The sequence below is a fragment of the Onychomys torridus genome, chromosome 3, assembly GCF_903995425.1.
Source record: "Onychomys torridus chromosome 3, mOncTor1.1, whole genome shotgun sequence".
NCBI classification, from domain to species: domain Eukaryota; kingdom Metazoa; phylum Chordata; class Mammalia; order Rodentia; family Cricetidae; genus Onychomys; species Onychomys torridus.
Window position 1 is genome coordinate 10,252,576 of NC_050445.1, and position 121,896 is coordinate 10,374,471.

The window sequence follows — 121,896 nt, forward strand, 5'->3', positions numbered from 1 at the left end:
GTTTTCAATGGCCTTAGGTGACCCTTGTGAAAAGATCATTGACTCCTAGGTTGAGAACCACTGACCTAGTCTGTCATAATTATTCATATATATTAACTTCAGAAGACAAGATGAAGTAAAACCTCTTGTCCTGTCCCTGTAGGACTCTGTTCTTGAGCTGGACTAACACAGCAGCATACCAGGGCATGACTCTAGGCAGAGACCACCTGCCAGCATTCAGATGCAGTCACACTGACAGCAGGAATGCTTTCCAAATACCCATTATAGGCCAGAGACCACACTAGCAGTCTTGCCCAGTAACTGGATATTTGGAGGGAATTATCCTGATGCCTTGGGCCTTTAACAGCAGCTGTCTTATTTTTAATTCAAGGGCCACTTCCAAACACTGGGGTGAGGCTTCCTTAGAGTTGGTAAGCCTCACACTTCTGAAAGATCAAGCTGCTTCATCAGAAACAGTTCTCTTTCCATCTAGCCACTTCTTCTCCAGAGGCACCAAATCATGGCCACTTTGGCTCTGGCTCTTATTCTTAGTGAGACAAAAGAAGGGGAATGCAAAAAACAAACAAACAAACAAACAAATAAATAAATAAATAGAAATAGGAAGTAACAAGACCATTGTCCCTGCACTATTGAAGCTCTTATCTGCCTCATGATAGCCAGTGGTGAAGATGCAGGTGATGTCATGTGTTGGGATTCCTGAAAAGGTAAGTTGCAGCTTTTCTGGAAGTACTCACCTAGAGAGCTTGTCTCAGGTGAGGTGAGGGCTGTTTACCTGTAAGAAGCAGGAATAGGCCTTTAACAATCAGAGAGAATCTGGAAAGGTGAGCTATGGAAAACCTTACTGTTAAGAAAAGGCAGATTCAGAGAAGGCATCAGCATAGGAACTGCAAAGGTATTCCTCAGCCCAGGACCTCATCCATATTCCCTCGACAGAGGATTCTCATGACCCATTTTTCCCAGAGGTGATTACTGGATCTCAAGTGAATGTTACTACTAACACGGTCTACCAGTCTTCTTTTGCTTTTTTTTTTTTTTTTTTTTTTTAAATTTCAAAACTCAAAGGTTTTTTTTCTTAGTTACTGATGGGAAGATTATCAATTATTCTAAAAATCAAGAATATAAGCAGGTGTGAGTGGTGACATACACTGGTAATCCCTGCACTTGGCAGGTAGAGGCAGGAAGATTTGTGAATTCAAGGTTAGCCTGTTATGAACCAGCCTGACACCATTTTAGGTTTAAAAGCTATCTTATAATAAAGACAAACTAGGTTCATTTCTGTTTATGATTAAAACTCTGTTTCTCAAGGATTGGGCTATGTCTCACCTGTAACCTTAATTACAAATTGTTCTGTATTGCTGTTCCAGGAAATAACAATCATGTCTTCATTTCAAAAAGTCATTATAACCATCTTGCAGTCCTATCTTTGTTTCAAAAGGTTGTTATTGTTCTGGTGGAAGCTCCACCTCAGCCCCTGGCACCCTGGCATCCATACACCCAAAGAGTCTGGAAAGTTCTGGTGGAAGATCCACCTTAACTCCCCTCCCCCTTTCCCCAAACCTGCCCCTTCAAAGCCTGCCAAACATGGCTCCTCCCCAGAGATGCTCAAGACCACTCCCACAGGGTATTTAAGCTGCATCCCAGAAAACAGACATGTGGTTTTCCAGTCTCTCATCCCTGTCTCCTCTCTGGGGAGTGGTGGCGGCTGGAGAATCACCCAGGAAGCTTTACCCATTAAACTGGGGGCTTTTTCTAATTCAGTCTAATTTGGATTGCTGTGTTAGCAGACAGGCTTATGGAGGTCATTATGACTAACTTGTTATCCTTATGTCCTGCTCCTTTAACCCTGCTTATTTCACCCACCTACTTCTGAGCTATTAAAACCTTGTTTTTCTCACAATGCTGATCTTTGAACCCCACTTTTAGGGAGAAGCACCCCACAAACACAATTTAAAAAACCTTGCTTTAATTAATCCCTTACTTTAATTTGGCCATGATGATTTGGGTTGGCGGTCTTCTCCTCACATCTTTGGGATTAACACCCAGGCTACATAGAAGACCCTGCCTCAAAAACAACAAAGAAAAACAGGAGTGGTGAGATTGACAGTATGATAGGTTCTGGAAATACAGGCCTTGCCACCTCAAGCAAATTGCTGCCACTTGAGAAAGGCTTCAGAACCTGTATTTAAATGGGTCAGATTCCCTCTCCCACCAGCCCACTTTCTGCGCACAGGCCTGGGAGGTCCACTGGAGAGGGCAGAGGTTTGTCTGCATGACTCCAAGGACAAGCATTTGTATATAAATATTTGTGGTCTGTGTCTGTAGTCCACTTGCCTTTTCCATTACAATTCAGATTAATCCCCTTTCCTTCTCAAACACGAGAATGGAAGAACAGCCTTGTGTGTAACCAGGTAACCCTTGTGTGACTCCTGTCCCCTTACGGTTTACTGCGAGCCAAATGAGCCTTCCATCACCATTTTCCCATTAGCTGGGCACAAGGGTTTTATTCCACATACGTATTCTTTCCCCTTCCACAAGGTAATTATCTAAGATTTCTAGCGAAAAACTAAAAATAAATAAATGGCATTCTTTCCAATCTGAAACTGGCATTGGTCATTAAGGCTGAGAAAGTGACTGGAGCTCACTGAATCCTATGCAAATCAGTCCTGATGAGTCCTTAACTAATCTGTTTACAAACCAGACCCGCTAGACAGGCCTCAGTGATTTTCTATCAAAGCAAAGCGGGGGCTCTTTATGGGCATCTGGCTGTCCCTGAATGGGCAGTTTAAACATAGGCTCTTTCCTTCAAAGTAAGATCAAAGGCTTTATTACTCCTAAATGAGTGCATTGTTCCCCTCACCACCGTCTTGTTTGCAATTTGTGTTTATTAACAGCACTGTCTCAGGTTTACTTTGTGAATTACTAGTTTCTGAAAACAGTATGGCAGTTTTATGGACCACGGTATGCATTTGTGGCGATTATGTAGCATATAATACACAGAATGGCCCATCAGATAGGACATTAGGCAAAGAAAATTCTCTGCAAAGATGGCAATACCTGACCATGCAGAATTCACTTAGGATTTTTTTTTTTTAAATAAAGGAAACCATCTGGCATAACAGAGCTAACACAAGAAAAAGATCCTCAAACTGAAGGGCTAGAGTTGGATAATGCTTTTGCTTGCCTTGGGAAGAATCTTCTTTGAAGTTGTGACTTTATTTCTTCCTGAGAGTCAGATTGTAAAGCTGAACTGTAGATGAGGGATGTTAAAAGGACAGTTCAAGAAAACCAGGTATCTCCAGGCAGAGACCAGTTGGAGGGCAAGAAAAGACAAAATTCTGTCTCCTGACTAACAGCACACCACAAATCCTTCTCTCGGGCTCCTTTGGCTGCAGTTTTCTTTTCTTTTCTTCTCTTCCCCACCTCTCTCCTCTCTCTCTGTTTTGTTTTTGTTTTTCCAGATAGGGTTTCTCTGTGTAGCCTTGGCTGTCCTCGGGCTGTAGTTTTCTTATATGAAGACACAGGCCTCCACCTTCCACAGCCCCGACACTGAGATTAGAACCACGTCCTTCACACACACCTTCCAATTCATTGTAGAAGGATGGAGCTGCCAAGAAAATTGCATCTTCTAAGATTTGTGGTGACACAGGTATACAAGCTTCAGGGTGTCACTGACCTATAAAAGGCGCTAGACCAAACTGCTGTGAGCAGATGCAATGCAGGGGACCTAGCCTCCAAAGGGGCAGCTTTTAATGTTGCTAGATGGAAATGGGACGGCCAGGGAAGGCTGTAATCAGGGACCATGCCACTGTTCAGGAGCTATCTGTTCTTAACGCTTTCTTTCTTGACAGGGAAGCTAGCATAAATTCACGAGGATAAAGACACATTTGTCAGACCCTGTGGACAGACTCATACCAATCCAAAATGAACTGGGCTGAAGGTGGCACACCCCACCCCAAGGAGAGCAAACTCACCGTCAATCTTCTCTGTAAGAATCTCTTACCGCTTAGCACCGTCTAAGTGTCCTTGATGGGTCCAGTTCTGTCATTGCGACTTGGGGGGAAAGAAAATCAGACTGAGTTCAAATTCAACCCAAGTTTAAAAAAATAAATAAAGCATGTCTGCCTCCTCCAGACAGGATTTGAAGCCATGCTTCTGAAGTAGAAGAGATAAGAAATTCAGACCCCAAGATACAAACAGCAATTATCAACCTGGAGACGGGATGATTCCTAGAAACCACAGAGGAATATGATTGGAACAGTGAGTGTGCCAGTCCCTTGCGGCCCTGCAGTTACCAGTGTCGTGTACCTCTGCCCCCCCTCCCAACAGTTGGCTCTACCTTTCACTCCATCTTAGTCACCCCTCTCCTCTTTACCTGACTGTCTCATGTCTGTCTGAAATACGGACTTTTCATCTCTGAGACGGGTCAATGCCAGGTAAAAATAAAAGCCAAAATAAATGAGTTAGGAGTTAACTTAGCAGAGCATGCTTTCATTAGCACAAATAAGCCATTGGGTCTCCCTGGTCATCTTGGCTCATTAAAGGAACTAAACTAAACCAAGCAAGGAGAATGAATCATGTTTGGCACTTATAGAGAGCAGGCCTTGGGTCAGGGTTGGGGTCATTAGGAGGAGACAGAGAGGGAGGTGCAGGATGAAAGGTACCTTTGCTCTTAGCATCTCTGAGATTGGAACTCTAAGGGGAAATTTCTGGATAGTCAAATAGTCTAAAATGACCCAAGAATGCTTCAAATTCTACCCATCAATGTAATGCAGTGAAGTTTAAGAGGCACAAGGCAAGTGTTAGAGAAGGATGAATTCTATCTTATGCTCTCTGCTGAGGCAGGGGTGGGGGCTGCAGGCGCCATGGGGATGGACATTAACTCTTTCAGGGCATAAGGCTATCACTATTGAAGTTAGGAGAAATCCTCCACTTCCCCAAACCCAGACAATTCTTTTGTTTTTCCTTTTAAACCAGGAGCAACAACTATACCCAATTCTATTAGATTAAAGAGGAACTAGTGGAAGATTTTTAATTTTCTGATTTGACAATTTTAATTGAAGTTTTCTGTTCTGAAATATCGTTTCCTACTGAAACAATATTTGTTCTAACTGCCAACAACCCAAATGCTAAAGTATTTTAGGCATTTATCATTTTTAATAACCATGGCAAATGCCAAATTTTGTCCTTTTGAAGATAAAACGCTATCCTCAAAAAGTCACAGGATTTGCATATACAGCCAAGGCTGAGAAACAGGCCCAAACCTGCCCTTTGGTTTTTATGAGCCTGGCTGTGAGGAAGGTTTCCATAGCTTCCCCTCTGCCAATGTCATTACTTTACAGAGAGGCTGCCAGAGTGCAGCTCGGAGCTAAGCTCTGTCAGGTTTATTCAAGTGGCTCATTCTAGATGAGCCCTCCTGCCATCTCTGTACCAGGCATGACAGGGTATCATTAATAAAAATTTATTGATCTGTGAATCTATTCCTGGCTATAAAAAAACTTCTAATAAATGAGATGGCTATATGAGCAATAAATAATATGTAACAAGAGAGAGTCCAAAAACTGTCAAGAAAACATGCCTCGTGTTTTCTTAAATTCTTAAGAGGACTCAGAAGTTTAGTGCTAAAATAAACCTTTGCAAGCAGCACAGTACTTCCCTGTAAAAAGAGAGAACTAGATCCCAAACCTACACCGCTCAGTAGTGACCTAGACCTCAGGTCTCTGGTCCTCTGGTCCAGGGATGGTTCTTGTATCCAAGGCATTCCAAAGCACTCCCTGCAGGCTGCTTACAAAGGTTTCAGTTTTGCTCTGGTTTTGAAGGAATCTAATTCCAGTCCAAAGAAGTCTTTTTTCCGTTTGAGGTATTCTTGAATTATTAAATGATGAATACAATTACATACTAAAAGGTCATCTTCAATCTGTCTGCTGCCAAGAATTCCACGTGCATCCAGGACGACAGACAAGCTAGTTTATGGGCCTGACACCTTGCACGGAATGTTACAAATCCCTATGATGTCCTTAAGCTCCTTCTTCAATTGAACTGAAAGATGGCTAAAAACCCTACTCGGGCTGATGACTCCCCATCGGCTAGCCATTTGAGAATGCTCCAGGGTGCAGTTTCCATAGCTGAGGTGGGCAGTAACTGTGGCTGTTTTCCTGAGCACAGGCAGCCTTCTGACAGTAGCCCAACTCAAATTTATGAACACGGATAAAGTTGCTGGATTCACCTTTCCTTGCAGTGTGGACAGATCCTACATGCTTCTGACTGCTTAGAAAGCAGGTTGAGATAAGAGCCTGTGTGGTGAGAGGCAGCTGTAGGGTGTTCATGCCAATCGGGTTATGTGGTGTCAGATCGGTAGGACAGAGTCCCCCAAACACAATACTTTAGAGTCCCTTCGTGAATTAATCTGCTTTACTGTACATGCAAATCAATGATTCTAGTATATATAGGGCTAGACTTGCTTCCAGAAATGCATACCTTCCACTGTAAAAACTTTATTTGGTTTTTACAAAAGTCAAAAGTTTATAAGCTTTTGATTAAAACAACAACAACAACAACAACAACAACAACAACAAAACTTTGTGAAAGATCCAAATTCTGTAAGTTTTTTTTTAATTTGGAAATTGTGTGTTATGAAGTGGTGCACGCCTTTAATCCCAGCACTTGGGAGGCAGAGGCAGGTGGATCTCTGTGAGTTTAAGGCCAGCCTGGTCTACACAGCTAGTTTCAGGACAGCCAAAGCTACACAAAGAAACTCTGTCTGGAAAAACCAAAAGAAACAAACAAAAATAAATAAATAAATAAACTTGGCACTAAGCAAGTCTTTAAGGAAAACAGTTTGTACAGTTAGTGGTTCACTCAACATACACACAATGCCCACAGTTTCTTCTCTTTCATATATTCAATCAATCACCTGTACTCCTCAATGATGCCAGGTGCTAAACTTGATGGTGATGCTCAACACTGAGAGGACTATTTCACTCCTTCAAAGAGCTCCCACTCCAGTGTGCAAGGCAAGTGAGGTAGCAACTGTAACAGGTAGCTCCCCTGCCACAGAGGTTAACACGGAGCTATCCTGGGGAAATGACTGCCTGAAGTAGCTACGGAAAGCTATTTAACAGTACCAGCACCTGAGCTGGTTAGTCAGGAGGGGATGGAGGGGTACTGAGCAGGCGGGGTGGGGGAGTCGCAAAGGCACTAACTACCAACTAGAACTGGGAAATGACAAGACCTAGGAGAAGCAGTGTTGGAGGAGGTAAACAGAGGCCAGAGCACCATGGGCTTGGACACCACTTAGTTCTGTGGGCAGCATCCCAAGCTAGGGGATTTGAAGTAGGGGGACCTGCACTAGACTTCCATCTTGGAAAGACCTCTCTCAAAGCAGTGTGAAGGAGGAAGACCCAGACCAGCGGCCAAGAAGCAGCTGGGAATCCAGGGGCAACTTGGTGGCTACCAGTGGCTGCAAGGAAAGGGACAGCTGGACCCAAGGGACTTTAGAAAAGGCGGAAGGGTTCTAAACCAGGACTGTGGCGGTGGCTCTGTAAGCCTGACTTTAGGAAAAGTGTGCAAAAGGGGAGCCTTTTATTTTATGTAAATTCTACAAAGTAGAACTGTTTAAAAAACAAAGAGCATGGGTGGTGGTGCACGCCTTTAATCCCAGCACTCGAGAGGCAGAGCCAGGCGGATCTCTGTGAGTTCGAGGCCAGCCTGGGCTACAGAGCAAGATCCAGGACAGGCACCAAAACTACACAGAGAAATCCTGTCTCGAAAAGCCAAAAAAAAAAAACCCAAAAAACCAAGAAACCCCAAAACCAAAACCAAACAACCCCCCCAAAAAAGAACAAAACTAAAAAAAAAAACCAAAACCAAAAACAAGAGCAATTATGGGGTGTCCTGGATACAAATCTTCTGAGAGTCTGCGACAGGTGAATGAGCATGGATGGAGAAAAGTGAGGCATTCTGAGATCTGGATGGAACAGGGCCAGAGAACCAGGTCTGTCAGGAGAGGTGGGAGACTCTAGTCTTTGGCATGTGATCTGAGACCCTGTGGCCTGCTAGAGCAAGGTTCTCTGAATTCTGCATAAGGACATCTTGGGTAGGCTAATTCTTGGGTACTGTCCTATATCGCGGGATGCTTAGCAGTTTCCTTGGCCTCTCTCCACTGAACTCTAGGAGTGGGACAACCCAAACATCTCTAGATATTACCTTATATTCTTATGGGAACAGGTGTGTTCCACTTGAGAACCAGTTATCAAGAGAAAGAGATCTGCCTTCTTACACACACACACACACACACACACACACACACACACACACACACACACCACTATATTAGCAGTTAACTCCCCAGGTCCCTTCTCCTCAATCCACCACTAATCTACCACAAATCTCTGTGGATTTGCTTTCCTGACATTTCAGATACATGGAAGCATGGAACACGTGGCCCTTTCTCTGCATCTAGCCTCTTTTGGTTGGCCCATTCTCAAGGCCCATCTGTGCTGGGGCATGTTTCAGCACTTTGCTCCTTTAATGGGACTCTTGCATTTGCTTAGAACACAGTGTACTTATTCCACTCCTTCCCAAGAGTCTTCAAAATGCCACTAATGACCTCTAATTTGCCAAACCCAAATGGTTGATTTCCAGCCCCTGTAGCACTCCACTTACCAGCAGCTTTTTAAACTGACAAATGTTACCTCAAAACAAGTTTCCTGCAACTTGCTCTTTTTCTCGTCAATTGAGAGGAATTTCTACCTTGTTGCCATGGTGAACGATGCTGCCAGGAGCTCCGTTATGAGGATGCTACATGCACACATTTCCATTTGGGGGGCACAGGGACTAGAACAGCAGGTAAGGTGCTGACTCCAAGGCAACTTCAGAGCAACGTCCAAGAACTATCTCAAAGTGCTGGTTCTGACACTCCCAGCACCAGGGTTTCAGTTCCAGAGCCTTCGTTCCCATCATTGTCCTTAACTCAGACTCTTACTTCCAGTTAAGGTGTAACTCCTTCAGACAAGACAGGAGGAGGAGGAGGAGGAGGAGGAGGAGGAGGAGGAGGAGGAGGAGGAGGAGGAGGAGGAGTTGCCCAAGGTCATGCTAGAGGTCAGTAAGTCCATCCTTGATTGGCATTTATCATTCATGTTGAAAACCTCAGAACTAAAGTTCCACTCTAGGCTCCCTGGAGGGCCACAGGTAGACTGACACTCTCCTCCCAACTGCTCAAGAGTCACTCAGCAAGTGTCTTGTCTCCTTTTACCACTCCCCCACTCCCATCCATATTTGCAATCTTGGAAATACGTCTAGCCTTTCCATCTTGACATCTCTGAATACATTTCCCATCCCTCATTCTCTGCCAGGGTCCACCCTGCCTCTCTTCCTCACCTCTAATTCCTCTCCTCTCCTGCCTTCATCACCCCCTCAACTCTAAGACTTTTCAAAGTCACCAGTGACCTCTTGCCAAATCTGAATGACTCATCTCTAGTCCTTGCTCCTTCAAGTTGTGAGTAGCTTTTGACAGGCAACCATGACTCCCTTACAATCCCCTTCCCGTGGCTTCCAGGATTCTGCTCCTACCTTTCTCCCTACTTTACTGGTCCTCCAGCCTCATCTTCCCACCCACACAGAGCTCAGTCTTGACACCTTGCATTCTTTTCCTACATCACTAAGCACCTCAGATAAGCTGACTTCCCCTCGTAAACATCCAATCTTTGTCAGGTCCCTTTCCCAAAGACATGGCAATTCCTTCCTTCCACTGTCCCAGGCTATTGATTTCAGTGCCCCCCATTCTCTAGTCAGCAGCTCCATCTTTATGGTCAGGATCCGACTACTTGTCTCTGACATCACTGTAACACTCCAGCCCAACTTCCACCATCTCTCATCTGCATTATCACAGCAGTCTCCTAACTGGCTCCCCTGCACCCCATACCCCATCCACACCCAAAGCCCTGCTGATATGAAGTCACAACATGTCCACACGGTTGGGCATGCCCGTCAGACCTAGACACTTCCACCTAGTTATTTCCGGTTCAAAATAGCCATTTCTGGGTCAAAACATCACACATGACTAGGACTCCGTGGCTTTGCATGGTTGCGTAAAGTGCGCGCAGCCACGTGATCTATGTGCATGCGTGGACTAGCCACATTAGTTCCTGTACGCATGCATGGCCCACCCTTTATAAGCCAGCGCCATTTTGCACCAGTCTCTCTTTTTCCTTGACCACGTGTGTTTCCTACAGACCTGTTCACGTCTGTCTCTCTCTCCTATCTTAATAAAAACTCTTCTGTGGATTTGTTGTGTTTTGGGACGTTTCCTTGTAGGGTAAGAGCGCCAAATACTAACATTCTGGTGCCATGACGGAACAGGTGCTTCTGGGCACCCTGCACCCGGAAACCCGGGAACCGGGGACTCTGCTCCGTATGCGACAGACCACTGTCCATTTGCCTGGCCGCACAAACTTGCATCCCACACTGCTCCTCTGATTGGTGAGTTCCCCACTTTTTGGCTAGCATAAACGGTTTCCTGACTCTGTGAGAACAACCGTTGAGCGTCCAGCGCCTCACTGATTATTGTTGAAACCGGGGGAACCCCCTGGCCTTGGGGACGCCTGGGGCCTTGGCTCCGATCACGTTTGTTTTTTAACTTTCATTTTTCTGCCTATCCACTGCAGACATGGGAAATAAGGCTTCCAACCCGATCAGTCCTTCCTCTCCCTTAGGCTGTCTTCTTGAAGCTTTACTTAAAGATTCCTAAGCTTATCCATCTCTATACTAAGAGATGGCCCAAATATGCTTTAGAAAATAACAAAAAAATCCCGATATTTTACAGGAGTTATCTAATTTCGGCCAGTGAACAGGCAAATGGAAAGAGTTGCTGTATATCATTGCTTTCTACTTTCTCAGTGTTAAACTGTCTCTTCTGGATTCCTTCTCTCCTGCTCCTGTGCTCCTAGCTATGCCTAAACCACAAGATTCTCTGACTCCGGAATCTCTGACTCTAGATGCTGCTCTGCTAATGAACTTCCACCTATCCGACCTCCAGCTCCCACCCCTACTCCTAGGGCGTCTGTTCCTTCAGCTCCTCTTCTGGATTCTTCTTCCTCAGCAGCAGAAGAAGGCCCTGCTCTGGCTCCGGGCAGGCCTTCTCTGTGCTCCCTCTTCCTCCCTCCCCGCTTCTCTCTCCCCTCTGTGCAGTCTCCGTATCTCTCTGTCTGTCTGTCTCTCTCTCTCCCTCCCTCTCAATAAAGCTCTAGAAAGGTAACCATGGCTCGTGATTCCTCCGCCAACCAGCAGCGCTCCTCCGGCTGGCTGCCGCGGGCAGTGGCACTTTAACCAACATTTGAAGTTTACCAACACCTGCAGTCTACTCTCCAAGCAGCATCCACATGAACCCTTCTAAGAGAGGTCAGATCACGTCATTCCCATGAACAAAATCCTTCACAGACTCACCTTTATGAAAGGCAATCTGGAAAATGGCTACCATAATGTCCTTCTTTGTATCCACATGCTCATTTGCTCCCTTCCCAAGATGACTCTGGCCTCGGCTGTGTGACGACTTCCACCCACACGCCAGATGACTGAAAGATGCCTGTTCATGGGCTGGTTCTCCGTAGTTTCAGGGAGCACTTCCGCTACCAGGTGAAAGGGTCAAGCCAGCTTCCTGAAGGATGATGAGGTCTTTGAGAGAAGCCACTATCATTCCAACTGTCCCCACTGAATGAGCCTTCAGCTCCATTTGAGTCAGCCCCATGCAGAAGGGAAAAAGCCACACTAGACAATCTTGAAAAATAGTAACTTTATTGTATGAAGCCACTAAATGCTGGAGTGGTTTGTTACCCAGTGAAAGCAAACTGATACACCCATCATTTCACTCATCAGGAAAGCCCGTGTCCTGCCATAGCTGCACAGGCCTCTTCCTCACCACTTCAGTTAGAACCTTACAGTCTTCCTGTATTCCTCACTGTACTTTGTTTCCTCAAACACTCATGGGGCTTGCTCCCTGACTGTTATTTGTTTATCTGTAACTACGTATCAGTATACCACCCCAGAGATCTCACACTAACAGACCCCTCGGACGCTTCCCTCCCACTTTTCTTCTTAGTTCTTGAGTTTGACACTCCCATCACCCTTCATCACACCTGCTCCCAACAAGGTGCAGATCTGTAAGGCAAGAACTTGGTCTCATTTATTACTATGTTTTTAGCACTTCCCATAGGTGTGGATTTTCTTTCTACCACCAGGAAGATGGCAAATGTAGTGGTATTCCCACTTGGAGTCTAGGTCATTATCGTGTTTCTTGAGGCTAAGGCAGGAAAATGAGGACTGTACTCCACACTGAGGCAAGTTACATTTGATGCTGAATTCCGGATCACTTACCACCTAGAAACATTCAAGCGCACAGTCATCAAGTCTTCAGAAGGGCGGCTGGAGGCTGGCCTGACAACAGCTAAGCTCTGCACGCTTTGACCTTCGTTCTTTCCTCCTTCCTCCATTAATGTATACAAAATAGTTAGAGACAAAAAGCTCCACAAAATGTTATCAGCATAGAAATTTATTTAAATTCAAAATAATATGACTATAGTTAGAATAATGTAATAATTATCTAAAGGAAATATCATCATTGGCTCTGAAACAGTCTAAAGATGTTATTGTTCTGGAGTCAAAAATATGTAGTAAGAATATGCAGGAAGCGGGAATACAGAAACAAGGGATTGAGTGTGGGAAGCTGCAAGAGGAGAGGCACACTAAGACACTGGAACAATCCAAACAGGAAGACGCTGTCAACAAGCTGTCTTACCTGTCAATCCCAGACAGGTCAGCAACCCAGAATGAAGGAATAACCCACTTAGTTAACAGGACAAACTTCCCTCTCGTTTGTCTTTGTAACCGATTTTCTTTCCTTTTTACCATGGGCTCCATCTTGTTGACAAAACATTTGGTTTTATTTGCAAAGTGGAGTAAATAAAATATCCTGATCAGAGTGTTTAATTTTGTTGAAGGTGCTCAAGGATCAGACTTTTTAAAAAGGTCAACTGAGCTAGTTAGCAGAAACCATCAGGTACGTTTGCTAAACATATGAAAGCAGCATCATTTAAAACTGGGTGAGAAATTCCAGGGATTACTGTAATGTAGACAATCAAAAGCAGACAGACGACCTTTGATTAAACCCATCAGAGGGTGAGCTAGGAGAAGGCTCAGGACAGAGCCTGATTCCCAGGGTCCATGTCCAGAGGGCACATCAGAAGGTCTCCTCCTCCCGCAGATACTGGAACACAGACGAGAAGTCTTTCTTTGAGTAGCCTTTGGCACACATCATCCTGTAAATCTGGTGGGCCAGGCTTCCTAGAAGAATTGGGGTCTTGGTGCTGGTGGCAGAGTCTTGAGCCAATCCCAGATCCTAAATCAAACAGGCAGGAGGAAGCACGCTTAGTTTTGTGGGAAGACGCATTTGGAACTGGGCTGCCTACTGCTAAAGGGAGGAGGGAGAAGGAAGAAGAGAATCTGGAAGACAAATACGATTCTTACATGTATTAAGTGTGTGAGTGTGTGTACATTTTCTCTCTTTTGATGCTGAGGAGCAAACCAAGTACTTCATACAGTAGTAGGCAAGCATGCTACCACTGAACCACGCTCCCAGCCCGTATTATTTTATTAAGTGCTTTCACAGAGCTGGAAAAGTGCTACAGACAGAAATCTTGATTTTTGAATGTCAGCACTCCTGCCCCTCAGGACACCTGTTAATTTTGTTTTTAGATAGAAATACTGTGTAGGCAGGATTACATAAGGATTTTTTTTTTTTCCAAGCACACGCCTTTAATCCCAGTATTCAGCAGGCAGAGGCAGGTGGATCTCTGAGTTTGAGGCCAGCCTGGGTTACAGAGTGAGTTTAAGACAACCAGGGCTACACAGAGAAACCCTGTCTCAAAAAACTGAGATAGAGATAGAGAGGGAAGTTTTCCAATCTGTGGAAGTCTGTACGAGTACTATAAAAGTATACTCTAACATGAAGGGAACTACATGGAAACAGTTTCAAATGTACTCTACACACCGGTATAGAGTGGTAAATATGATGCTGCAGTCAACACAGACTCAGTTTACTGAAGAAAGACACTCAAGAGGGACTAGTATTATTTTGGAGCAACAGTACCAGTATGGAGGTCAGTAGGCATAGTCCAAGGTCCTGGTAAAGCCTTCTAGAACAAAAGGATGGTGGAGCACAGAGCTGAAAGGCAGGCGTTAGCTGGGTAAAAGCACCAGGGGCTAAGGGAAGAGCAGCGGGGGAGAACAGGCCTGACAGAGCACAGTCAGGGGAAGGTTGGGAGTGAGGAGAAGGAGCAGTAAGTTCAGCACAGCTAAAGTGGAGAGGAACAGACCAGGGAAGGAAGCAAGGGCAAACCGTTAAGGCCTTGTTAGACACGCTGCAGAGAGAGACGTTAACCTACAAGTAGCCGAAGCTATTAACAGCAGTCCCAGAAGTGACGCAGTCGGGTTTTACATTCTAGCTACTCTCATTATCGTGTGGGAAGGGATACGGAGAAGATCAGGAGGATCAGTGCGGGAGGCTGGGGTGTGTGCAGATGAGGCCATGGATCAGAATGAATCCAAGACCCGCTCAGGGAGTAGACTGGACAAACGTCCCGGGGATTCGTGAGAGCAGGACAAGCACAGTATGTGGGTGAATGTGTCGCTCCATTTGTAATGGGTGGAGGGTGGTGAGCGCTGTGAGAGAGCAGGAAGATCTGTTAGCTTGCGTATTTTCTACAGTTGAGATGACAAATGAAACCAAGGCAGTGAGCTGACTAATTTACACACAGATCCCTCCGAACACTCAAAGCAGGAAGACCTAGTGGAAACCCATGTATACTTCAACACAAGTGCATTAACAACCAGGAAATCCCACTACTCCCATTCTAAGGAGTTGGTAAGTTAATGCAAGCTTATGATGAAGAACAAAATTTTACTAGCTTATATTTTAAGTAAACCTAAACACCAGAGAAAAATCTCAGCCTATCTTTGCCCAGAAATAAAATGAACAAGGTAAGGATTTTTTTTTTTTAATCAAAGCCATATTTACACTAATTTTTAGTGGGAAACTGACTCACTGTTATAACAATTTGCCTTCTAGGACAGGTGCATGCTTTGCTGAAAGGTGTGTGTGTGTGTGTGTGTGTGTGTGTGTGAGAGAGGGAGAGAGAGAGAGAGAGAGAGAGATGGTAGGGATTAGACTATTAAATATTTCTTACTTTCCTCCCAGTCAATCTCTGCATTTACCTACCTTAGCCATGAGTGTTGTTCCAAATCCACCTTGGTAGTTATTAGATGAGGGGACTCCATCCATCACCCCAGGCACAGGATTGTAAGTGTCACTGGACCAACATCGTCCCGAGCTCATATTTAGGATTTTAGCCAACAATTTGGGGTCAAGCCCTGACCTGTCAAAGGTCAAAGAAAGACATTAAATATCAGAAAGTACAAGTCACGCATGACTTACTAACAAGTGAGGGCATTCCACCTTTTTGTTCATTACTATAAATTGAAAGTCCACACAGAACTAGGAGGCAGGAGAGTTGCTGGAAGTGTGAGCTGGCTTGGGATACACAGAGAGGGTCAGACCAACCTGGGCTACAGAGTAGCAGCCAACCTCAAAAATCCAAAATAAAGGCCAGGAGTGGTGATGTATGCCTTTAATCCCAGCACTCTGGAGGGAGAACAGGCAGATGTCTGTGAGTTCAAGGCTAGCCTGGTCCACACAATGACCAGGTGTTACATGGAGAAACCCTCTTTTAACCCCCTATCAAACAAAACAGAACCCCACCCCCCCAAAAAAAACCCAACAACAAAACACCATCCATAAAATCAAAGCCAAGTGAGGAATCCAATCTTCAATTGTATATTAAGAGCTGCTGATTAAAGCTGAGTAGTGGGGCATACACCTTTAATCCCAACACTCAGGAGGCAGAGGTAGGCAGATCTCTGTGAGTTTGAGGCCAGCCTGGTCCACAGAGCGAGTTACAGGACAGCCAGGGCTACATAGAAAAACCCTGCTTTAAAAAAGCAGAACCTCTTAAAAGAGCAATAACACAAAGAGTTGCTGATTAATAAGGTCATTCCAGAGAAAACCTGCCTGTCTACTATAAAGAGGAGAAAATGCATAACCTCATCACAGTGTGCGTGGCTCCTCACACTCAAGGGTTCACTTATGAACTTTAAATCAATCTGATAATCTAAATTCTACACTCACATAGGAATGATCTATTTCAGAAAGAAATATTGGCAACTCTGGGAAGCCATGAGTCTGGGTGGAAGCACTTATATGTATGTTTATTCCTTTGGTTTTTATGAGAGTAAGTGCAAGAGATGAACGATGAGCTGTGAAATGTGCTTAGGAGAAGTTATCATTACAAAAGACAGTATTTCCTGCTGCACACTTCCCCTTATTTATTAAGCCTTCATTAGATAATTTTGCTTATGAAGCAAGTCTGCTCAGAGTGGTGGCATATGCGATCTATTCAGAGACATGCGTCAGAGTTCTGGGTCACCTGCTGATAAGGTTACTGATCCTGATAAAACAAAGCTTGCCGGAGCGGAAACATCATTTGTTCTATCACTGGGCTGATGGCATAAATGGCTGCCCAATGCAACTCTAGGAACAGCTGCAATCTAAGGATCCTCACCAGTTTGGGATACCCAGCTTGTTAAATACCACTGCATCAAGTTTCAAATAAAACTTCATACACAGCCATTTATTGGTTTCTTTCATGCAAAGGACCATTATAACACAACTGTCATAAAAGCTTTCTACTTTGTCTTAAAATCAATCTCTTCCAGGAAAAAAAAGATTGAAAAGAAACACTTAGATAAATGTTAAACAAACTGCACCTCAGCATGCTTAAACTGACCACTGTATAGTCTGCTCACTGTAAAATCTGAATACCCAAACAGCAAGGCATTTTTGTGATGCTAAAGCCAGGAAGAGAGCTGACAGCCCAGAATCACATGGAACCAGTGCAACACAATAGGATGCAACCAGGCTTCTAAGTGGGTGGGAATAAACAGCACACAATGTGCCACCCAGGTTGAGTTTGTATGCGGCCCATATTATGATGGGTCTTTATGAAGGACTCTATTAAACATAAAGAATCCATCTAAATCAGCTATCAGCTTCTGTCCAATAATAAAGAGAAGCACAATAGTCTTTTAAAAATATGAGTTTGGCAGAGCCTAATCTCAGCAAGTGGGAGGCAGAAGCAGGAAGATCAGTTCAAAGCCAGCCTGGGCTACATCACATAGCAAGTCTCAGGCCAACCTTGGCTACATTAGTCATTCACTGAAAAAGCCCAAGGGGAAGGAAAAGATCCAAGTCTGCTGTGTGTGTAGTTACAACAGACACTTTCTTTCCAGCGCAAATAAAATCAAGCTATCATCAGGACAGTGAGACATGGCATGAAAAGACAAAGACAGCATTTTTTTTTTTTTTTTTTTTTTTTCGAGACAGGGTTTCTCTGTGTAGCTTTGTGCCTTTTTACTGGAGCTCACTTGGTAGCCCAGGCTGGCCTCGAACTCACAGAGATCCACCTGGCTCTAAGACAGCATTCTTAAGGAATAACTGTGAGGAGAAAAAGCACAGATTAGCCATCAGTTAATTGCTGTAACTACAAATGTATTCTCTAGGCAAAACAAACATCCATGAAGACACATAGTCCCAAAGACATCAAACATTTTAGGGGCATCCTACTGTCTTAAGAGTTCAAGATGCCATCACATCTAAAGCAGCGGATTTACTCCTCTCTTTAGAACCTTCTAGGTTATGCTGGCCAGTACTTCACAGGACTCTTGACTGCAAAGGAGATTCTTACTCTGCAGCATTTGCTCAAATGGTGAGTTAGGCCTATTTCCCTAACTTTGGAACATCCCCCGCTTTCCCTGAATGGAACAACCAGGGAGAACACTGGCACTGGCTAACAGGAACCTGCTGTGGTGAACATGCCACTAGCCAGAGGCATCTAACGGGTACATGCACACACAGAAAATCAGGTGGGAGCTGTTCTCTGCTCCCTTTCCAAACCTGATGCTGCCTGCCCTGCAGATTCCCTTCCGGAGCCTCCTGCTCCCTCCCTGCCCCCACTCTGCAGCAAAGTGTATCATTAAAAAGAGCAAGTGAGGAGTGTTTTGCATTTCCTCTTTCTGAGGCTTCTTCAGCTGGCACATACAGAACTGACAGTTAGAATTAGACAGGATATTAAAATCAGTTACTGAAGTCCTCTGTCTTCCACTGTGCCCAAGGCTTGTAATGGTCTGAAACCAGCTAGAATACACAGTAATTGTCATTCAGAGAGTCTACCCTAGAACGTCATGCTTCACTGGAGAAGACTGAGTTTCCATTTGAAATCAACAAATTAATCCAAGACAGGTATCTGAAAGGGCAAGTTTAATAGGAAGCAGCTACTGGGCTCTCAACCATGATAAAATGTTATTGCTGCTTCCCTGTAAATTGGCTGGGAACATATGATACTTCTGCATAAGAGCCCCATCGCTGCTCAGGAGATATACAGCTCAAGCCATCAAAAGGATGACAGTCTGTCAGTCCCCATAATAACTTGCCACTGGAGGTGGTTCAAGAGTGTGTGCATGCATGCTTGTGGCTTTACAATTGCTGGGATGTTCTCTGATACAAACAGAATGAATTCATTGCTCTGACTGCATATATAATGCAACTCAAATAAACGTCACTATGTCAAGCCTACTCACCTCTAAAACATAAGAATGTTAAACGAACTTTTGGGAGAAGTAAAAAATGATGCATCATAAACTGTTAAAAAAAAAATGAAGAAGTATAACAACGCTTTGCCTTCACCATGGCCAAAATTTTAAGGACTAAAAGTTTGTTCATTTTCTACCTTTCAAGTATCTACACTAGTATTTGGTAAGAACAACAACTGAGTGTTAGTATAACAGAAACAGATCTGGAAAGAACACATCTAAAGCCATGTCTGTTTTAATCACTCACCCACTGATTCACTCACACATACTCACACATACTGCCATGTGTCAGTTCCAGGCAGGGGGCCAATGAGACAACAAAGAAAGCAGAGCTCAGTCTGCGCCTGCCTACCAGGCAGGTGAGAGGAGATCCACGCCCAGAGGCCATGCAGCCACAGCCCATGCTCTCCCTCTCCTCTCCCTCCTCTCCTCTATTTATTCCCATCTACACTCCCAATACCTGCTGTGTTCTTCTGAGCTGGCCATGCACACATCTACTATGGAGCTTACATTCTAGATGGGAAAACAGGTAATCACACACACACACACACACACACACACACACACACACACACACACACAGAGAGAGAGAGAGAGAGAGAGAGCGAGCGCTATTGAGAAAGGTTACAAAGGAAAACTGTCCAAATGAGAGTCAAATCCTAACCTCAGATATCATTAAGTACTATGTGCTAAGAACTACTTTTAAAAAGCTACAAGGATTAATCAGCCATCTCAATAACCCAGTGGGGGTTGATACCATTATCATTTTATAAATGAGAAAAGCAGACATCTGTGTATAGCTGGATGCAAGTTAAACAGACTAACCAGCCTGAGACTCACTGTGTGACAGTGGGTAGTAGTGACATGATAGTCAACCAGCCAATGTGTGGCATTTCATCAGTTAAGAAATCCCATCAACATTTTGATTATCAACCTCCTGCATTTTTTTTTTTTTTGTTGGCTGGGGTATAAAAATAAGAGTTTTGCCAGGTGGTGGTTAGCACTCGCCTTTAATCCCAGAACTCTGGAGGCAGAGGCAGGTGGATCTCTGAGTCCGAGGCCAGCCTGGTCTACAGAGTGAGTTCCACGACAGCCAGAGCTACACAGAGAGACCCTGTCTTGAAAGCCAACAAAATAAAAAAATGAAAGTTTCAATTCTCACAAAAGGCCAAACTGAGGCGCAATAATCAAGAAACTGGAAGCACGCCTGAGGCAAAGCTCTCTGGGAAGAGTTTCAACTGCAGCAGAAGCAACAGTGTTACAGCCTCTGTTGGTCAAAACAACAATGGCAGCTGCCGGAGGGGGTGGGCTCGACTGACCATGCAAGTCCCTTGTTACACCCCCAGTGCTTCTTAAGAATCAATTCCCAATGGAGTAAAATGAAAAATCAAACAACAAAATGCCCATTTTCAATGTTGCTTGTGTGTGATCACAGAAACATAACCTCTCTCATGCAAGCAGGGAGCTTTCAAGGCTACAGGACAACTTCCGAGTCCTAACTAGGAATCCAATTAGGAAGGAAAAAGATCTAATAAACAGGAATCTCAAAGTATATTATGTACCAATATTTTTTGCACTTTATTCTTTTTAACAACATTTTAAACTTTCAATAACATCCATCCATAAAGGTTCACTGTAAAAGAGCAAAGGGTCATGATGGTTTTTAAACTGTATGACTTTATTCTTCTATTAAAGAGAAAACCATATTCCAGAAAAAACTAAAACACTGACTTATGAGAATGAAATTAATCAAAAATGATCACGTCACTGGAACAGGCGACTCAATTTGTAAATGTTGACATTAATACTCTAGAAAATTCTACTTGCCAGTGAGCAGAATATAAATGCAGCTGGCCCACTTTGATGCTGCACTACTCGGTGGGAATTTACTACTTGGGAATTTATGCTTGCTGATGCCAATTTTCTCTTTCACCTTGCAAAGTGCAATAAATCGTGGCTGCTCTCTATACTCTTAGAGAGCAGTCCTGTCATTTCAAACCACGTCTGTAAACCACAAAGGAAAGACAACAGCTGAAGCTCTCCTCCTAGGCTGTCAGACTGCTAAGGCAATGCAGGGAACCCTCAAGTTAGGAAAACAACTTAGTACAATCTGAAACGTTAAAAGTTGTAAGTTATTTTAACAGTTAAACAAGTTTCTGCCTTGTTTTTTGACTTCTTATGCACATTTTATTTATATTTATAGGTCTCTCTCCATAACACACACACACACACACACACACACACACACACACACACATCTGTACATATTTAGAGTTTTAGGAAAACTATACCTTTAAAAGTTTTGTATTTTTCAGCGTCTGGAGTGCTCGGTTCTATTATACCCTGGAACCACAGAAAAGCCTCCTACTTTCAAACATTATTTTACCATACTGGGTCATGGCCAAAATAAGATAAACTATTTTTCTGCTATTAATTTCCCAATGTGGATTTATGCCACTTTCAATATCTTCCTTGAGAAGCAACCTACAGCAGTAGCCAACGGCTTTCACTCCATTGTTCATTTTGTTCAGGCGATGGCCCTATTGTTCTTTATTAGCTGAAACCGGTGGATTTCCACAAGCACTTACCCTAGACATAAGTTTCACTTTAATTTTTTCAATTACATTTATTGTGTGTGTGTGTGTGTGTGCGTGCGCGCGCGCGCGCGCGCGCGCGCACTCTCATGCCATTGCATGTGTATCATCGGAGGACAACTTGCTCATGCTCAACTCCCACCATGTGGGTCCCGGGGATCAAACTCCGGCTGTCAGGCCTGGCAGCAGATGCTCTTACTTTTACTTGTTATCTTTCTGTCCTCAATGCTTCATTTGTTTCATTTGTTCGTTTGCTTGGTGGTTTACTTATTTGGAGACAGGGTCCCACCGCGAAACTCTGGCTGGCCTGGAACTCACTATGTAGGGCAGGCTGGCCTCAAACACACAGAGAGATCTGCCTGCCTCTGCCTCCCAAGATCTGGGATTAAATAAAGGTGTGCACCACCACATCTAACCCAAAGCTTTGCTTCAGAAGAACAAATAATTATCTACTCAGAGTTTTGACAGAGAAGTATCGAGAAATGCCAGAAGATCCTGAGCCAGTGATGGATGCTCTGGCAGGAGGGAAAACAGTGAGAAAGAGGCGTGTCAGGAATCTAGGACGTGAACCTAGGCTCACCCAGGCTTTTACTTTCATGGTTTATTTCCAGAAAAATAAGAATAAAATCATACATATAAAATATATGGATATTAATTCTGTTGTTAGCAACAATTAACTTTATATGCAATTCGAGCTCCAGAAAGTTTTGTTTTCCTCTTCCACGAAACTGGTCTAAGAGAACAGATGTGAAAATAAATATGCCAGGAACAAGTTTTTCAGTATGACAAGCATCCCACAGCCTGAAACTGGCCACAGCACAGATATGACGTTCTGAAGGGTTCCCACGCACAAGGGTTTATTAAGGCTTTGTACAGACATGCCTTACCATCTTATAGACATGGTTCTAAAATGTAAATGGTATGGGATATTGATAAACCAATTAGCGCTGAGGCAAAGCAAATTCCTCTTTTATCTCAATTACAACATGACAACTTAATAGGTCAAGATAGTTTAACATCTGAGACGGGCAATTCAATAAAACAACAGCATCTTGATATGGTAATTAAGAGGAAATGTGAATCCATTACCATGTTTTAAAAAATATCTCAAGCACTTTGGCTCTTTTTATTGCTTTTACCAAAAGCTGGGGTCCAAGCTGCTCCTCTACTTTGTGCTGTATCTATCTGATAAGCAGCCCAGGGATGTGAAGAAAAGCTATGAATAAAGTAGTCTGCACACATTAAGCAGTTCTCTAAAATTAAAAAAGGTGTATTTATTATATTCATGAAATACAGAACATTAAAAATATTAATTAGTTGATTAATCATACATAGCATTCCTAATCCAAAGGATTAAAGGCTAAAATTAATAAGGCAGTAACCTTAAGCATTCTAGAGAATTTTCATTGAAAAGAAAAATAGAATTTCTTACTCAATTTAAGTAATCAATTAGTGAACACTGTATTTTGAAGATCTATCCTAACAGAGTAACCAAGCAAGTTAAAATGAAAGCTGTGTACACGAATTGTCCCTTTAGGAATGTTATCCTAACAGACCACCAAGAACCCCGCTAGTGTGGATTCTGAGAAGTACATTTAAAACAGGTATATAAAACCAGTTACACAGCATAATACTTGAATTCACTACACATTAAAAACATGTTTCATTCAAATTTGTCCTAACATTGCCAAAATATGTTTGAATTTTATAGTTTTTGCATTTCAGTATAATAGAAGATATGGGACTTCCATATAAAAAGCATAATATAACTTCAGTGCATGGTGCAATATATTTTATGGCTGTGGCAAAGAGTGTTGATATTCCCTAGGGTCCTATTGCTTGTCCAATAAGCAAAGTCTATTAAAACTCAATAATAAAGCACTTTCAGCGTGCTCCTGAACTAACTCATTTCTCTCTCATGAACATCATTCTTTTAACATCAAAAATCAAATAGGGAAGACAATGAAAATTGTTAGAATACGAAAATGTTCTCTTCCACAAACCTGATTCCAAGATTCATAGCTTCAGCGGTTCCAATCATGCTTATAGCCAACAGCATGTTGTTGCAGATCTTTGCAGACTGAAAACACAGTGAATAGTAAGGAGCTTTACTTTAAGTTATAACTTACAAGACTTTTCTTTACCTCATTCTTAGGGTTCTCTCTTGGAAAAAACACACATTCAATAGTGGATTCTCTCTAGTAGGTAAGGGAATGCAGTTCAATATATCTCCCTCTGAGCCTAACACACTGTCCTCAGCAGAACCTGGGAGTCTCTTCCACTTGGTTAAAAAAAGAGCACTCCTACTGTGGCCTCCCCACTAAGGAACAGTGGTTCATGTGGCACTACTGTTCTCAAAGGGAAATGCGAACGCTATGCATTATAAAAGGGAAGAGATGAGCAAACAAGAACAATAAACAGTCAAGTCCGTGGGGAGGAGGCAGTACGGGCAGGAAGAATGGAGTCCATGTGTGCATGTACTAGGGCAGGACAAATGATTCAACCTCGGAGTTCAGTACTAGTTATCTCATCACTAAAAACAGGGTCTTGGAGGAGGTGGAACCAGAAGTCATCTCTCTGAAGGTCAGGACAGGATGTAAACAGACAAGAAAACAGAAGGGCATCAGGGTAAATGGTAAATATATAAGAGGATTAGACACACAGAAGCATGGGATTATAAGAAGATTACTCATACATATATTTTAGAGAACATGGGAAACTTTGATAGTTTAGACTGTCAAGTAGGGTAGAAAGTTAGAATGTGACATGGTAGAAAATAGGGATCCACTGGCCCTCAGAGACTCAGAGAGCAGCAAACTAGTTATGAGATAATGGAAGACTATACCCAGGTAATATGTGGAATGAGCAAGATGATCAAAATGGTAAAACTCAGGGTTGGGGATTTAGCTCAGTGGTACAGCGCTTGCCTAGCAAGCGCAAGGCCCTGGGTTCAGTCCTCAGCTCCAGAAAGAAAAAAAAAAAAAAAAAAGCAAAACTCAGTACAGATTAGAGAACCATAAATTTAAGTTCAACAAAGATTCCTAACAGGAAAGTCTTGAGCTTTAGTGACTGGGCAAAGCATTACAAGAATGATGTGAGCATGTGTTAGGAGCAGGACAGGAGCAGTCAGTTCAATTCAGAGTTCAGTACCTATCAGTCATCTCATACTTCTAAAGGAGATGCTTTACTTTTCAAAGATTGAAGGGCACAGGTTACTTCTTTCTTGTTGGACTGACATCTGCCCAAGCCTACCAACAATGATGAAACACCTACTCATTCCAATTTAACTTAAATCTAAGCAGGGAAGCCACAGCATGAACCAAGAAAAAAAAGGGCAAGAATGTGGTCAGAAAAACAGTCTCCATTGAGTCAGGCCAATGACTGGACATTACCTGCCCAGTCCCGACAGCTCCACAGTACATCACATTGGAGCCCATGCACCCCAGCAACTCTTTGGCAGCAGCAAATTCATCTTCAACTCCTCCCACCATAAACGTCAGGTTTCCAGACCGGGCAGCTCCTACACCTGAGTCATTTGGGGGAAAGAGAGGGAAGCAAAACTGCTCAGATAAAATAACCAAAAGAGAGAAAAACCTAGAAACCAAAGGGATTTTATTCAATCCTTGCCTCAAAAATTTATTTCTGCCAGCCATGTGGAAGATTCTCCAAACCTCCACAGGAGTGCTCCAGCAACCAACCATCCTGCAGGTTAATCATAAACCCCAAAGACTACACAGCCATGTACACTCATATACACTCATAGTTTCCTGGGGTCCCACAGCATGCAGAGGAGCCTGCTCTACAGACAGTGCTTGAGGTCTGTGGCTCACAAGCTCCTTCTCCAGATCCCACCTACTGAGGAGATCTGGAGACCTGGCTCTTGGAAGGGAGAAGCACTTGCTCGCTCAGACTCTCACATAGACTTCAGGTATCATCTGAGCTTCCTCATCCCTCCTGTCACATCTCTGAAGCAACTCATTCCTAGCGACATGAGCACAAACAGGAAATAAACTTTAGCATGCTCTGGCTACTTCTTAGCTTTTAACAAGCTTGATGAATTAACTGTCTCTGGTTGAAGGATCAGTGAAACAACTTCTAATTTAGGCTTGTCTTCATAGAGGGAGAAGGGCCACTTTACTACAACTTTTTTATAAACTATGAAATAAAATTTGAAAATTAATCTTTTTAACATAATTTTCAAGTTAGATTTTCTTATTAAAAATAGTAAATATGTGGATATATTTTTATTATTATTACTATATTAGTACAACTTCTGTTTTTGTAATTACTTTACTTGCAACCAGAGATAGGAAACCATAGCTGCAGTACCATTAGACCTGGTCATTAGAACAGATACTCCAAGTGATGGCCTGCTTTTCAATTTAACTTACTCAATGCAACGGTTTCTAAACATTACAATTAAATTAAATTATACATATATGTATGTATATGTATACACATATATACACATATACATACATACATACATACATACATACATACATACATACATACATACATACATATACATATCCCCAAGACAGAGTTTCTCTGTGTAGCCCTGGCTGTCCTGGATCTCACTCTGCAGACCAGGCTAGTCTCAAACTCAGAGATCTGCCTGCCTCTGCCTCCCAAGTGCTAGGATTAAAGGAGTGTACCACTACTGCCTGGCTTAAATTGTCAGTATTTTGCTATTGCCAAATCAAGTAGCTTTCTTTTTCCTGGTTCATATTATTTTTAGCCATTTACTAAAAGCAAAAGTCAGTGTGATGTAAGCCAAACAATCTTGGGAGTGCATTCTCTACATATGGAAACCTTCAATGCTCACAGGAAGTTAAGTTACACCATTTCATAATAGCATTAGAAACACTTTGAAAAGGATTGTGTACAAACACCTAATTATTTTAACAATAATGACATCTGAGTGGCTATCATTTTGCTGGTTTCTAATTTATTTCACCAAGATGGTAAACCATCAATGTTTTTATAATTAGTTTGCTCAATTTCTTTATCCATTCTTATTCAAAACACATAACTACTCTGTCTCCTAATCCTGTTGATCTAACCTGGAGAAATTAAGTAGACAATTTAAGTCAAAGCTTACAAATAAATCCAGCGCTATCCATCATAGGTCAGTAGCTCTGTATCTAGATTACAGGCTGCTAAATAGCTTCAGAGAGTCATTTATTGAAGGAAAATTAATGCTGACAATGGTTCTCAGCTGGTTAATCTTTTGACAGGTGCACTTTCTCACTTGTTCAAACACATATTTCAAAAGAAGAAATAAGTTACTTAAGCAAGAAAAGCTCACAAGAGAGCATCGCTCACCTTCGATTCAGAAGTCCATGGCAGTCCCACTCTTTTCTTTCACTGTGATGGTGTGTTTACTTCTGACTTTATGCTAACGTAGTCTGATCAAACTGAGCAATTCTTAGGACCAAATCCTATCATCCCATACACATTCCTTTACCGCTATCAAGCCTACTACCAAAGCAGAGGCAGAACTAACACTAAGCTATCCTAAAAGAAATGAGACCACTGCAGACAGATGAAAAGGACTTCTGAAAAGCTGGAACTCAAAAGCTTCCCAAGACCTCTTCCAGACTTCAGAAGACACTGCAGAGGATTTTATGTCTATCGATAAGAAGCAATAAATGGCCTTGCCATGCCATTTTAATTTTTAATTTTCTAAAATAGGACAACACAGAACTAACGCATGCTCAGGTAGCTAGTATTGGGAGAAATGTTTACAGGTTGACCATTCTTTTTGCTGTTTTTTTTTTTTTATACAGGGTTTCTTTCTCTGTGTAGGCCTGGAGTCCTTGAACTCTATAGACCAGGATGGCCTTGAACTCAGAAATCCAACTACCTCTGCCCATCTCCATCCCCAGGGCTAGGATTAAAGGTGTGTGCCACCACTGCCCAGCAGCTGATCATTCTTAATTTAACAATCTAAAATCTGGTATGTTCCTTTTAAAATCTAACCCTTTTTGAGCACTAATATGAATCCACAGCAGAAAAATTGAGTGTCTATCCTTAAGTAATAGAATGTGGTCAAAATGCAGGCAATCTAAAAATTCTATGTAAAATTACCTTCAGCATATGAGTATAAAGTACACATAGAACAGAAACGAATCCTGTGTTTACATTTTGGTTTCAACCCCAAGACATTTCCTTACATACACTCAAATATTACAACATCCAAGAAAGTCCTAAATCTGAAACACTTGCCCCTACTACTTCTGATATTAAGCCTGTATTTTAGTTCATATTTTAATAACAGTATACATAAAACCAAACACACTGTTTTAGTTGTATTACAATATTTACCATATTTTATTAAAATCTTTGGTTTTCTTTATCTGATTTTTTTACAAGGTCAGCATAGGGTCTTGCTTATGTCAGTATTCCTATTATGTAGCACACTACATGATATATTCAATAGACGACTGTTTGGAAAATAAATCAATAAGAATGGCTGAAAGGATAAAGGCTCTAGAGATGTAATAACTGGTTTTAAGAGTGATACCTGCTGGCTGTGTGATAATAAAGAAATAACTCCGAGCCAGTGAATAAAATGGGAAAGGCATTAATACTTCTTTACAGAGTAGCTGGCATACCATTTAATAGAAGGGTTTTATACGTTGAGTTTGTGAAGTAGGCCTTTTCCTCTCTGTTTATCTAAGTCATTGTCTCTTCTAGGACAGTTTTAGCATTGCTTGTATTAGCTCCTGTGGATTAACCCCATAAACAGGAGAAGCAGGTGGCCCAGGCTAAGAAGTTCTAGAGAAGTCCATGCCTGGTTGATGCTGTCTACTTCACCATAAGATGGTTGTGGTGGCACACACCTGTCACCCCAGAACTTGGAGGCTAAGGCAGCAAGACCATGAATTCTGACCAGTTTAAGCAGCATAATGAGACCCTGTCTCAAACAAGAAAAAGAGGGGAGAGGAAAAGTCACTGTGAAGAACTCTTGGAAAGATCAAGGACAGCTTAGTGTATCTTTTGGAAAGAGATGAGCAATCTGCATTCATTGGTTCATCCAACACAATCTGCCGGGGACCTAGTCAGTAGCCCGTCCTTAGCTGTGGAGTGAAAGCTAAATTACATGTATCCTTGCTTCTACGAAGTTATGCAGCTGTGACCTAGCCACTTTTTCTACAACCCTGGTCTGAGCGTGGACTACAGCAACAGCCTTCTTCCTTCCCACTCACTCTCCCTTCTGCCCCGGTCTCCAACATCTATTCTCCACACAGGAGTCTGAGGAACCCTCCTAAAACATAAATCTAGTTCATGGGTTTTCTCTACTCCCAACCATCCCGAAGCTTCCCACCATGCCTCGTATAAAATCCCAAGTCAGACAACGCCCTAAAGGGCCCTCTAATAAAGCCATGGCTTCCTCGCCTGTCTCATCTCAAACCCACCTGTCACTCAGGCTTCAGTCACTCTGGCCTCTGGCTATCCCTGGAACAGATCAAGCATGACCTCCTCTCATGCCAAAGCCTTGCACTTCTTATTCTTTTCAGTTTGATACATTCTTCTCCAAACTATTCGTGACTAATTTTCCAATAATTAAGAACTTGTCTCAAAATCAGCCTCTTCAGAGAAGCCAGACCACACTTCTTTATCACTTGTTAACTTTTTATCACTTCCTGCCCCATCTTGCTTCAGCACCTTTATTTCTGATCTGCATTCTCCATAGGAACGTTACTTCCAGGAAAGCAGTGACCCCTGACTCCTGAGGCACATACCCACAAGCCTGGTACAAAAGAGATGTCTATTTACCCAGAGAAAGACAGAAGAGATGCTATGGCTTCAATGTGTCCTCTAAAAAGCAAGTCATCACCACGACAATAGTGTTGAACAGTGAGACCCAATGAGAGGTAATTAGGGCTGGAAGGATAGCTTAGCCGTTAAAGGCTAGGCTCACAACCAAAAATATAAGAGTTTGGTTCCCAATGAGAGGTAATTAGAACATGAAGACTCCATCATGAAGGATCATGCAAACTTCAAGGGCAAGGGTTTCTTATGAAAGGACAAGTGTGACCCCTCTCATACTCAACCCCTACCCTGCTGCTCTAAGTCATGAAGGCCCCTGCCAGATGCCAGCCCTTTATTTGGGACTTCCCAACCTTCTGAGCCATAAGGAGTAAGTTTCTGTTTCTTATAAATTAACTAGTCTCTCTCTCTCTTTCTTGGGGTGGTGGTGGTGGTTGCTAGGCATTAACCCCAGGACCCTGAGCATACTAGGCTAGTACTCTATCGACTGAACTACATCCCCAGCTTCTAGTCTCATAAGGGGACTAGGACAGGAGACAACAGGTTAGAAACATTGAGATGCAGTAATGGGTGAGACCTGCTGTCACAGAAATACTCAATGATGCTGAGAGTTACCGAGCCTTTTCATCATTCTAGTATGTCATTAAATGCTGCCTGCTCTATCCATTTCCAATCTATGAAGACAGACAATACAACCACAGAGACGCTTCTAAGCTTTGAAATCCGATGATCATTTGGGGTTTTCAAATTCACATGCATCCACATTCAAACATGGATGACACTGACACACAAAATGGAAGTGCCCTGACTCTGTACAACAGTTCCATATTAGAAAAAAGGCTGACCATGACAAAATACAAATGACAAAAATAGTATGTTATTTATCACATATGATGTAATACTTGAAGATATGTATACTTTGTAGAATGAACAAGCCAAACTGTCTAGCAGGCTGTAGCTGTGCACATCTTTAATCCCAGCACTTGGGAGGCAAAGGCAGGAGGATCTCTGAGTTCAAGGCCAGCCTGGTCTACAGAGTTAGTTCCAGGACAGCCAGGGCTACACAGAGAAACCCTGTCTCAAAAGTAATTAAATAAATAAGTAAATAAAACAAATGTCCTCTAGCTGATTAAGTCCAGACTCACTCTATGTACTGTCCTTTATTGCTTCCTGGCCTTTGGCTAAGAACAAGTGCAAAAAAGGAAGATTATTTTTTCTTACATCACTATACTGACTAACGCTAACAAGCCCAAATTATTGTGGCTGCCTTTAGAGCTTATTTATCCATTTCATTCGATAATACCTTTAGATATTCTCTCCATAACCCTAGAATAAAAAGAATGAACTCATTTGTATAAACCAATGAAAATGCAAATGCCCAAATCATTCAAAATAGACACAAATACTGTTTTTAAAAGCCATAGACACCTATCATATGTCTTGGCTGTATGGAGAGAAACATTCTTTTTAAAAAATAATTTATTTATTTTTATTTTATGTATATTGGTGCTTTTCCTGGATGTATGTCTATGTGAGGGTATCAGATCCCTTGGAACCAAAGCTACATATACACAGCTGTGAGCTGGTATGTGGGTGCTGGGAATTGAACTCAGGTCCTCTTGAAGAATAGCCAGTGCTCTTAACTACCATCACTCTAGCTCCCAGGAGAGAAACATTCTTACACCTAATCAGAGTCTAGTTATCAAGTCTTCCCTATTTTGAAAACAGAGACTTAGAGTTGACATACACAAAGAACTGGCAACTGGAGACCAATCACTCAGTGGCCTTCAACCTGGTACTAAGGAACAGTTCCTATGGACCAAGGAGTATGAGATCAATTGCTGGTGATGGGAAAGCAAGAAACAGGAAAATCCACAGATGCAATCTAGAGAAGTATATATGCAGACGTTCACAAGTTCAAAGAAGGAAAATACCAGCAAGTTCTCTCTTCAGAGCTTTAACTGTGACAGGTACAAAGATTCAATGAGTAAATATGTTTCCTGAATCCTGAACCAAAAATCAAGATCTGTTTTCTGCCATATTAGGAGAACACTTTTTTTTTTTTTTTTTTTAAATTCAGAGCTGAGGACTGAACCCAGGGCCTTACACTTGCTAGGTAAGCACTCTACCACTGAGCTAAATTCCCAACCCCTAGTAATAGTATTTCTGCCAATTGCTGAGAGTAGATTGTAAGTGCTCTCATAACTAAAATCAAGTATGCACAGTATAGTATTTGAGACAGTTTGAATTAGCCATTCTACAATGTATACATATCTTAAAATAATACATCATATATGATAAGTAGTATATTATTTTTGTCATTTAAAAGTCAACTAAAAGGTTAGGAATATGGCTCAACAGATAAAGCTGTTGCTATGCAAGCATTAGGATCAATGTTCAGATCCCCAAACCCATCTAGAAGCCAGGCATCTGCAATCCCAGAACTCCAGAGGGAGAAGCAGGGATTTAAGGAGCAAGCTGGCTAAGCTAGCCGAATTAGAGAACACTCCCTCTGTTTAATGGAGACCCTCCCTCAATAAACAAAGTGGAGAGGCGTGAGGAGCATGCCTAATACCAATGTTAGTGCTCTGCATGCACTCCTGTACACATACTTGAGTACACACACACACACACACACACACACACACACACACACACACACACACACACACACAGTAAGAGCAAACTTCATTTGGGGAGGAATAAAGCAACCTCAAAAGGTGAGTTTTTCCTTGAACTGAGTTATATATTTCAAGTTTACAGATTTTTCAATGCTTATTTGGTACTTTACACAGAATAAAACAATGATCTAATGAATACTCTTCTTCCTATTTTTATGTTAAAGGATTGTCTGCTCCAACTGAACTCAAGTTTGTCCCTTCTGGCTGAACTTGGCCTCATACCTGTAAAGCAGTAAACATCAACATAAACTATCTTGTTTGAATAGTTACACTGCTCGGGCTCAGACGATGCCTTCCCATGAACACAACCAGTGGCAGACACCATTCACTATGACCAAGCTAGCCTTGTTCCCTTGTCCCCTACTGTCTCTGAGAACTTGTATGTTGGACTCAGCAAAGGACAGACAACAGAACTTACTTTTGTCTTCCTTCGGTCTTAGGGTTGTAGAAAGCAGTGATTTTTTTTTTTTTTCTTCTCTCTCCTCCAATCTCTTATCTTCCTCTTTCTTGTCAATGAATGCTAAGAATTTCTACCCCTACAACAAAAACTGCCTTGCTGTGTACACTGGGAACTATGGGCTTCTGTGTACTCATGCTGCTCCCTCACAGGAGACGCCTGTCCTGTCCCTCCTCACCTGACCAGCTCATCTCCAAGACTGTACTCATGCCCAGCACCTCACCACGCTGGCTTTCTTTTACTATTCTTGTGGCATTCTGAGGGAATGCTGGTAAAAAGCATTTGTAACTACTCAAACCCACGTTTTTCTTCTGATGGGTCTTGTTAAGACCTTTATGAGCATGCGCTCTTTGAATCTTAGTGAGTTAAGTTCCACCTAGCTGTCCACAATGTATACACACTACTGAAACATGTTATAAATGATAAATACCATTTTTATTTATCAATTTTATATAAAAAAAAAAACCCCTCAATTTTGGAGCAGTGTGATTCTCTGTATGTGGCACTGGCATTTTCACTTACTGCCATATAAACAAACTCAAGTGTGTGTGTACAGGGATATTATTATGAAGAGCTATAAATAAAAACACATGATTCAAATTAAGAGGCCTAGGTGAAATCATCACTCAAGTCACACCGCTTGGACAAATCCCAGTTCCGTTCAATATCTGTCTAGAAGGTGCCGTACTTACGTGGAAGCAACAAAGAATATAAAGGAAAGGTATTTTATATAGTAATACACCAATGTCATGCAGCTTAAATGTAGTAAGTGAATCTACTCAACCTAAGGACGTCAAAGTCTGCCCTAAGAACACCAAAGAGCTGAAATTTGAAAATTAGCCTTACTGAGAAAAGCTGAACCAAGAGTGGGTAACCTAAAATAACCTCTCAGGAATCACAAATGAGCTCATTTCCCCACGCCTATCGGAGAGAGGCCTTCAAACCCAGAAAGGGAGAGACAGAAAGCTAAAATGTACGTTCCAGCCAGATCTGCCTTTAACACTGGAAAAGCCGAACTGCCAAAGCACTCTCAGGAAAAACGCAGTAAATCACCTAATTTAGTCAAAAGAACTTAAATGTTTTAACCAGTCTGCCATCAAAAGAGATCAAGAAGAGGGCCAATGGGACTTGGGCTGCAATGTGAGCTGTCTTTAAAATGCAATTGTTGTAATCATTTTCTACAGATGCAGCCTCACAAGGGGCTGCTGTCACAGGGACCATTTACGACTTGTTATGGTGTCTCTATTGTTTACCAGCGTCATTCGCTGGAAAAGACGACAGCTGGGACAGAAAGCTGCTACTCAACGAACAATATAATCCCGTGAAAGTAATCAACAAATTTAAGGGTGTTAATTAACTTTACACTTTATCATGTTCAATTAGTTGTCCTTTCTAGAAAAGATTGCCGTGCACAATCAGTTTAGAGCGTGCCATGTTTGATTTGTAAGTGATCACTGTTTCTGTTTCAGAGCCCATGTCAGATGTTCTCCTGGGTTTTGGTGACACAGATGAATGGCTCTGCACATGTTAGGGGTGATCTGGTTTAACATAAGCCAGCATAACATAACCCCTTGTTAACACTACTTCTGGCATAATCCAAGCTGGAAACAAGAAAGCCAAAACATTCACAGCACTATTCTGGAGTCTGATAAACAAAGTTTGGTTAGCCTTTCCTGAAATAAACAAAGACAAATGCAAAGCAAAATACGCAATTTTTCATCATTATTTTTCAGAGTAAGATTTCTCTTTCAGGGGCATGTTTGGGATCATTTTCTCCCAGCAAGATCTCGAAGCTCTGCCACATTATGCACAAAGCACCGCTGCAGCCTCAGACTACACAATGCAGACAGGCTTTTCCACAGCAACTGACTAAGTAGGAAGTGTGTTCAGTACTGGCCTATATTAAATTCTAGATTGTAATTATTAGATCCAGAAGTTGCATTCTGTTAGTGGAGAAAATCTGCAGGGAAGCACATTAATCTATGAATACAATTTGTTATCATGCCTACCTTTAATGCACCCGTTCCTACTTACTAATAGGACAAGGAGAAGCTCATGATAGAGTGGCAATGGATTCACTATTGCACTTTAATGAAAGCCACTGCGGCTATTCCGAATTGATAAATATAACATGTATCAAAATATTTCAAAGCCAATGAAGGGATGAACAAAACCTAAAACTGAGGTCTAGCAAGAGGTGTCCATCTTTATGAAAACAAAAGCAATGAGCATGCGCTGATCTCTTATCCAAAAAACTATCGATGAAGGATTTTTGAAACACTGTCCTAAGTCATACCTTGCTGTTCTAGACTATTTCTTGTATAATGTACAAATTAAATGAATGCATATAAATAGCTATAACTGGTTAGCTGGTTATAGCATTTACAAGGACAAAGCCGAACTTCTTTAAAACAGAAAAGTTGTTAATCTGAAAGCTAATAATGTCCTAAGTTAAATATTAAAGAAGGAAATTATAGGCTATATCTGAAACAGCTGAAACCACAATACACAGCAGCAGAAAACATTTGTTTTCTGCAGAAGATCTGCAGGGAGAAGAGGAGCGGTCGATAGATCCTTAAATTGGAAGCAAAAGCCGTGCTTCCAGCCCAAGTTGGCAGCTGCTCCATTTGCAGACCTGCTTCATTATTTACCCATAATGACCATCAAGCTGCAGTCAAAGTCAGATCACAACAACTGTCAGCAGCTCTTTTAATTAGCCTTGTTTGAATTCAGATAAATATCACAATAGCCCTGCTTATGCGGAAAGAGCAACAGAATGTTCTGTGTGGAGCAAGCTTGGCTCAAGAAGGACCATGGTGCTATAGAAAGCCAGACAGAAATGCATAGTGGGTCTAACTAGTGGGGAATCAAAGCACGAAATACTTTACCTTCATTTTGAAATCACCTAAGAAAACAATTTCCAGACATTTGCCGGGACTGAGATGGTTGCTCAATGCTGAACTGCAATGAAACTCTAGGTCCTTGAAAGCCACATATCCAGAGCCTCCAGAGAATCAGGGCAATGTCTTTGGAAACACTGAGTTTTAAAATTCTGTCTTGGGGGCAGAGAATGGTAGAGCACATTCTAATACCATAAAAACGAAAACTCATCTTGTAACTATCATATCTTTCAGCTTTAAAAACAATTTAAAAAACAAATCTTTTATTAAGTAGCTTGTAACTTTAATGCACTTTTATTTTACCTTTTAAAAAATTTTAGGAGTTTATCCTTCTGTGACAGGAACTGGTGATTCTCCTATAAATTTTATATGTTTTCTTCTCATTGAGCATTAATAATCAAAGTTTAAAAAGCTAATAACCAAATTCTAGGTAATCCAATTACTGCCATATTCCACTCTGTCTGGACCCCTCTCACCCCATCTTGATGCAAAAGAAACGCCATAATTACTTTCCCTCGACTTTATACAGAATGTGCTGTAGCTTTAAAGGAAGGAGAAAGCAACAGCTGACAAGTGAGGAAGAGGATGAGGAGGAAAAACAAGCGAAGGGCAAGAGGATCCAACAGCAACAGGAGTAACACAGGACCACCAGAAACTAAGAGAATGCTGAGTGAATGCAGTCACTCCTGGTCAACCAGAGCTCAGCTCCAAGTCCAGCCCACTTGTAAAGTCTTCGCGAATCTCAACTCCGGATTTCAAGGTGGACCGCCAGGCTGAGGAAGTAGCTGCTTACATTGTGAGATGCTTTCCTCCATTCTTGCTAACTCCCCAGCCACCGTGTCTCCTTCTGCAATCATTTCTAATACATGGCAACCTCAAGGAAGGAGAGCCACCATGTTTGCGTGAGGGTAAAGGATGCATTCGTATTTAGAGTTCCTATCCCCTTGGCATCTCTTATTGAATAAAAACCACTGCCATGGGACGTAAGAAAGAAAGCAAGGAGTGCTCTTACAGCCAACTTCAGGTACTTAGCCTCAGAGTCAGTTATAGCACGAGGCGCGACCATGAGAGAAAGGCAACTTTTTACTTGAGTGCTGATGATGTTAAGTGAGGAGGGAGAATTCTCCATCTGGTTTTGTGAGAATTACAGCAGGGTTATATTTCTTGTCTTGCTGTCTTTAAAGTGAAGCCATATGTAACAACCTGCTATGGAAAATAGCCTTTCAGCTCTTCACCCTTTAATACAACCTACCTCTTGATAACATGCAAAGCCAAGAGCTACAACAATGTGTTTCTTATTGTTGGCCCTCACAGGCACAATTGAGCATGTTCTAACGGTGACCCTCCATCTTCTCCTTCAGTAACACCCCAAACTGGTGCTTCTTCAGACATATCCACTCATTAGCTATCCCCAGGACCTACATGCACTAGAAGCTGTAGAACAGATTTCCCAAGGTTAACACCTTAGATCACTAGTTTTACAGGACACTGATGGAGATTTATACGTAGAGAAATTTACAGTTAGGCTTTGTTTCTGAACAGTATAGATTCCCATCCTCCTCCAGTACCCTATCCGAATGGCAACAAAACCAACAGAATTCTGCTCTGAAAGGCCAGCATTCACAGGAAGGGTCTGCAGCAAGGAACAGAAGCAGGAACAGTATCAGGACGGAAACCCTGGCTTCTTTCAATTTCAGAGCTACCCCAGTAACTTCCTAACATGAGCCCCAGCCCCCCATCCCCACACACAAAAGTTCCTTAAATGTTTTGTGGTCAAATACACATTATGTTAAACGGATGCCTAATAACATAAGCTTATATATATACCTTGAATTTTTCTAAAAGCAGAGAAAAGCTTTCCAACTTATTTTATTTTTAAAAAGTTTTTACTAGTGGGGCTAGAGAGATGGCTCAGCGGTTAAGAGCACTTTGTTCTCGCAGAGGACTTGGGTTCACTTCCTAGCCAGCACCCACATGGTGACTCCCAATCATCTGTAACTCCAGTTTCAGGGAATCCAATGCCTTCCTCTGATCTCCATAGGCACCAAGCATGTATATGGTCCAAATGCATACATACATGCAGGCAAAACACATAAAATAATAAAAAATCTAAAAACATATTTTAAAATTTAGTATGATGATAATGATGTATATGGGCACTTGCCTGAATGTATGTCTGTGCACCATGTGTGTGCTTGGTGCCTGCAGGGACAGAAGAGGACATCAGATCCTCTCAAATGGGAGTTACAGATGATTGTGAACCATCATGTGAGTTCTGGGAACTGAACCTGGATCCTCTGCAAGAGCAAGCACTGCTCTAATCACTGAGCCATCTCCAGTCTCTCCAACATCTTTACTGAATTTCCTTTTCAATGTATCTCAAAATGTGTCTTCTTTGGGGGATGTTTCATGAAATGTTATGTTAGAATCACATGACCTCACTTTCACTTTTTTTTTTTTTTTGAGCTGAGGATCAAACCCAGGGCCTTGCACTTGCTAGGCGAGCGCTCTACCACTGAGCTAAATCCCCAACCCCACTTTCACTTTTTTAGCCACTAATTTCTGTTGATCTTCATGTGAAATTTCATTTTTAGTTAGTATTTTCTCAGTGAATAATTGTCTGTGTTAAATCTCCTGGAATTGGATTTTTCTTTTTTGCTTTTTCATAGGTGGCGTCTCTCATAAGAAGTAGAAGGCCAGAGTTTAAAAATATAACTGATGAAAAAGGAGTTAGCTTGTTGTACTTTCTGTGGTTAGTTATTTATAACACATTGTTTTGTAACCACTACTCAAGTTCATTTCACTCTTGTCTCGCTCTTGCCTGGGTTGGAGAAGCTTCCACTTCCCACTGCATTTTCCCTTCTTACTGTTCTCACGATGGCCATCTTCAAACTGTAAAGCACACATCACCAATTATAAACGTTTTAATGGAGTTTTTTTTGTTATTTCTACACTGCTGATCATGACGTGAACTCTGGTATATTTTAGGCCAGGGAATACCATTACACGCCCCACCCTTTACACACACACACACAATTAAAATCTTACTGCCAATAATTTTAGTTTTCCCTTTTAATTTCTAAATGCACAAAAGCAAGTTTTTAAGGGAGCTGATGGTTTTATTTTATACCATTTTGTGTCTATCGCTATTTATATTGTTTTGCTCTCTAGAAAAAGCCTCCTTCATACTAAAATATATGATGTGGTAACTAATTAGGTAACTTAAGAGTTTTGGTTTTCAGTATCTTTTTTTTGGGGGGGGGGTCTGTTTATACACCCAGAATATCTGAAAAAAAACATCATCTGGTCTATTAGAAATTTACTCAGTAAAGAGTTTAATTTCAAAGTGTCTATGATTGGATTCTATGCCAAGGTCAAATGGGTTCTTTGTGGGATAGCAAAGTCTCTGCAGAGCAGCCATGTTTAGACTTCCCCATGGGATGCATCTCCTCGCACAGCCACTATCTTGGTGGTGTTCCACTGCCACTTCCACATATTCACCACTAACAAGCTTCACAAAGAGGTTAAAGCCTCACGAATATTCCTTGGACATGTCTGCCAACATTCGATTACAATGGTAACTTCTTGTCCAGAGAGTTCTTCACCTTAGGAAGGTGGCCCCTGCTCATGCTATCTCCATGACAAGGCTGTGGCTGCTTTCTTGGGCTCTTTTCAAATGGACTGCTCTTTATTCAGTCCCATTCCTTCCTCCCACCCGGGCCACCATACTGATCTGTCCTCTCTGTCATTTGACCACTATCTCTTGGAGCCTTGCAAGCTCCTATTTAGGACCAGTTCCTACTGTGTTGAAGCTCCTGCCTTGTGAGCATGTTGCCCATCCAGTAGAGGTGGCTGGGCTGGGTGGCTGGCTTTACAACCTCTGTGTTTCTTTTGTGACCAGGATGCTTCATTTGCTGAGAACTACAGCCCCAGGCAATAGTCAACAGCAGATTTCAGGCAGTCTCCAGCCTTTAAAAAATGGGACTTCCTGAATTAGTTCCTCTCCCCACTGCTGAAAGAGAGGTCTATTTCTATGTCATGCCATTTGAGGCTGTGGTCCATCATGGCAGGGAAGACAGAGCAAAGAGAATGTAAGGCAGGTATCACACTGAATCCAGTCAGGAAGCTGAAGAGGCCAAGACCCTACCTGCAGAAGGGTGCCATCTACAGTTAGGATGATCTTCCTATCTCAACTCAATCAAGAAACCCCCTCACAGACATGCCCACAAGTTTGTCTTCTAGATGATTCTAGATCCTGTCAAACTGATAGTCAATATTAACCAACACACCCCCTTATTCACAAGGAGGAGTACTCTGCTTCTCTTAAGTCCAGGAACGGAACTCCCAGCCACTGTTGCCCAATTCTGGAGCCAGAGTTCAGCTGCTAGATGGCATCAGCACTTGTACTTATTCTCTTTTGGCTCATGGAGACATTATCTTGGAGCACACTACTAATGGTTTTCTCATTTTATTATTATATCTGATTACTTTTACATTCTTAGAGCAAAGCAGAGTTTCAACAAAGCTATATTTTCTTTTCCTCTAATGTTGTTAGTATCTTGGTTTGTATCAGTTCACTTCTCACTTAAAGTATTGTGATTACTTAGTTGTAATTACTTCTCTGCTTACACATTCCCAATTCTTGTTCACTTACTTACAGCATGCAAGGCTAGTCTTGGTACAGTTTCCTACACCCATGTCACTGGACCTGATATGATAGCCAAACTAGATTTTTCCTTTTTTTCCCCATAGAGGAACAATGATCAGACGATCTTCCCACGAGCAGTCCTCTTGTCCTGGTATGCCGCCTCTGTGTGCACTCCCTACTCTGACACCCACCACGGGCTTACTCAGCTGGCAAAACTGTGCTGCGTTTCTAAAGTTCTGCCTGGGGTCACTTGCAGACCCCTCCCCCTGGGCCATAAGGAACTTGCGAAGCCCACCTGTGCATCACCCTCATGCACATTCCTCATCCTCCCATCATCGGTCACATGATTCTATTTCTGCTGTTTACCTGTTTACTTTTTCTGGATCATGAGATCTTTGTACACTATTCACTAAATAAATCAAGTCTAAGAAACTGACAGAAAACACGGGCAAGAGAGAAATAATGGAGAAAATAATTTAGAGAAATGATGAATTGAATTTTAGTAAAAAAAGAAAAAGGGCTTTTTCTTGATTTGTTATTTTAAAAGAACATGCTGAAGAAGAGTCTCAGAAATGGGCATGGTCTATTGATAAGATGCTTCTGAGTTCCGGCCACTGTGATGTCAGGAAGAAAGCTAGTACAATGCTTTAAATGATCAAAGAGGGGGACAAAAGGTTAATCCTTAGACTAAAAAGAATACATCTTGATGACATAAAAGATCCTTTTACCTACACAGCAGTATATACTCGCACGACAATGGGAGGGCAAGAAAACTGTCTCAACTGAGCTCTTTTATAAGGCCACCAAATCCCAAGCACAAAGTGGGAAGAGTCCTCATGACCCAGTTACTTCCCTGTCCTTTGTGAAATAGGGGACTGAGCCATGTGCATAGGCTAGGCAAGCACTTCTATCAGCTCTTTCTGGTACAGTTTCTTACTTCCAACACGTTAGTCACTAAGTTTCTGCTCCTGAATTCTGGAGCACAAACCACAGCACCTACATAGAAGATTTCTGTTATTTGAGGCTTATAAGAACTCCCCTAAACTTTCTTCCCTGGGTGTCATAGCATATGCCTGTAATTCTAGCACCCAGGAAATGGCTGCCAGAGGATAACAGGTTTTGAAGTCAGCCTGAGCTAGACAGGATACCCTTGTCTCAGAAAAACAATGCATAATCAAATTAAATTTTTTATTAAAAAAAAAACCAGTGTGCTGGAGATTGAATAATGTGAACATAGCAAGCAAGTACTCTACCACTGAGTTATAACCTCTGCCCCTTTGTTCTTTGTTTTGATTAGTATTAAGTAAGTACAGTTTCTTCCTTTTAATTTTAACCCATCTATATGGTTTTTAAAGAGGACCTTTCCCAATCAGAAGGGCTGGAGAGATGGCTCAGCAAGCAGTTACGCAGGACTTGTCTGTCCTGATTTGTTTTTTAGTGCTTGGTAAACACCGTGACTAAAAGCAACTTGAGGAAAAGATTTGACTTATTATCTCAGTCACAGTCCACTGATGAGTGAAGTCAAGGCAAGAACTTAAGGTAGAAACCTAGAGGCAGGAACTGAAGCAGAGACCATGGAGGAAGACTATTTACTAAGACGAAGTTAACACACCAGTGGCTGCGGTATATTGCCTATGCCCAACCATGTTTTTGTTAGGGGGAATTTGGGCTCTGGGAGTTTGGGTTAGGAAAGCAGTGGAATGCTTTAAACACTGATTAATGGACCATCCTAGAAGGAGCATGGAAGACAGTGGCGCTGAGGGCGATTTGAACTGTTGGGGGGCTGGCGCAAGAGGTTTCAGAGGAAAAAAAAATTAGTCTGTTGCTTAGAGACTGTTCTGGTGGTATTTTGGTGAAGGATATGGTTGCTTTTTGCCCTTCTCCAAAAAAAGTCTGCCTGAGTTTTGGATGAGTTGCACTGACAAAGGAAATCTCAAAACAGCCGAGTGGTTACTAGTGTTCACTCTTATGAAGATTTATAATGAAAAGGTGTAAACTGAGCAAGTAAATATAAAACGGACAGACTGAGGAGAAAAGGGACATCAGGAAGTGAAATGGAGCTAAATACTGCGTTCAAACTGGTAAGTAGATCAGAGAAAATCCAGGTGTTAAATAAGAGAGTAGTAACCTCAGGGCAAGACCCCACCCAGCTAAGTTTCTAACTTGTGAAAAGGAATTAAAGAAAAACTTAGGTCCACGAGTGGGTAGGATTACACACCTTTAATCCCAGCCCTCAGGTAACAGAGGCATGTAAATCTCTGAGTTCAAGGCCAATCTGGTCTACAGAGCAAATTACAGGACAGCCAAGTGTAGTCAGTGAAGGAAACCATGGAAAACAGACACTGGTGAAGATGTAATTGAACAAGGGGGCCATGTTCCAGGTCCAGTGAGCAGAACTTGGCAGCTTCGGTCACGTGGTTCTGGCTTTAGAGTCAAGGATATAAGAAATGGATTATGGAATACCCCTCTGTAACTAAGGAAAGCCACTGAGGCCATGAATGTGTCAAGGGTGTCTCTGCATGGAGACCCAGATAGGCCATTGTGCAAAACTGTGACGGTGAAGCCTGGATTGCCTTAGAGACCCTGTGGGAGCCCATTTTCAGGTTCCTAGTGGCTTTACCCAGCAGGTCTGCATAGAGAGAATGAATGGACCACAGGCCTGAGTGCAGGTGTCTGAGATGGTCTGCACTTGGCTGTGCTGGGGGGAGTTCTTTTGCTCCACCCCTTGGCATCTCTATAAATACCCTAGGGCAGAGACAGTCAGAGCCCATTGGAATAGGTTCCTGGCCCTCTCGAGGCTGTCCTGTATTTTCTATCTGTTTTATCACCACAATCTAAATCCTTCTATCTAATATTTCTTGCTGCTCTCACTCAAGAAAACTCTGGGGAACTGTGGGGTTGGTGGGTAGCTGCTGGAGATGTCAAAGCCATAGGATACCTGCCAAGGAAAGCTGATAAGAGAGAGTGGAACCAGCCCCATTGAAGTGTTATCCTTTATAAGAGATAGTGTGGTCATGGTGTCTCTTCACAGCAACAGAAACCCTAACTAAGACGCTCTCCCTAGCTTGCTTTCTTACATCATCTGCCTAGGGGTGGCACTACTCACTGTGGGCTGGGTCTCCTACATCAATCATTAATCAAGAAAATGCCCCACAGATATGCCAACATGCCAACCTAATGAAGTCATTTTCTGAATTAAGGTTCCCTCTTCCTAGTTGACCCTAATTTGTTGTCAAGCTGATAAAAACACTAAACAGCACACAGCTATCCAGAGGACCTGGGTTCAGTTCCCAGCACCCACACCAGGCAGCTTACTATGAATAGCCCATAACTCAAGCTCTAGAGAAAAAGAAAAAGAATGGGAGGGGAACAGAGTGGTAGGCATAGAGAAGGGAAGAAATCAGGCATGGTAGCCCAAGCCTGTGATCCCAGATTTGAGGAGACAGAGCTGAAGTTCAAGACTAGCCTGAGCTACATAGGAGGAATCTCTGTCAGAAAAAGCCAAAACAATAAACAAATAATATTTAAAATAAAAATGTCATTTTTAAAGTTTCTGTATTCTTAGTACTGAGTCTATCTTCTCATTTTTTGGAAGTACAATTATAACAGCTGTTTTAAAGCCTCTGCCTGATATAAAACATCTGTGTGATCTTGTGGTTGGCATCTTGTCTTTTCCCTTGGGAATTTATCAGCCTTTCCTGGTCTTTCTGTGTCAAGTAACTTTTAAAGTAACATGGACATTTGGAACATAACATGTTATGAAACCCTCAAACTTGCTCAGACTCTATGAAAAATAGTGCTTTTTGGATGTGTGGGATATGTATTTCACGAGACACCAACTGGGTTAGAGGCAGGCTGCACATTCCAACCTGCTTTCACAATTTTCCAAAGTACTATTTGCATCAGCTCCACATGCAAATTCTCCAGAAGACAGTTTGACATCCAGGAGACGAGTTTTTGGTGTGCTGTTAGAGATCAGAGCCCGGCTCTATGGCCCGGGGGTAGACCCAGAAATCTATCTGCATTTTTGGATGTTTCCTCTCGCACCTTCTAATACTCCAATACCTAGCCCCAATCCTCCTAACCCTGTGACTACAAAGTCTTGTGCTTGGTGACTAAGTCTGGCCCTGGGAGCAAGCAGAAGGAAAAGAAAGAAAACCACAATCTAGTCCTTCATTCTGGACCACGGTTCCTCTGAAGCAAAAGAACTCCCCTCTCAACAGGCAGTGGTGGCGCACGCCTTTAGTCCCAGCACTCAGGAGGCAGAGGCATGCGGATCTCTGTGAGTTCAAGGCCAGTCTGGTCTAAATAGCGAGATCCAGGACAGGCTCCAAAGTTACACAAAGAAATCCTGTCTCAAAAAACCAAAAAAAAAAACCCCAACCAACCAACCAAACAAACAAAAAACCTCCAAAAAACCCCTCCCCTCTCAGGTTTTCAAGATCTGCTTGGCCATTACCCTATTGACAGCCAGAGTTTGTGCTGTGGAGGTGAGGGCAAACTGGGAAGCTTGCTGCCAGAGTGTTTGCTTTGAAGTCCTGTTTCTCCTTTCAGTCCACCTGCTATCATTTACTCTTCAGAGTCCTCAGACAGTGGCTGCATGCATTCTGTCCAAGATCTTTACCATATTCAACAGAAGGAAAAAGGAAGAATACGTTTATTCCTTTGTACCAGAACTGGAATCTCACCATCGTCTTGAAGGAAACTTTCACTGGATTGTGTTCTAAATCAACAGATAACTCATCTTCTGACAACAGTGCTCCACTGTCTTGTGGCTTCGATTATTCTTATCACATTTATTACAGACACGAAAGACCACATATTATATGAACCCTGCATGCACACATACATATTCATAAAGTATTTATATTATAGTCTAGGAAATGCAAAATTAAAGCGATAGCCAATCAATCAGTGTTTACCCAGGGCTGGATAAGTGGCTAAGGAAAGAAAGACAAGCAAACTTGCTAGGGAACAGAACAGTTTATGTGTTAACTGTGATTGCAGCCATATAACCATATACAACTGTCCACACTCATCAGTTCCCGCGGTTCAAATGGCTGCATTTCCTTTTATACCAATCAGCTGATGCACATGTGGGACAGATGCATGGTGGGAGGCAGACAGGCTCTTGCTACCAGCCTGCTGTCCTGTGTAGATGATGTTGTCTTTTCTTACTGCTTTAAGTGTTGTCCTGGTTACTTTTCTACTGCTGTGATAAAACGAAGACCAAGGCAACTTACAAAAGAAAGGACTTACATGGGCTTTGGTTCTAGAGTGTTGAGAGTCCAGCCCTAGGTGATCTGTTTTTACCCAAGCACTTCCATTTATTCTACAAATATCTGTAAATTCTAATAGTCCTAGATTGAAGGATTTTCTGCAGAGAGGATGTTCACTCCTTTTATGGGTGATAGTTCATAGTAACTTTACTTAGAAACCCATAAAGTTACTGGTTATTTTCCCAACTGGGTAAATAATTTAAATTTAAATTCTACATCCATTAATTCAGAGCTATTGTTGTTATAAAGATTCAAAAGAGATTAACAGATTCTTCTCAAACTTTGGCTGGTGTGGACAGAGAGATTTCCTCGTTAGCCTCCTTGACCAGCAGGCAAGTTATCTCCAGATGACCCTTTCTTCTTGAGGGTATGGTCTGTTCGGGGGTGTTAAGGCTTCTAAAATTTTTGTTTAAAAGGGGCACAGTGGTTAGCTTTCTCAGTTTGTAAGCACATAATTTAGGTTCCCATTATCCTGTGATCTTTATCCAGAAGTATTAATTCCCAAAGTCTCTGGCTCCCAGAACTAGCAATTGCTTCCAGGGCAGTTCAACTTGCTTTTATCCATCATTTTAAGTTCACATTGCTACTCAATTACTTGATCTCTGAATATTTCCCTTATCTTTTGAGGAACGTGAAATGCATTTAAAAGCGTGTTTAGGAAGTGCAGTGCGGTGGCACACACATGTAATCCCAGTATTCAGGAGGTAGAGGAGAGATTAGGAGGTCAAATCCAGCCCCAGTCACATGAGTTCTTATTTCAAAATCCCCAAAGTATCTGGAGCGCTGAGGATACAGGTCAGTGGTAGAACCCATGAATGGCATACATGAGGCTCTGGGGTTTGCCTGTACTGACTCTCACCCACCAAAGTTTATGGTGATTTATGCTGTGCATGGGTTCGTTATGACAACAGGGTAATTGAATATATCTAGATAAAGCTCACTCACGCTCCTGTATAAAACCTCCCATTCATGTTCTTGTAAACAATCCTAATTAAATTCACTATATCACCAACACACATTCGGGTGTGCACATGCAGGCAAATGTACATGCATGAACACACAGAGAAGCAAGAAGATGGACTAGTTTGGAAAACAAAGTTGATAGGATGGTAGAGGGAACAAGAGAGGGCAGTGGGGAGGAGTAAGATCAAAACATTATATACATGCCCAAAAATATCATAATTGGATAAGTAAGATATCTCAGCTGTGCAAGCCTGATGATCGAGTTGGACCTACAGAGCAGGTGGAAATGACTCCTACAAGTTGTTTCTCTGACTGCCATACACACACTGTGGCACACTCATGAATATATACATACAAGATAAATACATGTAATAAAATTATTTTAAAGTCATTAAAACCATTAGGTATAACTAATATATGCTAATAAAGTTTTAAAAAAGATTTATTGGGGGGGGGGCAGTGAGACTGGTCACCAGTTAAAGATACTTATGAGAGCCTGACAGGTAAGCTATCTTCACCCTCCTAACCCAGCTAGAGAATAGTTGTCCTCTGACCTCCACATGCATGCCATGGCACAAGTCCACTATAAACATCATGTACACATACAATAATAAACAGATCAACATTAAATCTTTTTGTCTGTTTTGAGATAGGCTCTCAACTGTGTAGCCCTGGATGGCCTGGAACTCTCTATGTAGACCAGCCTAGCCTTAAGCTTGAAGATCCATCCGCCTCTAACTCCCAAGATGTGTACTACCATACCCAGTCTTTTTATTGTTTTATTTTTTGTTGTTGTTGTTGTTGCTAAACACTAAAATTTTTGACCTAGTTGACCATACTGCCAAAAGCAGAACCAAGCCATATGAAGAAACAACATGTGTTCTTTGGTATCAAAAGGAAAGACTGACTTCCCTCTACTTTTATGCTAGGATGTTTTTCTTTTTAATAATAAAACAAGTTTCATCTTTACCATTAGGGCCAGCATTAATCTAAAACTTTACAAATGAATGCTTCTTTTATGGTCTCTACTTCATATGAAATCAAGAACTTTCACTCAACTAGACATAGCAGTCTATCAAGTTAATAATGACTTTCTATGAATCAAAAAGAAAAAAATTAGATGCTTGAAATCGCAAGATCACTTCAAGTTCATGAATGCTCTTTTTGTGTCTGTTTTAAAAATCTCATACAAAAATATTTACTTTCTACAAATTAAGTATTTACCAGATATCTTCTGTATAAACACAGTATACTTTGGGGTTTCAGATCACACAAAAATAATTAAGTTCCAATTTTGGTTCAAGTTGAGTTTGTAATGCAGACAAGAGTTATTGCACTATAAAATAAACTGAATGCAAAGAAAACCAATTGTCATTAAAAAGTTAAGATGTTCACAATTCAAATAAGTAAAATATCACATTAGGTTATAAAACTAAAAGCTTAACTAAAAGTATCAGATTACTGAGGCCATCAAAAGTGAGCTAGTATTGCAGTGTGCTGACAGAGACTGACTTGGGCAGACAAGGAAATTTCAGGTAAATAAACTGTGGTTGCTTCCCCCACTCTACCCCCATACAGGAAGCCCCGGGTTCAATCTCCGGCAATGCAGTAAAAACTGGATTTGGTAGGTCATGAAGCACATGGGAGGTAGAACCAAGGAGGAAGCAGGATCACAAGTTCAAGGCCATTTTCTATTACAAAATGAGTTAAGAAGTCTACACGAGATCTTGTCTCAAACACAAAACAGCATGGAAGAGGGGGTGGAAAGAATGTGACAGCCAGCAGATGAGGAGGAGTGGTGAGAAATGCTGTCTTCTGGACATGGACTCAAACACTGCATCGATGGTTACCCACACAAGATCAAGCCAACAAGATCAGTCACCATTGTAGGACATACTAATGGGACCCAGTGGGTATAAAAAAGACCAGAAGGTGGAGGGGAGATATGTTGGAGGCTATGCAGAGTGAGAGAGATGGAGGAGCTGGGGTTAAATATGATCAAGATACATTGTACACATGTATGAAATTGTCAAAGAATAAATATTCTAAACAAAACAATAAAAACCTGTTATGATGAAGTGAAGTAAACTACAGACCCAGTTAACATCAAGAGGACTGGGAGGATGGCTCACTGGGTAAGTGCTTGTTGTGCAAGCACAGGATTTGAGTTTGGATCCCCAATACCCACATATAACCCAAATGTATGGTGCACCTCAGTAGGCAGGTAGATCCCAGGAGCTCCCTGCAGAGACAAAAAAAAAAAAAGTGGACAAAACGGCCAATGTCAAACTACACACACACACACACACACACACACACACACACACACACACACACACACAGACAGAGGCTGGGGAGGGTAGTGGGAGTGTTAACAGAACACCACTGGAACCAAGACATAAAACATAAAGGCATAAACATAAGAGATATCTTCTCCCTGGCCCACTTCCCCCAATGGATCTCAGAAATCACTTTATACAGAAACAAAGATATATTGGAAAACAATGTTTATAAAGAAAGGTGTATCCCAAATATCTACCTATTTGAGTTATAAACAAACAAACAAAATCTTACAAGTCAGTTTCTATGGTACATACGTATGTAAGTTTTGACTCACGAAAACCATTCTTCAAGGAGAGAAAAAAGAACGTGTTACGCATGTCTCCTTTTCTAATAAGAGGAATCTATGTAGTCTCCTTACTCACAGGAAACAATACTTGAAAAGAATTAAAAAATACAAATTTGAGTTCATAATCTACAAATCTTCCATATTTTAATTTTTACCAAATTATAAGAAATTTGGAGCATAACAAGTCAATGGTTATTTTTAACTAAACTCTCAATTTCCTCAAAATAAACTACATAATGCTTGAATTTCCAGTGAATTTAGATAGCAAATAATTAAGGAGGACAGAGCTGTAGATTAACTATTATTCTCATGTGATCTGACAAAATTCAAACCATTGGACAAAGGTCTATCTATTTGGAAATGAAACACACCCTAAACCTTCACTAATACCACAAACTACAAAAGTACTTAAATGTTTTCAGAATAAGTCCAGGTACTATCAAACAGCCTTTGCATAAAAACCGTTAGTGCTTTTCCTTCCCAAGTTAGTGCTTTTCCTTCCCAAGACTCTCTAGACTTGATGGGTTTATGGTGTAGCTGAAGCACAGGAACACAGGATTTGAACACAGGGGAGGAGTAAGCGGCTCACAATCAGAATCATCCCTGCCCAAGGGCAGGGGGCAGGCAGATGGGGGCTTTGTTAGGCTTATAAGTTTGAGAGCTAAATAAGAACAAATTAAAGTGCTAATTTAAAAATGCATAAAGAACCATGCATGTTCTTAAGTAAGGTACACTTTAAGGAACAGTGGCTGGTCCACTTTGGCTGGAACTTAGGACTTAAGGAAATACCAACAGAAAAGGACTTAGTGCAGACTGCAGGCCTGGAGTGGCAGACTGAAAGACTGGCTTGGACTACACACCATCAAGAACAGAGGTTTCTGAAGAGTGCATCAGAGGTGACCTTAGGCATGTGAAGCTCCAAAGGTGAAGGAGCCGGTTAAGTGCAGGACTACAGGGCAGCGAAGGTGGCAGCAGTGAGGGCCAGCCAGTCTGTGCAGCATGTGATGTGCCTACCATCTAAGCAAGATTTGCACAAACAGAACTGTAGATATGTTCATTTCTTCCCTGTGATTGGGAGGCCTCCTCTTGGACAACCGATCTACTTACTTTTAAACCACATGAGTGGGAAAATCTGCCTCTTCCTGAATGGATTCCTGGCTGGACATGCTTAAAAGAGCTATCTTCTCTCAGCAAAAGGAGCGGCTCCAAGCTTGCTGACAAGCATACCCATCCTTCTGCAGGTTGGCTCAACTTAAGTTGCCCATACTCAGATTCCTTTAACATATTCAATAAATCATTCTTCTAGGCATTCAATCAAAGTTGGAAAGCTTGAGAAAACAGTCACTCCCAACAAAAGCAGATTTAAGTGAACAGGGAATTCAAGGGAGGGAGAAAAGAAGCCAGGTGAGAAAGAAGAGCTGGGGCAAAGAAAGCAAAGAGCGAAACATGAAGACATAGAAGGAATCCATCAACCACTACACCAGTCACACAAATAGAAGGCATATTTATCCTTAAGCTTCATTTTCAGAAGAAGGAATGTTTGGTTCATGGAAGTTGTGGAAGTGGTAGCAAAGTTAATTATGGTTTACAACTGGTAATTAAGATTAGAAAAAAAAGCCTTCTGTGATATGCTGTTACTCTAACGGTGGAGGACCAACATCTGAGAAACATAACAGTGTATGAGCATAACCACATATGCAAAGTACACAGAACCATTTCCAGTTACCTTGTCATTGAATGATTAAATATGAATTCATAATTAGAAAAACCCACACTGTAATTTACTGGCTCCTCCGACTGTTCTGGTTCATTAGCAGTTGATTACTAAACAGTGACCTCTAGTGGCCCATAACTTTCTAATGCTGCATTACTTTTCAAAAGAGCAAGATTTGAAGAACCTATTTACCCTAAATAAAGCAATTACTTTTCCTTGTAAGGGGAAATACTCCTCTTTCCTGCTTAAACTAATTCTACATGAGAATATAAAGTCTCCCTAAAAACTGTGGCTCCTGCCCAAGTGACACACATGACTTACTAAATTATAAATCAGTGCCTGCCTGAGACCCTGGGCTGAGTGATTAAGGTAGTTTATTAAAATGTAAGGACTGACTTCACTAATTCTTTATGATCTAACCCAAAACTAAAGAAACATGAATTTAACTTGTCACAGTACTATTTATTTACTGTGCATATGCACAAATATGCTAAAAGTGCACTTTTAAATTCAAAGATAGCAGGAATTTCTGATTCACAACATTCTGAACTGCTATTTATTTGCCTTACAAGGCAACTGACTAGCAACTATGAAATAAATCTAACAGGCTGAAGACAGAAGTCAGTGGTAGAGCAAATGTCCAAATACACGACCCTGGGTCTAATCCGTAGCATTAAGAAAAAACACAGTTACTGTCTTAACTTTTACTTAGAGAGGTTTTGATCCAAGGATTTTGTTCAAGAAGTCTATGTCCATCACATGTGTGAGCTTCCCATCTCTCTCCTTTCACCCTCTCCCTCTTAAAGTGAGCACGTATTTTAAGGGTCCATATGTTCACATCAATAGTTTTAAGTTAAAATACAATGTACAAATATTTGCTTTTATTACCTGAAACCGGGTCCATTCATCCATTAAGATAAGGTTCTAGAAAGGCTACTGACATGAAGAGAAGACCTGGACTGGGTTACAAGAAGCATACTCTTCCATTCTCTCATATCAGCCAATCTACTGACTCTGGATTCCTAAAACAATGGCAAGGCATCCTTTAAGATATGACTCAGCCTCTAATAAATCTACAAGGCAAACAAAAGAAACATAAATATTTCCCTCCACACCGCTGCTGCAGAACACAGTGGGGTTGCCCTGACGGTTGAATGTGCTAGCTGGATAATGAGTTGAACCTTCTGTAACAACTGAATCACTATTTAATGCTATTATCAACAGTTCATGACCCACCAGCAAGAAATGTCAACCTGATTAATCTAAATACTGATGACCTTAAAAAACCCAAACCCAAACCTGCCTTACTCCCCACAGGAGAATCCTACTATAAATATCTATTATATAAAGATCTACCAGGAAAACTTACACCAAAACCACACCTGAGGGCTAAGAAAGCTACTTAACTATCAGAACATATAGGGTTTGAAAAGAACTGATGACATTACTTAAGTGTGAAGTTTTGTTACAACTAAAAGAAATATTTTTGAAATTAACACATTCTCTAAGTTCAGCATATCATTTAAAATATTTTCTTAGCATATAAATTAGTATTACAATAAGATGCTATTTGATTATTAAATTCTTCTTATATATAAGTTTCAAAAATAACCAGACAAATCAGAAGATCTACTTCCTACTTCCTTTTATAGATAGAAGTCAGTGTGAAATATTTCATTTTCACACCCATTGGAGAACATTCTCTTGCAGTTCAGCCTATTTTTGTTTTACGCAGGGGCCACTTTTGAAAGGATGCAAATCATTTAACACTGCCATTTCCAGATCCTACCAGGGACAGAAAACCACAGATCCCACCATTAGGTTTCAGAAAGGTAACTGCAGCATAAAATTAGACAGCTGATTTTTACTAAAAGCAAAAACAAAATTTCTTATCACAATAGTTAGGTTTCTTTATCTGCAAACAGTTAACTCAGTTTCAGCTTTCCTATACTTGAGTGAGGCAACTGGGACACTTAAGAAAAACATGTGAGACCATGACAATTAAGTCCAACCAGGCTGTACATGATTACTGAAAGAGTTAGCCTGAAGCTTAATAACAAGGAAACAGACAAATCCAGATTGAAGTCCTATAGCAAGCTATAGGACTCTAAAGATTTCATTATCATAAAAGCGTTTTTACAATGGATGGGGGAGCATTAGAACTGTTCTAGATTAAGACAAATGAAAAAACAAAACCCCCACAATGCACTAACTGCTGTCAGACTCTGGATTAAACTTGTGAGACCACATGGGAAATGTAAGTCTGAACTCTACCCAATTGTTGTGGGATATTTGTTCACACTGACACTCCAAGACTGCCAATAAAGTTTACTTTTAATCAGAGACCAGCTGACCAGAATTAGCCATAGAGGTTTGGGAAGACTGATGAAACCTATATAGAGACACAGGAAGTTGGAGAGAGAGGGGCTTAGAAAGATTCCCAGCCTTTTGGATGGGGGAAGAAAAGGGGAGGTCACTGGTTGCTTCTCTGATCAATCGAATTTTTCCCCATCTCTGACTCCCAAGTTTTATTTAATAGAACAATGTAAGTAAGCACTTCACCCAATAACACTAAATAACCAGTGTTGCAGGACATTTGATTGCACTGTGAAACTCTGAGACTGTGTAATAAAATTAACCTTGGATCGAGGGCAGGGCCAGTGACTAGTTGACAAGAATTAGCCAACGAGAGGATGGAGGAGCCAGGAATATGGATAAAGATGCACAGGAAAGAGTAGGGAGGGACTTAGAGATTTGCAGTCTTTTTGGTTTGGGATGAGTAGAGAGACGTTTCTCTTGCTGGGTCTCTGGTTTCTTGCTTCTTGGCTTCACTGTTCTAGCAGGTTTTCACCCCAACATTTGACTCCCAACTCTTTATTGGTAAACAGAATGACAGAGACTTAGTTAAAACTTAAGTTTGGTGGCCTCCCAGACCGGAAAACCCACCAAGCTGTGGTCTGAGCAGTGGGGCACAGACAGTGAAAATACCAGTAGATTCAGGTGCAGCCACTAAGCTGAAGGAAAACAACAAACCAGCAAATTTCCTGGGTATGATATCAGTCTTGGTGTTATACAGAAGAACCTCTTTTCAGGAAACACAAGCTGAAAGTATTTAAAGGTGAATGCTTTGGACAAAGTGCAGAAAGTATGTAAATATGGAAATCAAGTACTGAGTGTATATAAACTGAAAAAAAAAAAAAACCAGGACAAATGAGTAGACAGCAGGGGGTTCTATAATAACTAGTCCATAATAATGTATTATCAACTCATAATCCATGAAGCCTGATTATAAGTGGGACCTATATGCTCATTTAGAAGTATTTCCTGGACTCCATGTGACTTCTAGAAAAGCAAGACCCAAAGATCAACAAAATTAAATTAAGTATCTCTTGATCTACATATCACTATTATGAAACATCATAGTCTATTTCTTTTTTGTTTTTGATGTACCCAAGGAGTGATCTCAAACTCTGGATCCTGTTGCCTCAGCCTGAGATGCTGGGATTCCTGGTGTGTACCAAACATGTCTGGCAAATAGAAAGTCTCTCACAGGAGAGTTCGTTTATGGGGTTTTGTTTGTTTGTTTGTTCTGTTTTGTTTTGTTTTTCAATGCTAGGAATTGGGTCCAGGAACTCCTGCATGCCAGGCACATGCTATACCACTGAGCTACATCTTCAGTCTATTCTGAGTAAATTTCTAAAAATGGAGTAAGTACTCATTGATTGCATCTAATCTTGCAAAGTTGTTCTGGAGTATCTACCAGAGCATTACACAGAGAGCACCTTCTTGAGTTCCATTTTAAGGTGGTTTAGCAAATAAACCCCAGCTACCAAGAAAGAAGCTAGTATTGGCTGATAGAGTGAGAAACAGGATTCCTGGACAGATTCTACAACACACTGTTGTGCTGAGTTAGAGCTCATGAAAATCCAGGGCTTCCTCCTATATTCAAACTGTACCAAATGCATATTGTGCATGTATACCCTCAAGTAGCAAAGGAACAGGATTGTATAACCATATTTCTTCAAATGAGGACTTGTGGGAGAGAGAGATAAGGCTAAATTTAAATATACTTGGCTATTTTTTACAATGATCTCCCTCACCCCCAATGAAACAGAGGATTAAGGAAATATGCTTCCTGTGATTTTTCTTTCTTTCTTCTTTCTTTCTCTCCTCCTCCTCCTCTTCTCCTCTCTCTTCTCTTCTCCCCTCCCCTCCTCTCCTCTTCTTCTCTCTGTCTCTGTCTGTCTGTCTGTCTGTCTGTCTGTCTGTCTCTCTCTCTCTCTCTCTCTCTCTCTCTCTCTCTCTCTTTTTGTAGACTGGGTCTTGCTATGCTGTCTCTCCTCCTCCTCCTCCTCCTCCTCCTCCTCCTCCTCCTCCTCCTCCTCCTCCTCCTCCTCCTCCTCCTTTTCTTCTCTCTCTCTCTCTCTCTCTCTCTCTCTCTCTCTCTCTCTCTCTTTCTGTAGACTGGGTCTTGCTATGCAGCCCAAGCCATCCTTTAAGATTCTACTTAAAGGGAAATGTGAGTCTGAACTCTACCCAATTGTTGTGGGATATTTGTTCACACTGACACTCCAAGACTGCCAATAAAGTTTACTTTTAATCAGAGAGCAGAGTTGCCTCTACTTCTAAGTGCTAGGATTACATGTATGTGGTACTACTCCTGGCTTCCTGTGATTTTAATTAAGGAAATGAATTGCTATTATGAGATCATAATAGACATCTCTCAATACAAAACTCATCATGTCCTATCTCATAGATGAGAAACCGTGATGGAGCAGACAGTTAACCAGGACTCCTAAGAGGTGACAGTAAGTCAAACGGACAGAAGCTTGGGTTTGTGCAGATCCAGACCATCAATGCAATCCATGATTAGAGCTTAACTACTTAGAAGTCAGACAAGTCAATTCCCAGGAGCCAAAATCTGTCCCAACAACTAGAACTGATGCTCAAAACTTTCTGATGGTGGTCTCTATAGTAAACAGGTAGAGAGCTCTTCAGGCCCATAGTAAGAGAAATGTGGTTTTTAGTTTCTAATTTGAGTACAGAATACAGGGAAAGACTGTTGATTAGGTATGCTTTGTGCTCCTGAAAGCAGAAACTGTAATTTATGTCTCTTCTTTCTAGAAAGATTCACCTATTTACTTATCTACCCATTCCACACAAGTCAGGTGCCTACTATGTATGAGTATTGTCACAGGAACAGACAATACAGCAATTAGCACAAATAGAAACGAATTCTGGCTTTACTGGAGCTTACAATCTAGTAGCGTTGGCATCAACCCCAACTATGTATCAAGAGCAACTCCTAGAGATTCTTATTGTAATAGAGAGACAGCAAGAGAGATGACATTCAGAAATAGAAGGTGACTTTAGAGATCACTGACACCATCCATGCTGTGACAGAGCAAGGCAAAGGATAGGCACACAAAGGCATGGGATTAGTAGACTTGGTGGTGGGATGTGTGGAGTCTCTTTCACAAATGTGAGTGAGTATTCTCTAGTGAAAGGAGGAAAGCCCTGAGAAACAGTACCGGGGTCTGGAGACAGAAGACAGCATGAGACATAGTGTAGACAAGAGAGCAAGGACTTGTCCAGCAGCCCTAGGACCCACTCGGCAATCTGGGATCATGAGTTAAAAGTGAAAGCAAGATGGCCAACTATTCATCCCAACACCTTCATCCACTCAAGGCAAAGAACATGGAGCTGAGGCTGTGATCATGCAGAGTGGAATGTGTGCATACAGTAGGGGAAGAGGATAAGGAAGAGGCTGGCCCACTTCACTGCCTCCCCTTTAGCCAGGCAGCTGCTTACTGTCCTGACACTAAGATTCTTTTCCTTTAAAGCCATTCATTTTCCTTTGTAGATGGTAGGCTGCCTTTCTCCTTAACTGTATCACAGTTTAATCAACTAAGAATTATGTATTTACAGTATACGCGTTATTGTGGTGAACATGCACCTTTTATATCACATACATGTCATTCCTTGATTACTTTAGTTCAGGAGTGACTAACCTCTATGTTCTTAGTGTCTATCATAGATCAGCAAAACTTTGTATTTTTGTATCTTTGGTGCTTCAAAGACCAAATAGCACTTTTTTTTTTCTTTATTTATTTAGCATCCAAACTGCTTAGGATTAATATTCATATATTATATTTCAGTGCAGAAATAGTGTCTTGATTACAGAGGGCTGCCTTAGACTCTGTTGGAATTAATGTATAACAGAGTACATACAAATGCTGCCTAGAATTTAAGAGCAGCTCCCATGACTCCGCAGTGCTAAGTAAGGAAATATTGGCTTATAGAGGCTATTTTCTCTTTTCCTATTTTATAAATGTAAACTTCTGGCTTAGTGTTAGAATTTTTGTAACAATTTGCTTCTGATTACTGGCTGCTTAGGATATACCAGGTACTCAGTTTTGTCCACATTATCTCAATTCAAATGAATATTGTGAATGAATCTTTACAGCCTAGATATCTGGAAGTATGTCAACTTTAAGCTAGGCCATTTCTCCCTCAAAACCCTCTAGGCTTCCTAGGGTTAGGGGCTGAGTTCCTTGTGCCCTCCTTACTCAGGTAGTATATTATGTGGTTCAAATGGCAAATCCAATTAGCTGCACCTCCACAATGCCTAGGGCAAGTACCTCAACCTCTTCACAGACCATTTTCAATTCAGTGAGATGAATGGTATTTAACGCAAAAGCAGTTTAGAGGACTACATGGGATATAGTCTGTAAAATACTCAGCAATTAAAATGTTTTATTAGCTCTTTGAGAATTTAATACATGTATTTTTTTTTTTATCATATTTACCTCCTTCCCTCATTTCTTCCAGATCTACCCCATTTCCCTACCCACCTAACTTAATGTCCTCTTAAAAAACAAAAACCAGGTACAATTTGCGCTGCTCATACCCTCTTGGCTGTGTGGCATCCCACTGCAGTGCTCCACCTACCAGGGGCCACGCTCTTAAAGAGAACTGACTCTCCCGCTCCCAGTACCTATCAACTGCCAACAGCTCCTTAGCTAGGTCCCTGGTCCAAGACTTGCTGTGCAACTGCAGCCTATTGAATACTAGTTTACTTTACCTTTAGAAGGAGGGGCATTTACACAGTGGCATTTCCTTTCTATATTACAACTACTATTCTACAAAATAGTATCTTCTATCCCTATAGTAAAATGAAATTCACATGTTATGACCCTCTTGTTTGCAAAGGTCTCCCATTTTGACTTTACAGGAAGCTTTTGAGGCGCTGAGTGTTACAAATTCATAACTTTTATACTGAACTTTACAACTAAGAGATGACAGAGGGAAATATATATACTAAATGGTGTTAGAAGCCTCACTTGATCCATTCAACAAGGCTGAAAGGTAGTTATCATTGTCCTGGTTTATAAAACAGAAGAAAAAGAGATTAGGCTGAGTAGCCTGGCCAATGTCACAAAACTAATACAGAACACTCACTGTCTTTGTCAAAGTCAGGAGGAAACAGTATCTCATGATGCAGCCTAATATTTACGCATTCACTGATTTATTTTCCTTTCACAGAATTAAGGATCAAACCCAGGGCTTTGGGCATTCTAGGCAAGCACTTAGAGACACTTACTCTTACACACACACACACACACACACACACACACACACACACACACACACACTTACTCTTAGACTCTTTCCCCCTTTGGACCTTTTTTGGGGGTGGGAGGCTAGGCTCTTACTATGCCCCTGCCTGGGGGGGACTTTGCTCTGCACACCAGGCTGGCCCTGCACATGCAGCAATCCTCCCACTTCCATTTCTCAAGTGCTGGAATTATAGGTATGTGCCACCAAGCCTAGTTTACAACTCCTTTTACAAAATGTTTTCTAGCTTCCTTTCCAGAGAAAACTACTCAAATTCTACATAATAATTATGCATATCAGTTATGTATAAAACACTTAACACTGCTATAATAAATTACATATTTACAATAATTTTTAAAAACTGAGTAACAAATTCTTTTTTTAATTCATTTTACATACCAATCACAGATTCCCCCTCTCTTCCCATCTCCTGCTTCCCCATGAATAACAAATTCTTATAACCTGTTTTCACATCCTAACAAAAAATACAGTAAAAAAAATTTAGGTTAATGCCAGACATGGCTACATAGGGAGTCGCAGACCAGCCTGGGCCAACGAGACCTGTCTCACAAAAAAAATTGTTTTCATGTCAAATTTATTTATTTTAAATCATAATGCAGATTAATTCATTCTTATTGGACATTTGAGCTATTTCTAAGTCATCACTAAGTTATATCTATGGTTCATAGTCTTGGGATTCTTTCATTTTATTACTTATCAGGGAGGACCCAAAGTTTTTGCTCATATGGGTTACATATATCCCATATATCAGAATTCACAATATTAGAAATTAAAACTAAGAAAAATTTAAAATGTTTCTCTTTATTTACTTAAAGTATGTTAACGTATTTTTATTTTTAAAATGTTACATAGCAAAAGAAGAAAAACATTATTTTACAGCTGCAACCGCCTTGAGCTCTGGTATAATGGAAGGCAGCTGGAGTCTTACGGCAGGTTAATGTGGGTATACCATGCTCTCGGGTGAGTAGATAAGGAACACAGATAACACGAGAAAAGTTCACTACTTAAATAGCCTTGCCAGAAAACTGGCTGTTCTTCCATGACAGCAAACCAAAATCTGCCCAATGTTCTCTGCCTGTCTAGCTACAACATGGATCTGAAAGTGCTCTGGAGAATTTCTGTACTGGCACATTAAAACCAACAGTCGATTTCACAACACCCAATAATGCACATGTGGAATACAGTGAGTTCGTGAAGTTGACAAGTATGAGGAACCTGTGTTCTTTCTTTCCTTTCCTTCTCGTTTCTTTCTTTCCTCCCTCCCTCTCTCCATCCCTCCTTCCTTCCTTTTCTTTCTTTTTGGTTTTTCTAAACAGGGTTTCTCTGTGTATCAGCCCTAGCTGTCCTGGAACTCACTCTGTAGCCCAGGCTGGCCTCAAACTCATGGAGATCCACCTGCCTCTGCCTTCAGAGTGCTGGGGTTAAAGGCCTGGCTAGGGACTTGTGTTCTTTAATAGCACTTCCAAGCAGGTCAAAAACATCTTAGGACTCTCTCAAAATCGTAGCCAGATACAAGAGTTCCAAAAGTGTAATTTTTCACTTGAACAAAATGGTTTTACAACTGACAATAAATATATCAACATTTTTTTCCTTGAAATTAAAGGCTCTGTTAGGTCTTTTTCTAAGTCATCATTAGTAGTTTTTAGAAGTAAAATGATGTTCTACAAAAAATCCCAGCCAGTTTAGTTTGCAATTACACGTTGCATCAAATGCAGCAGAAGATCTTGGTGCACATGTGCCATTTCATCGGAGAGAACAATGAAAGGATGCATTCAAAGTCAAAATTTGATACAATTATTATTTCTTCATGGAGGATATTCTTAAGTGAAACTATCTAAATGGGAGTTGAGAATGTAGCTTAGCTCATCCAGTGCCTGTCCAGCATGCTTGAGGTCTTGGGTTTAATCCCTAGGACCACATAAACCAGACATCATGGTGCACACCTGTAATCCCAGCACTTGGAAGACAGAAAAAGGAGGATCAGAAGTTCAAGATCATCTCAAGCTATAGAGCAATCCTGGAATACATGTGACCCTGTCTCAAACAATCAAAAACCCTACAAAGTAGCCATCGTGATACATGCTTGAAGACAGTGGTACCTACTATTCCTTTCACGAGGATTACGGTCTGGTCTTGACTTTATGGTCCATCTGGAGGAAGGGTTATGGGTAGTACCTCAGGAACCAGTGTTCTCAGAGTTAGGGAGAGTAGCTCAGTCAAAAACTCACCTAGCATGTGTGAGGTCTAGGGTCTTACTGCTAAAAATGCATGCTTATCTGTAAATATTTATACACATTCCTAATGTGGTGATAATTTCTTAGAAATAGAATCACTAGGTAAATTCTGTGTTTGTATAATTTTTGTTTTTTGAGACAGGGTTTCTGTCTATGTAGCTCTCTGGCTGTCCTTGATCTCACTCTGTAGACCAGGCTGGCCTCAAACTCAGGGATTCACTTGCCTCTGCCGCCTGAGTGCTAAAATTAAAGGCATGTGTTTGTATAATTTTTAGAAGCATTTGATGCATACTACCAAACTTTTCTGATTTGGCTGAAATATAAATATAAGAGATGCCTACAAATTTACATATTTCCTCAGCCTTTGCTAAGAAAAAAAAAATTATGCCTTCATTTTGGGGACCATCCTTATTGTCCAAAAAGGACTAAAGGACTAAAGAAAATGACTGAACACACACACACACACACACACACACACACACACACACACACACACACACACAGCAGGTGGGGTGGGGTGGAGAGAGAGACTGACTAGTTAGATGATCCAGAGGGGCAGATGAAATATTAACAGCACTCTAGGGAAGTACATGAACTATTATGAACTATTCATTTCACAGAATTTTGTTACATCAAAAGGAAATAAGCTTAGGGGCTTAGATTAACAAATTTTTCACTTTAAAAAAAATCTAAGTAGTTTTCTTCCCTTAAAGTAAGTTCTAGTATCCTGTCACACAGTATTTTAGAGGAAAATTTATCTGAGAAGGCCAAATTCTCAACTGAAGCACACATTTAGTTTACCATGGCACCCAAAGCCAGTCTTCTTCTCAGCCAATTCTAATCTGAGAAGATGGGTGGGTTAATTTCTCCACACAAATGCAATCCTCTCAGACACAGGGGTGGGAAAAGTCACCTGAATGGACCGACAACCACAGTTCACTGTGTACAGTTTACTCTTTAAACATGGTTTTCTCCCATGAATACTATGCCTTTGTTTCAACTATACAAAAGCCCAGAGTGACCAAGTGGAGAGCAACTGTCCTCTTTGGAAAGGAGGGCTATCACTCCAGGAGGTGCTAGCCTGTGGCTCAACAGTGGCCACTTCTACTTCCCTGGGACTTTGACTTAACAGCACTCACTGGTGACTTGTGACACTGTCCTGCCAGTCCCTGCAGGTCCAGAACCCTGACAGGCCATTATGAAAAGGCTCTCTAACAGGGCCGCTGGCTGTCAGAAGCCACCAGCTGGCCTGCCACAGCTCTGCAGTCGCCAGGGTCCAGCTGCCAGTCTGGGCGGTGCTGTCCATGCTGAGCAACGTGCCACCCAGCTGCTGCATGGTCACGTCCATCTGGAGCTCTCTAGCTAGACAAATCTCTCTGCTGTCAGATCTCTTGGGCAAGCCTTGTTATGCAAATCCAGTTACTCAAGTGTGCCCTGTACTGCTGGCTAAGTGCCCCTAGAACCCATCTCACACTGACAGGCCACATCTTTTCCTCACCACAAAGTACCTCATTTATTCTTGCTTTGCCAGGCCCGAGCATCATTCAAGCAAAACAGCTAACTCCATAGCATTCTAACCTCTCTGCAGTGGGTTCCTGTTCTCCACACGGAGCTCAGAGGAAAATTAATTACAAAACATACCCTTCTAATCAGACACAGAGGTGTTCAAGCTGCAAACAGCTTACATTTGACAGAGGTGATTTTACTGCTAGAAATATGAGACTTAAATTTCAATGATTTGGACAAAAGTAGAATTATTAGAATAAAGCTGTAGTAGTACTTTTACTAATATCCAATTTTATATTTTAAAAAGACGACAGATTTTATCACATAAAGTTCATGGCTCCTTGCCCTTTCTGAATTCCTTTTTTCCCTATACGCTCTCCTGGACATGAATCCTCTATATGAACATTCACCCCTTAATTTCTTTCTCTTTCAATAACTCATTCTAAGCAACCACTGATTTGAAGATTATTTAGGAAGTAAGTTTTTAAAGTAATTTAACTATTTCTGCTCCAGTCAACTAAGGAAAGATTCCACATGGTAAAGCTGTAATTTAAAGAAAGACATTCACCCAAGAAATGTCATTATAAAATTAGACACTTGAACAAACTGAGAAGACAGAAAGATGAGTGCATCAGCGACTAGATTTTCAAACTTGTAGTTTCCAGGATCCCAGTCCAGCAGTTAAGAGGGAAGGCCCTACATAAAAGTCCATTTGGCAGTCACAAAATGATACAAACACTGTATAACCAGCATTATGAAAAAATATTGATATCTGGACCTCAGTCCCTTGAAGAATATAACTGGAGTAGGAACACTCAGGATCTTTACTCTGGAAGTCACAATTCACTGCTGGCTGCAGACACAGCCAGATTTGCACACTCATACACTTACTCATCAGCTTTAAAGATTCAGGGACTGGTCTGCTATATGGTTTTTGGTTTGCTTGAGTTTCTAAATGGACTTGGAAAATGAGTAAGAAAGAACATCAGGCAAGAATTACGATCAATCAGAATATAGTATCTTAAAATATTCCAGGAGACCACTTGGTTATTTGATAAGATAGTTTCACTAATTTATAACTCTCTAATTTTGTTTCTAGAAATAACTAACATTTCTTCAAATTATATCTGATACTAAAAAGCATAAGAGCTTATATTCTTTATTTTACCCTAATCCTGATCAAATGAGAGAAATGGATACTGCCTATGTAATCAATCTTAAACCCAAACAAGCTACTTGAGCCCTGCTTTTCAAGTGTCCATCTGTAGGTAATTTTAAAGTCACCGTCTTTCAACTGTCCAGAAACTGAAGTTTAGTAAGAATTATATAAGTTGAAGTTGAAAGCAAAACTTGCAAATGTATTTAAAAGCATAAATGTATTAATTACCATTTGCATTGTAGGAATAAATATCTACTCTGCAGGAGTGATATTTTTTTAAATGAGAGAATGTGAATATATTAAGTAATGTAGGTACACTGAAAAGATGTTTTTCTCTCTAATGAACTGGTTATACCAGCATGTGTTGTTTCTACTTACATATTCATGTTCACAAAAAGGGTAAAGTATATTTCCATTGTAGTAAAGTATATTTCTATTATTATCCTTATGTTTTTTCCTCTTTTAAAGATTTACTTATGTATTTTATGTATATGATTGCTCTATTTGCATGTATTCCTACACTACAGAAAAGGGCATCAAATTCCGTTATAGATGGTTATTAGCCGCCATATGGTTGCTGGGAATTGAACTCAGGTCTCTCTGGAAGAGCAGCCAGTGCTTTTAACCACTGAGCCATCTCTCCAGCCCCCTCTATTATTATCTTTAAAATCACAAAAATACTTCAGTTAGGAATAATTTAGGATTTTTTGAAAAACATTTCTTCCCAACACTTAATACATAGAGGGGTAAATTAGCTTCAGTAACTAGATCAATCCTTTAAATAGCCTGTTAAAGTTTCTCTCTCCCTCCCTCCCTCCTTCTCACTTTCTCCCCTCTTCCCTCCCTCACTACTGTAGCCCAGGCAGCCCTTGATCTAGCTAGTGAGCCTTCTATACTACCTCAGCCTCCAGGATGCTAGGATTACAGGCATGAGTCAGCACACCCCACTCCGGATTCTCAGTGTAAGTAACCACTCACTATGTCCAGTTCCCTTCCTAACTGGACTTAAATACTTTGTGGTCCATTCTGTAATCGGAATTTATTGCCTAGGCAAGTCTCCGAGTTTCCAAGCGATCTCAACAGTTTCTTCTTGATTCTTTCAGAAACAGTCAAGAACAAAGGTTTCTCATACAGAACCAAGTAAGCAAAACACAAGCACTATGTGCAGCAAACCCAGCTCTGCAGATTGAAAGCATCTGCCATTTGCTAACTACCACCCATCTCATCTCTTCAGCACCCTTACTCTGTCTCCACCTCACTGTACAGCCTTCTGGAGGCACTGCTAATCCTTCACAAGCCCTCATACAGGCCTCACTTCACTCTGTAAACCAGAAATGCCCCTTGCGTCAAGTCCAGCCATAGTAGCAGAAACTGATTATCAGAAGAGCAATCATGGGGACTGGGGGGTGGTGCTGTGGTTAGTAGATGCTCTGGGCTGGTTCCCAGCACCCACACTGGGTGGCTTGCAACTGCCTGTTACTCCAGCCTCAAGGGATCTGAAGTCCTCTTCTGACCTCCTAGCTCATGCAGGCACACATGCATAGATGGAGAAATATTAATAAACAAATCTTTGAAAAATGGAAAGTAATTACACTTAAGAAAATACCATAATGTATGGTTAAGTAAAATTTGACCTCTAGCCTTTCAATGAGGTACTCTTGAGTTTCAATCTTTGAATTTAACCCCAAAGAACAATCAATGGGAAGAAAACATAGTTATAAAAAAATGCCAACACTGCAAAAATCTATTTTAATTTTTTCATTTTATAAATACACACCTTCATATCATGATACTACATGGTCTCATTTAGGTCTTTAATTTTAAACTTTAAGCTTGGCATTAAGCTTTTCTTAAAGGAGATGCCATATAAATTACAACACAATACAAATTATTATTAAAAAATAAAAAACTCACACAAGCTGGGTGTGGTGGCACATGCCCTTAATCTCAGTACCTGGGAGGCAGAGGTAGGAGGATCTCTGAGTTTGAGGCCAACCTGGTCTACATAGTGAGTTCCAGGAGCTGGGGCTTTGTGGAGAGACCCTGTCTCAAAAACAAAGACAAAACTCTTACAATAGGGTGAAGAGTGATAGGGGAAACAGGAGACATCTGCCTCTGGCCTCAACGAGCACAGGACTGAACACACACACTCTCCACCGATCTCAAGTTTCTCACTAGAAATAAATGAAGAGTTTGATACTTAAGAGCCACTTAAGCTCATGGAGAACTGCCACACTCACCACAAGTTCTGATTACTTCCACATAACAAAGGTAGCTTCATTATTTATTTTTACCATTTGCAACTATTTACATGTTACACTGAAAGCTATATTTTCCTTTAAAAATACAATAAATCTATTCTCTTGAAATTTAGTAGGTCAATTTAGTTGCTAAACTAACACCTTGAAAGTCTGTTCATCTCTTTCCCCAGCACCCAGCAGAGCACAAAAGCCGAAGGATGGGGAGGAGGAGGGAAACGACCTAACCGGCATTTGGGGTGAGGCCTTTAGGAAGTGATCCGAAGTAAGTAAGGCATCAGGTCACAATCTTCCTGACTGGTATGAAAGGTTTCTAAGAGGGAGAGAGAGCAGAAGAGACAGGTGTGTATGCTTCCTGACTCTTGTCCTGTGGTAACACACATTCCATGGGACTCTGCCAGCAAGAAGGGCATCAACAGATATAGCCTATAACCTTGGACCTCCAGAGCCATGAATCCAAATGAAACCATTCTTTATAAAGTTAGCCAACCTCGTGTATTCCTAAAATAACAGATAAAAGGACTAGTAGTCCACAATAAGTGTTTACTGGATGAAAGGGTATTAAGAATAAAAAATTGGGCTGCAAAGATGGCTTAGCAGTTAGAAACCTGTATTACTTTTCTTGAAGGATGTGAATTCAATTCCTAGCACCTAAGTTAAGCAGCCCAGAACTGCCTATAGCTCCAACTCCAGGAGATCTAATGCCTCTGGCCTTCACGGGTACCACCCCCACCCATGTGGCATACACACAAAAATACATAGATTAAAAATCAAACAAATCGGGGTTGGGGATTTAGCTCAGTGGTAGAGCACTTGCCTAGCAAGCACAAGGCCCTGGGTTCGATCCTCAGCTCCAAAAAAAAAAAAAGAAAAGAAAGAAAAAAAATCAAATAAATCTTCAAAAAGGAATAAAGAACAGAAATCCAATGAGAAAACAGGAATCTGATGCTTCCTTGGGTTATGAATGAAAAGAAGAGAACTTTAAGTCAACATAAAAGCAGCCACAGCTGGCACTAACCCTATTTAACCTGCCATAACCTTGGTGCATTTTATTAGCTACCTTCTTATAATACCTAAAGCACTTCTATGAAAACAAATGAAAAGTCATGTTATCACTTCCCATGACTAGTATAAACTAGTATGCTCGCACTGTTACAAGACTGTCCCCAGGCACCCCAAATTTACTCTCACCCCTCTATATGAGGTATTTCCCACACTATAGCTGTTATCATCTTTTAGAGATTCTAATATGATCACACTGCCTTCCTGCTTACACGTTTACAGCTTCTCACTATTCTGGGCACGAAGAACAAAATGAGCAGCGTATCTAACAGGGCTTAGGCCAGCCTCTCCTCCCCTTCTGACTCTAAGGTAGACTTGGTTTTGTAAACATGCCAATTTTTTATAAAGTCTGTGTAATCCCAACAAAATTGTTAACAGGATGCTTTTAGAAGAACATAATAAAAATCACTCCCACATTGCTTTGGAACAAGAACCAAGTAAAAGTTGTTTGGAAAACTTAGAGGATTTCAGGAGGAAAAAAAAAAAAGACTATCCCTTCCAGGTAATAAAACAGCAATAGAAAATAAAACTGTCCTCTAGGAAAAGAATCAGCCATGACCTATCAACAGAATCATATAGAGAGCCGAAAGAACTACACCAAAAATATATGGGAACTGAGAGCATGAAATCAACAGAGTATTTGAAATTAATGAAGGAAAGATTTTTATTTCATTAAGTGGATTTTTAAAAAAGATTTATTTTTATTTTATGTATGCAAGTATTTTGCATGCATGTATGTTTGTGTACCACATGCATGCCTGGTTTCCCAAGAAAGCCAGAAGGGGGTGCTGGACCCTCTAGAACTGGAGTTACCAACAGTTGCAAGCCACCACATCCATGCTGAAAATTGAACCTGGGTCTTCTGGGAGATCAGCAGGTGCTCTTGACTGCTGAGCCACCTCTCATCCCCCCATTAAGTGGATTTTTAAAAGAAAAAAGTAGTCTAGATCTCTACTAATATTCCCTCCATCAAAATAAACCACATACAGTCCAAAGAGTTGAAGTTTAAAAAATAAAGTTCTAATATAACTGAAATAAAATACGTATGAATTTTAAAATCCTATAAAATGAAGAGGGCAAAGTCTTTTAAAATAGGTCATAAACTCAGAAACCATAACAGGTAAGATAGAACAAAAAAATCCAACTACATAAGTGATTCAAAATTTCTGTGCTTTGAAAAGTACCATAAATAAAGGGCAGACTGACAGAGAATAATTTTAACACTTATATTTTCCCTTACATATTCATACCCATTACAACATAACCTCCATAGAGAAAGTGTGTGACATATATGTGTGTTTATGTGTGTATGTATCTATGTGTGTGTGTCTGCTGCTATATTCCTAGGCTCCTGGGCCTAGAATAATACTGAGTACATGGCATATACTCTGTAAGTAACTGCTGAATGAATGAATGAGTACCTGATATTCTTATCTCAGAAAGGATCAATGCAAGAATGAAGACCTGAGTTTGAATCTCCAGCACATACATTTAAAGAAGTCCTATGTGGTGGTACCTGGAGTTCCACCCTCATTGATAAACAATCTTAAAATGACAAACTACATAATTTTTTTATCCTCTCAGACTAGAAATGTGATAAATATTCTCTACTACTTTGTGTTGCTACAACAAATTATCTGAGATGGGGGTCATTTATACAGGAAAAAAAACTTTCTCAGATTTTTTAGAGGACAGAAAATTTAGGAATGCACCAGCAGGGTTGTGGCTAGTAATGGACAGATCTCTGCTCCCTATAAAAGGAAAGAATACCATGCCATCCTCAACAAGGCAGGAAGTAGAAGGCAGAAGGAGACCAAGAGACCAAACTCCCTGGGTCAGACCTTCTCATAAGGGCACTAACCAATTTCCAAGCACAGAGCCCTAACAACCCAAACATCCCCCTACACTGCAGCTCTGGGAATGAATTTCCCAGCACATGAAATTTGAGGAACACATTCAGATCGGATCCCTTCCCTACACCACTAGTGTGTAAACTGTTGAAACACCTGGCAACCTCTACCAAATCCAAAATACAGATACTCTGCTAGGCATGGCAGTACATGCTACAGTCCCAGCACTCAGGCAGGAAGACCCCAAGTTCAGGGTCAGATTGATCTACACAGGCAGTTCCAGGCCACCCTGCACTATAGAGCAAGACCCTATCTCAAAAACACCAAAACATTAATTAATTTCAATAAAATACATATATTCTTTGACCTGGCAAGTCTATTTTTAAAGATCTATGCTCATGAATATTTAGAGCTGCTTCTTTTGCAACAGTAAGACTGTGCACCTAATAAAATACTTTGTAGTATTGACAACTATAAAGCAAACCTATTACATAGTACAAAACACATTAAATAGAAAGGTGTGTTTTAAAACAGAATCTAATTTTTTTTTCAAAGTGTATATAAGGCAATCTTCAACTATGACACACAGAAACAATTTGGTTTTTTGGTAACCCAGGTTGGCCTCAAATATGGCGTTAGTGGAGGATGAACTCCTGATCCTTGTCTCTGTTTTCTAAGTGTGCCAGTTTTATGTGATGCTGAGTTTGAACCCAAGACTTCATACTTCATACATGCTAAGAAAGGACTGTACCTACTGATCCAGAAGCTTTCAGAACAGAGGTAGGGATTCTTCATTTCATTTAAAAAAAAGAACAGAAAAACACAAGCAAAGAAGAAAAATGAAAAGATAGACAGACATTAAGAAAATCCAATGGCTATGAAGCCATGTTTATGAAGTATATCTGTACTTCCAATAGGATTTTAAGTTATTTTCAAAGATGTCATGAACATGTGGACTACAGCACTGAAGAGTGAACACAGATCTCTCAAATTCACCAGAATTGGACCAAGACCTGGCAGAGAAGGAAAATGAGGTGTTTTTAAAAGTAAAACATACAAGTGAAATGGAAATCATATAGAAAAGGCAAGGGTGTGGAAAATGATTGTTATTGAGTCCTAAAGCTAATCTTCCAACAGCTTGAGGAGCTATAGCACTATGGAGGAAACTGCCACAATCTACCAGGCAGATTCCTCTGCATGTTCTATCTCTAGAGCTATAACCCCAGTCAAAGAACGAGTGGACTCCAGACACCACCAAGACCACCTACCATTCTCTCTCTCTCCTCTAAGATTCAGACTGACTGAACCCAGGGCTTTGGGCATGTCTACCAATGAATTTAACTTCCAGCTCCCTCACCTGTTATTTTGAGCACAGATTATCATTTTCCCTCAATATAGGTTAAAAAAAAAAAAAAAAAGGACTCCAACGTCAATGGCAGCTTGGGATATATATAATCTTACCCAAACTGAAAAAGCCAAGGGATAGAAATAGAACTCAGTGCTATGAGCTTGCCTAGCATGTGCAAGGGCTCTGGGGTTACATCATCATCGGCAATGGAAAAACCAGCTATCCAAAACAACAAAAAGTGTCATTTTTTAGGGGGATTCTCTGTGTAGTCCTGGTTGTCCTAGAACTTGCTCTGTAGACCAGGCTGGCCTTGAACTCAGAGATCCACCTGCCTCTGCCTCCTAAGTGCTGGGATTAAAGGCATGTGCCATGCAACCCAGCAGTTACTATCTCTCTTATGTTGCTATTTATTGGCAGGAATACATAAAATCTAGAACATAAAATATAAAGAAGCTTGAAGAGAGAGTTCCAGAGCCAGGAACATCAATTTTTGATTGCCTGTGTAAAGAAAGGAATACTAACACACATAAATGAAATGTGAGAATAATAGTTTACAAATCACCCCACATACTCAACTGGGGCTATAAATTTGCCTTCACTTGTATCAAAGCATCTGAAATATGAACTTCCAAGAAAGAAGAAAACACCATCTCAGATACCAAGTAATTTGATGTTACCTCTTACCTGTTTTTACTAACACACATTTACTAGTTAGAAGAATTCAATCAGAAATATATTTTAATCCAATAGCTAGGTTCAACTACAGCCAATGCTGATAAACCAAGACTGCATAAAAGCTACTCAAGTGTACAGTTACCTTGAAACAGCACCAGTCAGGCTAAGCAGAACTAAACAACGAAGACAGACAGGGAAGCACATCCTGAGACATAAGAATGGTCACCAAGAAATATTTTTGGAGAATTAAACTAAGAATAGCTGTGTTGTGTGAATCAAAGACCTCAACATTTTGTCCCTAGACCAATCATTCTGTAATATAAGAGTCTCCCATAACTCTCTACTTTCCTCCTTCTTTGATAAAATAAAGACAGTCCTTCATTATCTAGATATTTCTCTCTGGAAGTTCTGGTGGAAAAAGTTTGACTATCTCTATCACTGATAATGTCTCAGACAAAACTGATCCGTTATTTGTGGTTTGCATCCCTAAACCGTTTTAAAGGAAATTACAAGTATTCACTCTTGCTGATCTGATGAAGGGCTTGTTGGATAATGTGAATGCTGTGATTCCATTTTCAGGAAACAGAAACTAATCCTTTCAGATCAAACTTCCACCCTAGAAGTTTTAGTACAGTGTTTATCATACCTAGCAAACCTGCCAGAGAACAGTTCATCTGCTACAGCAGAACAGAGAAAGATAAAGGTCTCCAAAGCCCTAATAGCACTTTCCCAAAAAGGGGCCATAAACTTAACACCACTGACAGCCAAATGCAATCTGCTATTTGCAGACCTAGACAGGAATTGCTTCAATACTATCTCTTCCCTCTTCCTCACCATAAAATCTACTCACTCCTGGTTGAGATGCACAGATCTACATCCCAAGATGCTAAGGAGATTAGGAACCCACAAATACCAACAAAGACAGGAAACTAGGACTCTGTTCCCACAGCTTTACCACCATTTCACTTCAGAAATGACGCAGCCACTGAATACCGAAAAGCAAAGCAGAAAGTCTGCCCCAGCACAGCCAAGACAAACCAGATGTAACAGCATCATCTCTGCCAGATAAAGGTTTAGTGCAGAACACCTTAAGGGGACATTTACTTGACTCCAGCCATCCCTTTTACATCATCCCTGAGAAGGAATAACTGAAGAGTCCTTCAGAAAGCAAGCACCATACAGAGACGTGTTCATATACCAACCCCAGTCCAGTTAGAGTTGTGGTCCTGGGGTCCAAACAAGAGTATCTTAAATGCCTTCTTCATATATAATTTAATAGAATTTAAAGAGGGGTTAAAAAGGAAGAATATTTACAGAAAAACTTCTACAGAAAGAGAAAAAATTACATGCAATTAGATACGGTTCCCATCTTAAACTTTATTTTGGATCTTTTGTACTTAAATTCTTTATTAGTTTTAAGACTTCATCAGGAGAAATTAAAATAATATAAACAAAACAATACAAATAAAGTTAAATAGTATTTACTCAAAATTAGTTCTTTTTTAAGTAAAAAAGAATTTGTATGGAAGATTATAAGTAAATTTCTGGTGGTTCTTTATATAATAGTGTATATTATAATTGCATCATATAAAAAAATTCGAGAACATTTAAAACATAGATATAAATAAAAGGTGTGCCATACATTTTTAAATTGCCAACGAAAAAATTCAGAGTTACTGTTGTATGTGGAAGAAATAACAAGACCAATTAATGTCTTAGAAAATAAAATGTTTTGGAGGAGTAAAGGAAGAGCCAAAGCCACAACAGTGGAGAATATAGAAATGTCAGGCCATGAAACCACAGACCACTCATTTCCTACTCTTCCCAACTTCCAATTCTCAGTCATGTGACAGACATATACTACAGATTAAAAAGTGCCAACTGTTTATTTTGGTGTAGTACCAAAATTACCATTCAGAAGAGGGAGTGTGATATCCATAAGCCCAGAATTCAGGAGAAAAAGGCAGAAGGATCCCAAGTTGAGAGCAGTTTAGGCTACACAATGAATTCTAGTCTAATCCCTAATAGTAAGATACCATCATAAAAAATAATAATCACAAAGACAGCACTAAACAGTTAAGAGTGGCAATGTGCACCCCAGTCCCAGAGCTCAGAAGGCTGAAGCAGGAGGACAATCCGAAGGACAGTCTACACTATGTACTGAGGTAAGTACAGTCTATATGGTGAGGCACTATGTAGCAGGGTTAGTGTAGTCTATATGGGGAGGCACTATCTAGTGAGGTGAATGTAGTCTATATGGGGAGGCACTATCTAGTGAGGTGAATGTAGTCTATATGGGGAGGCACTATCTAGTGAGGTGAGTACGGTCTATATGGGGAGGCACTATCTAGTGAGGTGAATGTAGTCTATATGGGGAGGCACTATCTAGTGAGGTGAATGTAGTCTATATGGGGAGGCACTATCTAGTGAGGTGAATGTAGTCTATATGGGGAGGCACTATCTAGTGAGGTGAATGTAGTCTATATGGGGAGGTACTATCTAGTGAGGTGAATGTAGTCTATATGGGGAGGCACTATCTAGTGAGGTGAATGTAGTCTATATGGGGAGGCACTATCTAGTGAGGTGAATGTAGTCTATATGGGGAGGCACTATCTAGTGAGGTGAATGTAGTCTATATGGGGAGGCACTATCTAGTGAGGTGAATGTAGTCCATATGGGGAGGCACTATCTAGTGAGGTGAATGTAGTCCATATGGGGAGGCACTATCTGGAAAAAAAGGGCACTGTGAGCAGTTTTTTTCTTCTAATTTTTCTTAAATTTTCACTCAAATAATACTCCACAGATCCCTCAACTTTCCTTCTTCAATAGAATAGCGCTCTACTCCATCTACACTCTTTTCATCTTTATTACTAGTTTTCCCACGCCGTCTTCCCTTCCTGGAAACACTATCTCAGGTTCACATGCACGCACCTTCTGGAAAATCACAACCAACCTTCTTAAAGCTGTACCCTCTATCTTAAAAACAACAACAACAGAACTAATCACATTTTAGAAAGACGCATTTATTCTCTTTATTTGTGTGTAGGCCACAGGGGTTTTCATGTACCACATGTGTGTAGGTATCTGAGGCGGCCAGAGAGCACTGAATCCCTTGGAAGGAGAGTTGTGGTGCTACTCAAGCATGGCAAAATCAAGAACTGCCGCTTCCCTGTCCCATGAATTTGCTATCATGGGCATTCTGGCAAGAAAAGATAATATATATCACTGATCCAAACTCTGTCCTTGGTGTTCCCATAATCCCAGAACCCACTAAGGCAGTGGTTCTCAACCTTCCTAACGCTGCAACCCTTTAACACAGCTCCTCATGGTGTGGTGACCTCAAACATTTCATAACTGTGATTTTGCTATTGTTATAAACTGCAATATAAATATCTGATATGCAGATGGTCTTAGATGACCCCTGTGAAAGGGTTGTTTGACCCAACAGACTGGAACCCACGGGTCGAGAACCATCACACTAAAACATCCTCACAATCCAATCGACAAGAAAGAGCAAAACCATGCAAAAGCAGTCTTGACTGAATTTCAAGTCTCATCACTACTGAATGAATAATTTCTATTCAGCAATAATCATTATTTCCTTGGACTATCACCCTAGGAATCAGAGTCAGAATACATTTATCTCTTTGTATTTGGGGGAATGCCAAAATGGCTTGCCCTGCAACTGTGTAGACCAGAGTTCAGATCCTCAGACCCTATATAAATGATGAGCAGGCTTGGCAGCCTGCCTGTAATTCAAGCCCTGGAAGGTAGAGACAGATGATACCAGAACAAGCTGGTTAGCCAGACTAGCCAATCAGTGAACTCTTCAAGTGACTGAGATAACCAGCTCAGAGAGTAAGATGACAGTAATGGATTCCTGACATCACTCTCGGGCCTCCACATGCATGCACACACATGAATATGCTTGTGCCAGTAAGCACTCAAGCATACACATACATGTTCACACACAAAAGTAAGTTTTTTCCTCCAGATTTTTTTCTTATCTTGTCTCATCCTTTCCTTTCACAGCAATCCATGTAATAAGTTCCCCTTTGATGTTTCCATCTCATCAGTATTTTTTAGCCCTCACTGATATATACAATCTTTTGTGAGATTACTGAATCTATCCCAACAGCTTTAAAGGTTTAATCCCGAAGAGAAGTCAAGAATGATTCTTTATACTTTAGTTAAAACCAACCAACTCTCCCACCTGTACTTACCAGGGTATAATGGGAAGAGATTTCTTGGAAGGTTTTAAGAGAATCTGATGGGTTAAACCTGCTCTGCCATTGTTCTGAATTTCACAGATCAAGTACGTCAAAGTTGGAAATGCTAGCCCACAGCTGGGAAACACTGGAACCCTGCCCACCTCCAATTCTGCACATTCCAAAATTTCAGGGAAGATCTTTCATTTTCTTAGCGATTTTTATTTTTTAAAGTCTTAATGTTTCATTACTCTTTACTTATTTTGCCAAAAATGCAATTTAATTCAATCTTTTATTACTTTGAAGCCAAGTGTAGGGCTGAAAAGATGGCTTAGTGGCTAATGATGCTTACCACCAAGTCTGAAGATCCTAAGAACCCACATGGTAGAGAGATGCTGTCTTCTGACCTCCATATGCATACCAGGAAACACACAGCCCTGCCCCCACCTCAATAAACAAATAAATGAGAGAAGCCATTCTTAGAATTAAGTGGACATGCACAACAAAAGTATATTTAAAAGTAGGTATCTTGGGGTTGGGGATTTAGCTCAGTGGTAGAGCGCTTGCCTAACAAGCGCAAGGCCCTGGGTTCCGTCCTCAGCTCTGTGGGTATCTTTATCAGGGCAGTGATGGTACATGCCTTGAATTCCAGCACTCAGGAGGCAGAGGCAGATAGATCTCTTGAATTTGAGACCAGCCTAATCTATAGAGTGAATTCCAGGACAGCCAGAGCCGTTACACAGAGAAAGCCTGTCATAGATAGATAGACAGAGATAGACTGACAGACAGATAAGTAGGTATCTTTGCTAGGTGCTGTGATTGTTCACCTTTGATCTAAGTGCTTAGGAGACAGAGTCAGGCTGATCTTTTTTGAGATGCTGTCAAAAATAAAAATAAAGCTGGGTGGTGGTGGCACATGCCTTTAATCCAAGCACTTGGGAGGCCGAGGCAGGCGAATCTCTGTGAGTTCGAGGCCAGCCTAGTCTACAGAGCGAGATTTAGGACAGCCTCCAAAGCTACACAGAGAAACCCTGTCTCGAAAAAACAAACAGCAAAAAACAAAAACAAAAACAAACAAACAACAACAAAAAAAAAACAAAAAAAAAATAAAATATAAAAATAAAAGTGAGGTATCTTAGTTGCAGAACTTGTAAAGGCTAAAGTCTCTCACTCTTTATTCTTAATGTTTTACATGCCAAAAGAGCCCACTGATTAACTTTCTGCATCCCAATTTACTTCTCAAAGACCTACCCAACACCCTACACCACACAGATCCAGCACTGTTTATGTGGTCTTGAAAACAATATACTACCCATCCACTGGTGGTTAGTTGAAATCAGACACAGTCAGGCCCAGACAGGCAGTTTTTATTTTTATCATTTTAACTCTCCTTCTCCCAAGCAAGAGCACCCTCACACACCTTTTAAATTACTTATTTTAATTTGAAAACTTCTGGATGTTTATTATCTTGGCAGCTTTACTTTTTCTCTGCATGGATTAAAAGGTAAGTTTAAACAATTTCGGTTTCTTTCCCTAATGTATCTGACGACCAGAATCCAGTGCTACGAAGTACAGTGATAATGATCTTCTTACTATGCTAACTCACTACATGGCACAGCTTCCTGGCTATCTGTAACTTCAATAGTCTAACGAAAATGTGACTTTGCATACAGTTGAAGCTGGTTGATCTCTAACCATCTTTCCTAGCAGTGACACCAAAGTACCCTACATATTTCTAAAGAATCTAAAATCTATTTAGTGTTGATTTTACCGTCATCATTTCTTGTTTTATTTCTGCTTTTACTACTATTAAACATTCAGATGCAGTATGTCATTATTTTCTTGCCTAATATTTAAAAATTACTAAAACTACCTAATTTTAAAAATCAAATATTAAAAAAATTCAATGTCAGTTTTTCTTTCAAAGCCACAAAAACGGCTTCCTAACCAGTTAGTTCATTATTTCAGATATCAGAAAAACAATAATAGGCATCTTCAATAGTTGATGCCATTTCAAAGACCAAAATGCTAACTTTCAAACTAACAAATTTAACTGAGTTAAACATTTTTATCTTAAATCAAATGAATATATTTCTCATGGATGCAGTTTTTAAAATAAAGTATGCAAAAACTCCCTAACATATACAAATGGAAAATAATTCAATATACTTCAAATCCTGAGATGTTTCCTTCCATCCTCAATGGCTTTAACACTCAGGAGTTAATACTTCCCATTTAACCAACCACCCCAACCTATACCCATCAACAGCAGGCAAAACAGGTCATCTAGACTAGTAGTGTTTACAATGCCCCTCCTCTGACCTTAGACAGCCTTGTATTTGTATCTATATGGATGTTCCCATGGCAACATTCATTCAGTCCAATACCATTTCCAAGTGAAATGAGAGCAGCCAAAACTCTACATGTTTCATTGCAAAATAGCACGCATGCTAATGTGTAAAGATTTTCTTCCCATCACTATTATTAATGAAAAAAATTGATTTCTAAAATTTTAGCAAAACAGTTAATGCTATAGAAATAACTATATAAATACAGTCATTGTAGACAATTATTTTTTAAATCACTTGAGATTTTCATTTATTTACTCTTAATACATAAAGTTGATATACTGGGCCAAGAAGCCTGCTTCAATCATAGTTATGTATAGTAAGTACATTTTTGTAAAGCCAATTTACTGTATCAAATTTGATTTCTTTTTTTTTTAATGTTGGCTATAAAGGTCACAAAACCTGGGTGATGAGAAGCCAAGAAGCAATTCATGGACAGCAAAGGCGATTCCAGAACACAGGAGACACAGCTACGAAGGAATCACAGCAGCTTTTTGACATGAAATAAGTAGGAATATTAGCATACAACAAAGCTAAGAAGCAGACTGCTGTATCAAGTTTAAAAGTAAAATGCACAGGGTCAAATGTCACGAATATCACTGTCTAGACCACTTTCAAATGTGAAGTTATAATTTTAACACAAAGCAAGTCGCTGATAATGTGGAATATATTTACTTTTAGTACAATACACATGTTAACCAAGTGATTCACAATATAAGAGAGACAATAAGAGAGGGAAGAGTTTTAATAATTCACCACTTGAAAGCGAAGAGTTTTATTCTGTTGCTAAAGGGGAGCATCAAGGTGGGAGGTCAGGCATTTACTTTGAAAACGTATGTTTCTTATAGGCTTTGCATATTAAGAAGCCTCAGAGAAGAGGCAAGAGTATACAGTGAGTAAATTTCATAAAGCACGCTCATAAATGATCAAAGCAAAGCATTAGCCACCTCTCTACACGGTAAGTACACATTGTTATAGAATAAAAATCAAGAGAATGTACAGAGAACTGCATATATTCCAACTGGAGATTTGTGTTAAATAATTCAATTGTTTTGGTACCGTTTATTAATTTATATTTGATGGTTCATAAAAATACAACATGAATATGCATTTTAATGAAAAGATCTCACTTTTATAAGATTTATAATGAGGTGCATTTTTGTTTTGCATTATCACTTTTTAAAAAATGAACTGATTCAAAAGCTACAAAGATTCTTTGAAAACCAGTACAGGAAACTCAAGAACCTACCTTCCTCAAAACAACTTTGAAGATATGAGCATGAACTGCCAAGTGAGTTTCACAGTTAGGCGTGGGAAAAGAACTAACCTGAACCTTTCAAGGGCCCTCCATTTTTATTTTAAATTCCTGTCAGTGCAGCCTGCTAACATAGTTTTATCAGGTATGTGCATGCACATAGGCAGAACATGTGTGCATAAGGCTGGGGGCTAATTTGTAGCACTAAGGGGTTTTGAAGTAGTTGTGAGCATTTTTACAAGCAAGATCCTTCCCCTCTATTGTTCAGACAAGTGTAAGAAAGAAAGAAATAACCAAACACTGTATTCATCTTATTAAAAGATAGTCTCCATAAATGTTTATTTTGATTTACTTTCAGAATCAACCTAAAAATACATGATCTGTAAAACTCAGGTTTTTTAGCTCTCTGAGGACACTTAATTAACCTTACTATTAGATATATTTTTAAGCCAACATCAAAAGCAAAAACCGAGGAAATGTCTTACATGCTCTCAAGCAAAAGAAAAATAATGCGTCTTCAAATCCTTCCTCTATCACAAGCAGGTTTGGACGCAATGCCCCCTGGTGGCACAGACAAACTCTTAACAGGACTGATGTCTCCACAAGTTGAGCATTCCTTGAAATACCAACTACCTCTTTCAACTACTCTACCATTTTCCCAAATGAATTCTTATCCTACAGTTGAAAAATAATTTGTATTTAGAAATTTTAAGGCCTTTAAGCAATTAAGTGCATGAATGCACATGACAATTTCCTCAGTGTTTAAATCATAAGAGAGCCAAAACATGTTTTCAGAAAGCAATTTTGTACTAAAGTTTTCATTTCAAATAATAATGTTTAGGGAGGGGGGTAAGGCTGGAGTAACCAAGTTGCTTTGTAAAATTACACTGTATAATTAATTCCATGGTAAGAATGTTTTTATGGTGTGTTTTGGTGACCTTTTATTACCATCAAGTTCACAATGCTGGTGGGCTGCCTTTTAATCCCTCCGCAGACAAAAGCCCTAAATAAACACAGATCCCTTCCTGGGAAAAAGTCCACTCGGTTAAATGGTAAGGAAATGAGTAAATCATTAGTAATCTTTAAAGCCAAAGCTATAAACTCAAGTTACCTTCAGCTGAAATGAAAGTGTCCTGCAAGAGTTTCAAAGTTCTGTCACAGATAGAAATCTCCAGCTCTTGACTCCAGACTAGGCGCCAGCTGATAAACAAACAATTTAAGTCAAGAGCTGGAGAATTCCCAGCTTTTTCAGTTAATGGCCCTGGCCAAGATTATTTATTGCCTCCAGTTTTATTCTCACTTAGCTCTAAGAGGGAATTCAAACTAAACTCATCATTATCTTAAAGCTCATACAGGCAGCAGGCAGCTCACCTGAGGCAGCTCCTCTTACTGGGTCTAGTGTGAGCCTCTACTACGAGTGATGTAATAATATAAACTAATTAACCACAGTTTTATGTTGACTTTTTAACAAGCTAAATAAATTTTGTTCAATATAGTTTATATTCCCACTTGGGATAGTAACAATTCCAAAAAGTTTAACTTTACAGTTTTCAGAACAAACCCATCAGCTGAAATGCAGGGGACCAAGCCTGTCTTTACTTCCCTTCCCCGAAAGCCTGTGGTCCTGTCGCCCCCTCCCCCCGCACCCCCAATCAAGCCATCCAACAAGCCTACTTCTGCATCAGATGTGGACTCCTTCCTGTTAACTTCAATGTCCCAGCATGGACAGTCTGTTTCTGAATGGAGCCGAGTCCCAGGTCTAAGATGTAAATGTTGGATCATGAAAACTTGATTTTATATGAGTACTAATAAGAATATAAATAAGAATATCAAAGTTCAGTCCAATTAATGACCATGAGATATCATCAAATACTTTTACGTGCTGATTTAAAGTTTGCTATTACAGATTCCAAGTCATGAAGTCAGTTACATGGTTGCTCTTATTTCTTTCTTAAAATTATCTGAGTTTTAGAAAACTCTCATCTCTACCCAGTATTTCAAATCAAAATAACTCAACAATCTGAATGTTTACAGATATTTAACAATTACAAGAAAATAAACTATTCTTCTTTCTTCAGATTCTTATCTAACAAAAAAATTCTAAATGAAAAACTTCTATAGCCTATGATAAAGGGTTGATATGTCATTAGTGAAAAATATTATTTTCCTCCAATTTCTTAATTTTCAGAAAGTTTTACAAACCTATCTTGGCTAGAAAAGCCAATTACCTATTTCAGTGTCTGCCAAGACTTTGTCTATTCTTACTATATGGGCATAGAACATTAAAATGTTGGATGCTTGAAAACAAGTATTAATCTCACACATAAAAAGAATTACAAGGACTGGAAAGATGGCTCAGACGTTAAGAGCACTGACTGCTCTTCCAAAGGTCCTGAAAATTCCCAGCACCTACATGGAGGTTCACAACCATCTGTAATGAGATCAGGAACCCTCTTCTATATACATAATAAATAAATAAATCTTTTAAAAAAAAGAATTACAAGCAATGAAATTAATTAATGGTAAAATTACTTGTGTGCCAGGTCTTATAGTTTTATTTTTTAAAATCATTCTAAGAACAATGCCTTCTCAGAGGTAGCAAGGGATAAAATATTTTGATGACAATAGTTTGTACTACAACGAAACAATGTCAACTACCACGTTTAAATTTCCCAAAGGATACAAGAAAAAAACAAAACAAAACAAACAAACAAACAAAAAAAAACCACCTCTATTTTTCATCTCCTCAATGGTAAGCTGAAGTAAATACAAAACAATAGTCCATCGTCAGGTCAGGTTAAAATCCCTGTGAGGCAAGAAAGAGAAGGCAAGCCTACCATTTCTGTTCCAACAGGAAGGAAGGAACTGCCCTGAGATCTTCAGGCAAATTCAAAATGTCCCCAACTAGAGCACCCGAAGGAATGAAGGAGAAAGATCCAACTGTACGGCAAATACCAAGAGGCAAATGTAAACTTAACTTCCTATCATTTTTATCTCCCACCATTATCAAATTACTTTCAGAAAATCAGCTATCTGGAGAAAATAACTTTTCATAGTACTTACAAGGCTCTAATCACATTCTCATCTTCTCTCACCTCTCAAGTGCTATGCACAGATCAAACAAAATAAGGATATGTAGAGCATAACAGGCCTGATTTCATGCTGCTTAGAAATCAATAATACCAAGGAATAGTAAATTACACACAAGCAACAGTTTCAGATTTATTTGCTAAGTGTACTTCAGTTTTACATAAACAGAGGTAGGCACTCCTAACTGTGTGACCAGACCCAACTGCGTCTGGTCTCACTTACATCCTGAATGGCAATTAAAAGACATTAAAAATACCCTGGGATTCCTGCAGGCAGGCCTCCCGCCTTACTGATGGGCTTCCTGCTTAGCAATGTGAAGAGAACACAGTGCCCCTCCAGCACAGGCAAGGGCCTGCCAGGAACAACCTTTGTAGTGAGTTTTCAACTGAAAATTACAATGCAATTAAAATGTAGCTTTAGAGATGAAGGAATCCCAAACTAAGAGAATCAGTGTACAGAAAGCAAGTAGACTGCTAGTGACAGTGACTATGACAACAGTGGACAGTGATAGCAATAATGAAAACACTGAGGACTCACTTCTGCTGTCTATAGCTCATGCTCCCATTCTTTCCTTGAGACAGACTCTCAGGGCTATCATTATGCTATCTCGCACACTGAGTCAGTAATCCCCTTTCACTGCATGAAGAACTTACTAACAGCTTACGGGGGACTCGACTACAACAGCTGCCACAAGGAGTATTAGTATGCCAAAGAAGATAAAGAGGTTTTGATGGGCACCACTTCAGAGCTCCTTTCAATAAACTCTCGAAATGTATTTACAAACATTTCTGAACTACTGTGTGAACTGTAGAAAACCTCCAGGCAAAGATCTTCTAGACACAAAAAGGATACTTAAAGGATACGGGGCGATGAGAATTTCAGAGAATGAAATGACTAATATAATTAACGCAATTTTGTATGCTCTGTTAATGAATCTTAAGTCATTTCCAAGGAAATGGAGTTGGCTACCAAAGCTTAAGTACATTTTAACTATTTAAACTACTAAAACAATCAAAATCGGACCAAGGACAGGATTAAGACTTTATTAATATTTTTAAAGAGTAACTCAAGTTTCTCATTTTAAAGTCAATGCTACAACATATTTTTACATTTTAGTAAATGATCAGAGTTTCAGATAAAGAGTAACTTTAAAAATACACTGCCTAGTCCGGTGTGGTACCTCACACCTGTAATTTGAAACAGGATGCAGTAAATTCAAGGTCAACCTGGACTATGGAGCAAAATACAGTGTCAAAGGAGAGTAAAAAAACAAGACCTATGAAAATTTAACCAATTTACTTCAAAATAAAAATTAGTCACTTTATTAAATGATAACTGATATACCAAAACTCATAAATATTTAATGAATAAAATGTGATCAGTTTGGAAATAAGTATATGTTGTGAAATAATCTTTTTGTACACTACAAAGATGTCTTTGCCAAGGCGCTTTCTGATTGGTTTAATAAAGAACTGAATGAACAGTCAATAGCTAGGCAGGAAGAGGTTAGGCGGGACTTCCAGGCAGAGAGAGAGGAAGAGGAGATGAATCTGGGCATGAGAGAGACACCAGAGGACATGGAGAGGAAACAGGAGGTGCAAGATAGAAGAGAGGTAAACAGCAACATAGCAAAATGGAGATTAATATAAATGGGTTAATTTAAGCTACGAGAGCTAGTGGAACAAGCCTAAACAATAGGCCAAGCTTTCATAATTAATACTAAGTCTCTATGTCATTTTTTTGTGAGCTAGCGGCCCAAAGAAAAACCCATACACACAAGCATATACCCACAAACCTGCCACTATCATCAAGGTAAATAACATTTATCTTCCAGTTTCCTCATCCTCGTGTCTCCTTGTTGCTGTTTTGCAGGAGCAACACTGAACAGGAGATCTCCCTTCCAATCATTTCTGTTTTCTTTTGTTTCCTATGGAGCTCAGGTTGACCTTGAAATCATGATTCTCCTATCTCTGCCTCCAGAATGTTAGAACTATAGGCCTATGGCACTATGTCATGCTCTTTAACAAACTCTTTTTTCACTTGCTTATTTCTGTGTGTGCAGTGTATGCACATGTGTGGGAAGGTAGGAAGGCCCAGAAACCAGGAGGAGTGGTGAGGGTCCGCCTCTATCTTCCCACCTCCCTACAGGGTCTCTTACAGAATCGGGAGCTCACATTTTTCTTACAGCCAGCACGCCCCAATGATCATGTGTCCCCCTCGGCCCACAGGCCTGTGCAGGAGCACACTCACCTAGTGGGGACAGGATGGAAACTAGAGTCTTCATGTTTTCATAATGAGCTCTCCTAACAACTAGGCTGTCTCTCTGGCTTCCCACTTTCACAATTCCTTCAGTAGAGAACACAGAACCCTTAACCATGAGCACTGTGATGTAACAGCACATCTCTAGAACTCATTTATCCTTCCTAATAAAAACTCTTACTGAGGTAAGAACAAAATGTAAGGATGAGCCGAACACTGGTAGGTGAGATAGCTCAGAGGTAGGAGCATTTGCTGCCAAGCCTGACAACCTGAGTTTCATGCCTGGGATCCACAGAGTGAAAGGAGAGAAGCAACTCTCCCAAGTTGCTCTGACCTCCACATGCAGGTTGTGGTACTCATATCCAAACATGCACTCACACAAAACGAATAAATAAACGTAAAAGCACTGCTACAGGACAAACAATATCATATACAACATTAGCATGTACTATAAACGTCCTTCTCCCTCAATGCATCAGACACATGAAATTTGATAAAAAGAATTTGCTTTGGAACAGAAATAGCAACATTTCAGTCTAAAGCCAAGTAAGACTGCCAAGTTGTAAACTTTTCTAAGAAAATGCTGTAACCAAAATGCCAACAGACCCTTAACTGTAATAGCACTAGGTGCCAAAACAGAAATAGTTTTTGGTTTTGTGGTCCTTTTACTATAAATTAGATACAGATCTAGTGGAAAAACAGTAGGTATCCAGTTCAATAAGAGTCAAAGCCAAAACTGCATACTTGATTATTAAATAAGAAAGGAGACTATATGAAACTTTCATTGAGATATATCCTGCACGTCTGGCACTTTAAGGGCAACTCTTTAACAGGTTTCTGTGCTTACTACTTCATAGTCTAAAGAGCACCTCAAATTACTAAAACATAACCCAGACAAGTAGATTATAAAATCAGGTTTCCTGGTAAGAAACTGTTACACAAGCACACAAGTTCATTTATTTAATTTTGACATTAATTCCTAAGTGAAACAATGCAGTTTAGTGTGTCAATCAGGCTTGGCAGCACAGGAAGCCTGGGGCTAATTCCAAATGCCACTTCAAAGCTGCTTCAGGGCAAGGTCTCTGTGGAAACCTACAGACATATTAGGCAATACGTGAGTTTATCTTTAATTATTCAAGCACAGTTAAGTATTGTAATGATACTGGGGGAGCAGCTTATAAATGTGGTCATTAGAGATAATTTTAAATTATTAAATAATTAATAATTAAATTTGCTTCGTGTATGGCATTTATACCAGAAATGAGTTGACTGAACTGGACCACCACTGTGGCAGCAAAAACACCCCCACACACACACACACACACAAAAGACATGCATATGCCCAAAGTGGTGTGATAACTCGAAGTCTCATAAAGACGTGATTTGCACAGGATAAAGAGATTATGCTTTAGATGGATATTGGGGTTTAATTAATAGTAGGTTAGTGTTACTTTAATAACCACAAGGTATTAAATAAAAGCTGGTACGAGAAATGGTAATCAAGTAAAGGCTATTACTCAACCCATCAACCAGGTACCAGTAACACCCTAGTGATAGAAAGGTACAGTGTCCACAAACAAGAGACTGTACAGAGCAGTCCCTCTACTAAAACACACCACTCTCCTGGGCCTCTACACTCACATCTCTGATTAAATGTTTCTTTCTTAGAAAGACCATCCATCACTCTACAGAAAAGGGCTCTCCCATTAGTTTCTAACTCCCTAATGAGTACTTTTATTTAAAAGTACTAATTATTGAAATTCCCTTTATTTGATTATTCCTTCTATTCCCACTAAACATATGCTCCAAGAAAAGACCAAGCCCTAGTATCCCAAGTATACCAAAATGTAACAAGTACTTTATAAACATTTACTGCATGAAATGCAAAGTAGATCATGTCCCTTGTGGTCAAAGTATTGTCAGCATAATAAAGAGTAAGAGTATGTAAGCAGGAAGCAATATACAATCTTAAAAATTATATAAAAACAGTACTTTTAATTGCAAGCTATTTTGTTGAAGGAAATGTATACTTACTTTTTCATGTGCATGCATATGAGAGGTATAGATGTCATGTGTACATGTGCATGTCAGTTCACACGAGGTCTTCAAGCATTCTCTATTTTCATTTTTTATTCTTGTATAGAACATGTCTGTACGTGTGTGTGTGTAAGTATGAGTGCTTGTGTGCCATGGCATGCATACAGCAGCCAAGAGGACAATGCTGTCTGTCCATCTTCTACTTTCTCCTTGTTTGAGACAGGGTCTCCAGTCTCCACCTCCCATCTTGCTGTAGGTGTGCTGGGATTGCATCCATATGCTACCGTATGCAAGCTTGATGTGGGGTCTAGAAATTCAGACTCTGGCCCTCATGCCTTTGTGGCAAGTGTTTCACCCACTGAGCCTGCTCACCAGACCCTGGTGCCTAGAGTTATCCTTTTTCACTACAAGTCCAGGCTCTACCATCCAAGAAAACTAAACTTCTTCACCAACACAGCTGACGGTGATAAGAGAGTGTTCTGAACTAAACCACTTTCTTCCTTTGTTTAAAGACTATTTCCCAAAGAACTGTGAAATCTAAACCTAAATTCCAGTGGTTCCCATAGGATATTACAGGAATTCATCTGAGATTTCCAGAGTGTATCTTTAACATATATTTTCCATTTCCAAACTCAAAAACTCCTTCAGCTGCTGTAGAATCTGCTCTATGTGTTAAATCCAGTGTTGGTTTCTCCTTAACTATCCATATGAGTGTATGAAGGAAAAATCAAAACAGGAACAGCCAGTCAGCTCAGGATGACATGCTTCTCCATGGCAACTGGACACTGCTGGAAACTGCTGCAGAGAAGCTCCTGTTCTGCACAGGTCCTGGGATGCTGCTATTCTATATTAGTTTGCACTTTGCAATTGTTTACAAATTATTAGTATGTTTTTCTACATTCTAAACTTCCATGTAAAGTCTTCCTCTTTACATTGTTCTGAATACTACACAATTTAAGGATGAGGAATGACTGCAGGAAGACCCAAAATAATTAATATTAACATTAAAATTGTAATTTATTTATTTATTTACTTACTTACTTACCTACTTACTTATAGTAGTCTTGGGGATTAAACTTGGGGCCTTGTACATGCTAGGCAAGTGCCCTATCATCATCTTAAAAAGGGCTGAGGACGTGGTAGAGAAAGTCATGTTTGAGTGTTGTGAAATATTATTTTAACTATGTGAAAGTGTGTTACATTTGTTTATGTAGAATTTGTTTAGTTATGTAAAGATGTGTTGCTGTTTTACCTTGACTGTCTAAGGCACCTGATTGGTCTAATAAAAAGCTGAATGGCCAATAGCTAGGCAGGGCAGGGATAGGCAGGGCTGGTGGGCAGTGAGAATTAGTAGAAGGAAAAATCTAGGCTCAAGAAAGAAGGAGAAGAGAACAAAGGCGAAAGAGAGGGACACACCCAGGGCTAGAAGCCAGGCGGCCAAAAGTCGTCGGCCAGACATGAGAAGCAGGACAATAAGACATACAGAAAGGGGAGGGGGTTGTAGATAAAGAGAAACAGATTAAAATGAAAGCTATGATGAGGCCGAACATTCATTAACTAATAATGAGTCTCTGTGTCATGATTTGGGAGCTGGATGGTGGCCTAAAAAAAAAAAAAAAAAAAAAAAAGCCTGCTACACTTGATCCCCAGCATCACATACATGAATGAACAGATAGCTTCGTAAAGCAGGGAGGAAAGAAAGGAAGGACTGAAGGATTTTTGTCAATTTTAGTAAATGACCATTAGGAATATGCATTGGAGATAGGAAATTAAAAAAAGAATAAGGTCTACCCACTTCTGAGTCTAGCAGAAGAAACAAGCACATAAATATAGCATGGCAATCCTAGTGATGGCCTAGATGCGATGCACGGCACAGAAGAAAGGCAGGGAAACAGCTTCACTCCCACAAATCAAACAGACTTTGCTGCCTTACTGCTTTCACGCACTCCCACTGAACCCCCAGGGCTTACATCGCAGACCAGATCATGTCCCAGTTCCACCTGAGCCTGGTAGGGATTCAGGGAAGACAGCACTTCTTCCTCTGCAGGCTTATTTGACTAAGCAGCAGCAGCTAGGTAATCCCAAACAGGAAGGACTCCCAAAACTGGTTCTAACCCATGCTGTCGGCAGAGCTGAGATCACTCTCCAACTAATTAGTAGAACTGGTCAGAGTTCTCCAAATTACACAATATTGGTTTCTCAACCAATTCTTCCCAAGTGACTCAAAAAGAAATGGTAAGCTCCACTCAGGTTAGAAAACAAGGCGGTTCCCCTTGATGTGCTAGTACCCATCCGGGAGTAAACTAGCAGACAGAACTAGCTATGGCGATGGCGGCCTCACTGGAAATGGAGCTATCAGAAGGGAACTGGTATGACAAAAAGAAATCATCACAAGACTAAAGGGAAGACGTTCTGGAAGATGGCAGAAGAGCCAAGACTGAGCTGGAAACCAAAACCCTGCTCCTGGGTTTGCTAAGAACCTGGAGAACTCCAGGCAAGTCACTTATCATTTTTGAACCTCAATTTTTCCATCTACAAAATAACGAAATCAGACTAAAGTATTCGTAAAAGCCCTTCTAACAATAAATTTCCATTGTAGGAGCAAAAGAGACACTTAAAAACTGGACGTACTACTTAACCTCAACATGCCATGAAAAAAATAGTAACATTTTTTTTTTTTTAATTTACCAACTACTTTCCCAGATGTGAGCAAATGTGGGTATCTTGTACCAACTTACCAAGTAACTTGGTTGACATACTCATTGGTAGTCAGAAATACAGAGACTTAAGGGCACAGAACTGTTTATAGCAATCACATTTCTACATAGAATCATTTTCTCCAGCTTGCTAACAAATCTTGTACAAGAATCTTGGTTATCTGACCTAAATGGGTCCACCGGTTCTTTATGGGTACACACCACCCACCCCAAACTTCAGGGACTTTTACTTTCTCACAATTTTGTACATAAGCAATTTAGTCTGAGCCTACTGGACAGCGCATATGCTGGTCAGGCTCAAGGTAACTAATGAGGTTACAGTCATCTGGAGCAAGCTGGATCAAGTTGCTCTGGTGGTGGAAGAATTCTACATAGAAAAAACAGCACATTCTAGTGTTCAAAGTGCTTCCAAATCTCCTTGTCTAACACATCTAATACACCATTGTCCAAAGCAAATCAGAGAGTTAAGCTCAACCCATTTGAGGAGTAGATACAGAAAACAGATCCTGGGAGACCAGGCATTCAAAGTCATTATTATAACAGTGTACCACATCAGCTGTAGATGTAACAGTCTTATTAAATAAGAAACACAGAGCCAAATGCAGAGTTAAAAGCCCAAGAGGTCAGAGCAGTAGAGTTTCTGAACACAACAAAATATGAGGCAATATCACACTCATATTCAGCTTTACCACCAACCAGGTATGAGCTTGCACTAAGTTACTAAACATCTCTGTGAATTATTTTCACCTTGATAAAAGGGCATCTCACCACTACTCTATTTTTCATAGTTGTTTTTCCAGTTGAGTTCAACCTAAAATTCTGAACATTTATTGAAGACCAACCATGTTCCAAGTATTATACCTGATAGACTGAAAGGGCAGGCTACCATGATGTATAAAAATGTACATAATTTTTAAAACCCTGAAGTAATCCAAAGATGCATCATAGCAGAAAGGCTGAAGTGTGATTGTTTATACAGACTACCATGCAGCAGTTAAAATTAATGAACTACACGTAATAATTATGTAATGATAAGACACTCATGAGTATGTGTGGTCCTTCAGCCAAACAGATAAGTAGAGGCTGACATTCAAACACATTGTTAGGCAAGCCATAAACCCTGATGCAGGGTGACATTTGTCCAAAAAAGAGTGACTTTTTCTTTGGGGGAAAAAAAAAAAAAGTCCCTTTGGAGCAGTGTGGTGGGACATGCTGTACTAGGTGGCAGAGGCTGGAAGATGCCAAGTTTGAGGCCAGCCTGGACTTTGCAGTGATATCTTATTTCAAAGACAAATCAGATGCTGTTGGCTTACCTAGGAGTTTTTTCAATACTCAAAGGGCAGCTTTTCCTAATTCTCACAAACGACTGGATAAGCTAATGCTTCAACAGGACAGGAAGTGACAAAACAAGTCACGGAATACGCTCATGATTCTACTTCTAGAATGTTCCAAATCATGAAAAAATAAAACAAACTACTGTTTAGAGATTAAAAAGACATAGTTAACTAAAAGAAAAGCAGGAGAATGGGATGCAAAATTCAGAATGTGGTCAAAGAGAACAAGATGGGAGAATACGTAAGAAATCAGTGTCTTAGGTGACAGGCACTCCAGTTACGTGGTTCTGATTAGACACTCTGAACATAACACTGAAATGTCACACTACACCCATAATTATGAACAAGCACTCTGTTAATTAAAAATAAAGTGTCTTTTTAAAAGAGAACTTTGAGGGTAGTAAGTAGTAAAGTTCTCCCTTAAACTAGGCAGTAACTATCAGCTCAGTATCTCCTTAAACTTCTTACCTTCCCAACGCCTTATAAACACAGTGAGGGGAATAGGTGAGGGCAAATACATGTGCAGTATTTACCCGAAGAAATTGGGTTTTTAGAAAAAGACTCCATATTCTCAAACAAACAAACCCTGAAACAAGAGACTGAATGCCTAGAAACACAACAGGATGAGATCTGAAAAGAACGTGTAGAGTTTGGAAGCTTTTTAAAAAGAAGCATCAAAGAGGTGAGCCGCGTTGTGGTGCCCTGACAGTAACGCCAGCACTGTACCATGACAACTGCATCGGAGACACGGGTCACGTTGCGAGCTACTTCTAATAAAAATGGCGTATACAGAAGTCTTCTCTGCTGCTTTAATAGACATCAAACCCAACCTAGGGAAAACCTCCAGTCTGCTACTTCATGGACTGTGAAAATAAGAGAGGAATGATCTTTCTTTGCTACTCCCCAGAATATTACTTAGGAAGAAATGGAAGTACTGGACGGGAGAAATCATCCACATCCTAAAACACTATACCATTTCAATCACCAGAGTTGAACATTTCTCTTTTATTTAAAAAGGTCACAGAAATTGTGGTATATCCCATTTGTCTGATAAACTCTGAGTTTTCACATAGTGGAAAGAGAGCAAACTCCCAAAGTTATCTTCTGACCTTCAAATGCATTCTAAGGGGCGCGCGCGTGCGCGCGCACACACACACACACACACACACACACACACACACACCAAACAAACAAACAAACAAACAAATAAATAAAAACAATAAAGAACAATAGAAGGAAATACCCAAAGTCTCCAGCCTCTGAAACAGATACAAAAAAAGGGATATAAGGAAGAAAAAATTTAAGGTTTTATTCAAATGATCCAAAGTATCCCATATTCCAAAACTGATGAATACAAAGCTTCCATAAAACTGGGTCAATTCCAGGTTCCTAACGTGTACTTTCCCCACATTCCTCTCCCTTCATTTTTTTTTTTTTTAAGGGTAAAACAGAATGATTTTTAAAGCTGCCTACTTGACACACAGGTAATCCTTCTTTATTTAACTGAGAGAGCACAATCTTTTTGTTGTTGCTTTTGAGACAGGGTCTCTCTCACCATGTAGCCCATTCTGACCTGGGTTTCACAGTAATCCTCCTGCTGCAGCTTCCCTAGTGAGGAGATTACAGGTGTGCTCAGTTTAGAGTCGTTTTCTTTGTCTTTCTTTAATTTTTTTTCCTTTGGTTTTTCGAGACAGGGTTTCCTCTGTGTAGCTTTGCACCTTTCCTGGAACTCCCTTTGGAGACCAGGCTGGCCTCGAACTCAGAGATCCACCTGGCTCTGCCTCCCGAGTGCTGGGATTAAAGGCATGCACCACCACTGCCTGGCTAGACTCATTTTCAACAAACCATATTTATATATAAAATAATATGAGATTAATCCATCATATTAAAACCTAAAAATAACTCAGAAGACCATATAAATATAAATAAGCTGCTATTATATACTAATTAATCTCATAATGATCAAGTGTCAAACCAATTAATTATCACAAACTATCCACTATGCACAACAAAGCTTTTCATCAATAACAGTACAAATTCAGATGAATTCACCATCTTATTAGGACTTAAACATTGCTTTGAAAAGAAAAGGATTTCAAATGTTTCTGACTATTTCAGGCTGAGGAGAGAGCTCAATCAGCAAAGTGCTTACTACGTAAGCATAAGGACCTGGGCTGGATCCCAGGTCCACATAAAAGCCAGGCACCTGTCTATAGCCCCAGCACTAAAGAGGCAGAGACAAGCAGATTCCAGAAGTTTGTTGGCCAGCATAGCCAACAAGTCAATTAGCTCCAGGTTCAGTGAGACTATCTCAAAAAAATAAGGCTGTATGGACTGGCAAGATGATTTAGTAGGTAAAGTGGCCTTCTGCCAAACCTGACCACCTGAGTTCAATTCCCAGGATCCACTTGGTGGGAGAGAACTGACTCTCACAAGCTGTCCTCTGCTTCTATACATGGGGTTGAAAAGTGTACACACACACACACACACACACACACACACACACACACAAATAGCAGTGTGAAAAAATACTAAGTGGAGTCCTGCAAAATGTCTCAGTTGCCACCCAGCCTAGTGACCTGAGTTCAATTCCCAGAGACCACACAGTGGAATGAGAGACTCTGTCAAGTTGTCCTTTAACTTCAATATGCATATTCTCTCTAAATAAGTAAATAAATACAGAAATACCAAAAGGTTTTAAATAAGGTGGAGAGCAATAGAGGAAAATATAGATATCAACCTCTGGCCTCCACATACACATGCACACAAGCATGCACACAAACCTGCACATACATATCCCTCCCAGCACCACTAACACACAGACTCCTGGGTTCTGAGGACGTGAACTCAGGTCCTCATACTTGGGCTACATGTTTTACCCACAGCTTCCCTAAACCCTTGGACAATTTTTAATGCATTGATGAGTGTTTGCTCTTGTCAGAAATGTTGATATAGGGCCATTGCTCCCTTTTTAACTAGGCTTCTTTAAAGTACTGAGTTAGATAATGTGCAGCTCCTTTCTCCCATCCTGTAGTTCCCTGTTGATTGTTCCTTCAGTGTGTGATTTTGCTGTCGACTGATCCAGAAAATGCCACACAAGGTAGCAGGCATCTCTGATCCCAGTGTTACTGTGACATCATGGGAAGAAGAGAGAGGAGAATCCTCAGCAAGAACTTGTGTATCATCCCATTCAAAGAAAGAATTGCTCAGTTTATTCATTTCATTCACAGTATTTTACAAGTGCCTGAATCAGGCTGGGGAGATAGCTTAGTCCGTAAAGTACTTGCTGTGCAGGATGAGGACCTGAATTCGGATCCTCCGCACCTTCATAAACACCAGGTGACCATGGCAGCTCACCTGTAATCCTAGCACTTAGAAGACAGAACAGGGAGCCCTGGCTAGCCAAACCAACTGTATCAGTGAGCTCTGGGTGTAATGGAGAGACTTACCTCAGTGAATAAGGTGTGAGCCACTGATGAAGACTCCCCAAATCAGCCCAGGGCCTCCACATGTGCACATACTCATGCACCCACATTTATACTAACATGTCCCCACACCATACACACCGACACATCTTTAAAAATGGCTCCATGAGTAAAGAGTTTGTCCCACAGCCTGAGAAATTTGATCCCTGGAATTCACCAGAAGATGGAAGGGGAAAACCAACTCCACAAAGTCATCCCTTGGCCTCCACACACATACTAATAATAAATTTTAATTTTTTGAAATGTCTAAGTACTGCTACAAATCTTTATACTTAAGTCTTATGTAACTAATCCATTGTGACAAGAAGAACTAACAATTATTTATTCCTTCACTGACACTCAAAAATGACTTGAAGGTGAACATGGTAGTGAATATCTGTAACCCCAGCTTGGGAGGGAGATAGAGACAGGGAAATTAAGGGCACCCTGGGCTATATGTAAGACCCTATCACAAATAAACAAACAAAATAACAACAAAAAAATAATAAACTTGGAGTATGTTTTTTACAGCAAAACCATTAGTTTATTAAAAAAAATAAAAGCAGAAAAATTATATTTCTTTTTATTTTTAAAAATCCAAAGTCAAGTTTAATATAATTGGAATAAAATAGCTATTGTTGCCTCTACTGCTACAAATGCATACTTATCTTTAAATATGTATAAGCACAAATATACACAAAGAACACTTCTTATTACACAGCAATTTTGGAAATGACAGAAAATCATCCCCACGATCCTACCATACACCCAATCCTGCCAAACCAGCAATCCTGCTATCCCCACATATCTGCCATTCCCCACATATCTGCCATTCCCCACACACCCACCATGCCCACATGCCCGCCCCGCCATCCTCACATACTCAGCCCTGCTATTATTTGATACAAAATTAAGTTTTAAGAATGTCATTAGTGAGTCCTCCACATCTCAAAGATTATCATGTAACTTTTAGGCATGTTACACAGTGAATTACAATCACAGATTTTCTAATATTAAGCCATCTCTACATACAAGCAACACAGAACTTGTAATGTTTGATTCCTCTTATTTACGGTTGGATTTGATCTGTTAATTATGTTTTTAAAGGTTGGACTTCTATAGTCCTGACTGAAATTCATCTATGATTCTCTTTGCTTTAAGTAAGAGAGTTACAAGGTCTCTCTTGTACAATGAGTTGGGAAGTAGTTCCTTATTGTCTAGTGTCGGGAAACAATCACATGAAATTTTGATGATCTTCACCTTATATTTTAATAACAGTTACCTGTAAATCCACCTGGGCCTCATGTTGACCTTGAGGGGTCAGATGGTTTTGTTTTGTTCTTTTTTTCCTTCTTTTTTTAAATCACTTCTTCAATTTCTTGAACAGTAGAGTCAGTCAAGCTGGACATCAGGTACTCCAGGTTGGCCTCAAACCCCTTATGTAGTGAAGGATAACCTTCAACTCCTGATTCTCCTGCCTCCGCCAACCAAGTGCTGGGATTATAGGCATGCACCAGCACATGTAGTTACATGGTACTGGGGATCAAACCCAGGGCTTCATGCATGCTAGGCAAGCACTCAACCAACTGAACTACAGCCCCCTCCCCAAACTAATTATTTCCTGAACTAGTTCTTCAGTCTCCAGGAAGTGATTTATCTTTATCACACAGTAACTCAACCTAAAAAAATGTGTGACTTTTACATGAATACCAGTGCTGCATCAAGAGAGCACTAAATATCATGCCAGTTTTGTTTTGTTCTTATTTTATGAGAGATTAAGAATCTTCACAGATCTAAAAACAACTGTAAATACCTTGGATGTCACAAAACCAAGACTGCTATTTTTGACAAGCAGAAATAGGTGTACATGTATTTCAGATAGCACTTACCACCAGAAACAGGGGCATCCATGAAAACAGCTCCCATTTTCTCAACTTCTTTCGCCAATTCTTTTGAAACTGAAGGATCAATAGTACTGGAATCTATTAATAACGAGCCTTTCTTCACTTTTCTAAGTATAAATAAAAATATTCAAGTTTAAAATTCTGCATAAGTACTTTATGCAACTAACTATACAATCAGAATCAGCTAAAAACTGCTAGACCATCAAGGAAGTCTCTGGCTTGGTATTGAAATAGTTTTTTAAAATCTCATATTTACTCATGTTCCAGATCAATTTCAGTTCAAAGTAAACCCATACTCATTCAAAAAAAAAAAAAAAGTAACAAAATAAAAATCTAATAAAGTAATTGGTAAAGTCTGGTATTAGGTGAAGTATACCAGCCATGCTAACAAGTAAAGCTAACGTGTAAGCAATTTTTAAAGCCTATCCACTTTAAAGGGGCATTTGATAGGATTTAAATTTTCATTTGTAGAGTCACTGGGTCTTCAAAAGCTTAACTCTTTAGTAAGCTATACTGCAAACTTCCCATATCCATATCATTTTCACTAAGAATAAACACAAGCAACTGAAATACAGCTATTTGCTTCAAGAGGGCATATTCTTTCAATAATGGAAACATTTTTAAAAGTAGTATTTTTATTAATTATTTGAGAATTTCAAATAATGTATTTTAATCATAATCACCCCTTCCTCCAACTCCTCCCAAATCCACTTCCACCTCCCTATCAACCTACTGCCTGTCCTAATGGAAACTTTTTAAAAAACAAAATATTAAAAAGGCAGAAACAGAAATAAAAGATTGAATCTAGAACCTTCAAAGATGTTTTTTGTGGCAAATTAAAATACATACATTGATGAAGATGGAAATAGGATCACAGATCTTTTCTATAAACTACCATCGTTCTCACAGTAGAGATTTCTGGTTATGCTATGAGTTCAGTACAAGTACCTGAAATAGTTCCCTTACATCTAGTAGGCAGTGCTTATTCTAGTGGCTGGGAAACTGACCTACATTATAATTTAGCTACCTGGTCTTAGTGGTCCAGGCCTACAATCTTAACTACTCCAGAGGCTGTATCAATATCTGGGTTACAATGTGGGTTCAAGGCCAACCTAAGTTGATTAAGTGAGATCATGTCTCAAAAGTAAATAAAGGAAAAACAAATACATCAAGGGTAATAGCTAACAATTACATGCAAATTCCCCAAAGTTCTTATGTATTATTAGTGTATGTGTATGATGTATGTGTAGTTGTGTACATGGAGTTCAGAGGACAACTCTGGGGAGTCACACAAGAACTCTACCCAGAGCCATCTCGCCATACATTTCCTCAATTTCTTCTTGTGGGTCTGCTCACCCAGGAATACATAATCAAGACTGGAAAATCAGAACTCAGTATGTAGAAATACCAAAAAAGAAAGTGCAGAAAAATCACTATTGAAAAAAAAAAAAAAAGATACTAGAGCCAGGCATGGTGATGTGTGCCTTTGATCCCAGCACTTGGGAAGCAGAGGCAGGTGGATCTCAGAGTTCAAAGCTCGCTTGGTCTACAGAGTGAATTCCAGGCCAGCCAGGGCTACCCAAAGAAACCCTATCTGAAAAACAAAAAACACACCGTAGACAGATCCAACAGAGTATCTGGGTGTACTCCACACAAGAGACATGCCAAGTACTACTGGAAATCACCTCAGTACAAAGACTTTATTTTATGTAACAGAAAAAAATATGAATAAAACCTACCAGTCTTGTGTGGTATTATCATTTTCAACAATCTTAAAACCAAGTGGGAAATCATCTCAAAATTACTTATGCACTGGGTATGAATAAAGAATCCTGATGGTGCTGGAGAGATGGCTCAGAGGTTAAGAGCACTGACTGTTCTTCCAGAGGTCCTGAGTTCAATTCCAGCACCCACATGGTGGCTCACAACCATGTGTAACGAGATCTGGTGCCCTCTTCTGGCCTGCAGACATACATGCAGACCGAACACTGTATACATAATAAATAAATAAATCTTTAAAAATAATAATAATAATTTAATCAAAAAATTTGAGCCGAGCATTGGTGGCGCACACCTTTAATCCCAGCATTCGGGAGGCAGAAGCAGGTGGATCTCTGTGACTCCGAGGCCAGCTCCAGGACAGGCTCCAAAGCTACACAGAGAAACCCTATCTCGAAAAAACAAAACAAAACAAAACAAAAAAAAACAACAACAAAAAAGAATCCTGGTGGGTGGGGAGGTGGACACATCACTGAGAAGGTAATTACAGTTTAATATGAAACCAAACTCTTCCTAAGTACTCCCTGGACAAAACATGTCTGGTAGCTGTCACCTCCTCCAAAGTAAAGGATATTAATAAATGTTGTGTCACTACATGTTTTAGTAACATTTCCTTGAGAGGCAAAGCAGGGCTGTAACTGAAGCAGGCTAGGTAATGAGTCAGCCAGCATGCCTTGGGACCACACACACTGTGGGCCTGCTGGATCCATCCAAAATGAGTGCCACTCAACCATCCCTGAAATCTAAACATTTATCTTATCAGTTTTCTGTCTAATATCCAAATGTCTTTTCCTTCCAGGTCTGTTAGTTTTCCAACAATTCAATTTCCCCAAACTTCAAATTTCACATATTACGGTTTCTGAAAGTAAATTTGACTTTCTTTTAGCAAGCATTACTAGAAATCAGTGTGTAGGTAACTCAAATGTCTACATAGTATATGATTTTGTTCTCTCTCTCTCTCTCTCTCTCTCTCTCTCTCTCTCTCTCTCTCGAATTCAATAACAAAGTAAGTTAGAAATAGGAACCAGAAAACATAGAAAATGGGATCCAACCACTGTTATTCTGACATAACCACAAGGGTTTGGCAGTGAGCAGCAATTCACCAACAGGTTTACAGTGCCAGGAAAGACAGACACTGATAAGAAAGACTGACCTAAATTATACTTTACTCAAAGAGCTACTGCAAACACTGAATTCCAGCTTCCCAAAGTTCTCACCGCAGATGGACTAACCCAGAGGACATACAACAACTTTTTATTATATAATAAAATCTTAAATTATGGTGTACTTTCCAATGTTTGGTTGTATTTTTCACAGAACCCCTTTTCTGGATTTCTGTACACTATACGAAAATTACGTTTTTAAGAGTGGTACACTTTCAAATGCAAGCCTTAAAAGTCTCTTAAATGTGTTACCAATGAAAGCAGATTTAATGCAAGAGTTAAAGGAAAGAACAAGGTGAGGGGAGTCACTTTGACACAAGTCACACACATGACTCCAGTGCAGAAATGAACCCTTTATGGTGATCAGGAAATCACACTGTTCACTTTATGAACTAAGAAAATACACAGGAAGATTTAACCAACAGAGCTGCAATACCCTAGCAGTTCTAAAACACGTGAATCCAGGAATTATAGCAAGAATATGAGCATTGAGAAATACATACTTTAGAATCCCATTTGCTCCAGTATAAACTTCTACTGAATTCAAACTGGTGGGCAGCATTGTGATAATCCTGTCAGCCTTTTCAGCTACATCTGCTGGGGAAGACGCTACCTTTAAAGAAATTGCAAAGGAGAATTGTTAATTCAAATGGAAGCAGTTTCCATGCAGGACCTGCAACTATTTACTGGTAAACAGTTCAAGAACATACACGAGTAACAAAGCTCAGTGAAATGAAATAACAAATGGAAGATTAAGATAGTCTTTATCCTCTACTGAACTGTCTGAGGAATATGGGTTTCACAGAAAGCCCCCCTTAAATGCCCATCCTCACATCACTGAAGTAAATACAAAGCAAAACAATGGCATGCCTTCTTCCTATTGAAGCTCCATCTCTAGATCATTCCAAGATAGGAACCTGGAAGTTTGTCAGTAAACTTTAGACATCCCCTTAGAAATTGAGAGTTCTCTTCCATTGAAAGAAATTTAGTTCCATTTAGATAATTCCTTTAAAAGTCCCCTACAGGGTACCAAAAATTAGCTCACAGATCTTAGGGCGCTACATGTTTTCAAGCTTTTCATGCTAATAACTGGCAGTGCCAAGTCATCCAACTGCCAAGTGCCAAGTGCATGGGGTGGTCCATCGGCCCCCTGCATCCCTAGCATCTGCTTCTCGGAATGTTTTGGTTTGCCAGAGCACTGCTAACCCCTCAATTACATCACATGGTGTCAAAGCTCACAGGTCTGGAAAAAACACACACTGGTAGTGATAGCAGGAATGTCACCACACTACTGGACATAACTGCTCTGTATCTAATGACTACATACATTTGCTACGGTATAACAACAATGTCTGATTTGTACAACAAAGGCAGGTTTCTTAGACACAGGCGTTCAAATAATCTTAACCACTGATGTGAGGGCTTTAAAACTGAAATAATAACTGACAAAATTTGGCCACAACTCAAAAGATGAGGAAGAAAACAACCTCATTTCCAATCTGACACTAGCCACAAAAGCCCTTTAGCAGCCAACTAATTAGAATCCCTCAATTACATTTGCTAATTGAGTGGGTAAAAAAGACAGCATGGATGAAACAAAGGAACACTTATTTAGGGAAGCCAGAGAAGCAGCTCAGCCAGGTAGTCAGGTATGGTTCTGTGCAAATCACTGAACCTTCAGTTTCCCGTCTATAATGAAGGACAGTATATTAATTCCTGTAATCCTAGGATGCAGGAGGACTGGGATTAATCAGAGAACTGCAAATGTGAAACCAGCCTGGGATGCAGAGAGAAACTTCTAACAAAGAAAGACTGAGGCGCTCTCTGCCTTTTAAAGAAATGATTCATTTGTCCTCATTCTTAACCTGGACAAATCCTTTGTACTCCTCTGCCCTCTGCCTCCATAGAGAACCCCATGTGCCCTTTGGCCAAACAAAGTAACAACAATACATCTATTTTAGCTTCTACCTCCAACGTAGAATGTGTTAATATCCAGTAACCTTCAAGTCCAGGAAGGCTGGTCACTGTAAAATGACAGTGAACTCATCTTCCTTCAGTCTACTTACTTATAAGGAAGTGGAAAAGAGAAAATCGGGTCACTGAGTCTATGTCCTGGAACTCTCTAAGCCCTCAGACCTTATCCTCACAACTTTCATTTCAGATGACATTACTTCTGTTGGAGAGAAGCAAAGATTATACACAATACTGTTCTGTAGTTCTCTATCAGAAATGAACTATTAAGGAGTTACCTGTCTTTTTCTCCTTAAAAACTGTCTTGGCATTTTATTTATAGTCACATTATAATATAAATAGAATGCCACATGAGATATCTTGTCACTTTCAGGTCAATGCTGACTACTACACATATAACAGATACTCAAGCTTTATCTGTTGGCCAAAAGCAGAAAACTCCTAACAAATGGAAACAGAGGCTCATTTTAAAGAAATGATTCCTGTGCCCACACTCTGAACCAGAAATTTATTCTCATAGAGCTGGAAGGCTTTCTGCCTGAGTCTGAATGCAAGGTGTCAGTAGGGCCACTCCCTCCAAAGGCTCTAGGAGAGGCTCTTTGCACCTTCTATGTCCAGGCAGCTCCTGGCATTCCTTGGCCAGCAGTAGCACAACTGGAATGTCTGCCTCCACCTCCAGAGCACTCTCCTGTCTGTGTCTTCTTCCTTGTGTGACAGTTAGTCCTGGCTGTCAGCTACTCCCCCTTCTCATTTTTAAATGGCTTTACTGATACATACACCATACAATTTTCTCATTTAAAGTGGATAATTAGTTGGCTTTTATATATCCCCACATAAGAGCAACCATTACCATAGTCAAGGTTTCATTCTCTTCAAAAAGAAACTGAATATCCATGAGCTGTCACCCCAGTATGCCAAAAGCTGCCTATCTCCCCCTCAGCACTAAGCAACTAATGTACTTTCTTACCTCTATAGATTTTCTTTCTCTAAGATTTTGTTCAGATAATAGGATATGCATAGTGCATGGTCTTCTGTAACTGGCTCTTTAATTTAGTGTGCTTTCTTAGTTCATCTGTGACATAGCAAATATCAGCACTTCCTTCCCCTGAATTCCTAAAGAGTCTATTACAGATGTTGCACTTTGTTTCTCCATTCATCCACTGATACACCTAAGTGTTGTTTCCACTTTGCTATTATGCATAATGCTATTCTACAGAAAGTTCTATGTGGATATATGTTTTCATTTCTCCTGGATATAGACGAAGGCTTGTTTTTTTATTGTGTTGGGCTTTTGTTCTGTTTTGCTTTGAAACAAGGTCTCATCATGTAGCTCTGGCTGTCCTGGAACTCACTATGTAGATCAGGCTGGCCTTGAACTCACAGAGATCTGCCGACTTCCGCTTCCCGAGTGCAGGGATTAAAGGCTTGTGCCACCACCACCCAGCTTAAATACAGGTTTTCTTTTACTGCTAGGTCAGGAACTGGGGAGATATGTGGCTTAGTGAACAAGTGCTTGCCATGCAGGCATAAGGCCCTGAGTAAAAGCCAGGTATTGCAGCATGCATCTGAAGCCCCAGCACTGGGAGGCACACAAAGTGTCATTTTCTGAGGACAGCACCTAACTTTTCCATGCATCGATTCTGACCCCTCTCATGGTCTCTGAGGGCACTGTACTCTTTCACTCACTGTGGTGATATTGTGTTCCTCAAAACATTGTGTACCCTAATAAACTTATCTGGGGGCAGAGAACCGAACAGCCACTAGACAGACATAGAGGCCAGAAAATGGGGGACCATACGCCTTTAATCCTAGCATTCCAGATGCAGAGAACCATCCAGATTTCTGTGAGCTTAAAGCCACACTAGAAACAGCCAGGCATGGTGACTCATGCCTTTAATCCCAGGAAGTGATGGCAGAAAGCAGAAAGGTATATAAGGTGTGAGGACCAGGAACTAGAAGCTTTTAGCTGGTTAAGTTTTTAGGCTTTGGAGCAACACAGTTCAGCTGAGATTCATTCTGGATGAGGACTCAGAGGCTTCCAGTCTGAGGAAACAGGATCAGCTGAGGAATTGGCGAGGTGAGGTGGCTGTGGCTTGTTCTGCTTCTCTGATCTTGCAGCGTTCACCCCAATACCTGGCTCCAGGTTTGATTTTATTAATAAGAACTTTTAAGATTCGTGCTACATCTCACAGTCATACTTCAAAATGAATAAAACAAAAACAAACAAACAAACCACAATGAGAGTGGTTGAGCTGCTTTTTGTTGTGCCACAAACCCATAATCCAAACTCTTAGGAGGCCAAGGCAAGAAGACTGAGATTTAGAGGCCAGCCTGTACTATATACAATGAGCCCTACGCCCAACACAAGTCAATAAAATACACAAAATACTATCAAAAGACCTGAGACACAGAAGTTCTCACTAAATATTAGGTTCCTTTTTCTTCCATTTAAAATGTAAATATGTCCTTCATTCTAGCCTTTCCTTAGGCTTACCTAAAATTCCCAAAGAACATGAATGTTATTGGAGAATAGAGGTTAGAGGGGTAACTTCAGAGAATATAATTTCAGCAGAACACCAGGAAGTTCTGGAAGTCTGGGGACAACTGAAAAGCATACAGTGCAAAGGCGAGCATTTCAGTTGTTCCAAAAGTAAGCTGTAAGTTCTACAGGCGTGGAGGGGATAACTGGGCACTGAAAAGCCCCTGAGGTTCTGCTCTGCAGTCCACACTCTAATCCACTGTAGGATCTCCAATCAACCTCTACTTTGCTTTCTGGCTAAATTCTGTATTTAACTTAAGATATCCCCTCAGTTTAGAGATCAAGTAGCACACTGCCATATGCATGTCACCACATAGTGACAAATGTCAAATATCAGGATTATCCCCAAATTAGTATCTATCTCCTGAAACCAATTAGCTACTAACTGATTAACCCCAGACAGGAAACCAACTTTATTAAAGATCATAAAAGGTCACCTTTCTTCACTTTCTCTAGGAAAGTAAGTCATCAAATCTTTCCTACAAAGTTAGTAAGGGCCCAGGTTCCTCAGCCCAGAGCACCAAGGAGTGCAATGTCAGTCTCCATAGACCACATGGGCATGAGCAATTTCAGTGTGATACTGAAAAGCCCCAAGACCTGTGGAGACCCACAGAGGCTTCCTAGTGAGACCTTACTCAGGGTCAGAGAATCTGAGCTTGCTTTACCCAGCAGGGCTGCATAAGGAGATGATTTGGCCATGGGCGTGATTACCAGGTGTTTGGCAGGATCTACATTTGGCTGTGCAGTGTACTTCGATCTTGCAAGGGAGGTCTTTTGCCTCTCCCCTTGGCATGTTATAAAAAGCCCTTTTGAATAAAGCTCTAGGTGGCTAGGTATTGACCCAGGGCCCTCCCAAAGCTATCCTGTGTCTCTATCTTTCTCATCATCTCTTTCTATCTTTCTACCTAATTCCTCTCTCCTCCCTGTAAGAACCTGTCAAAAGGTGGGAGCAGACCAGAGCTGGACCCCGACAGACTCCCACAAGTATCACAATCACATTCTCATGCAGTATCGCCAGTACCAGGAAGCACAGAAAGCATGGCCAGGAAAGACACAGGGTATTCAGCTCTGCAAAAGGCTTCTAAGTCACTAAATCTATTTCTATCTCAGGACTGCATTTCTCAGTACTTGCTTTCAATAATAATCTGAACATTAATTATTCTACTTTATTTTTTCTCTCCATTTTCTGTTTCTTAGGAAGCTTTTGGTATTCTTCCTGTTGTTGCCCTTAGTTACCATTCTACAACTTGTGCAAAATTTCCCTCATATTGTAGAAAAAGTAAATCTACTCAATTCAGAGACTAAAACATGGTCTTGCTGGATGATGGTGATGCACACCTTTAACCCCAGCACTCAGGAGGCAGAACCAGGTGGATCTCTGTGAGTTCGAGGCCAGCCTGGGCTACAGAGCGAGATCCAGCACAGGCACCAAAACTACACAGAGAAACCTTGTCTTGGAAAAAACAAAAAAACACGGTCTTTTGTCATTTGAGTTACTAATACTAGTAAAGTTTGACAAACCCAAACACAACAAGACTTGCCTGGCAGATGCTACCATCAAACATGATAAACCATAATTCTTGAAGTGTGAATGGCAGCCTAAAAGCAACACACTACAATTTGGTCATAACTCAGCTCCATATTACAGTCCATAATGTTTTTAGGTTGTCTCCTGGTTTATGGCCAGTAACTAATTATGGACTCAACAAAGTGCTGTCACGGAACATTTATAAAGTACATTCACATATATTTTCTCAACTGAGCTTCAGAATCTAATGACACAAGTAGTTAGTCATCATTCACATTTTATAGATGTGGAAGCCAGCTGAGGGGATAACTTACCACATTAAAACAAAATATAAATGTCTGATCTGGGACTTGGGCTCAGCTCTAAGTCCCAAAATAGATTCCTGTCCTAAGATAGTCATCTCTGACTTTCTCTAACAAGGAGCCTATTTCCACCAAACAACTGCTTTATCAGCATAATCAGCGAAGATATTACCTCAGGAAATGACCAAACAGAAAATGCCCAGGACACCTAGCAGAAAAGAGACCCCCCTCCTAGTACCCAAATGTTGAATTAATGTTAAATATAAAATGAAATACAATTAACATCCATTAAGTTTTATAACTCTGTTAGGTATACTTCTAAGAAGTGCTTGCTTCTTTAAAAAACAAAAATAAAATTTATTTTTAAGAACCAAAGCCTACAGCAAATGCAAAGACAAGCCTTACCTGTTCACCAGCTTCTTGAAACTCTTTGCATGCATCAGGGAACACGTCATAGAGAATGAGTGGATAGCCATGTTTCATGAGATTTTTCGCCATTGGATTTCCCATGTTTCCCAGTCCAATGAATCCAACTGGAGTCTTAGAAGCCATTGACCTAGAACACACTGATTTCAATGCATTTATAAATAAAAAATGAATAAATCTGTAACACTTTTTAAAATCTCATTGGGGGCCTTTAAGTCAAAGCAATGGCCTAGTCAGGCATAGAAGTGCATGCCTATAACATCAGTACTCTGGAAATGGAGGCAAGGGGATCCAAAGTTTGAGGTCACCCTCCTGAGACACTGATTCAAAAACAAACAGGACCAAAAGCTCAGGAAATAAAGGCACTGACGACCTGAAATACATACCCAGAACCCATGTTGTAGGAGAGACTGCACACACACACACACACACACACACACACACACACACACACACTCATTCTCTCTCTCTCTCTCTCTCTCTCTCTCTCACACACACACACACACACACACACACACACACAGACACACACAGACACACAGAGTTTAATAATTAAAACAAAAAACAGGGGGTCAAGATGGCTTAGCAGTTAAGAGTCCTTTGCTCTTGCCAAGGATCCTGGTTCAATTCAAACACCCATGTGGTGGCTCACAATCATCTGTAACTCCAGTTCTAGGGACTCCAATACCCTCCTCATATGGCACACATACATGGATAAATACTCATACACATACAATAAAATAATCTAAAAAATGTTTTAACCCCAAAAAATAATGCTTTAGAAATAAGAGAGCTTTGCCTCACCTTGGAAATAACATTAGATACAATTTCTCCATTTCACATTGACACTTGACAAATACCATGACAGAGTTAGAAAGACACAAGACACAGCACTTGCCCTTGAAAAGTTTACAATCTACTGAGAGAAATAAGTCTACCTGCCCTTGCCTTTGAAGGTTTTATCCCTCCTTTTCCTTTCAAAGACTTGGTCTTTGAGACCATACCATGTGACGACTGACCACAGCCATTTTTAAGTTTCCTCTCAAATGATTGCTCCTACTCACTATGATCATATGTGAGCAGAAGATCCCAAAGGCAGAAGATCCCATAGACCTGAAGCTCTATGTTTGAGAAACCAAGCTCACACTAGATTAAAAGTTGGTTTAGTTCTTTTGCACAACTGACCTCACCACTTCCATTAAATGTGCCATTCTTGTGCAACATCACCTTGCTGCTGTGAAGTTTTACTATATACACAGGAATACTTGCTCTTTGTAGTCCACGGAGGTCCAATGACAGAGAAATGACACCTAATTGAAATTTAATATTAAAATTAAATAGAATAAGAAGTATGTTTTAGAAAAGAGGTCTAATACCCATAAGCAAATTAACAAAAAGAGAAAATAGAGTACTATAACATTAGCCCACTGTGCTGAGGTTGGGAAAGTGCAACTTAACAACCAAAAAACATTACAAACAAGGAACACTGCATTTCTAAAGCAGTTAATTTAACAACAACTACTGTTAAGTCAAACAGGTAGCAAGTAGGAGAAGAAAGAGTGAGGATTCAGTCACATACTCCACAAACATGAAGTAGCCACTTCAATGTACTGTGACAAGGGTGACCTCTAACTCTGATCCTCCTACCTCAGCCTCCCAAGTGCTGGCATTATAGGTCTGCACCACAACACCTAGCCACTGAACACACAAATGAAATACGGTCCTTGCCTTCCAACAACCTTAAAATCCAAGGGGACATAAACCACACAATAAAACATCAATACAAGCCAGGTAATGTGAAAAACAACACTGGCACAGACTTCATGGTTTGAAATTTGAAGAAGGTATATTTAACTTGTGTATTCTACAGTGGATCAGGTTTCAAACACAGCAGGAAGAAGGGGATTACATCAAGAAAAGGAAGCACGAGTACATTTGAGGACAAGAAAGCCAGAAGACTTGAACGGTAACAGTTAATACCATGGCAGCTTCACTCCATGAAGCGTCACACCTAAGAACTTTGCTGATAACTGCCATCACTTAGCATCCTTCCTAAGAATCTGATGCTTGCAAGCTTAGGTAAAAATGACCACGGCCTTATCTAGCTGGGCTCTGGTTTGTTTGATCTGGCTTTGGTTCTGCAGTGCTGGAAGATGAACTCAGGCTAGGTATGACCTCTGAACACACTCATGCCTTTGGGCTTCACAGAAGTTCTCAGGACTACAAAACCTTTATGATCATGTGATCTAGTTACATGGAAGAATGTTCTAAGATACAAACTGTAATAGTAGGCTATATTATGATGGCTGCTATTGTTTTGTAAATGATGCAAGCTGGATATGTATATATGTGGAGAGAAATAACAGAAATGACAAAATTAACAAACTATAGGCTCTACAGAAGACTACTCAGAATTCCCTGTATTACACTCTTACTACTTCCCATTGGAAATTTTTCACAAGGGAGAAAACTAGCATATTTATACTTAAAAAATATTATAAGTGACAAAAACAAATAACTAGGAAGAGTACTGCTAGCACATGTTATAAACAGGACTATTTTATACCCAAATAACTTAAAACCCTTCAAGTAATCTCTGAATGACTCTGATAGGGAAAAAAAAAAAAAAAATCACAAAATGACTTCAGAAAATGTCAATTCTCTTCAGAAAAAAAGCTACAAAACCATATTCAACTTGTTATAATTAGAGAAACACAAAACAAAGAAATAAACTACTCTTCCACTACTGAATGGACTAACTTCTGTGTCTTAGACAAATACTATCATCAGCAAGCAAGGGTTCATGAAGATGAGTGTTCTCACACTATCAACTACATCAGATCCGCCCTTTTGAAAATCTATCTACATTTTAATTTCAATTTAAAATAACCAACTCAGCAGTTTTACTTCCTAGAAATTTACTATTTACAAAGGGCCATAAACTTGTCTTAAAAGGGTCAGCAATAAATTACGTTCAGCTTTGCAAGCCATAAGGTCTCTGCTACAACACACCCATTCATCTGCTCTAGTTTGAAAATAGATAATAAACAAAAGTGTATGGCTTGATCCAATACAATATTGTTTAAGTATGGCATGTACACATATGTATGGATGCATCTGGAGGCCAGAGGCTAACATTGGATGTCTTCCTAGATCCCTCTCCACTTTATTTACTGAGGCAGACCTCTTGGACTATGAGCTTACTGATTAGGCTAACCTAGATAGACAGCTTGGGGTGGGGGACAGGGGCTTGTTATAGGTAGGCCACCATACCACACAGCTTTTATGCGTGTGCTTGGAATCCTCAGCTTGGAATGGCAAGTGCTTTAACTACTGAGCCATGTCTTGAGCCCTTAAATACAATTTTACTTATCAAAACAGACACATGAATATGGACCCTCATTTGCTGGGTTGTGCTATACAGTAACCTCTGAACCACACACACAAATAATTTACTATAGCACTATTCACTACAGCAGAAAAATGTAAACTAATAACATACATATCAGTAGAGTACTTAATTCACAGTAATTCAACTAGCCCAATGCAATGAGATATTACTCGTATATTTAATGTGAACAGTAGAGTGGGGCAAAAAACAGCTACACACTCCTACATGCAGCAGCTGCAGTTCCTTTCAGAATCCTCAACTGAGCTGAAGCTTGATTAGGATTCTTAACAGACTCAAGCACAGTGGTCATTAGAGAGGCGCTCACAGACAGGACAAAGCACACCAAGCTGCAGTTGTCATGTATATGATTTGGTGGCTCTCAAGTTAAATCTCAAAGGTTGTTAACATCTCTTCCCCTTTTCGCTCTTTTCCATAAATGAGATTACAGAATGTTCCAAAGTCGTCTTGAATAGGATCAAACTCTGATAAGGTAAAAACCAGGGTAACAAGGCATACACAAAGGGTCAGGGGATGTCTTTCACTATAAATGGGAATTCTGTGAGAGTCCTTGAAAATTGTAGATTTACAGCTGGGAAAAGGAGAAAGACCACACATGGAGGTAATTAATATGTTTAGTTCTTAAGTATGACTGTTGTTTAAGTCTTACTTGAAACATTTCTATATAAAAGGAATATTGTCTCTTATAGGTAACTGTCACTGAAAATGTTAAATGCTAGATTTCTTTTTGAGAAAAGTAACATTTTCACTTTTGAGAATTTCATACACGAAGACAGTATTTACAACATTTCTACCTTTTCTCCCCCATCTCTAGCTCCTCATGTGTCCCCTCCACTCACTCAAGTGCATGACTTTAATTATTGTTACACACGTGCATACACACACACAAACACACAGTCTGCTGAGTCCATTTAGTGTTACTCACATGTGTATTTGTTAGAGTTGACCACTGAGATTGGATAACTCATCCAAGGGCTCGTCTCTGAAGAAGCATGGCTCTCCCTCTTAGGGACATGAACTGCCTATAGCTCTTCATGCAGTAGAGCCTTCTAACAGTGCTGTGGGATGTCATTCTGTATGTTGTGAATATCTGTTGCTCCCATTGGCTAATGGATAAAGTTGTTTTGGCCTATGGCAAGGCAGCTTACAGGCAGGTGGGAAATCCAAACAGAGAGATAGGAAGAAGAGAGGCAGAGAGGGGAGACACCAGCACCACCAGAAGAAGCAAGATGTGAAAATACTGGTAAGCCATGGCCACGTGGCAACTTACAAATTAATAAAAAATGGGTCAAGTTATAAGAGCTAGCTAGCAAGAAACCTGCCAGAGGCCATGCAATTGGTAATTAATTTAAGCCTCTGAATGTTTATTTTTATAAGTGACTGTGGGACCTTGGGGCTAGGTGAGACCAGAGAAACCCTTCCAACTACATTTGGTACCCAAGGGGAGGGGGGCAGCACTGACCCACACAGATCTAAGAAAGCTTAAAGATTCTGAATGCACAGAAATGGAGCCACACTGGGCTTCCTAGTCTCATAGTCTCATATCATTAGCAGGGCATAAACTCATCTCCTGACAGCTGCCTGTGAGATAGAGCTGGCCTCCAGCCACCATAAGCTAAGCAGCATGGCAGATTCCCATCTCGGTACAGAGGTGTCTCCAAGCCATGCATGCATGGTACATTAGCTTTTGCTAGTACAGAAAATTTTTAAAAAGGTATCTGGGCTACATGCTGCTGGATGGAGGCTTCTCAGACTCAATGGTGAGCACGGATCCCAGAGCTGGCAATAAACTTACCACTACCATATCAGGAAGCTGAGGTGGGCAGAGTCAGCAGCCAAGGCCACCTCCTTGGTCCTAGCCATGTAGTTTAGCAATTTAAAATCTCTCCTTGTCAGAGAAGGATTATAGATTCACAATGAGACGGATTTAGATGGAATAAAACTCTAAATGGTCTACAGTGTGTGTAAAGATGTACGTAGTCTTTGAAGAAAGTGGAAAAGAAGGATAGACAGTTATATAAAGAAATAGTTTTAAAAATAAAGTCTTTAAATAGACAATAAGAATAATATAAAAAAAAAGCCACGTAAAGATGGCAATTACACAGAGAATCTGGATTATATTGTCTTTGGGATTTTTTAACTGCAGAAAGACATTTGGTTGTAAAGGCTGCTGAGTTAAACATATGTGTGTGTGTGTGTGTGTGTGTGTGTGTGTGTGTGTATGTATGTATATATACACATATATATTAATATATTAATAATATATTTTATATATACATATATATATATATATATATATTAGAGGTATCTTGACTTCAAAGTTTGTGTCTAAGGATACATTGCTTTGGAAAAGAGGTTCTGCTTTTGTTTTCACAGAAGATGAGAACTTGTGGATTGCTTCCAGGTTAATATGGTTTGATCGGCCAAGACCCTCTGAAAGGTATCTGATAATACCATGGCCCAGATGATCCAACATCCAAAATCAGCTTCAAAGCAACTGGCTGAGATGATCCATCCTCACAGACAACTACAGCCAAGATTTAACAATAATTCTTAATTTTCTCAAAATCACCATAAGATTACCAGTGCCCTCAACCAGCAGGAAGTAGGATGAGAAGCTATGTCCAAATTCCCAAAATATTATTTATAAATGTTTATTTTTATTTAAAGGGGGTTGATTATAAATGCAATCTTTTTCTAAAAAAGAAGATAGATTATTGAATCTACTTTTAAAGAGCAGCAACTTGTTTAAAATGTTTTACATTGCTATTGATTTTAGTTTATTGATACAAATTCAAAGTTAATTCTGTTACACTATATGTATATTTCTACTCTTGTTTAAGGTATTATGTTTGTGTAGCTCATTTGAAATTGTAATGTATAATTAAGAAATATGGATTGATAATTAGTCATCCATGATAATCAAGCTTATAGTCATATTAGCTAAGTTTCCTAGGTATACATAGATATATTCCAATTAGGTAATCTTCAAACACTTCAAAGACCTACAGAATATGGCATTTAAAATGTTTTAAAAAATTAGACTTTTCTGGACAATGAGACATGCTGCTCCTGGCAGCACTGATTTACTTCAAATAGAAAGATGGGCATCGAAGACACTCCATATAGTTTATCTTCTTCTTGGCAAAAATAGCCATTTGGGCAAGAAGCTGCTCTTGCCTGGACTGCTGATAATATGTTGTATAAACTGGTCATACAGGGCCCATAGGAAAATGACCACTGAATTTGCCAAAACAAGGGGAAATGGCCCTTCAGGTTCCAGCTTCACAGAGGAGACTACCAAACATTCTGCAGGACACAGGGAGAAGCAACTGAGAAACTCTAGACCTACTGGCTGAAGATGGATGCCCCAACGTTACAGAGGAACTTTGGATGACTGTCCAGGCAGGGAGCTGTTTCTGTCATTTCCAGAATTTTGGAAGTTGCTTACAATGCATTTCCTGTTTACTTAGGTAATATTATATCCTTCTGGGGTCTTTGATGTAGTTAAAGACTAGGTAGTTATAATTACAGTTTTCCTTAGTCATAATAAAAGATAAATTAGATAGGAAACTTTAGACTCACAAATATAGGATAGATAAAATATTTTCTTTAATTTTGCCAAATACAAATAGACTACATATTGTAACTGTAATTCTTTTTTTTGTTTTGTTTTGTTTTGTTTTGTTTTGAGATAGGGTTTCTCTGTAGCTTTTGGGGCCTGTCCTGGACTAGCTCTGTAGACCAGGCTGGCCTCGAATTCACAGAGATCCACTTGCCTCTGCCTCCCGAGTGCTGGGATTACAGGCCTATGCCATCACTGCCTGGTGTAACTGTAATTCTTGCTTGATAACTCTTCTATTATATGTAATTTTACCATGTTAAAGCTAAAACCTTTTTGATTAGATAGAAAAGGGGAAGTGCTGTGGAATGTCTTTCTGTATGCTGTGGATATGTGTTGCTCCCATTGGCTAATGAATAAAGTTGTTTTGGCCTATGGCAAGGCAGCTTAAAGGCAAGTGGGAAATCCAAGCAGAGAGACAGGAAGAAGAGAGGCAGAGAGGGGAGACACCAGCACCACCAGAAGAAGCAAGATGTGAAAATACTGGTAAGCCATGGCCATGTGGCAACTTATAGATTAATAGAAATGGGTCAAGTTATAAGAGCTAGCTAGCAAGAAGCCTGCCAGAGGCCATGCAATTGGTAATTAATATTAAGCCTCTGAATGATTATTTTATAAGTGACTGTGGGACCCTGGGGCTGGGTGAGACTGGAGAACCCATTCTGACTACATCCAAGATTTCCCATATCTTGACTCAACTGTCAAGAAGTTTAAACCAGTTCAGAGTGAGAAGATTCTTTTTCCTCCCACATTTCCTTAACTGTCTTTCTTTTTTTTGGGGGGGGAGGGGCGGCATTTTTCAAGACAGGGTTTCTCTGTGTAGCTTTGTGCCTTTCCTGGAACTCACTCTGTAGACCAGGCTGGCCTTGAACTCACAGAGATCCGCCTGTCTCTGCCTTCCGAGTGCTGGGATTAAAGGTGTGCACCACCACCGCCCAGCCTGTCTATCTTTCTACCCTGTCCTACCATGGTATAGCTGTCTAAGGCAGAGGAGGGAAACCCTCCAGGATAAATTGCCAAATAAAAAACAGCAAGATGCAGAGCATTAATACAAGAATATACATCTCTAGCTATCCTGTCCTACCACAGCATGTCTATGGCAGAGGAAAAGCCTCCAGAATAAAAACTAATGAAAAATAGTAAGATGTAGAATATTAATAGGAGAATAGACAAAGAAAAAAAACACACATGGGCTTACTTTTCTGGGGTTTTGTATGGATATATTAGAAGAAAAAAAAAAGTAGTCAGTCACAGCTCAAATGTTGAGAGTCCTGAGTCCAATTTAAAGAAAAGAATTTTTACTAAAAATCTTTTTTTTTAACCATATGCATTTAATTTTTATAACTACATTTGTAAGAAAAGGAAATAAATGAATTGGCACAGTGAATGTTAAGTGCTATGTGAATTAATTCTAACTAAAAAGGTTTCACTAAATGGGCACATGGGGATACAAGCCAGTTATGAAGCAATTACAGAGTAACAGTGGCGGTAAAGTGGACCCACCAAATGTGAGCTATGTTGCTACAACCATTACCCAGGTTAACTCTACAACATTCTTCATCCCAGATTCAGATCCCACCTGTCTAAACAGTATGTAGCAATGCTACTATTGCCAAATGTCTGGTCCAGGGTCTGCCAACCCTGTCAATGACTTGGAAGTGCTATGGGAAATGTAATAAGGAATGAGCAAGGGATTAATGAAAGCACTGTAAATAATTAGCAAACTTCTATAACTCTCAATATCACTACCTAAGTGGCAGCCAGGGGAAGGGACAGACCACAGATAATTCTCAGAATTTAAGCAAGAGATTAAGAAAAATATTAAGATACTATCAAAGACATCAGTGAAATTCCCGTTTATAAATAAACTTCAGGTGGGATACAATCAAAGCTAGAGAGGTACTTAATGAAGATCAAAACTGTCTGTCTAGTAGGGTGAACAAAGGAAGTATCAATGGGCCAGGTATGAAACAGGGGAACAGGATGGATGTTAGCAGAGCAAGAGTCACAGAGGGTGTGCCAGCCACTAAGAGACTAGTTCTTGTGAAATTCCAAGTGACAGGATACAAGAAGAGCTGGGAGGACAGTGCTGACCTTTGCTACAGAAGATTAGGAGCCAAGAACAAGAAGGCCTAAGTTATCCAGGCCAAGTACATGTGCATCAATCAAGACAGGTTGTCAGCGATGGGCTCAGTTCACTTCATTTCATCAGTGGGGCAAAACAAGAAAAGGATAGTATTAAGTAAGTACAAGTATTATCCAAAGAGAAGTTACTCATTGACTATGATCAAATTTAAATTCTAAGTTTAGGAGACCAATGTGAAGTCAAATGTGTGCTCTTGAAGTGACAAGTTAACTTCTCCTTCATGGTTTTATCAACAACAGTACCGACAACATCAGACGGTTACCGTAAAGATTACTTGAAATAAGATACGTAAACCATTAAACAATGCCTAGCACGTGACAGTCAGTAAACAGTAGCTACTTTTATTAACAAGGGTCAAGAGACAACACTATGGAACAAGTCCTGCACCAAATGGCCTTTTTAGCCTAGAGGGTTAAAAGGAAGAGAAAGACTAAAGTTGGCAGAGATCATTTAGAGAACTACAAGCTTCCAGTGATGATGGAGCTTCTGAAGGAGTACTTGGCATACAGAACTGGCTCCTGAAGGTACAGGGATCCAAAGGAGTTTAGGGAATTCTTAAAAAAAAATTTCAAACTTACAACAGAAATGCATCTTCCTTTAAGCAAGTTTTGACAGTAATGTGTGGAGACAGCGAAGTCAGATGACAGATAAAAACCAAGCTGGGAAAAAAAATTCAGCCAGCATAAAGGTGATGCTGGTTGATTGGTGAAGAAACTGATGGGAAAATTTGACAACACTGGTTTCTAAACTTACAGATTATGATCTCTCAAATGTAATATGAGCAAGGTTATATATAGCCTGATAACTTGACCTGCGATCAGGAATCAGTATACTATGTGTATAAAGATTATTTTACATTTTCTAAAATCTTCCTAGTCAAAGGAACATATTTATTGTAAATTACCCAAAAATAATCACATAAAGCTTCTGAATGGACTTCCTGTGTCATAAGATATTACGGTGTTCTTCCCTCACCTGAAGGAGATACAGTGTAAGATTGGATGTCTGAAGTTACAGATAATATCAAACTCTATACACACACACACACACACACACACACACACACACACACACACACGATAAAGCTTAATTCATAAGTTAGGCACAATAAGAGATGAGTAACAATAATCATAATATAGAACAATTATAACAATACACTTTTTGAAGTTATGAAAATGTGGTCACTCCCAAAATATCTTTCCATGTAGTATTTTCAGTCTAAGGGGTATCATTTCCAGAATGGTATAGCCTCTGGGGACTAGCTCTAAGGAGGGTCCAGAGGGAATGGAAGAGGTGCAACAGAGGGCAATGGAGGTGAATATTATCACAATATGCTGTATCTATGCATGAAACAGAAAATAGTTTAAATCTAAACATACAAAAAAAGTACAATCCATATATACAAAAATCAGTGATTTTTTAAAACTCAATATTGTAATTCCATATACAATAGTATTTCATTTTTCTACCCAACCTTTGGTTAGGTAGTCTTTAAAAATGTCCTCGGGTTGGGGATTTAGCTCAGTGGTAGAGCGTTTGCCTAGCAAGCACAAGGTTCAATCCTCGGCTCAAAAAAAAAAAAGTCCTTATACAATTTTTCCATGGAGTCCCAAAAAGTAAGTTGAAGAGCCTATAGCTATATATTCTTAACCTCTTTATAAAAATAGATCTAAAGCCAAATAGAATTTATATTTTAAAATATCTTTTAAAATAAAATACAAAATTTGCTTATTATGAGTTATGAAACAGGAAAGTACTTATATTTTCTATTTCTTCTAGGATGTAGTAAATGTATTAAAGTTGCCATAAACTGACAACTTGTAGGTCTCATTTTAAAAAAAAAAGTATATGGATCTTTATAACATTACCATCTACATGCTATAAACAGCTTAAACATATGATGGAAGCAAATACCCCCACAGAATTCTGAACATTAAATGTTAGTAATTGAACATGATTTCTTTTCTTTCCTTTTCCTAGACTTTAAAATTGCATGGAGATGGGTTTTTCCCCATTTTTTTTAAGATTAAAATCTCAAAAAAGTTACCATTTTTGTAGTTAGTTTACTATTTGTGGTGGATAATTTTAGTTTATGTTAACACTGGCATTTAAAACAATCCCAGAGTAAAATACGATTGCTCAAGTGTTTTAAACACTTCACTAAAGAACTTCTACTTAAAACTGTTCATACATACATACCTTTGGGCCAAAGCACCCCCAAGTACAAGATGGTTTGTTTGTTAAAGCAATCTAACCAGTACTGAGAGAGAGGGCCTTCCAGCTGTCAGAGCAAAGTAGTATAGTCTTTGGCCTCAGATTCTCCTATCGCAGATTCTAAGAACTTTCATAACTCTTAAAAGGTACACCAGGAAGAGCTCATCAAACTATAATTAGAACACCTTGTAAAACCATTAAACAGCAAATACATCGTCCTGGGCCAATCAGCTCTGAAAGAACTGTGCATTTATGTGAAATCTGCTGCTCCCTTTAATACTAAGGAAAAGTGAGTTTTAAGAAACTATATCCAAAATCATATGTGTTTTCATCTTGCTACTGTGGTTCCTTATCTGTCATCTATTACCTGTTATCACAAAGATGCTCTTCCAAAGCAGAAAGGAAATTCACAGGTCTTCCTGAGGAAAAAGTCTGGGGACAGCTCAGAAATCAATTCCCAACCGATTACACAAAAATTACAGGCACCCTGAATCCAGAGCCCCTTGCATGCTAGGCAAACTCAAGGGGGTTGTTTATTTGTTAATCTGTAAACTTTTACATTAAAAAATCCTTCAGTATCCCCCACAAATCAACCCATTCTTAAAGAGATGTCTTGGTGTCCTAGGAAATCCAAGAATTGGGAAGAACCAAGGACTACTTCCTAGATCTTGTTGGAGATGTCCCAATTTACTAATTCAAGAGCCTCGGGAGTTCCTCGTGTGAAAAAAAAAACGAAAAGACTGAATGAGTTACTGGGAATTCACGTGGCTCTAAACACAGATCTTCCTAAATCCCTGGTCCGTTTCCATAACTTACAGTACAGCGTAGTTAGTTAGTCAGACAGTCTCTGGCCACAATTCTGAGGACTTTCAAAGAGTTGTGGTTAATAATTTGACACAAGTCTACTCCATAATGGAGTAAGCCCGACTTGCTGGTCAAGGGTGACAAACTTTGCCAGAACGCTAGGATACCGCCATGCCAACCCACAAGGGTGGTTAAACACAAATGGGGCCTTGCAGTTTGAGGTAGCGACCTGCTTAGAGTGAAGCCGGGGGAGCTGGAAGGCCAGGGGTCGCCGAGGTGGATGCGGCGGGGTCACCCCTGGAGCTGAGCCCTCCAAATGTCCTAGCAGCCCCAACTCCAAAGCGCACGTCCTAGACCCTAACACCCCTCCCCTTCAAGAACCCAAGCTGTCCCTAGGTCCCGCAGAGGACGCTGAACAATCTGGAGCCGGGCAAAGAGCAGGAGGGGAAGGCTGACCGCTCAGGAGGCAGTCGCAGAGGGGCCCCGGGCCTTGAAGACCTCCGCAATTGTCACTTTTACCTTCAAACCAACCGCAGCCCTTGGGGCGAGAAGCCCTCTTCCGATGGCCCGAGGGAAACGCGCAGAAGGGGCGCGAGGTTCTTACCCGCTGCAAGGTTGGCCGCGGGCCGCCGCCGGCTGCTCCAATACCAGAGGCCGGAGGCTGCTCCTCGGAGCCCCAAGGAGGCTGCCATGCTGCCCCCGCCCCGCCTCCGCGCCGTCACCTCGGCCGCCTCACTCTCGGCCTGCCGCTGAGTGTGCGCAGCCCCGCTAGCCGGCACCTCGGCCAGGACAGCTCGCGCACGCGCTCTCGCTGCTCCCGGTGGGCTCCGCCCAGCGAGGGGCGGAGCGCGGTGCAGAGAGGCGTGGCCGGAGTGGCGAAAACGGACCAATCGGGATTCCCAGATCTTTAGACGCCTTGCCTCGCCGCCAGCTGCTGCAAAGTTTACAACCTTGAGTAGGAGAACCCTTGTTTATCCTCAGCCAAGGGGTGTGTGGGAGGCGGTGGCTGTCGCTCACTACCGCCTCCTCCTCAGAACACCTACACTCGGGAACTGCCTCTTCCTCAGGCTGGGAACTCTTTTTCTTCCTCACGGACAAGAATGCAGCTACTGCAGTATTTAAAAAAAAAAGCAGAAGTTTCCTAGTATAGGGACTCAGTTTTAACTTAAGTAATAAATACACAGATCTCCTAGTGTTAACATATATATTTTTAGTTTCTGTTGAAAACAATAAGAGAATCTACCTTGTGTAATTACTGAAATCTGTGTAATATACGACTCAGTGGTTATTCCAATCATATTTGAAAAGTAGTAAGAAAGTAATTTAATAAGATTGTTCTCTTTGAAGAGTAGAATTTCTAGGAACTGGCTGAGTTCCAAGATACTTGGTTGTTGTTGTTGTTGTTGTTGTTCTTGTTTTTCGAGACAGGGTTTCTCTGTGTAACAGTTCTTTCTGGCTGTCCTGGAACTCTTGTTTTGTAGACCACATTGGCCTCGAACTCAGAGAGATCCTCCTGCTTCTGCCTCCAGAGTGCTGGGATCAAAGGCGTGTGCCACCACCACCCAGCTAAAGACACATGTCTTTAATGTTTGAAAATTCTACAACCTGCATCTATTTTGAAACCAAAATCTAATGGTACGTTCAAACCCAGAGGGGAGTATATGGGTGTATCATACAAACAGATGCGTTGCTGTTTTGTCCTTATTTGGATGGTTGGTATACATATGGTTGAATTTCTGTCCCTTGGGGATAATTGGCAATGCTTCCTATTTCCACTGAAGGATTTTCATCTTCAGTACCCCAAAACAAGACTTGTAACCTCCAAAGAAAAGTAGAACAGGAGGAAAGAATGAGGTTTGGAAACAATAGCAATCCCTGGATGTCCACCTCCCCTCCTCCAAGGCTGTTTTTGTTTTGTTTTTTTTTCAAATTCATTTCTCTTGTGTTGTATTCATCCAACCTAAAAAGCAGAATCAAGGTATTTGAGTTTGACTTAAAAAACAAGAACAAAAAACTTTTCCTTACTCGTGGAGTTGATTTATAAAAGGAAAGTCAAGATGGTGGAGAAATTCTTTGCAGGCACTCAAGCTCTGCTGGGGTATTAATGCTACCAGGAAGTCATACAGAGTATAAGGACCCATCTATAAGTAGTAGAAAAACAATTGCCTTCATTGGTTGTCCTTCTAAATAGTCCTCTGTCCTACCCTAATAGAAAAGAAGGAAGGCAGAGGTGAAGGAAAAACTTTAAAAAAAAAAAGTTCTAGCAATTGACAGTCTCTTAGATTTGGTGCTGCCATCCCTAATAGGACTAATTGGTTTCTGGAGCATTTCATGTCTCTCTATTCTGGCTTCTTTGGGTTTTAACTGGAATGGATTTTCTGCAACCAATAAATGTGTCCCTACAGGTTTCTATATTTAACTGCCGAAGTGCAGTCTGCTTTCCCGCTATGTCGACCCCCACAGCAGAGCTGTTTACGACACAAGACAACACATCAATCCATCTCTGCAGCTCCTTGAGTTAATATCCCAGTCCTCTTGAGATTTTACACCCAATCAGATTGCTTTTGTCATTTTTATTGTGGGCTACTGTTTTTGTTTCTCTGGGTTGTTTATGGGGCTCTTTTCTTGAAAATGAGTTATTTCTTTACAAAAGGCTGACTCTTAGGAACACCATCCTCCTAGGAGTAGAAAGGAAGGGAGGCTGTGAGAGAGCAAGCAGAGCTCTCCTTGTGTGCTTGCTCTGCTTTGCTTTGATTTTTGCTCTGACTTTGAAACTCAAAATTTTGAAAGTTTGATTCTTTTTGTCTCAATGCCATAAAGGGATAAGTCATAATTTTAACTTATTCTCACATCATGTAGACTGTTGTCTCCTCCCAGAAGCCCTAAATTGCTTCACAAAGGATTTTCAAAGGAGGGTTTACATATGTGCTGCGACTTTGTTACCAATTCTCACTGCTTATTAGGCAGTTACTGCCTATGGTTAGCTTTAGAGGTGGGAGCTAGGATTTAAGACAGTGTCTCCCTCTGTAGCATCAACTGGCCTGGAACTTGCTATATAAACTAGGGTGGCCTCAGATTCAGAGATTTACCTGCTGTGGCGCGAATTCTAATTGGTCTTAATAATAAAATCCCAGAGTTATATGTCGGGGTAAATACTGAAAGATCAGAGAAGTAAAGGAGCAGCCAAAATCACCTCTTGCCTCCACAACTTTTCAGACTGAAAAGGGGCTGAGCTCCTGTCTCCACCAACCTTATAGTTCTCTCTCTGCCCAGCCATATCACTTCCTGTCTCCTGTCTATACAGACCTTCAGACCTCTATGGTTAACTAGTGGCTAGCTTCACACTCTGATCTTCAGGCAAGCTTTATTCGTTAGAGCACAAACAAAATATCACCGCAACCCGCCTCTGCCTCCTGAGTGCTGGGATTAAAGATGTATATCACCACACCCGGCCCATTCTGTGACTCTTTATGAACCTGATATATCCCAGACTGAGAGCTGGAGAAAGCAAATGTGAGGAGCACAGGAAGCACTCCTTAGGTCCCAAACCCAGGACAAGAGGCTACTGAGGTGCCTGTTAACATATCAAATCGGACCCTGACAGCCTAGTTCTCACAGCATCTCTCAATGCCTGTGAGAGTTGTCCTGACTGGTATATCCTGCCCAGGGACTGGGACGCCCTTACCCCAGCTGCTCTTCCCTATAAATTCCAGCCATTTTTGTGAGGTAATGTTGTCAGCCACATTACAAGAATTATTCAAAATTTGTTAGTCAGTTTTAAGGTGTAAAATTATCAAGTACTTTTACTTGAAATAAGCTTAACTTTCCATGGTTTGGGGGGTGCAGTAGCATTTTTCAGCCAGCAGGAGGCATTGGTATAGCTCCAAAGCAGGGCCTGCTGGCGACCTTGACTGGCTGCCGCTGAAGGCAGGAGCCAACGTGGCGGGGAGCCGGCACTCAGGGAGGAGTGGGAGCGCCTCACTCACAGCGGTTTTCACTGGTCTAGGGGCTAAGCTAGGGAACTGAGACCGGACTAGCTGTTCCCTTTTTTAGGAATGGAACCGTGTAAGCGTTCCTTAGATAAATGTAACTTTGTAGGCGGGTTTAGGTACCCGCCAGCCGCCAGCCGGGGAGTAGGCTGAGGGAGGGAGCCATCCAAGCCTTTGGAATTTGCCCCAAGTTGGGCGCCAGATATTGGTGAAATTATTAAGGCCACTCCTTATAGTTAAAAAGGAGGTTTATTTTGTGGGGTAACTTACAAATGAAGGGATAGGTTGTAGGGTCTGGCAAAGGTATAGTGCAGTCCGGCGGTGTTCTCTGGAGAACTCTGCTCAGTCTACCTCCTGTGTTCAGCATCCCCAAACCAAGAGAGAGACCTCCTCTGGATCCTCCTTCTTCCGCTTCCTTCCCCGCCCTGCCTTGTGGGCGTGACCATTACAGAAGCCTCAATGGGGGTTGGAACTTCCAGGCCAATGCTGGGATGGCTATCCACTACATTTACCTCTTTGCTTCTTGGTCTCCTGGCTCTCCCTCTCTCTTTTCCCATCTCCTCTGCCCACTCTTCTCACATGACCTAGCTCAATATGCTGGTCATGTCTACTCTGGACTCTGCTAGATGTCCCTGCCTCTACCTATGCTCTCCCTTAGAACTATAATAAAAACCTCAACCCCTTAGGAACTGTCATGTCTTCCTTTTATTTCTTTTCTTCATTCAACTGGAAAACAGGTCAGATAGGTGAAGGTTCTTTGGCTTTGGAGTCAGAGATTCCTCAGGTTCAGGAATGCAAGTGGACAGGAGCGAAAGACTCAGAAAGGGAGGGTTCAAGAGCTTAGGTAAAAGCGTGGGGATAAGGTAACTCTTTTCATTTGCCAGTTCTCTGGCAGAAGTTAGCTAATTCCCATGAAATATCAGGGTTCAAGCAGCCATTACGTGGCCATATTTACGTAAAATAGGGATATTTAAGGCATTTCTCAGAGGAGGAGTGGAATCAAGAGGAGGAAGCCTTTATGTCCCATGGCTGTAGCCAGGAGGCATGGGTACTGCCATCATCAACCATGGGTGGCAATGAAGTCCTTTCTATGAGAATGCTTCCCCACCCACTTGGTGTCATCAGAGGTAAAGAGTCCAGAGTTTCACCCTTACTTTAGAGCAGTGAGGCTCCTCTGCCTTGTTCAGCTGGGATGGTGTCAGAAGGCACCTAAGAAAGAGTCACCCTTTACCACTAAGGCTTGTGGGGAACAAGAAAGAGGTGG

General features: G+C 40.5%; 1 protein-coding gene across 1 annotated transcript; it reads right to left on the reverse strand.

The window, feature by feature from the left end:
• Positions 1-12,523: 12,523 nt before the first annotated feature.
• Positions 12,524-117,470, reverse strand: Hibadh (3-hydroxyisobutyrate dehydrogenase). Its single transcript, XM_036182570.1, has 8 exons — positions 117,248-117,470; positions 104,428-104,588; positions 98,186-98,295; positions 94,726-94,847; positions 24,737-24,870; positions 23,348-23,424; positions 15,266-15,422; positions 12,524-13,387 (listed from the first exon to the last, which is right to left on the reverse strand). The coding sequence occupies exons 1-8, from the start codon at positions 117,333-117,335 to the stop codon at positions 13,229-13,231; spliced, it is 1,008 nt and encodes a 335-aa protein (XP_036038463.1). The 5' UTR covers positions 117,336-117,470; the 3' UTR covers positions 12,524-13,228.
• Positions 117,471-121,896: the final 4,426 nt, after the last annotated feature.

Excerpts from the sequence above, each read along its gene's own strand:
- Hibadh (XM_036182570.1), bottom strand. The coding sequence starts at position 117,335 with ATGGCAGCCTCCTTGGGGCTCCGAGGAGCAGCCTCCGGCCTCTGGTAT. Across the intron at positions 15,423-23,347 it reads GCTATGAATCTTGGAATCAG|GTCAGGGCTTGACCCCAAAT; the intron begins GTTTGTGGAAGA and ends GACCTTTGACAG. Across the intron at positions 13,388-15,265 it reads GAACAACACTCATGGCTAAG|GATCTGGGATTGGCTCAAGA; the intron begins GTAGGTAAATGC and ends TGTTTGATTTAG.